Raw genomic sequence first — 135,884 nt, forward strand, 5'->3', positions numbered from 1 at the left:
TGTCGAGGGAACAATGTTGATGACCGGTTTGCGAACAGAAAAGCACGACGCATACCTGAATATATTTGAGGCTACATACCTTTTGTTTTACTTTGGCACATTCATTCTGGAGAACTGGCCAAATGTTGACACACCAATGTCCCTTACGCAGCGCTGAAGTTGCTTGTTCGTGCACATATGTCTTAGCGAATGCCCAGTGGCTCATCTATTGTTTAGGCCATACAGCATCCAGTAACAAGTTGTTCATTCGGGCACATACCGAGTGGTCCATGTTGTTTGCTCGTCATGATAGCAGCCCCGCACATACCTATATAGTGGCCCAAGTTTGTTCATATATGTCCACAAATATATGCGCCGACGAAACTACTGCGAACGCGGAACCCCGGGGAAGAGGCAAGGAAAGCTTTACTTTTACATTGGTGACATTTAGTAACTGCAGAGGCCCCACCTACGCATGCCCACGCACGCACCCCGCACACACGCACACAAGCGCACACACACGTTTAATTAAATATCCTTGCCTCACAGCTACCGGCAAACTGTCGCATTGACACTCGCATCTACTCGTACTCAGTCACTTTACCCATAAACACTATCATGGAATGGCCATGAGCAAGTATGCATAGGGAATGTGCCAAGCCATACACATTCGCGCGTATGACTCGGCGGTTTTCAAAAAGTTGCGATGATTGCGCAAGTTGCATGGTTGCACTGCTCGACGGAGGTCCCGCAATGAATATCGTTTAGTCGTCAGAAAAATGCGCACTCTTGGTGGATGCTTCTTTCAGCTCTCCATTGCATCGATGTAGTAAGGGATCTGGAGATTTGTGTTTTCTTTTCATCCTATCTTTCTGATGGATCAAATTATCGGTAACTGATCATTCAACGATTTAATAACGTAGTCTCAATCAGTTCAACGTGTACCTGTATGCAGAACAGATGTCGACGTCCTATTTGTGTATGTTTATTCATGTCAGAGGACGCTCGCACCTCTAAATGCAGCTGGCTATTCGGTTCTGCTTAAGACAGCTTTTATTGGCAGACATACTGATAATAGTGCAGGCACACTAGCACAATAGTGTAGTTCTTCGTCTAATACAAAATACATGTTATGTCAGCCTCAAAAGTTCCAAAGAGCACTTACACACCACAGTACAATAGCACATCACTGTAGACAAAATGTAGACCATAAGTGACGTGTAAGAATCGCATGCTATACAATGTCACAATACAAAAAAAATCGTACCGCATTTTAGGCACAATAGGGTAAATACGCGAATGACAGCGTGCAAACGCAGATTCACATAATTCACAAGTCCACATAAGGCCGAGGCGTACATCAGCTGTCCATTCCGTGCCCTCTTCTCATTGTGTTACCATTAGTTCATTCACCTCTGTCCATAACCTTGGCTCTCCGGGGACTGAATCTCGGCTCAGTAAAAGTCAGCCCACTCCTTTAGCCTAACTCTAAAAAGAAGGAAAAAGAAAAGAAAGAGTAAAGGAGCAGCTTTACCAAGCACAACAGAAAAATATAAACAAGCAAAAAGGCCCCGCGTTTCAACTCGCGCAGGACGTATGACGAAGCCTGCGACACTAGCGCCAACCCTGCTTGCATCCTATAACAAATACATTAGACAGCAGGCATGTGCGAATCGCGAAGACAGTGCTGCCCATTATAGCTGGTGAAGGTAAGCACTCTTGCCTTTCACTGCTCTACAGTTGGAGGGGCACGCGTCGGTCGTGCCAAGAAGGAGCCCCGAGGGAAAGGGTGGAAACCTTGCTAAGCACCACAAACTTGAAACCGCCTCCTTCGTTCGCGGTTGACAAAACAGCGATGTAGCAAAATCCACTTCGTGGAGCTGGGCCAGCTTGGTCGAACCAAATGGAACGTCGGGGTTTCTAGCTGACAGCATCACCATTGGTTAACTGCGCTTTACTGCTGCGAAACGGCGGCAGGGACATTTTTCTTTAAAAAAAAACATATCAGTCGAAGTTCTGCGTGTAAAGTAGTGAATTGTCCGCTAGGTCGGAAGTCAAGAACAGGCAGAATGAGAGTTTGGGAATAAAATGTCTTGCGCATTATGCGATGTCGCTTTCCTCGCTTCCTCTCGCACCGATACCTTAACGCACTGGCGTTTTCGCACTTAACGTTGTATGAAAGGTACGCTAGAGCGCTCTCAGAGGGAGCCTACCAGATCCGTACGCAAGCCCCAGCGTTAGCATTTTGTAAAAGGAACGGCAAGTGTACGCGCACTTCCGCGGCGTCGAGGCACGCGATCGCTCCGTCTGCAGCTTACCGGCGTCGTCGGTGAACCGCGACCACGAGAGCGGCGCTCACGTGCGGGCTCGCGGATGGTGCGCGTTGGTTCGCGGTCTGCCCGGCCCTTCCGAGGGACTCGGCCGAAACCACGGGCCTTGCACCCGAGGCGAGGGCAGACTCGAGACGCGGCGGCCTTGCAGCCTCGCGCCTCGTCCGGCCCGGGGCGCGGCGAGCGTAGGAGCCCAGTTTAGACGGCGGACGCGAATAGCCGCAGCCCGTCTCGCAGCGGGACGGTGCCGAGCGGAAGGGGGGCGAAGAAGCATGGCGCCGGCGAATTTGGTGGTGCTGCTACTGCTTGCCGTACTGTGGACGGCGGGCGGCTCGCAGGCGGCCTTCCCGGAGGTGATCAAGATCGGTGAGTGCGTGTGTGTCATGTTTGCATGGTTGTGCCCTCTGGCCGCTCGGCGCCAGGAGAGATTTCGTCGATGGAAGCAGTTCGTTCTTCTGTCTTGACCGCACGACATTCCAGATATCACGTGCGAAACGCGAATGTGCATGGGCAGGGAAAAAATGTGGAAATGTTGAGAATCTAGCATCAGAATGAACGGAGATTTATTTGAGTGGGAAATACACCAAGCGGAAATATGGAGTTCTCCGTAAAGAGAAGGACTTCTGCGTGCAAAAGCTGCTTATTTACACGACGAACCGTGGCTGACCTCGAAATGCCCGGAAGGTACGGTGAATTTTAGGCGAATATTAAAAAAAAAAAAAAACAAGTTGCCTCTTTGCTGCCGCATCGCACGGCCCCAGGTGCGATACCATTGTACCGTGCATCCGACTCGGAAAGGTTACGGCTGCCACCGTGTTTCAAAGGAAATACGTTAGCGCACAGAAGGTCGGTAGATTGACCAGACAATGCGAGTCGTGATGGTGATGATACCACGTACCATCACAATGCTTTGCAACCATCGGGCCGCATCGCAAATCCAGCATTCGCATTTTGTGTTCACACTGACGATCGTAGGCACGGATACTGACGACAGCGAACGCGTGAGTGGGAACGAAGCTTGGCTCATGTCACCATTTCGCATTAGCAGTCACTCTCTTCCGAGGCATGCGAAATTTGGAAATTTTGCATTTATTTGTACATTTACATTTACGCACTGTTATTTGCCTCACCATGTAACCTTTACACTATGTAATACACTCCCCACAGCGCCTTCAGTGTTATTGTGAAATAAATAAATAAATAAATAAATAAATAAATAAATAAATAAATAAATAAATAAATAAATAAATAAATACTTGACATATTCTAATCCAACTAGAAGAATGCACCTATTTAATCGAACTACAGTGACAGCTTTCACTAGCTTTTAGGACCAGCTGCTATGTAATATACGGTTTGTAGTAAAAACGGTGTCACAATGGCGCATGCAGAAAGAATTTTCGAAATATTTTACTTTTTTCGGAACCATGCGGTTCTTAGCCGTACGGTCCTTTGTTAATGTAATAGTAAAATCCAATAGTGTCGTATAGTACAAATAAATGACTGGTGTTATTCCATCACATCTCGGTGACGGTAACACTAGGTGCCCAAAAAATGATAACCAACCATCTCAACGCTCTAATGGCAGCAGGGTTTGAATTTTCCCAGAATTCACTATTTAAATATTGTCAGAGTTCAGCCGAGCTGAACGCCGAGAAGCCTTGGGCACTTGCTGCTCAATTGTGACGTTAAAACGGAACCGCAATGGTAATTGACTGAGCGCTGTATCAAAAACTTTAAAAATGGCACTTTTATTTTCTGGCCTTTTTATACCCCTGAGCTGAATTTGGGCCTCAAACTACACTGCGAGAGGATTTGCTATGCTAATTAAGTTATTAGTTTCAACGCAACTTGTGCCTTAAGGTGTCCTTCCTTCAACGTGTACTCAGATCTGAGTACACAAGTACTTTCGTGTTTTTCGCTATCACATTGTTGCTTTCACTGCATGTAAATTGAAGCACCCTGCGTTATACGTCAATTTTATACGACGGGTGCAGGCTGTAGACGTGAGGTTAACCTCATATTGGGAAGCTCTTCTTCCCCCTCCTCCTTCGCACACAAACAAAACATAAACAAACGTGGTGTTCTTCATCCGGTGTCCCCAAATGTGTCGTGACTTGGAAAGGCCGCCCTACTCGCACTCCAATTAAAGGACCTCGGGGCAACCTCAAAAAATAGTCGGGGTGTATTCGTTTTCTGTTGCATTGTTCTTGCCCCTCATGCCGCTTCAGTGGCTTTTTACTGCTCAGTGCAAGGTCAGTGGCTCAATTCATGGTCACGACACTTGCGTTCCGACGACGGGGGCTGAATGCAAAAAAGGCAAAAAAAAAAACAAAAAAAAAAGAAACGCTCCGCTATCGAGCACTCGATAGAGCATCGAAATTATCCCAGAGCTCTCCAATGCCGCCCCTCTCGAAGCCCGTATGTTGCACTGCGACTTCAAAAGATATCACTCCTTCTTTACCTTGCAAGACTATGAACGCCGGGGCAAGGGGGAGCGGGGAGGACTGCGTAGCGTTATTTGCATTAAAGAAACAAAAGTCGCTATGATAGCTAGAAAAAAAATTCCGACGTGGACTATCTCAGAATGACTGTCGACGTTGATCTCATTAGTACAGAAGCAATGAAGTGACACATCCTGTGGTCAACGCCGAAACGCGTCATGTATGAGGCATGCACTGCAGCAGGGCTTCTCTATCGCGCTTCCCTCTTTACACGCTGCTCCGACTAACGGAGCCGCAGCGAAGTCCGCGCTTGGCGCGTGTCTGGAAACAGATATTCAGGCAAGGCTGTGTGAATGCATATGACGTTTGTTTGAATACATATGGTACGGGTTCGATTCCGTCCAGCACCAGAGAAATTGCAAAGGACTTTTTTTTCTTTAAACAGCTACACATGCTCACTATCACATACCCAGCGACCCACGTTGCGGCGAAAGAGGTTGGTTTCGGACCCGGTTCCCTCAGCACAGCAGCCCGATGCTCCACCCATTAGCTCTTGGACGTGAAAGAGTTCAGATAAGGACAGAAAGACATACCGAACGCTGGGTGACGTTCCCAGAGAACGCTAACCACATTAAAATAAAAGCATGTTTAAGGTAGGATAACTGGAGGAACCGCTACTGAGACCTGCCCGTGCATTCAGGGTGACCTCGCTGGCCGCTGCGATGTTCTGCCACGCAGGTGCTCTGCTGGCGGGCGACGACGATGCGCTGGCCGAAAGTGCCCTGCGCTACGCCGTGGACCGCGTCAACACGGACCCGGTGCTGCTTCCCGACGCAAAGCTGTCTTTGCAGGTGGAGCGGCTCGACGGGAACGCTGGCACGCTGCAAGCGTACCGCAAAGGTGAGCACACCGCGACCACGGTGCCCCGCACTTGGCAAAAGGTGTATGCACTGAAGCAGTGCAGAAGGAACGAGGACTGCACAGAAGCTAGCCGTGTGGAACAGACGTTCACTGCCGATGAAACTTACGTGAAGGCAGGTGCAATGTACCGGGTTGGAGAACGGTCACCGTCACTAGGGCATATAGTGCGCAAGTTGGGGCTTGAAAAATACTTGAAATGCTTAATGCCCAAACTCCTGCGTTTAAACTGACAAGATACTAATGCATTGTTTATTTTTAGGGGAGTAAAATAACAAGAACAAAAGCCTGATCACAAGTGGTCATCCAGATGACTAACTTTGCATCCTGCGGCCTACGGGAATATAGTGACGTGTTCCGCCTCAGAATACTGTCCGCCGATTTCCGTTTCACTACTCATCTTTCTCTCTTCCTATCTCCTTACACTCATTTTCTTTTTACTTCCGTGTCGGGCAGCAAAAGGAACTTTTTTTTCCTGTTAAACCTCCATGCCTTTCTTTTACCGAAATATCGTCACTGTGTGCAAACAAGTCCACGCCTTCGAGCACATCATTCCTTTGGCAGAGCGAATAACTTTTTAGCAGCGTTTGACTATTCGCATATATTGACGATCACTGTCGATGGTTTCTGCAGCCTTTTTCTTTCTCTTTCTCTGTTTTTACTGGCAAAGCACCAGCCTTTCCAATTACTTGTCCATAGCTGCTTCCCTGTGTTCTCACATATCGTGTAATAACATGGATAGTTGGGATATGGTTGGTATTTCATTATTCAAAAAAGAAAAGTTCAGCGGAGGAACGATGAGACACGAAAAGGGGCTATTATATACCGTTGTTTTCTTACAATGCCATGAAATTAATTTGTTGTGTAATGGCGCACCTGTATTTTAGGTAAATATGGTGCAATAGCAACTAACTGGAGAGCTTGGCACACTCTCTCCATGCTTACCTTACTTGCGGCGTTGTCGTCATGCCGTCACACACACACACACACACACACACACACACACACACACACACACACACACACACACACACACACACACACACACACACACGCACACGCACACGCACACGCACACGCACACACACACACACACACACACACACACACACACACACAAAATATATATATTAGTTGTCGTCATGCCGACCTTGGCAAGCAAATGCCATAACAAAGCAAGATGATATCGGAGTCTGTGGTATTTATCCGAAGCGACGAAAATCTCAGAAGTGTCACTACAGGCGTTAAATAAGTATCACTTCGGGAATAGGGTCCGTCGCTACGTTGCTCGAATGCTATTCGCCTTATCGTCGACAGCCATCGTGAGCTGAGTTCTGCCGTAATTTTTAAAGAACCGCCGTTTTATGCATTGAATCTGAAAAGTAACTGGGACGCGCATTGTATTTTGTCGCAAACTTTGCTAATGAACGTATCGAAATTGGCGTTACCCTGAAAAAATAGTTTCGTGTGGATACGCCTTGCGAACTCACCAGCTACAATTCGTAAATTGCTATATGGGCCGTAAATAATATTTTTTGACAATTAGATATGCATTTTGATTTCTCACGCAAGTAATATCCGCCCTTTTGAGTAAGCCAGCTCAACGACTAGAATTATGCTACCGCCGCAGACAATTTAAAAGAATTCTGCGGTGTATAAAAAAAGAAGTGCCGCTATATATCCATCTAAAGCAGCCCGTGATGTCAAGCTGGACTAATGAATAGATGTGGTGTTACTGGTAGCGGTGAATATTGTAAATGGCGACGCACAACATCGCCAAAACTAGAAAGATGCTGGAATGTCGCGAACATTCGTTTAGTAGGAGTTGCTGTGAGTTTATGTGTGGAAACGTGAGCTTAAACAGGTATTTGAACTTTATCATTGTGGAAGTAATACACATGTTATTCAATAGACACTTCACTTGTAACTTGAAAAGAAGCCAAATCATTAAGAAAACAGGGGCTAAAAGGAAGAAGTAAGCACTTTACATACTGTTGAATTGACACTAACCACTTGCATAAACTATTCAAGTGGCTTGGAGTTAAAAATAGATCCCCTTGAGTTATATATATTTCTGTTGTTGTCTTTTGTGCATTGTTCTTATCATTGTACACAAAATAAGAAGGTATGTATGCCATTCTTGCTAACAGTAATAAAAATTTAATTCAACAAGGTCACATTAAAGATTTCATAATAGCTGTAGCAAATCACCGATGTGGTGCACTGAAACTGCGTTGAAAAGCGAGACGGAAACTTTCCATTAGTCCTCAAAGAGTAGAATCCAAAAATAGTACTTTGAGTTTTTGCAATAGCTACCGGTGGCCAAGTTGTCAGGCAAGTTGCATTCACTTTTCTCAAGATCTGTTATTTTCATCGGAAACAAAAAATTAAAACCTCAAATACGGTCGCTGCTCACTGACGTGTTTCGGATGGTGCAACCCCAGCACCAGTCAATGTACTACTACTTGCTGTGCCACAATGGTCCAGCCCCTGGCATATTCGGACTCCCGAAACTTTTCTTAGAGCATCTTCTTGCTCTAAGAAAAGTTGTACTAGTAGCAGCTGGAATCTCGAAGCTAAATCTGGTTTGTTTGCTTCGAGATACAGCACAGAGTTCGCAACATATTTAGAGACGACAAGACACTGACGTCTTTCTATCATAAATAAAGATTGCAACTTATAATTTGGAGAGCCAGATATCAACACGCGACCTAGTTCAAGAACGGGCCTTGCATAGGCGCCAGAGATGTGAAGTCGGGTATCTCTACGCATACAAAACTTCCTGTTGCATTTTCTCTTCAACCGGTCATGAGGAATTTCACCATTTCTCGCAATGTTTCTTTTTTTTTATATAAGACGCCAATCTATGCCAGGGTCGCGACTCCCAGGCACCTTATAGTATCTACCTGCGGAATTAGTTGGTCCTGAAACACAAGTGATAACGAAACCAATTAATGTGAAGGGAAAATAAGAAGGGGCACTCTTCTTAATGTTAGGGACGTTAATGTTAATAAGTATATTAAACAATTATGGGGAAGGTACTGAACCCTCAGGTATGCCTCTGCTTTGGGGAACTACTCAGAATAATGTTTTTCATATGTGCAGAAAAATGTTCTTCCGTGCAAGAAATCCATCATCCAAGCAATGATATACGATGGAGGGCTTAAGGCAGGAAGTTTATTCAGCAGAATGTTGTACTATACGCTGTCATAAGTTTTTGTAACATAAAATGTTGCGAGGGCCATAAGGTTTCTCCCAGCCAACCGCATTTTGCTTTCTAAATCAACATGCGCGGACTCAGTCTTATTGAATTGAATGCGAGAGATCTTTGTGTTTGTCTACATGACGCATATCGGATGTGGCAATATATATATATATATATATATATATATATATATATATATATATATATAATGTGTGTGTGTTAGAGAGAGAGAACAAGGAGAAAGAAACCAAGAGGGCCCAATTATTAGTCTTATCATAAGAAGCCAACAAAAAAAGACATCAATGACATTGTAGGGTTATTTAATTTTCCCCTATGCCCCTTATCATCGCTCTCTATATGGTCCTTGGCGTAATTATTTGTTGGCTTTTTACCATATATATGTAGTGCAACTGACGGTGGTCTGCCCCGGATTACCGTCTGTCGCACTTCGCTCCTGGAAGAGGTAGGACGTGTGCCGAGTGAGTTCTTGAACAACGCTTAACAATGTGGTGAACGTGGCTTAAATCGTGGATCCAGGACGTCAAAGAGGTGAGACATAACGCTAACGCGCTTCTCTCGCATTTACTGTTAAATCGCCGTTGAAATTTTTTATCTTTTGTTTGTTCTACCATCCCGAATGTGGTATTGAGTTCAACTGATTGCGCTGTTCACTTTGTATTCCTTTCCTATTTTATTAAAATTTTCGAATGATATTGAGTGGTTCCTATTGTCGACGTTCTTGTCATTTTAATACGTAATTTAGCCTTTCGAAATCACATATTCTTATCAGTCCCGAAAATTGAGTTCCTATAAAAGAATGGGTGCCACGGGAAGGAAAGTGCAGTCGAGTACGGCAGAAAATTAGCTGGGGTGGTGAAATTATAAAATTTGCAGGCGCAAGTTGGCATCAGGTCCCTGGCAAAGGCCTTCGTCCTGCAGTGGACATAAATATAGACTGACGATGATAATGATCACGATGATGTTCATCATATTTATCACTAGAAATAGTTCATCCAATAATTGGGCAATCCTCCATAGCGGGTATGAGCCACATATTTATTGGACAACAACGGCAACAAAGGCAAACGACTTTTGAGTCCAGCGATGGGAACGTTTACACATCCATTCGGAATTTCATTTTACGTTATGTGAAGTTTAATTGCTAGACTATACCATGAATATGTTCTTTTGGCAAATTTTAGGTTTGATTCGTATTGCCCTTATCTGTTTGTATTTATTTCTTCATATTAATTATTGTATACTTGCCATGTAATGGTTCTCTGGTTTTTAAACATCCTATGCTCGACAAGTGCTTGGTTTCTTTTGCATACTATATGTATAACATATTCTAATACCTTGGGCTGCCCAACTCTTGGCAAATCCCCAAGAGTGGGTACGTGCCATCGATTCACACACAAGTCTCCACATCTCCTGCAAGATGCAGCCCGCGACGCGCCCCGCCGACCGGCCCTCCGAGATGCTGTACGTGGTGATATCGCTGGCCGCTAGCGTGCTTATCGTGGGCATCTGCATGGGAAGCGCTCTGGTGACGAAACCCAAGGACGTGCGCCCCGACACGGCCATCTGGATACTGCCCCTGACTGTCCCGCCGAACAGCAACAGCACCAAGGAACCGCCCCGCTCGTTGGTCGACCGGGAGAACATCGCGGACGAAGACGAGCTGGAAGAGATCGACCGGCACATGTGGGCCAGAACCGCTGGCTGAACGTCACCGGGACACACGTGCGGTGCGAGGTGAACGAGCACCCGACTGGCCGTCCCGAATTCGTAACTTCCGTGTATATTGTGTCACTGTGCTGCTTTTGCACTGTCGGCGAAGTTCGGATAGTGAGCGTTTTCTTTTTTTTTTTTACCCCTGTCTCCGTCTCTCATTTTGGCTCCAATAATGGAAGGAAATCATCCGCTGCAGTTGTCTGTAGCCACTCGGCCCTAGATGAACGTCAGTGGCAACCGCGTGCCCCGAACAGCGAAAAGAGCGCCGACAAAATGCTCAGTCGTCCTGCCTCTCGAAGACGACCTTGCGACTCCACCTCAATTTTCCCGAGCTATTCCATTCCTCTTATTGTTTATTTGTTATGTCGAAGTGACCGACGAGAGACCATACCGAAATACGTACCAGCGCCACCGTCCTTTATGCGGAAGCATGTTTCCGAGAGGATGGACCTACTGGAACATTGGTTATGATCCGGTTGTCTCGAGTTTTCAATACCTCTTCGCTTTTTCGTTGCTTTGTTCTTTCTTTTTGCTGTCAGCGGACATAACGTGGTCTAGCTGCCGCTACGAAAACGACCCATGCCTTGTCCGAGCCTGTAGTTGTGCATTTAATTTTTGACGTGCTCGTCGCTTTGCACTAGTCTCAAATATGGCTGTACATAGTGAACTGTCTTTAAGTTGGTTCTCTCTACATTCTTACACAATCAGAGCAAAGACTGACGTTTTTTAGAGCGCGGATTTTAGGCGCCAGTCCCTGGCTTGAGCGTCGGCGTCCCTAGGCGTCCCTCGACGCAAACGCGCGAACGCGCTCGTGCCACTGCTCGTGCGTTCGTCATCGTCGTCGTCATCCACAGCTGGCTCCGATGCCGCTCATCATGCCAGCGGTCCCATACTGCTCCTCGCGCTCGTGCCATGGCTTGCGCCTTTGTCGTCGTCTTCCTACCCACTTGGCTCCGGTGCCGTTCGATCCATCGTTCTTAGACATGCGTTGGTTCGATCATCATGCCAGCGTTCCCATACCGTCCTCAACGCGCGGGGACTGCTTCGTCCTACCCCCCCCCCACCACCCCGGTACCTGCGTGTAGGGTGAGGCGGGCGCCCCAGTTCGGTGGAATATTAAAGTTTTCGATCAATCAATCCGATACTGCTCCTCCCTCTGCGAAGGCACTGACGGCACTGACCCACTGCCAGCCGGTGCATGCAGCGATGTTGGTCTCGTATTCTTTGCTCAATGTATCGCGAAATGAAGACATGTATACAGCTGCGCTCAACTTTCGCATGAGGGAGTATCGTAATCGTCCGCTTTCCCACTGCGAATGCTAACGCATTAATATCGCTCAGCCCCCCTGATCTGTAGGAGTAGGTCGACACCGCGGTGAGTCAGAGACAAGACGAAAGGGCGTGTCTCATAGGCGGAAAGTTTTCATTTTTTCATTTCCACCTTTATGAACCTGAAGGCAGGACCGTCTATTGATGCCGCGGATTTTGTACATCACCTCTAGGCGCATTATTGAACTACTGAAATTTCAGGTCCATAACAGCGTCGCTCGAGCGTGGGTAACAACTTTCATATCCCAGGAGGCCGACAGTGTGAGTTCACCAGAGCTCGAGGATTCTCTTGTTCAACAATTGCGGTAGGCGCACACGTCCACGTGGATAGCCTGCCGGTTATTGAAGGCGTGGCGAAGCACGTAAGTTGCTTGGGAGATTAGCGCTTGCATGAAAAACTGGCCCTACTTTCTCCTGCATGATAAGTGGAAATCTTATCACATATACGAGAATATTTCTTAAAGCCTTCAACACCTCAAGCTTCGAGCATATTGGAAAATGCAGCACACTATTCTGAACATGTAGTTATCCTCTCTTTGCTAAAGCTCTTGAGAGGAGCTTCTTTCCTCAAAATATTGAGACCTGATACTCTCTTCCTCATTCTGTCGTTCAAGGTGGCACTTTTAATGAGGCATCCTAGGAATATTTGCTTCAATACACGTGAAACTGTTGTGCGCGCGATTCACTTTCCATTTTTCGCCTGATATCAGTACGTTCTTGATCGCCTCAATATTTTCGCCCGCTATTGGGTGTCATATAGTTGATGACAATCTCCGTACTTTCTGATATTATTCCATACTGTCTGGCTTGCTTTAACAGCGACGCCGTATATGGCTAGGGATCCATGTATTTTTCGTGTCCTTGCGACAACAACACGAAATGTGAGTGTGGGCTGATCACGGAGACGATGTAATACCGGGCCGACCCGTGGCAGAGGTTTCAAGCATTCTGCCCCTAATAATAATAATAGTAATAACAAATGAAATGTACCCCCCCCCCCCAGATGAAGATTTCCTTATATCTTTTGTCTTTGTGGGTCAACAATAAAAAAGCGTGAGCGTGGGCCAATGCCGGAGATAACGCATACTGGGCCGACCCTCGGCGGAGGTGGATAAATATGCATTGTTTAAAGTCGATGGGTATATGGAATCGTTTGCGAGCAGCACATGGACTCATGAGCAGGAGGCGTTGCCATTCGTATACGCGAAGGACAAATGTACGTACGACCGTACACCCTTGACTCGCAAGATCACAATTCCACCGACTGTTCGGATGTCTGTGCCGTACAAACAAAATACGAAATTGTGATATCCCAGTGGATATCAGGCGCACCTAAGTGTGATATCGATAAGTTCATGACTGCGCACTTTGCAAGGGTTAGCCGTGATGACACAACCGTTGGGATCATCGTTGGAGACTTCAATGTGAAGATTTCAAAACCAGACAAGAAATGGTTCAGTGAGTTTGAGCTAGAAAAGTTTGGTTTCAATACCACACCAATTCAAGTCACTGAACTACTCAACAACGGGTGTATAGATTTAACTTTGGCCAAGAATCTGTCTAAGGTTGTAGCCGAACCAATCAGTGTATATCACAATAATCACAAAGCTATCGTCACTATCATAACCAAATGATGAACACAAATATATGTAACCTTGTCTAAGCCCGAAGAAAGGAAAGCGAAGGGCCTGTTTTTTTATTAATCATATCACAAGGCGCCAACCAACAAAGACGCTAAGGACCTCATAGGGGACATTGCTTGTACTTACTAATTGAATTAAAGAAATGATAAATTATTGGAAGTTAAAGAGGATAAAAAAAATTAGCCGACGATTACGCTTCTTGGTAATGCGATCTTTGAGCGCAGCTGCTACCTCATTTCAACAACAGGCAACCGCATACAGAACAAGCAGTGCCTAACGGCGGTGGTTCTGCGTTTCGGATTGGGCAGCATACACCGCGATCCGCCGCTATCGAGACGGCGCTCCGGCGACGCGCCATCGCGCCATCTTATGTCCCCCCTCTCCGCAGCGGGTCACCGCCGCGGAGACGGGGGGACAGTAGCAATTATTATTTAATGTTTCTCCTGAGGTGGGATGAGGAAACGGGTGGAGAACGGGGGTATTGAGTAGAGGTCACACACTTATTCACTCACAGACAGGCCTCAGTGTCTCCGCACAAGGTTGGCGTGGGCAGTAGAAGTAAGGGGACCAAACGCTATAACTGTCTTTCGAGTCACCGCAACGGCACTGCACCAGGTAAGAGGAGGTATAGGGCAAGAGTGGAGGCGGGAAAAGGACAGCCAGACGGAAGCACTGCCAAAGGCGACAAATGCCACTGAGGAACGCGCCCCGCAAATGGAGAAGCGAGACACACGACTGAGAGCCGTGCAGCCACGCGAATCGGAGGCGGAGGAGCGCAGAGCCGTGGATCACGCGTGAAGTAGTGTTCCTGTATATATACAGGAACACAAGCGCGAAGCGGCAAGGTGCGCCCGCCGCCTGCACCGCCGCAGTGCCGCGACAGCAGGAGAAGGAACGGCCAGAGCAGAGTGGACGGTAGCGGCGAGAGTTACCGCAGCAGCGCTCCGCGGAGGAAGGGGGCGAGAGGATAGGCGACAACACGTGATCCGACTTTGCAGGACGAAGGGAGAGCAAGACTCGCGGCGCGCGCGAGAGAGAGCAGCAGGAGCGCGCGCAGCTAGAGCAGCGCGCGGATGATGACCTTGGCTACGGCGAGGCCGACAAGCGATGCGAAACGCGGGAAGGGGCGCCAAAGAGCGTCGCTCTAAAACAACTGGCCGCAGGTGGGGAGCAATCCCACGTCTTCGCATGCGAGCAAAGAGCAAGAAGTACCACGCTTCCATGGCTTCCAAAGTGATATAAACAAATTTTACGAACAAGTTACATATAATTATTTAAGTGAACGCTGAGTCGCAGGCACAACATTGTAAATGATGTATGGCGTAACAATAATGTGAATGCGACAAGCCAACCCACTGCATGATGACGCGAACAGTTACTAAAAAAAAGTTAGCGGCATGTTTTACCCGCACTAAATGTGTAGTGCACTGCGATGAATTTAACAGAGTCTGGCTTGTAAAAGCTATAAAAACCTTCGTGCAACTTTGCCTACAAGTATTAAGAGAAGTGCAGTACTTGCATCGCGAAGAATAGCGTGTTTCGAAGGAGTGAAGTCTTTTCTTCCGATGTTGTGCAGTCATTGTTCTCGGGGCACAACGCCCCGTCTCCGTTTCCCTCTGTGGATTGCAAACAACGCTAGTCCTCCTTCCAGCCCTCTGCTGCATTGAAAACCGCAGCAGCCAAGGCATTCTTCCGGCAAACGAAGCCCACTCGCCGAACGCACGTGCGCTATGACAGCGCGAAGAACATGTGGCGAGCGAATGACGACCGAAAAAAAAAAGAATAGGGAAACCAAGTTTTGCGCAGACTGTGAAGTCTCCTTTACGTCATGGTCAGCTGATAGGGCGATTTTGTGCGCGGCAGCCAATCAGTGCGCGGGAAGCGCCGGCGCGGCGATAGCGAAGCAGTAAGAGATGAGGACATCGGAGCGGGTGAGAGTTTCGCGGCAAGGGTTCAAGAGTGCCGCTACTTTCCAGAATAAAAGGGTTTTAGTATCAGCTATGTGTCTCAAGTCAGCTATGTGATACCTATTGATTCAACATAGATGTGAAAACATTTATTCTGTAGTTTGTCGACATCTCAGGGAATGTCCACAGGTCTAGCGAGCAGGATGTTGGCGCCAGGTAACATTGTCACGTAGTTGCAATGCAGTCCCAAAGCAGATGCCTTATATGTGACCTTGAAATAAAGCTTTTTTTAGCTTACCTTCCCTGACTTTGCTGATGGTGGCTACTAATGCCGTATTGCCGAATAGCTCACGCGCAGCAAATGAGAGTACGATGGTCAAACCTTTAGGCCACATTCTTTTTTCTTCTTTAATGACCATTAGGCCACAATCGGGGGTATACTCCTCTCGTGCCAACACGAAGTAGCCTTTTCGCATGATTGGCGCGTGCTTCAAATCACGCATCGCCTGAGCGTGGTGGCGCGAGAGCACGTGCACGTGAAAGCACCAGTTTCCATTTTGGTTGGCGACGATGGATAAAAACGGGGGAATAATAGTCAACCTTACGAATAATAGCTAACTTTTACCTTAACGAGCTACTATAGTGGATAATCTGACGGCGTCCCTGTGGGCGGCGTAATTCGGCGCCCCTGCCACAACATCCTCGTCCACGCAATTTGGTCCTTAAGTTCCTGCGAACTTAACCTGTGGCCTTAGCTTGCTATTGCCTTTAAAGTACCGTGGCTGCTGCTGCTTGCGGTTGTTTTGCCGAGTAGTTCACACACAGAAAATAATTTTTAAAAATATACGCAGAGCAAACGAACATGTTCACACACACACACGCACACGCACACACGCACACGCACACACGCACACACACACACACGCACACACACGCGCGCACACGCACGCACACGCACACACGCACACACACACACACGCACACACACGCGCGCACACGCACGCACACGCACACACGCACACACACACGCACACGCACACGCACACACACACGCACACACACACGCACACACGCACGCACACACGCACGCACACACGCACACACGCACGCACACACGCACGCATACACGCACGCACGCACGCACACACGCACGCACACACGCACACACGCACGCACACACGCACACACGCACGCACACACGCACGCACACACGCACACACACACACACACACACACACACACACGCACACACACACGCACACACACACACACGCGCCGATCGAAACGCGGCCGCCGTGGCCGGGATTCAATCCCGCGACCTCGTGCTTAGCTGTCCAGCGTAATAGCCACTAAGCAACCGTGGCAGGTGCGAAGCTTTCGTGAAGCCTTTATTCAAAGGCTATAAAATTAAATGCGATGAGTGCAGTTGCCTTCATCGTGATACTAAGCGATGTGCAATCCCATGCAATGCTTATACTTACGCACCGCACAGGCCGCTACTTTTGCTATTTATTGCTGCGCAACCACGTCACATTCGTGCATGGCCTGAATCAGGGGTCCAAAACCGATTGTCGGGTGAATCCAGCTTAGCTTAGCTTCCGAAGTGCCGCAACCATTACGCATGGCTGCGGCAGAAGAGAGAAGGCCTCGCCAGTTGGGAAGGGAACCTTCAAACGCCCACCAACAGAGCTAGAGTGCTTGCGAGGCTATGCCGTACAGAGTCAGGGAAATTTCACCCACCTTTTGCCCTTCGTCGAAGCGGTCATATGGACGATAGCGTAAGACGCAATAAAGATACAGGCTGCTGTTGTCCAAACTGCTTGGAATAAAAAAAAAATTAATAAAAGTGTTTTTTTTTTAAACTTAGGTACTGAAAATTTTGCCTTTAAAAGTTGTTTATGAATTATAAACCTTACATATGCTGTAGCTCAGGGCATTTTATTGCTCCCCCATAAGAGAAGTAGAGACTGAGGAAATGGAATCTCGACAGAACGCGTCGCCTAGGCAGCTTTGCGCAGAGGCTGTGTCGCATCCAATGAAGTATTACTGAGGAGCGACTATTGCTAGTTGAAAACTTTTCCCAATGCCCCGCCTGGACGATGTGAAATGCCGTCGGCCGTAACAATTTTTGGATGGCCCTCGCGGGCATGTGACTGAACACAAAGAAAGATTCATTGCACAGTGAGGACTGCGCAAGCAGCGATCCAGTGGCCGTCGGCGTTCGCATGAATGCTGACGCATTGAGACTTTGGGCGACGGCGTCTGGCACGAGGTCACGCTGAAGTCTCTACGGATTCGTGAAATAGCGCCAAGGAGTAGTGACATCCTTCGAAGATTCGCCATACCAGCCGCCCCGTTCCTACTCTCACCCATTGCTGTCACGCGAGAGCGTACGCCTGTCTTCGTTAACATTCTCACTGCGCCGCCATTTCCGTAGCAAAAGCGTTAATGAGCTTTCGCGAGGTCGTGTCGTGTGCGGTGCGTTTTGCACACGTCGCGATTTCGAATTACTGCGATAGTAACTGTATGGGTCCTCAAGGGACGTTCACGCCGTCGGCGCCGCCGCGATGCTGTCACGGTATTGACGGTGCACGTGCTGTATGGTTAGAAGGCCTTCGGAGACGTTAGGGACGCGCGCAGGGCGTTTGAATGCAAAATGACCAAGCCAATCTGGAAGTACACTCGTGCCCAGCTTCTGCATCTTGAGGAATGCAGCGTTCTGCTTTTCACTTTTGGCGCGTGCTTGGCACGCATGGACACTGGCGTTCGTGCTGAACAGCTCTGTATATATATATATATATATATATATATATATATATATATATATATATATATATATATATATATATATATATATATATATATATATATATATATATATATATATATATATATATATATATATACTGTATATATATACTATACTATATATACTATATATACCCCGCCGTGGTACATGTGCAGTGATCGGAGCGGAGCGGACAATGCACTTAAAAACTACGAACACTGACGGTTTTCCTTCTCTCTCATATTATGCATCATTGACGTACTGCGCCTACAACGCCGGTGGCGATGCGCTCTGTGCTTGTCTAGCGCTGGCAGAGGAGCGCTCAAGGGTTATGACTGTCTGCAGGCAACAGGGCCGACCTGTTGCAACACCCAGCGACTTGCTGTTTGGTCCGGTAGCGCCATTAACGCGTCGAATGTTGTCCAGCAGTATTGCGCGGGTGATGGTGGTGACACCGAAGCGACTTTGAGGGCGTAATTAACGTGGCCATAAATTTGGCAGTCGACGGTGGTGACTGCGTCGAGCAGCAAATGTACGCTGCTAATTGCGTTCGTGCTCACGGTAGGGGTGCTTGCCCGCGCGCCAGCGTGATGACCAGTACCGAGACGCCACGGTTCTTAGTTGGCAATGTGTTCGTCGGTCGCGTCCACGGGTGGACGCGATTTCACAGATTTTCCCATTTGAGACCTGACCCGCAGAGGTCTGACGCAGACCACGGGTTCGGCGCGAGCGGGCAGCGCCAGTGACGTTTGGTGCATCCGCGCTGCATTCCTATGCGATTCCGGGCCGTGGATCCCGACCAGCACGGCCGGTGGACCACGAGTTTCTTGATTGACGTGGCGGTCTCTTTGGCCTCGTGGCTGGATGCCGGTATCGAAGTTCGGAAGTTCGAAACTTCTAATTCGATGAACTTGCAAAACCCAACAAACGAAACTGCTAGAACCCCAAGTCGGGTTTTTTTTTCTCTATTTATTGCAATCATTCCCTTCTGTAACGCCCTATGGGACGTGAAGGTATTCAAATAAATAAATAAATAAATAAATAAATAAATAAATAAATAAATAAATAGACTGCGTCGTATTTATTTATTTATTTATTTATTTATTTATTTGAATACCTTCACGTCCCATAGGGCGTTACAGAAGGGAATGATTGCAATAAATAGAGAAAAAAAAAACGCACACACACAAGGCACATATTAGGTGGCATATTTAGCGCATTTTCAAAGTCACTGGGGCCCGTAATAGATACAGGGAAGGTGGGCAAATGGTTCCAATCATTACAAGTTTGAGGACGGAAAGAAAGAAAGAAAGTGTTCATTAGTGTAACAACGAGGAACAAACACTTTATAACGATGGTCATACGAGATGATATGAATGAAGGGCGGGAAAGTAATTCTTGCTTAAGGCGAGGATTATGGTCGTAAATCTTATGAAATAAGAAGATACGTGTTATTTTCCTGCGTAAGGAAAGGGACGGGAGCCGTAACGCTGTTTTCATCGATGAAACACTGGAAAGATGGGAGTAGTTGGAAAAAATGAAGCGTGCGCTACCATTCTGTACAGATTCAAGGAGGCTAACAACACTTCCACTAAATGGATCCCACACAGCTGATATATATTCTAGTTTGGGACGAACAAAAGTTTTATAAAGAAAGAGTTTAAGAGAAGAAGGAGCCATTGAAAAATTAGGGCGCAGGTGCCCAAGCATGAGGTTAGCACTACTGACAATATAGTTAGTTAATGTGTGGTTGCGAAGACAGGCTAGAATTAATGTGGACCCCTAAGTATCTGTATGTAGTCCCTTCTTCGAGAGGGGAACCATTTATGTTATATTTACAATCGTTAGTGGAAAGTCTGCGAGAAATTTTGATTAGTTGCACTTCGTCACGTTGAGTTTCATTTTCCATATGTTACACCAACCAGAAATATTGTCAAGGTCAGTCTGTAGTACTGATGTGTCATTATGCCTAATAGAGGAGTTAATACAATCAGGTAAATCGTTTATGTAAATTAGAAATGAAGGGGCCCAAGGATAGAACCTTGGGGCACTCCTGAAAGGACAGGACAGAGACAGGAATCGTAGCCATTAACAGTTACAAATGGCCGTCGGTTTAACGAAAAGCTTTTTTTCCCAAGCAGGAATGTTAGGGTCAAGATTTAGTTTACTGAGCTTAAGATAAAGTAGTTCATCGCAGACAACGATAAAATCTTTAGAGAAATTTAAGAATACGCAATCAATATACAATCCCAAGTCTAGAGCTGCTCATTAGTCAACGAAATTACTTACGTTTCACAGCAGAATGTCTTCTTGAAACGATGCTGGCGTGATGTGAAAAAAGAATCAGCGCCAAGAAAGTTAACCAGGTAAGAATAAATGACATGTTCAAAGATCTTACAAAGGACGCTGGTCAATGATATTGGCCTGTAATTTAATGCAGAATAAGTGTCACCAGATTTAAACAACGGCACAATTTTGCCCACCTTCCGATCACAAGGCAAGACACCAGAATTTAAAGCCTCAGCGAAAAGTTCATAAAAAAAAAAGATGTGTAAGGGCCAAGTCGCCGTGCAAGGGCCAAATCGGCGGAGTCGCCGCTGGCCTTCCTTTTTTTGTCGGTTTCAACCGTCTTCCTCGGCTATTGCGACTCCAACTAGGCCTATGAAGCGGCGGGATTGCAGAAGGAAGCAAGCGGAAGCACGTACCGGAAGAGAGCGACGGCCAAGCTCATCCGGTCATTGCGGCAGCGATGATCGCATCCCACCCAAGATCCCACCCAAGATCCCAACAAAGATAAATAGAAAGCAAAGAGGACAGTTTACCAGTCTAACATATGGTTGTCTGCCCTGAACCGAGGCAGGGGAACACAGCAGAGTTAAAAGATAAAGAGAAGAGAAAGGAGTACAGAACGAAGAAACAAAGCTTTCAAATAAGGATGAGTTAGTTATTGCAGTAGATGTGACATCGATGCATCGAGATAATAACACTTTTTCTGGGCAAGATACCCGGCCAGCTACTGGCGTTTACGGTAGCCACAGAAATTATTCACTTTAATAGCCTAAAGCCAGATCTACACAGCCTCTTCACTTTAAATTATTGGTTTCATCACTACTTGAAACGCCAGATAGGATCACGAAGCTTACCTGGCAGAACTAATCACCAAAGCACTGAAAAGGACGCCAGCGAGGCCCTTAATTGAGGGCTTTAACATATTTTTCCATAAAAAAACTGCAGCAGATTCAACGAATTGGAATCTATATAAACACGCGGTTGTGATCATTGAATGACCGCACACATTGAAGCATGTTTCACGAGATACGATTTTCATCGCACCCAGACAGCGATTTCGGCCGCATGCGACAAAAATCGCAGGTAATTTTTTTTTGACGCGCTACGTTGCTAATTAAGCGACGTTTTTTTTTCTACATTGCCTGCGGGTGCTGATAGTACGTACTCATACATTTACGTGCCTTTCCGTTAGCACGAAAAGACATGACCTTCGGATGTCATCCCAATTTTCTGGTTTGTCAGGTACAAGCTACTCGCGGTATATGAAGGAACTACTTCCAATTATAAGGAACTACTTCGCCATAAACATCCCTGCCTTTCCCTGCTTATCTCTCTCTACCTCCGGTAGAAAACATGCAAGAATGTGGAAAGCAGGCAAACGTCTTGTTTTTATGAACAGTGGCTAACACATTACACAAAAGTAAATGAAAATCGTGCGCTGAAGTCAGCAGGTTGTTTCCCTTCCGGCGAATGATGGCATCTTTTCAAATGCGGATGGTTCTTCACATCCAAAGGTAATAAAATGTACAGAGGTATCACGAAGCATAGGGCGTGCCCGACAAGTCGAAGGCAAAATCGCTAATGAGTTTACAATTACATGTATTACTTGATAGAGTCATATAACCATATACTGCCATTATTGCTTCTATAAAGTTATAAAATAAGTATCATGCAACTTGCAAGATATGCAAAGATAGCATGACCTTTGTGTATCCAAATCATCTTCTTCATAGAGTGTGAAAGTCAGCTGCTTACTGTTTTATTCCATAGTGTGATTTAATGGCATTTCTGTGCAGATTCCCCAAAGTTCTATTCAGCCTAGCTCATGCGGACTCAGACCCGGCCCAATTTTCCACTCAGAGGAGCTTGCTCGAACTCATGTTCACCAAAATTCTACTCAGCGGAGCTTCTTCCGACTGATATTCGCGAAACTTCGATTCATACGAGTTTCTCCGACTGATGTTCGGCAGAATTCTGCTCAGCCGAGCTTGCTCCGAGTCATATTCACCAATATTCTATTCAGCCGAGCTTGCTACGACTCACATTCACTAAAATTATATTGATCCGAGCTTCCTATGACTCGTAGTCACCAAAATTTTACGCAGCCGAGCTTCCTCTGACTCATTTTCACCAGAACTCTACCCAGCCGAGCATGCTATGACTCATTTTCTATTCAGCCTAGCTTGCTTGAATTCATAATCACCAATATTCGGCTCGGCCGAGCTTGCTCGAACTCATATTTACCAAAATTCTACTCAGCCGAGCTTGCTCCGACTCATATTCAACTCATCCGAGCTTGCTCCGACTGATATTCGCCAAACATTTATTCATACGAGTTTCTCCGATTGATGTTCCCTAAAATTTTGTTCAGCGGAGCTTGCTCGGACTCCAATTTACCAACATTCTACTTCGCCAAGCTTGCTCCGACTCATATTCACCAGTATTCTACTCAGCCGAACTTTCTGTGACTCACGTTCACTAAAATTCTGCTCAGCCGAGCTTTTCCCGACTGATATTCACCAATATTCCACTCAGCCGAGCTTGTTCTGACTCATGTGCACCAGAATTGCACTCAGTAGAGGTTCCTCTGTTTCATATTCGCCAACGTTTTGCTCAGCCGAGCTTCCTCTGACTCTCTCTCTCTTTCTCTTCCTCTCTCTCTCTCTCTCTATATATATATATATATATATATACTCACCAAAATTTTATTCAGACGAGCTTGCTGTGATTTATATTCACCAGAAATATTCTCAAGCGAGCTTGTTCTGACTAATATTCGCCAAAACTCTACTCAGACGAGGTTCCTCTGTCTCGTATTCATGAAGGTTTTGCTCAGCCGAGCTTTCTCTGACTCATATTAACCAAAATTCTATTCTCCCGAGCTTGCTGCGACTCATATTCACCAAAATTCTTCTCAGCCACGCTTGTTCCAACGCAAATTCACCAAAATTCTACTCAGCCAGGCTCACATGAACTCAGAGTCATTCGTAGATCCAAGTGTTAGTGAGCTGACATTTGAGTGAGTTCACCGAGCTATGGATATATTACATGACCGTAAAGTTGTGACCTGTGTGGTGCATAAGCAAGCATTGCATTGTAATCTGTGTCGCATTAGAAGGAAATAAAGACGATTGTGCACATTGCAGTTAGTTTTATAGAGTTTAATTGAACGTTGCGTGAAAGCGTCACCTCTTGTAGATTCCAACAAGTGCATTGGATCTGCAGCATATCTTTTTCCGAAGCTGGCGCCGACCTTCGCCTTTGCTAAGTGTTTATATTTTGTACTTTTCAACAAGAAGTTGAATAAATGAGCGTGGTGCAACTTATTCAAGAAGCGCTTACATCACTGCAAGCACAACAACCAGAACATGATACAAACACAGGCGCATAATAAGGTGAGCCCGAATGCTAAACACATGTACAGATACAATCGCACTGAGGTCTAGTTGGCGCCATCTATTGCAAAAAAAAAAGCTTAGGCAAACTTTACAATGAGGCCCGCATGATCATGCCACTTGCCGGCTTCATGGGCTATAGGAGAGGAAGGAGGAGGAGGAGAAACAGACGGAAAGAGAGGAAGGTTAGCCAGTTCTCAGCATTGGAAAAACATACGTGGAACCTAGCAGCTACCTCGAGATAGCCTAAGGGTGCTGTTGCATTCTGCAGCCAGCCACTCAATCGCTCAAACGTCCTTGGTCTGTACTTGTACTTAGGCACACTTTCTATTGTCTATGTCTTAAAGATGTAATGCGGCCTCCTCAAAAATTTCACAATGTTTGGATCCTGAAACTTACACAGGTTAACAATATTATTTCATTCTTATTCATAAAGAAAGCTCATATAAAGCTTAGAACCATTGCCATTGCTTAACACTTTCCCTTAGAACAATATGTAGCGAGCTATTGACGTTCAAGCTGCTTTTCAACAGCAGGAAAAGGAATCAATTTTCCCTGTTTTGCGCATTGGGTTAAGGCAGCCAATTCACGCAGGTATAAAATTTTCCTAATACAGTCAGTTTGGGAATACCAGATTACAGTGTACCTTAACACTTTCCTTGTACCATTTTTTATTTTGGTCGAATAATCTAGTTTGGAACGACTCCTGTTAGCACACCACATTGGTGTAATACAGGTTAAGCACATGGCTAGCTTAACAGATTGGGATGCTTGTTCTTACTTCGAGTAACGGAACCATAACATCTGCTCCAGTTGCACAGGTTTTTGGTAATCTGCGGTTTCCAGGCCCACTTTAAGATAATGTGCTGAAGTGGGTAGAAGCACACGCATGTCAACGAGATTTGCTGGTAGTTACGATAGCTTCCTACTTTACGTTTGCCACTACGAATACAAACTTCTAGCGCTCTGTTGTGTTATTAAACAAAGAAATGCACTCCCAACAACGTATTTAATGTTTGCCGTGGGGCTACGCCTTCGCGCTACGCACTGCAACATATTGATTGAAGCTTCTTGATGCAGATTCACCATATACTAAGAGTGCGAGACACAGGATGAGAAAGTAGACGACGCCCATGGCTGCTAGAATGCTATGATGCTACGAGCACAAGTAACTGCCTGCAGCTCCTAAAGAAAAAACTGTGGTGTCGGCTTTTGCATCTTTCGCAATATCAGAGACGACTTCTATACATAGTAACAGCGCACGTGCCACGATGGACGAACCAGGCTAGCGCTAAGGTTGCGTTTCGCAGCACAAATTCCATTGCCACGTTTAGTAATCACACACAGATCATTTGCGGCTTCCTTCAGGCGCAGACTTGAGCTTTCGGTTTAGTTCTTGCTGCTAAGTTTGGTGCAATAATATGGCTAGGAGCAGGAACCACTTATGCGCAATTACGAGCATGTATTATTTCTTCAGCAGCTGACGCTAAGCACGGGTAGCGCGAGGATCTCACTGCGCTGACATGATGACTTCGCTGCGGCTGAATTCCGAATGCTGCATATACGATGAGGATAGCTATATGGACTTGTTGATAGGTCGTCTTGTAATTTATTGCAGCGCAGGCAGAACAGTGCGGACATAGAAGGCATACGAAACAGCACACAGCGCTGAACGATCAGCTGCGAACAAGTGTTTACGTCTATCATGTCACCTCGCACTGAACTTCAGGAACCTCTGTTGCGCATTGCAACATAACTTCAAACTTCGAAGCATTTTTATATTACTTAACACGCGTATTATTTGCTCCAAATAAATACTGGTCAATAATATTGTAACGCACAGGGTTTTTCGTTACATTCCGAAAATTGTGCCGCGTATGCCACAAAATCTGGCAAATAGCAACTCTGCGCGTCTCGCTAGTCGTATTGTTGAAATCGCAGTCGTGTGAAATGAGCCCTCCAAAAATCGCATCGTGCAAGTGGACCGATTTTTTTTTTCGCTGCAGTCGCAGCATGCGAAACAGCATTGACATGGAAGGCTTTATTCAGGCATTTTAGAGATGCTTATCAATACCGCCGCCGCTGCCGCGAATCCGTGGAGGCGAGCGCCATCTGGTGGTGGTGTCCAGCAGCGCGCCTCATCCTCCGTGATTGGTTGGCGTATTCGTCTAGAGAACAGCTACGGCGCAGCACCACGGTCACGAAAGGCCAGCGAGCTTCACAAAGAAAAGCTTTGCTTTTAATAAAGTGTCTTTTTCTCTCTTCTTTTGTAAAAGAAAATCTACGTCCAGTTTTGATCAGAAAAGTTCATTTTATTTTGTATAAGGCAGCGTAACATGCACCAACATAAATTGCGAGATATTCTAACAAAATGTCGATGGCATCCTCCCTCGCACTCTCTGGAATAATAGCTTGTAAGCCACAGAAAAAAATGGTTTCATGAGCACCATCAGCCCACTTACACTTTGCTGTTTGTGAAGCAATATTACGCGATCGGTGGTACACGTTATCATCTGCTGCTGATCCGGAATTTGTTGCTCTTTAAACCAGGGGCGTTTTCCCATGGTCTCGTGCCAAGTTTCTGTCAGTATCTGCAGCGGGCCTTTTATCTAAACTAGCACAGAAACTGAAGAAGTGTAAGGGACTTCAATTAACGTACATCAGATAAGGTACACGTAGCAGTTTTCTTGTCCTTGCTACTGTGCAATTAGACAGAATTTTCCTAATCGCGAGGCCAATCTGCTTCTTATCACTTCCCATCATTCAAATGCTAGCAGAACGATCGCATGGCAATATACGCGTCGTGGATGTATGGATGGATGGATGGATGGATGCATGGATGGATGGATGGATGTATGGATGTTATTAGCGTCCCCTTTGGAATGGGGCGGTGGGTTGCGCCACCAAGCTCTTACTATTATACTGCCTAATGTCCTACCTAGGTTAAACAATAAAAAAGAGGAAAAAAAGCACTATAAACTACCTCACACAAATTTTCTGATCCCCTATTTCGAACTGTGCTTTTGTACGTCTCCGTTTTTTGTCCTGCTGTTAACAGCGCAAAATGTAGACGAGAGACGAGACACGACGACACCACAAGCACTTGTGGTGTCTTCTTGTCTCGTCTCTCGTCTACATTTTGCGCTGTTAACAGCAGGATTGAAAACCAAGAAGCCCAAGCTGCTATTCTAGCGTTTTTTGTCGTTTCCCTACTTTTCTTCCACCAATCCTCCAATCGCCTCTTACTAATGCCTATTGGCGGACATGTTTACTTTTTCACTGCTCTCGCTGAACCCAAGTGTGTCAAGGAGGCCAGTGGCGCCTAAATCGACTGCTGGGTAGACGTCTTCACATTCCAATAAAACATGCTCCATAGTCTCCCTAGCTTTACCGCAGCAAGCACATGCTTCTTCTTCCGTCTTATATCTCGCTTAATAGGTGCGTGTTCTAAAGCATCCCGATCTCGCGTCGAAAAGTAATGATCTTCTTTTTGAGTTATTATAAATTGTTTCTTTCCTGATTTCGTTTTTTCCTCTTGAGTAGTTACTCATGGCAGGTTTCCTTTCCGTTGCCGCGACCCATGAGATTATTTCAGCCTCTCTGACGTTCCGCTTGACCGTCTTTTTTGCTGTGTTGCCCACCCTACAAGCCACATACTTGCTGGTAAGCTTCCTAGTTCTTTTCCTCCACTGTGAATCAATGTTTTCCCTGTACAGATACCTGAACACTCTCCCAGCCCATTTACTTTCTTCCATATTCCTCAGGCGCTCTTCATACTCAAGTTTACTGCGAGCTTCCCTCACTTCAAAACTAATCCAGCCCATATCACCCTGCACAGCTTCATTTGTAGCCTTCCCGTGAGCGCCCAATGCAAGGCGACCCGCTGACCTTTGGTTCCCATCGTGCCCTGATTGTACCCCTTATTTAAAGCACACAACCGCATTTCCAAAAGTAAGTCCTGGAACCATTACACCTTTCAACATTCCTCGGAGGACCTCGTACCTATTGTATCCCCATAGCGCTCTGTGCTTCATTATGGCTGCATTTCTCTTCCCCTTCACTGTTATTGTTCTTTTCGTGTGTTTTCATATATATATTGCCATAGTTTATCCATATACCAAGGTATTTATATTCTGTTACCCGAGGTATTTCCTGGCCCTGTATCTCCACTGTCTGTTCACTGTTTTCATTGAATACCATAACACCTGATTTTCAAGCACTAAAGTTCAAACCTAAATTGTTGCCTTCCTGTCCACAGGTATTAGCCAGACATTGCAAATCAGTTTGCTTGTTAGCTAGCAACACAATGTCTTCTGCATAATATAAACCTGGGAGCTGCTGCTCTACTACTGTACCCGCCTGTTTGTATGAGAGATTAAACCCAATATTACTTCCTTCTAGCGCCCTCTCCATCCTCATCATGTACATCATAAAGAGCAGCGGGGATAAAGGGCACACCTGTCTCAGTCCCTTGTTGACATGAACTTTCTCCTCAGTCCTCATCCCTTCCCATTCAACGCCTATAGCACCACCTATAGCACCGCCTAGAAACACCGCCTAGTGCGCCGCCTATAGCACTGCCTAGTGCACCGCCTATAGCGCTGCCTAGTGCACCGCCTATAAAAGCGCCGCCTAGCGGGTGCTTCCAAAAGTGCGCTCGGGAGCAGTCTTTTAGGCTGGATCTCTCCGAACAAAGCTCGACAGAAATGTCATGGCGTGGCTATCGTACCACCGCGCACACGATAGCTCCACGTCATCTATCGCGCTTGTGAGTGCTTCTGAAGCACGACGTCCTTTACATTTCAGTTCCTTTTCGCTTTTCAGGCGGCAGTTTGGTAGACGATTCACCCTCACCGCACCGATCGACAAGATTCCATCTTGTGACAGAGTGACATGTAGCTTCGGGCTATTGAACAGATGGCAGCACGTTACCATATTTTGTCTTTCAAGTGCATACTGTGCCAAATATGGCACCCACCGATTTCGGTTTCCCTGCTGTAGTTGAAGACGAAATTGAGAAAACTAATAACTGGCTGGAACTGGTGTGACCAAAGATATGCCAAAATAACATTTCTATATTTCCGCTGCGGAAATTTTCAGAGAAAAAAACATACCAATTGCTCGTGTTTGCCCCCTCCGAGTTTCACGTCGCTTCCCGAAATCTTCTTCACCTCTGTTTTGCGTATCGCTCAAGAAATGGCAGCACTTGCCCATAATAAGTGCACATAACTATGAGAATTACTCGGACGGTATCACATTCTCAACTGAGAATGTCACACACGCGAAAAAAAAAAATGGTAACCGGTATGTGCCAAATATGGGACACCATGCAATAGAGGGTTAACTTTCGCTTTACAAGATTCACCAGGAGCCGCTATAGTAGTCTATAGTAGTCTATAGTATAGTAGTCTATAGTCTTCCAAGAAATCAAATAAAGCAACAAAAAATAATTTCGGCCGGCCTGCCTTTCTGTCCGGCTCATTTACAACCGTTAACTACGCATTTCTTAGGGTTGTTTTCTTAGCGCTTTATTGGGTAGCAACAGCTTATTGCTTTACCGGATAGTTAATTTCCAACAGTTAATTCCACCCCGACGCACCGATGAAAAAGCTTTGTAAACGATCAATAAGGTTATGTGCTTTCCGTACTCCCACAGAACAACTAACGTCGTGCACTGCAGTAGAGGTGGCGGTGTAAGATCGGTCTAATGACATGCATCTGCAAAGGTTTTTTTTTTTGCTATTACTGGCCGCTTTCCTTCTAGTGAGGATATGAAAGGGAACCGTGATCACTTCTGGCACAACATCGCCGACTCAAGCATCACAGACTGACCGCAAGACCGGAATTACCGCGCGCTCCGTTGAAAACGCTCATACCTCGCTTGCAATTGGTGCTCACTTTCTAAAATATTCCGTATTTTGACTGCGGTAGCAGTTACGTACGGGTCTTCAAGGTGCCGTAACGTATATACAGGTTGTTTCAGCGAACACTAAAAAATTGCTAAAGTTTGCCTGTCGCAGAGAGTACAATTCCAGTCCATGAGCTCATCTGCTACAAGAATCGGACATTCCTTGCACTAAAGATTGAATTGCATGATCGACTAATTAAAAAATGAGTAACTTTGTAACTAATTACCCTATGGCACATGTTGCAATTTACTAATTCTAGTGTGTGAGACTGCGAGCTGCATCCACTTGAAAAATATTGTGTGGATGAAACCATTTACGAGATATGCGCCGTCAAACTTGCGGTAAAAATGCACTGTCGTTGCACTTACTTTGTTAACAAAACGTCGTTTTGTGCATTGAAGCCCAAATGTAACTGGAACGCCAATGCATTTCTCCCCAAATTTCAGGGAGAAATATCTGGGAACTGGTGCTATCACGAGAATTCGTTCCAAGTAGGTCCGCCTCGTGAACTCCCCGGCTAGAATTCTTAAATCGCATGCGCCATAAGGCAATTAGTTAGACACTTAATTAGTGAACTTTGTTAATTAGTCGGTTATGCAATTCCATTTTTTTGTGCAAGTAATCTCCACCTCTTCGAGTAGACCCCTCATGGTCTAGTGCTGTGATATCTGTCAACGGCTATATTTTTGTTAAATCTTTGAAAGTGTTCACTGAAACGTATGGTTTGCTATGCAGCTGGGCAGGCCGTGAATCGTTCACATTGTGAATCACGATTCGCCATAGTGTTGAATTCTATTTACATAACATGTTTGCATTGTTTTCTTTCCTTTCTAATCCTATTTTGCTCCACTCAGTGAGGTTGTTCGTTTATATATATATTGCGCAGAAACCATCGACGATGATAGTCCAGGTAAGCGAATAACCGAACGCTTTTGGAAAGCTATCTACTTTATTAAAGGAATGACGTGCTCGAGGGCCTACATTTGTAGCAGTGAGGTCATTTAGGCAGCGTTGGTTGAAGAATAGAGCCGTTCCCCGGCATATGTGCACTGTTGCCGTAGCCCTCTCCTGTAGCAGCCACAGGGGACTATGGAGGCAGGAGAAAAGGCGGACACCCGAAAATTCCACCACAGCGATTAAGCTTTCAGATGTCCCAGTGCTCTAGCGCGGCAGCATGTACACCGACAGGCACGGCTATTGACTTATTTGATGATCGTCTTCCATGGTTTCCGCATTAACTCTTCTCGAGGAACAGAGCTGTCATGACTCACAGCTCTGTTACGCTCTACAGGCAATGTCAAGAAGCCATGTCTACATCCTTCACTTTCTCATCCATTGTCTATTTCCCCAACTTATTTCTTGTTCTTTTATTTTCAAAATACTACACGCAGCAGTGCTGCCCAGGCAGGAGAGGTTTTCTCTTTTCTTTTTGCAAGTGCAATGACAATGAATTCACCCCCCCCCCTTCAAAGGCATTTACATTTGTACAATCAACAACAGACTCTGGCAGACAATTCTACTCTTCAGTTGTGAGAGGAAAAAAAGAGACTTCTGAAACATCTTCCTCGTAATGTACGCACGGATAACATTCGGATGATTAATTCTAGATAACCTGTGCTGTGTACGGGAAAGTTTCACGTGGCAGACCAATTATGTTCTTTCAGATCAAATAAAGCATTTTTAGTCTGGCAATCTTTCGTCGGACACGGAGGGGCTCCAGATTCAGTCGCTGTAGCATACGGGTAACCGATGAAGAATATCGATAGTCAGATACAATAAATCTGGCAGCGAGGCGCTGAATTCGTTGTACTTGCGCAATATCTTTAACGTAGTGTGGGTCCCACACTGCGGAAGCGTACTCAAGAACTAGTCGAACCATAGTGCGGTATGCCTCGAGTTTAACACTCGACGGCGAGTCTTAATTTTCCGCGAAGAAAGCAAGGTTTTCTAAATGCTGTTGCGCAAACGTTCTTCAAATGCTTATCCCATTTGAAGTTGCTTGCGATAGTTAGTCCTAGATATTTGACAGACGTTACTGGCTGAATATTTTTGTTAGCAGTGTAATACGTATGAGACATTGGCTTTTTCTTTGCGGTTATTGTCATAGCAACTGTTTTATCAAAATGGATTTGCATGCCGTTTAGTTCGCACCAGTCCTCAAGTTTACGGAAGCTCCTGTTCAGTAGTGTTTGACAAGAAGAGTTATTAACAACACTGTACATCACGTAGTCTTCAGCGAATAATTTTACTGTAACAGAGTGATCGATGTTAGAAGCAATACCGTTTATATGAATTGAAAATAACAAAGGACCTAGCGCGGAACATTGTGATACTCTTGACAAAACTGATAGGTCAGCAGACCTGACATCTGCACACTCTACAAGCTGTGTCCGATTTTCAGATAAGCCTCCAACCACACTATCAATCTCTCAGGAAGCCCGGCATCCCTTGATCTGTCAACGAGTAAAGTCTGGGGCACATGATCAAAAGCTGGTGAGATGTCAACAAAAGCTGCATCTATTCGTTCACTATTATCTAAAGCTGAAGCAAAATTATGCATAGCCGAAATTAATATCGTAGTTGTTGAGACAGTCTTCCGGAAAGCATGCTGATACTCAACGAAGAATCCTTTCGATTCGAGGTGCGGAGATATATGGTGCGCTATTACACCTTAAAAGAATTTACAGCATGAGTTTATTAGAGAAAATGGTCTCTAGTTACAAGCTGTTAATCTGTTTCTTGATTTAAATACGGGAACCACTCTTGCTGTTAGTCAATCTGTGGGTAAGAAGCTTTAGTTTATTGAAGCGTTAAACCGAACATAAAGGTAATGTCATACAACTTCTGGGTATCGTACAAGGAAGGCATTCGGTATGCTGTCAGCTCCGCTTGACTTCTTCGTTTTAACATTTAAAAAATAGAAAAAAAATATTCCTTCACGAGCAAGAGCTAGGTCAGACATTAGGTTTCCAACAGGTGGTAGATCAGAGTTTTGCCTTCGCAAATATTGAAGATTTGGCCTTGTAAACGCTCGAGGGAAAGTAGTGTTGAATTCATTTACAATTGAACTAAGGTTTGTACACATGTTACCATTGATTTTTAGCTGACTCACACACGGTTCGGAACCTGACAAGTAGCGCCAGAATTTCTCAGGAGATTTCTTCAAGAAAGCTGTAAGAGTTCGGCCATAAAATTTACTGCGCCAAGGTTCAATTTAGTAACCAGCTGTTCTTTAAGGGCGGTTCATGCTGACGTAGTTTTAATCTTCGTTTTTTGTTTAATGCGACGTTTACTAATTTAATTAAGTAATAATAATAATATTAATAATAATAATACATTTAATGATTCCTTTAATCCATGGGTTCCGATATTTTGTAGTCTTTCTACGCAAAAGAACAAACGTCTCAATGCATAATAACACTAATTTGTTGAACTTGTTCCAAAGATGAAAAATATCACCACCATGCTCAAAATCAGAAGGCGAGAGATGCAGTGCGTCTAGGACTGATTCATCATCTGCAGCATTAAAGTCGCTAAAAGTTGTTACCGAGGGAGGAGTTCTTGTGCTATTGATTTTTAGAGTAACTTGAACAATCTTTTCACTTCACTTCATTACCTTAAAACCCCCTTTGGGGGGTACTACATAAGGGGTGGTTAATAAAATAAACATTAGAAACAGGTGTTCATTTTGAGATATGAGTGACAACAGCTTCAGTAAAGGCAGATGGGTTTGTGATGGCTGCGATGGCGTGTGGAAGGCCGTTCCAGTCCCTTGATGCTCGAATAAAGAATGATGCTTGAAAAGTGGTGGTCCGGGCACGTGCGCGTGCAACTTGAAGCTGATGACCGGTGCGATGAGATATGTATGAAAGGAGCGTGATGTACGCTGGGTGATTTAGGGAGCTGAAAAAAAATGAGCGGAAGAGAGAGAGGGTGGCAACCTGTCGACGGAAAGAAAGCGTTTCCAAGCCAGATTGCGCTTTCATCGATGAAATGCTGATATCGTATGAAGATTGAATGAACCTAGTAGCACGATTTTGCACAGCCTCAAGTGCATTTATGATATAAATCTGATGCGGATTCCAGATGGGAGATGCATATTCAAGTTTCGATCTTACAAATGATTTATAGGCCAACGCTTTTACTTGTGGGGTATGACGCAGTTGTCGCCTAAGAAATCCCAGTGATCTATTAGCAGCTGAGATTATGTTAGTAGCGTGCAAGCGCCAGGACAGATCACAATATAGGATGACACCGAGGTATTTGAATGATTGTACTGATTCTATTGGAACATCAGCAATGGAATAGGCAAATGGGAGGGGGTTACGGCTGCGAGTGAAAGACACGAGTTTACATTTGTTAGGATTTAGGTTCATTAGCCAGCGATTACACCATTCTTGTACATTATTGAGATCGTTCTGGATGAGTGTGTGGTCAGATGTATTAGTAACTTTGCGGTAGATTACACAATCATCTGCAAACATGCGAATGTTGCATAATACATGCGTTGGTAGATCGTTAATGTAAATTAAAGAAAGAAGTGGTCCCAAGACGGGTCCCTGGGGGACGCCTGATGTTACGGGGAGTCTGCTAGAATAGGGGTTATTAACACAAACAAACTGAGAGCGGTTAGTCAAGAATGCTTCTATTCATTTTAGTACGTCGGGGTGTAAATTTAACTGAGACAATTTTAGCAGCAAACGTTTATGAGGAACTGTGTCAAATGCTTTTGCAAAATCCAGGAATATGGCGTCAGTCTGAAGGTTATTGTCAAGGTTAACATGCAGGTCGTGAAGCAAAATTGCCAGCTGTGTTTCGCAAGAGTAACCCTTTCGAAATCCCTGCTGACAAGGGTGAAAAAAACAGATTGAGTCTAAAAAGTTCATGATATGCGAGTATATAACGTGTTCCATGATTTTGCAGGGGACACTAGTTAATGATATAGGACGATAATTTAATGGGGTGTCTCTGTTGCCTGATTTGAAGACTGGAACGACCTTGCCCACTTTCCAGTCGGATGGTAAGGTGCCTGTAGAGAGTGACTGCGAAAACAACAATGTTAGGTACGCAGCAGATACGTGGTTAATATTTTTCATGAGTTTGGAATTAATATCATCTACACCTGCTGACGATAAAAGCTTGATGTTATCAATAATCGAAGTGATTCCGTCTGCCGAGAATATAATTGGCTACATACGCGCAGTTATGTTAGTAGATGTGGGAAGATCTGGAGTTGAAGTCTCGTTAGTAAATACAGAGAAAAAGGCTGCGTTAATAATGTCAGCACACTCGCTGTCGCTGACCACTTCACCATGTGCATTTAACACGCTGATCATGCGCGCCTCCTGAGGGTTTATTGTTTGCCAAAATTGACGAGGGCTGTTCGTAAGCATTTTAGGCAGTTCATCGTGGAAAAAGGAGAATTTAGCTTTCCGTATAGCCCTCAGATAATCGTCCTCGGCCACAAAATATTTCTCTCAAGCAGAGCGGTGTCCGTTTAGTTTGGCTGAGGGGAAGAGACGTTTCTTTTTGTTTTCAAGTCGCTTAAGCGTTTTAGTGAACCATGGCTTGTTACGATTTCTGCGGAACGTTATTCTCGGTATGAACTTATCAACGAGATCACCTAGTTTGTTTTTAAATATTGACCAGTTTTCATTAATAGAGCGCGTAGAATAATAACCTCACGAACGTAGGAAGAAATGTGCTCAGATCACTATTAATTGCATCATAATTACCTTTATTGTACAGGCGGATTGTTTTGCTGTCTAAATGGCGTTTCACGGGTTGAAACGAAAATGTAGCGCGAATTACTTTATGGTCGCTGACTTCAGGTAGATATTCTATTGATGATAAGCTTTCCGGATTACTGGTTAGGATGAGATCTAAGATGTTAGAAGTGCTCAGTGCAACGCGTGTAGGTTCTGATACAAGTTGAGTTAAATTGAAATTAAGGCAGAAATCCACAAAATCTCTGGCAGGCTCACTGCCCATAGTTATGGGGACGTCATGGCTCCAGTCTATTTGAGGAAAGTTAAAATCACCAAAAAGGAGGACTTCTGCTTGCGGGTGTTGATTACTAACGTCACCCAAATTGTTATTAAGTTTAAATGAGAAATCTGGAATATTATTCGGAGGCCTGTAGCAAACACCTAGAATGATAGTATGGGGGGAAGCATGAATAATTAGCCATAATACTTCAAGATCAGAAGGGATGTTTTTGGCTACGGAGCATGATAACTGCTGGTGCACACCAATCAGTACACCGCCCCCCCCCCCCCTCCCCGCATGTCTTTGCGATCCTTTCGGTATATATGAAATTCCGGTAGGTCGGCCAGTACTTCTGTATCTGTTATATCTTCTGTTAGCCATGTTTCGGTTATCACCATTATATTACTGTTGGATGATAAAACAAGGTTGGAAAAAGCGTCACGTTTGGGAAGGAAACTGCGTGCGTTGGCAAAGATTACAGACAATGATATGTTAGATTTGGGCTTGACAGTGTAGCAGAAATTTTTACGACGGGGAAATTGCTATATTATTTCTTTGACAGACTGCGTTTGCTCGTCGTAGACGTAGCGCTTATGGCCCATATGCAGTGTTTTGAATCGCAAAGAAAAAGGTAATGATTTGCTTTTCGCGAAAGTTATGAGGTGCCTGCGAGCGTTTTGTACGGAACGAGTGAAATCCTCTCCAACGCTGAAGCCGGTTCCTTTGAACTTGCGGCCGTTAGAAAGAATCAATTCTTTTGTTTTATGGAAGGTGAATTTTACTATGACAGGACGGTGGCGGTTAGTACCTGTGCGATGACCGAGACGATGTGCGCGCTCAATTTCCTTCAACTCGATACTAATATTCAGATGATCGTGGCAGTGCTTGATGATAAGTTGCTCGGTCTGGGCAAACGCCTCTGATCCAGTTGATTCAGGGAGGCCATAAAGATAAGATTATTGCGTCTTGACTTGTTCTCGGCGTCATCAATACGCGTTTCAAGACTGTGTACCACGGTGGCCACGTGAGCGGTAGACGTCTTGACGGTTTCAAAGTCAGAGCGCAGGGAGACAAGATTTTGATAATGCCCCTCTAGATCAGTCATGCGTTTGCCCATATCAGCAATAGCTTTGTCCGTCGACAATAAATGAACTTTCAGGTCTTGAACCTGACTGATTAATTGCGACTGTCCAGCAGACAACTTCTTCAATTCAACTAGTAAAGCGTCGGAGTCCGGCCCCGGGTTGCTTTCGATATCGCCCGACATCATCAACAAAGCACGAATTACATGAGAGCCCTCAAGAGCGACAAGAAGGCAGCAGTGCGGGCTCGGCAGCTGAAGCAGGAAATAATTGCTAGATTTCTTACAAAAACACTGTAAGCTTTACCAACTCGCATGACAAGAGTGAATGGTTTAACGATCTGCGTCTGTGCACAGCCGCCGAGCCCACAACGCGCCACCGGTAGTGCCTGCTCTTTTGTAGTTGACCGTAAGGTTGATGTCGATGACGACAGGTTCGTCCACGCTGCATCGAGCACCACCGTCTTCAGTAGCGGTGTCATCGAAAACGCAGATCCGCCGCTCCCGATGAAATCCAGGGGCTTGAAGGGCGGTGCAGTTGAAAAATCAGGGGCGCACATCAGGGAGGGGTGACAGGCAATCCTGTCAGTTTCACCTGACGAAGCACGATATTGCAGTGGGGCTGCCAGGGAAGCCGTCACTAGGGCTGGAAGCAACGGGCGCACGAATGCGCACTGAAACACCTGCATGACAAGAGTGAATGGTTTAGCGATCTGCGTCTGTGCACAGCCGCCGAGCCCACCCTTTTAGATGGTATCTCGGACCTTTTGGTCCGAGATACCATCGTCAATACTGACTGAGTGATATTCAGAAACGTTTTGTACAAATACAAGGTCAAGAATCGATTGCGTAGTTACAGTGGTGCGAGTCGGAATAGTGACTGTTTGTTTCAAGTCATGAAAAAATGAAGAATCAAGAAGTAGGCGTGCATTGTCAACGTCATCGGGCCCTGAGATAGCGAGGGCATTCCAGCCTATGCCAGGCAAGTTGAAATCGCCAGTGAGTGCCAGCTTGTGATTTGGTTTGAGCATGCGCTCTAGGTAAGGGGCCAGCGCTTGCAGGTATGACATACTGCTTTTTGGTGGCCAGTAAACCACGCCGAACAAAGTAGAAATATTTTTGTAGTTGAGTTTACACCAGTGCTTTCATGGTTTCGAATGCCCTCAAGCGCGACACATTGAGCTTCACTTTTTGTCATTATTTCCATGCCCCCTCGTCGTCCTTCGCGGTCACGCCTCATTACTTTGCGGGAAGGTGGAATAGTTTAGTCGTCGTTAATATTAGGTCTAAGCTATGTTTCGGTTACGGCAAGTATATGGGGGTTGTAAAGAATATTTGCAATATTTTTGCAATAGCCATGAATTTTTAATGAACTTTGACAATATGTTTATTTTGTCGTTTCAAGTATCATATCTAGAATGTATAATTTTGTGAGAGCTACCCTTTCATGGGAGGTTCTTTAACCTAGTATATTTATGTTGTCGTTTGACCGTGAACTAGTCCCACAGATCGGTTGCGCGAGGTCACGTGCCCTTTGTATCGGCGTGGTTGTATCGGTGGTGCAGGTCCGACCACCAACGACGAAAACGGACGAAAGAGCCGGCGACTGCTACTCGCTATTAAAAAAGGGAATAAACCTTTGGGGTAGGGGCGATGCCCCGAAAATTAAATCGAACCGACGCCATCTTAACGTGGGCACGAAACGAAAAGTGTAAAGCGGAGACCAGCAAGTGCTTTGCTGGCACTTCCGGCGTGCATAAGATCGCCACTTTTTTGCCGCACTGATTCTGCTCGACGCGTATCTATGCTTCATTGAGTTTAGCAGAAAGCCTGAACGTCTTGGCAAATTGTAGAGATGACTACTGAAAGAAAAGTCAATATTTTAGCCAGGAACAACGAGTTTTTGTACAGCTATACGCGACTCGCGTAAAACTTTCCAATGTGCCTATAACTCGTGCCTTCGAACCTCCGTAACGTCTCTATGGTGTCAGGGCACGAAATCGGGAACGTACGCCCTCCCCCCCCTTCTACCCTACCGATAGTCGCACTTAACAAATTGCCCCGTCTTTCTTCTTGATTTGAAGTCTCGATTCCTTTGTCCCCCCCCTCACCTCTCGCCTTTTCCTTCCGCGCGACGTGCAGTGTGCGGTCTGCTGGAAGGCGGCGCCGTCGCCCTGGTGGGTCCCGTGGGCGGCGGCCACGCTTCCTCGCTGGCGGCGTCGGTGTGCGCCGCGCTGCGGGTGCCCCAGCTGGAGACCGAGGAAGAGGCGGCCGACGGGACCTTCACCCTCGACATGGCCCCGTCGCCGCGCGTGATGGCGGACGCCTGCGCCGACCTGCTGGAACGCATGGGCTGGCTCTTCGTCGCCTACCTCTACGAGGACGCCCAAGGTGGGAGAGCTTCCGGCTGTGCCACATTTGCTTTGACAACGTCTCACACCGTTCCGGGACATCAATTTGTACGGTCTACGCAGCGTTCATAAGCAGTACGCTGTTTAGAGACATTCAGTGTCGTAAATTTTTTTCTGGTGTAATGGCATTCGACCAGAAAAAAAGAAGCCCCTACTAACTATCCTAAATTACAGTACTTCTGAGTATATTGAATACTGAAATATACTGAGACAGTATACTTCATAAACTGTATATACTGTTTATTTATGCCTAATATACAAAGGCAGTTTATTGAATGTCTATCGTATTGCCTATAGATTGTCTGAAGACCTATAGGTTTGCCCCTTTCGCTACAGCGTCTTTCCCATAAGGTGAATTTGACTTTGACTCGTCCCCTTAGTAATCTCAACTATACGGGTGCTCAACCGTTGCTCCGCAAACGGCCTTTTTATTTATTATCTAATATTACACGTACACTAAACGAACAGAGACAGAAATGTTCCCACTAACAGCCACATTGAGAGCGAAACCTGTTCTAGGATTGCCTGAATGTGTTAAAGTGGCTTTTAAGTCGAACGGTGGATAATTCCTAAACCGGCCTTTGATGCTCTTTTTTCTGTAAACATCTACCAATTCCGCGACATGCTTGCGGAATCAGAAATAAGAATATCTTTCTGTTTCTCTCATAAACAAACTCTCGCTCTCTCAATCAAACGAATAATAGTGTATTGGGCACACATCGATTTCGGCACGATTCACGGCGTTGCGTGCTTTGTTGGTAGTTTTTTTAACAACTCATTAGGAACGGGAAGGGAGGCTGCATTAGAGCTGCCTATCCTAATACAGAGTTAAGTAATCGAGGCGTTACGCCTCAGTTTATCCACAGATACCACAGGCACAGAAACATACTAATAGTCCAAAAAAAGCGAAGGAAGCTAAACCGACGAAGGCTCCCATATGCACCCATGTTTATTAGTAGAAGTTTCTGTCTACTGTACAATAAAACACTAGTATACACGCACACACGAATGGGCTAAAATTGCTCTCGTAGTCCTAAATGTAGATAGAGCGTGTAAAAATCTACAAAACAAATCACATTTGATAGGTTGCTGTTCCCAAGGAAATACTGTACGGATATCAGGGAAAATGTTTTGTTTAGGTGCCCGTGACCCGCTAAACCGAGCAATAAATAGAAAGCATTGCTTCACTCGCATAAAGAAGGAACAAATAACAATAAAAATAATGATCAAGAAAGAAAAACAGAGAACGCTAGCTTTATAAATGAACTCTCCTAGTTCACAATATCATTTAAATAGTATGACTAGAAGTCACGTAAAAAATAGGAAATCTCTTCCGCGGTTGAAGTTAATCCAAAGGTTATCGTTGAATTAACAAAACTTGCTTCGCTTGTCGTTCACCAGTGCCGTCAGTTTACAGCCGCCGTCAAGAGGAGCGTGGAGAACGTTATTGGCTCATATGATGGTCATCGGGATTTACGACGAGGCGCTCCAGGTTACCTCGATCAGCGCGCCAGCGACCTTCAGTGTGCCTGGAGTATGTACACACAGTACGCCTCCGTTCAAGCCGAGGTCGCCAGCGTCGGTCCGGTCGCAAGCCCAGCTGTATGTTGTGCCGTTGGGTTTCCCGTCCCTGAAGGCGACGTGGCGGGGAAATTTCAATTTCGCCGTTTCACTGAAGCCTTAACCACCGCTTGGTGGATAAGCTTGCCCGCATGCGAAGGCGCAATGTAAGAGTTCACTACTTGTTGCCCTTGACTAGCTGGGTCAGATATATATATATATATATATATATATATATATATATATATATTGTCACGTGGTCGTGACGTCAAAGAACACAGTAGCAAAACTGTGAAAGGCAAACACTAGCTTTTATTGGGCGAACCTGTGCCCACAAAACAGGCTACACTTAAAGCACAACGAGAGCGGCGAACGCAGTCGGCGATCGTCGTAAAATCTGATCAGCGAGTCAAGCGCGTCGGCTTTTATACAGCAGTCGTCGAATGTTCCAGACTAATCGTTCGGACCCGCGTACCTTCCACAAAGTTCTACACCATTCGCGTCACACGATGAAATCAGATAACACAACGTTCGGCGACGACAGATAGCCGGGTAGAAGTATCTATAACTTTCCAGAAACTTCGGATACATGCAGGCGCGTCCCGCGCTGTGCGATTACATTTGTTAGGTGGCGAAACGTGGTCGCCCGATAAAGATAAGTACACGTGTCAATACCCCCCCTCTTAAAAAAGCATCGAGCCGATGCTGCATACAAACGAAATAAGAAAAACACCCGTAGCAAAGAAAACAACAAAATAAGGAAGTTCGTCAGCGTCCGTAAAAGGGTTTCAGACGCACCACGTGGACCACTTCAGATCGTGCGCGGCGCCATTGTGAATGCGAAATTCCGTCTGGCACGACCTCATAGTCCAGTGCGCCAATACGTCGAATGACCTTGTAGGGTCCGAAATAGCGGCGCAGTAGTTTCTCACTCAGTCCTCGTCGGCGTATCGGTGTCCAAACCCAAACTCGGTCGCCGGGCTGGTACTCGACGAAGCGTCGTCGGAGGTTGTAGTGTCGGCTGTCGGTCCTCTGTTGGTTCTAGATCCGCAGGCGGGCGAGCTGTCGGGCTTCTTCGGCGCGCTGGAGATAGCTAGCGACGTCAACATTCTCTTCGTCAGTGACGTGGGGCAGCATGGCGTCGAGCGTCGTCGTCGGGTTCCTGCCGTAAACCAGCTTAAACGGCGTGATCTGTGTTGTTTCTTGCACCGCCCTGTTGTAAGCGAAGGTTACATACGGCAGGACCGCGTCCCACGTCTTGTGCTCGACGTCGACATACATTGCTAGCATGTCGGCGAGGGTCTTGTTCAGGCGCTCCGTGAGACCATTCGTCTGCGGATGGTAGGCAGTTGTCCTTCTGTGGCTTGTCTGGCTGTACTGCAGAATGGCCTGGGTGAGCTCTGCTGTAAAAGCCGTTCCTCTGTCGGTGATGAGGACTTCTGGAGCACCATGTCGCAGCAGGATGTTCTCGACGAAAAATTTCGCCACTTCGGCTGCGCTGCCTTTTGGTAGAGCTTTGGTTTCAGCAAAGCGGGTGAGATAGTCCGTCGCCACGACGATCCACTTATTCCCGGATGTTGACATCGGAAACGGCCCCAACAAATCCATCCCAATCTGCTGGAATGGTCGGCGAGGAGGTTCGATCGGCTGTAGTAATCCTGCTGGCCTTGTCGGTGGTGTCTTGCGTCGCTGACAGTCTCGGCATGTCTTGACGTAACGGGCGACGTCGGCGGTCAGACGCGGCCAGTAATACCTTTCCTGTATTCGCGACAGCATCCGGGAGAACCCGAGGTGCCCAGCGGTTGGATCGTCGTGTAGGGCGTGCAGTATTTCTGGACGCAGCGCTGACGGTACAACAAGAAGGTAGCTGGCGCGGACTGGTGAGAAGTTCTTTTTCACGAGCAGGTTGTTTTGTAGCGTGAGCGAAGACAACCCGCGCTTAAATGCCCTAGGGACAACGTCGGTGTTCCCTTCCAAATGCTCGACGAGGCCTTTTAGCTCCGGGTCTGCTCGTTGCTGTTTAGTGAAGTCTTCCGCGCTTATTATCCCAAGGAAGGCGTCGTCGTCCTCGTCGTCTTGCGGCGGACAAAGTTCTACACCATTCGCGTCAGACGATGAAATCAGATAACACAACGTTCGGCGACAACAGATAGCCGGGTAGAAGTATCTATAACTTTCCAGAAACTTCGGATACATGCAGGCGCGTCCCGCGCTGTGCGATTACATTTGTTAGGTGGCGAAACGTGGTCGCCCGATAAAGATAAGTAGACGTGTCAATATATATATATATATATATATATATATATATATATATATATATATATATATATATATATATATACAAAAACCAGAAGAAACGGGGTTAACCGAGGCGCCCGATATTTATTAGTCACATCATAAGGAGACGATAAATTAATGGAAAGGACAGTGGATGAAAAAACAACTTGCCGCAGGTGGTGAACGATGCGAAGGTTGTGGAATCGTTGTCCACCTGCGGCAAGTTGTTTTTTCATCCACTTTTATTTCCATTAATTTGTCGTTTCTTTATTTCATGCAGTAAGCACAAGTAATTTATACTGTGTTATCCTGTCAGTGTTTGTTGGCTTCTTTCGATATATATATATATATATATATATATATATATATATATATATATATATATATATATATATATATAAGACGCCACACTATACGTGAGGAAATCACAGAACAAAAAAGAGGGTCTTCATTTTTATTTTTATCTTTTAGCATTCTATTTTACTTTTTCACCAAGGTTCCCGCATTGCGCGCCAAAAGCAGACAAGAAAATTAAGTGTCATTTCACTCTGTGAAGGCGGATGGCAAGCGAAGCTGTGTATTTGGGCCCCTTAATGGCGAACTGTTCATTGCCCTGCAGCAAACGCCGTATGCACACAAAGGGAAGGCGAGGCGCGACAAGTCGCTCCTGCACAATGTTGAGCCGCGGAAGATGGCGAGGCACCGTGGGGTACCCACGCCCATGTATTGTTGCAGAACGCGGCACGGCATCTTTTGCTAACGAATCCCGGCACGTACAACAGGCACGCACCTCACCGCACTCCGAGGGCGCACGCTGCTTCACCGTAGCCAAGGCGACCGTGCGTTGGTCGACGTCCCGCAGTGCAGTAATGACTCTGAGGTCACTCTAAAACCACAAGCGGTCACACTCAACACAGGCCACACCAAACTGATTCCCCACAAACTCCCTCCTTTGGTTGTATTTATATACACATGATTATATTTACATTGATATTTATATATACATTTGGTCATATTTCTTTATACGTTTGGTGGTATTTATATACACATTTGATTATATTTATCAATACACTTGGTTATATTTATATGCACATTCGCGTGGACGATGGGACCGGCACCCTGGGGAGCCGGAGGAAACTAGACACTCGTGACATTTCGACGGGAACGCCACCACTGGAGAGCGGAAAGAAAAGAAACTAGATACGGAAGCGCTTGGAACGCCGACAAAGAGAGGACGGTGCGAACGTAGACATGGCCGGCGTAGGTTAAAGTGTAGTATGTGTTATTATCAGGTTAATATCTGATACGGGTTGTATTTGGACTCAATATATTAAAATTATTTTCGCACGTTTGCGGAGTGCTTGAAGCCTGCTTCACCTCCGCCGCGGGTCGGCCCAGTATAGCACTATCTTCGAGAGCGGCCCACGTTTATGCATACGGATATCGTTCCGCTGAAAACCAGCCATGTACAGCCTCGATGTAATAGCAATGAAACTTGAATTGCCAAATTGGATACTTATCCCCTTCAGACCCTGCGTGCAAACTTGTGCATTGCAAATAGTGAGTCAACACTGACGAAAATAGGGATAAATATAACGTGTCGCATACATCTTGAAACACTTCTGATTAAGCATGAGCTGCAAGCTTCTGTAACGTCTGTAAAGTGTTGGAAGTTGATTGCTCTGGGTGCCATTATGTCGTCATGTTGCGAGTTCACTTCCTTCATTGTTTTTACAATGTTTTATTCATATTTTCCTAGTGGCTGGATAGTCGCTTTCCCAGGTAGTCTAGACGTGAAAGAGCTGATGTTACGATATCTGCCATTCCTGTATAGAGTGTTTTGGCATGGAATCAACATCTTGTAAGGTTGACAAACCACGCTTAATAACGGCAAAATATTAATTCATTATTTAACTCTACGGTTTTCGTGAGTCTGAATATGCAATAAACGTTACGAAACTAAATTTCCCATTTATATTCCTGCTTTAAGGGGTTATTATAAAATACACATTATAAATACATGTTCATTAGTGCACGCGGGCATGTATCGCTGATACAAATACCTCGTCTCTTTCTCATATAGTACGCCACCATTAACTCACGTGCCAAGGCATCTTTGCTACTACCGAGTATGCACTTTCCTGTCCGGTCATTTACGCTCATGGTTTCGCATCTTTCCCATCGTGGAAGATAACAGCTACTAATAAAAACATAGTTGCGTTCGAACGGAGACCAATTTTAAAAATTCACGCTGGTAGAATGGTTAGGGTTAGTAGGTCATCAAAAGAGTTGCGTGGCAGGGTAACTGATTAACGCACTGATTACTTACGATCTCTGTAACCGTTTTCTTTTTTAGTTTGGTTCCATAAAACACGCTGAGTGTTAACGCGTTAGGCAACGTTGCGATATGCATTTTTTTTCGAAAGATCTCCAGTTTACTTTGCGTTTGATGTAGATACGTTATCGTTAGTAACACAACTATCCGCAAAGAAAGAAAACGCGTTATCTGTGACACTGTTGCGCTGAAGCAAGAAATGTTAAGCCAAATGACTCGAGCACACATTTTAACAAATGTTATTCCTTCGCTGCGATCGAGTCGCCGACAATGCGGAGGTTGTTTGTAATTTTGTATCCCAGTCTGATGTCTTCCCGTAATTTTGCTGATGTAGAAGCCGTCATCCCTGACCTTGTTTTCGAGCGCCTTTACCGGGAGCTAACTGTGAGAAAACTCCGGAAACCTTTTTCAGTGAGTGTGAAGCAGATACCGCGACTAGGTATAACAGGGGCCCTATAACATTAAACTATTCCAATATGTTTTCTTCCAATCCCCTGACGTCCAACTTGCGTAGCCGCCGACGCAAACATTGGGCGGTTACACGCAGGCTTGTGTAAACAGACCAATCAAACGCTCTCCTCGTATAGATGAGGCCGATTTTGTTCGCTTTAGTACGATTAACATTACCTACACTAAGCAGCTTTTCTTATCTAATTGGCTGATGAGAGGCGAGCAGCACGCTCAAGTGGAGAGCGATTCGATAGGGCCTAGCCACTGCACAGAAAATCGATAACCGGTGAAGAGGGCGGTGCCGGCGTCTGCGATTGGTCCACTTTCCCTTAATTAGCTTGCGGTGGCTGGTCGAAAATAGCGGCGGCATGCAACGGAAGGTTAAGAATGCCGCTAAAGAGTATCCTCAGCAAAGAAAAGTAGGCTCAGCGAGACGTGCTGAAACGTGCTGAAAGTGCTCGAAAATGTTACACGGCTACGCAAAAAAGGTTTATTGTATGCAAATAAACCCACGCTCTCCGGCAGGTCCGAGTAGCCAGTGCTTGAGCGATCGGCGGCAGCACTTTTATTCCTTTAGGAACGGGGCAGCCTGTGGCTATTCAGAGAAAAGTTCAGTTTTTTTCGGCATATTAATGCATCTTTAACGCGTACACATCACCTTGACGTGGTGAGTTTTCGCGGTTTTATGACGTCGCGTGACTGACAGGCGAAGTGAGGGCGGCCCAAAAAGTTTTTGACCAATCGCTGAGAGCTGATTGCAGAATTGGAATAGAAATAGGTCATGTTAATGAAACAACTCATTACGTTTCCACTTGCCTTCATTCGACTTTCTAACTATTCCTGCCCGTGCAATAGAAAAGCAGAGAGCTGACGGAAATAAAGATGTAAGTCTGAATCCGGTAACCCTACTTGAAAAAAGAAACCAGAGGTGAACACCGAACATAAAGAAAAAGAACGGCATGGTATAAAGCTTGGTGCACCGTGTTTATTACTTCTTTTTATTTATTTCATTTAAGCGCGCACCGCTGGGCCAGCTCTCTGCTTTACTAGTAGTACAACATACACTAATTGTCTATCCCCATAAGCTAACGGAAACCTTAGCCAGTCGATATTTATTCACGCTAAAACAGAGTACACGAAACACTGACTACCGGAAGTGAAAGGGAAAAGCGATAATGTTTATTGGCTAGACATCAGATACAACCAATTAAGCCGGGATCTTTTCTCATTTTGTGTTCACCAAATGTCCTCACCATTGACGCACAGGTAACCGTTAACACATGGCTACCATGTGCACTGTCATATTGCCCCCATGTCTGCTGGTGCAATGACAGTCTTACCATGTGTCGCAGCCAACGCGGGCCAAGCTGTTTAAAAGAAAGGGGTACCAGAGACAATGATGGGACCGAGAGTGTTTTGTTAGCAGTCCTGTAATCGATAACCTGTAATTTAACATGTGACGCTAAACCAATTTGCAGTAACAACGTGCTATTATTATTTGGTCCACTGCCGTTCAAGCGACGTAGCGTTGACAGCGCGCGCCGCAGCAGCGGAGCCCCCCATCCCCGCTGACGTCATACGCGAGAGGGCGCCACTCAAAGGTCTCAGAGCTAATAGAGACGCTGAACCGCACAGGCAAGCTGGAGTTAAGGAGTCGGATAAACGATCAGCTGTTCATCGCGTTAGCGGATTTTCGCACTGGTAACCGAGGTGGCATCCGCAACACTGCTACAGAACCGTGACTGTAGGGCATAGAAAGGCAGCTCATAATTCGCGGGTTTTTACCCCAAAAACTTACGCTGTAACCATGTTAAAGCCGCAGGAAAGGGATTTTGGTTAATTCTGGCAAGTTTAAGTCTTTTTAACGTGCACATAAATCCAACTGCCCGAACGTTCTACCCACCTCGCCCCCTCATGAATGCAGACTGCGCTGCCAGGAATAATGATTGCGACTTCAACTGCAAAACGAATGTGGCGTTCTGCGGCAGTAAGTCGTCAGCAAACATGTTGACCGCAGGTGACCGTGGAAGCAACCACGAAATAAACTGCACCTATGTTTTCCTCTGACTTGGGACGGTATAGCATTCGTTAACTAGACGTGGAAGAGGAAAGAGCGAAAAATAAAAGTCAAACTGAAGGCTTGGTAGCGTATTTTGTGTCTTATTTTAGCACAAGCGTTGTAGTAAGCAAGACGTTTGCGCATTTTGGTCACCAGTTTAAACGAACGAGACTGTGGAACTACTTGTCTCACGTACCCTTCGCCTGCGTAGTTTTCGCTTCATTGCCACGTAAAGTTGACCGCGCATTATAGCATACGGAGTCTCGCTAGGCGCATTTTGACAGTCGTACGCCATCTCTTCCACTCGTACATTTATATACTGCGAGCTCTTCGCAGCATTGCGCACCGCCTAATCCTGCGACTGACGCATGCGCCTGCAGGACTGGATCGACTCCAGGAGCTGGAGAGAAAGGATGACATGTCCGATCGCAAACTGCTCGCCTTCGACCTGTCCGAGGACGACGTATGGTCGGAGTTGGTGGAGTCGGGATACCGCAACATCATCATCGACGTGGATGAAAACCGCATCGAGGACGTCCTGATGCAGGTGGGTGGACTTGCGAACAGCACTTGGCGACAGCAATAACTGTTGGCCATATTGTTGAATTCAGAGCTAAGAATATTCTGAGTCAACTGAGAAGCACTTGGAAGATGCTGGATAATACTAAGCGATCGGGGTACTTTAGCTGCGAACAAGCACCCTACATCAAATTTCGGGAAGTTCTTTTTTAAATCTAAACTAAGCTCGGTATGCCTTATTGTGAAAGAAATAAACATGTGCTTATCTGACACAAAAAGGTAGAACGTACTGCATCGCTATACGTTATCCTGCACTGTTAAAATAAAGTACCTATAACAACATATCTTGTAAATATTATAAAATATCCTCTGGCTGCCAGGCATTGCACGGAGCAAGCTAGCGTTAGGGCAAGCTAGCGATACGACACACACAGCGCCAGTGTGTGTCGTATCTTCCTTTTGTGTTCCGTCTTAGGTGTTTGCGCTGTAAGTTCAGAAGCTAGCGTTGGCGACTTAGGTGGACTAAGTTTTTATAACTCCTAAGCGGCGAATTATGTTTAACTAATCGGCCGTCGAAAATATCATATCGTTATGGCACGCAGCCGTCTCCGCTATGCGTGGCCGAATGGTGCTCGTGCCTCGGTGCTCCCCATGCTCTAGACTACTGAAACTGGCACGTACTGGTTCTTTGTTGGCTGGACGAAGCAGTCGCGGTGTTCTCTTTGCTGTGTTTTCTAGGTCCTTTGTCTTCTTTTGCCTGTGATGAATGGTACCAGGAGAAATCACGCGAACATGAAGAAATCCAGAAAGACTGGTGAGAACGTCGAGACTGCGACATTCGTTAGATCCCGGTGCACATTGGCTAGAAAACTATAATTAAAGCTTGCTGTAGGCTTTGCTTCCACTAAACACTAAGATAACTAATTTTTCAGTTGTAAGCCCTGCCCTTTTCACGGGTTCGTGAGGTGCCATGTATAGAAATAGCTGCCCGGTAGACCAAGAAGGTTGCGCGATTGTTTAAAGGTCCAGTGCAAGGAAATGTTTTGACCGCCTAAGAGGCTGCAGCTTCAAACAGTGCCGATATAGAACAGTGTCCGTGCAAAAGGTTTTCGTTTGAAGTATGAATAGATGCGTAACGAAAAGCTTTAAAGAGTAGAAGTTGCCGGTACTCAAACATAAAAAAAAGAAGTATCGCTGTCATTGCCTTTTGCCCATATAGTGACTGCCCACGACGTTGTTGATGACCCAGAACATCTCCACACTTACCACCGAGTGCACAATTCGTCTGATTAGGCACTATTCAATGGCGGCTAATAAGAAAACAGACAATTTCCAGCCCTATACGGCTTTGGCAAGGTTGCTTCTTTTAGTGTAGAATCATAATTTATAACCACACCAGTCAAACTGAAATTTCGTTGCAGTTGGCATTTAATGGATCTTCTAAGAGGTAAACTGTGCCTGCTTATGGGGAAATACATGCTGTCAGCATGAAAGCGCCGCAGCGTTTCAAAGAAATATGAAAACAAGAATAACTTTGGCCGTACTTTTAAATTACTCTTCTGGAATATAAGAAACATCGGTCTTACTGTGAGCGGAGAACTGGTAAGTCAGAAAAGAAGCGACGGAAAACGACGGGCTTGAACTTTTCACGCTAGATCCTTTATGAGATTAGTACAGAGAATTTTTGGGACTAAGGAAGAGCTTATCGGTTAACATGGATTACGTTTCAATCGAAGTAAACGAAAGACTTCGTCTGGTAACTTCTCATAATCGTTTCTGAAAATGACCAGTCCAAACATGCGAGAATACTTCCAAATCTGGGGCGCCATACTAATGTAAAGGCGCTGCTGTTCGGGAGTAAAATAATAGGAAAATAATAAAGAAGAAATGACGAACAAAACATAGACAAGTTTGCGCATTGTTTTCTCTGCTGATTACCAACTTTCCCCTTCGCATAAATGCGAGATAAGTCTCGATAAATGTAGTTCACCAGACTAAGCTGAAAGGTGTCGGTCGTCACGTCGCCTGTAATAATGATGTACTATTTTCAAACTGCAGTAAAGCGTGTGCGCGAGTGTCTGTGATGTCCACCTATTGTGCGCGTGATAGCGCATATACATCGCGCTCAAACCCATAAATTTATTTGTGTTTACTATTTCTTTAATCGCTAATTTTTCTCAACGGTTGTAAAAGACCAGCTAGTCCAGCAGTTAGTCGTTCCTATAGACGCAATTTGGTGCGGAGTTCGGACGCTTGGGAATTCGAAATGTACAGCGACCAGGTTGCTTCTCTTCGCGCCTACTACAACGAAAAAAAATAAAGCCTGATGCTTACAGGGTTGTACACTGCAAGAACACTTGGTGGAGCGCGCGACGTCGGGAAGGCGATGCTACCACAAAGGGCCCGCACGCTTGTCACTTATTCGGTCACGGCTCGGTAGTCGCGTATTCTGCGTGACTCGGGTCACTCATTATTTTTGGCGTCGAAGGAGATAACGATATGGCAAACTAGCGGTATACCCAGGATGCGCTACGATAGCTTCAGTGTGTAAATAAAGTATGTTTGGTAGCAACCCGACAGCGGGACCACAAATTTCCGCGACATATTGAACGACAAGAAACGCGCGCGTACATTAACCTTTGCATCAGCTCGAAGGTCCCAGCAAAGCTTTGTCCAAGGCCATGCACGTTGCGAGAAGCGCACGCGCTCGTATACGTTCTTACACGCCGGCAGCCCGTAAGATCAGGAGGTGGACACGTGTGTCTCAACATGAGCAATTAATTTTGCGGCGAGAAATCGCAGCATGTTACACTGAAAACGTGTGATTTACGGCGCCACTGTTGACACGTGAACTTTCCGCTCTGGTTTCTCATACACGCTGCACAGTACTACAGACAAGACGCAGACACAGACTTGCAAAGAGTGGCGGGTCCTCTTTACGGGGTTGCATGCATTAATTCTGACGAATCAAGCAGATAACCCTTGCAAAAGAAGATGAAGTGGAAGTGGCGAACTTGTCCGAAGATTTAGTGCCAGCCAAAGGCAACAGGTCGTCCAAAGAATATGGAAATCACTCTTTCTTGAATTACAAATATGCGGGCAACATTGCAAATTCACGCAGCTTTCGCGGGATAACTGGATTCATTGAAAGCATGGAGAAAAAATGGTCAAGAGCTAATCATTAACACCGATTATAGTGCTATACTTTCAGCTAAGTATAGCATTGGCATTGATAACTTGCAAGCTGATTTTCGGGCTTCTGGGGTAAGCGAGTCGGCATAAACAAATGCTTCAGATTCGTCCATCTGTATATTTCTGATGTATTATCTCTACGACTAAAACGTCAAACGTCAAACTACACAAGCCTCAGCCTTTTCCTTTCGTCCTCGCTCAAGAAAAGGGAAAAAAGGCAATAGCAGCGAGGAGCGAACTTATACTATTGTAGGTCACTCGTTGACTGCAGCAAGCCCATATCCAGTTGGGTAATATGCAGAACTGGTAACCTTCCTTCGTACTCTTGTGTCTTGTTTCACTTTTCGTCATAATTCAGATAATCTGGCTGGATAGTGTGCCGGTTCTGAGCTTGTTCTGAGTCATCTTCCTCCCTCCTTCGCAGGCGCTGGAGGCCGGATTGGTGACGGAGGTACACAGTTACCTGCTCGTGTCACTGGTAAGAGGACCAGCGTCCAGTTGTCAAAAGCTTACTACCCGTACTAACCTAGCTCTCCCGATCTCGATGAAAGTAGTACTCCTTTGATTTCCTCCTGCACACCCACCCACCTCAAAAAAGAAAGAAAATTGCAAATCAGTAGTCTAAAAATTTCAGTAGTCTGAAAATTTATTTGGACTGACAACATAAAATATTTAGCGCGGTTATAACGGGCGCGGTGGTCCTGCGTGCTTGACGCTTGCGTGGCCCTGCGCGCATGCCGCAGGACGCCCACGTGCCGGGCAGCCGGCCTGCCCTTCGGCAGGCGATGGCCGAAGCCCGCGTGTACAGCTTCCGCATGCTGGAGCTGGACGACGACGACTTCACTCTGCTGGGCCGCCGGCTGGTGCGCCAACACCCCGAGCTCACCGCTGGCGGGCGGGAGAAGCAGGTGAGGGGCCGGCAGCCGGGGCGAAAGTGGTCACTATGAGGTTCGCCGTCAAAGACATCATCTGCGCTTACCTTTACCGATGTTAACCCATCTCTTGTTCGTATGCACAGGCTTACTCCAAGTTGTATGCCTCCCTTGAGCAGAGGGAGTCGCATTAGGGCTGGAAAATACTATAAATACTGCCTCTTTGCCTTATCGGAGTGAGAGACAGAAAGAGAGAGAGAGGGATTACTAATACCCCTGACACGCGGGCAAAACTAAAGTCCTTTGCAGTAAACCTCTTTTGTTACTCTGAAGGACCCTTCGCAGAAAGGAGTTGCGCCGATGACGCACGGCACCGCACTAACTTCCTCAGGGTGTTCCGCAGATGAACGCCGCAAAAAAAAAAAAAAAAAAGAGAGAAGAAGAATAAAGAAAAAGCGCTGCTTGTCAAAGCAGCAAGAGAGAAAAATTTTTTTATAGAGCTGCGTACTTGGATTACCTTTATCTAGTGTAGAGCCCAAAAACATTTTTTGTCTTATTGATGGCCTTATAAAACGTATATTAGTTTATTTTATTCGCGTTTTTGCTCTCTTAGCAGCAATTTACATTGGTCTAGCAACTATGTACAGTCGGTGTTTTGCTATGCTACAGTGTGATAGAATAGCTGTGCATGCTGTTTATTCTGGTGCTGGCCTCGTTTCTCTCGTCATTTTTCACGACTTTCTGTCCCTTCCTCCATGCATGCAGGCGTAACGCGTTTTATTGGATGTGTTATTAGCACAATTGTGATCGCGTGACAGAACTGCGTATGTGCATCATGGCTCAGCGAAACACTAGCGATGAAGCAAGAGTTGAGGTCGCTCTGACGCTTGCCGCTCCCAGATCTCTTGAAGATGACGTAAACGCAGCCAGGGCGAAAGTGGAAAACCTCAAACGTCCACTCATCGTGAGCATGCTTCACGTTGACTGCTTCGGCGGTGTCCCCTCGAGCCGCCTACCGCGGAAGGTGGGCCTACGTGCCGAGCGAACGATGGTTTTACGATGCCCACACACCAAAATATCGACGACGCAGGAAATGACACTGCCGGAATTCAACGTGGCGGCACTAGCAACGTGATGCGAGCGTTTGAGAGAATAGCTAGAGTAAATCTTCAATGTTCGACAAATCGCATTACCGCTAAAAATTAAAACATTTTCGCAAGGTAAAGGAATACTTATGGGGCACTGTAGTTGTGTGGCAGGTTTTTTTATTGACGAGTTGTACACGCCGTGTGCGAGAGTAACTCCTTTTCCGCTCGAAAAGTAGATGCGCGATCTCCTTTCCCGCAAAGGAACTTTGCCTTAAGGGATATGCTCCTTTATTGTGTCACTACACTTGAACGCCTTTCCGGCAGATGTGCCATTACCTAAAGGACTTTAGAGTGCCCGTATGTCAGGGGTATAACTTTATTATCTGAAAACCTCATTGCCCGAGCCATCGTCGCTTATAAAATGTACTCATCTGTGTCGTAGAACATTTGCAGAAAGTATGAACAGTAACGTTCTTACTTTTCGACATTCTTGGGTCGAGTGACTGCAGACGCAGTTGGCGCTGGTGCACGACGCCGTGCACGTGTTTGCGGCGGCGCTGCACAACCTGTCGACAACCGGGGGCAGCCTGGAGCCGAATACGGTGGAGTGTGACACCGCCACCTATCTGAAGGACGGCCAACAGCTGCTGGATGCCCTAAAGAGCGTCAGTGTCCTTTCCCCAGTGTACTTCTTTTTTTTTTCTTCTCGCTTTGACTAGAGCCGACTACACCAGCATTGAGGAGAGAAAGAAGTGTAGCAGTCAGTGTCACGCGACAATTTTGAAGCCACGGAAAGCTCCCGAGACAAAGGCGCTCGCCCTGTGGCAGGCAAGCGGTAATTTGTGACCACGTTGTGTGGGGCGGATAGCCCGTGGTGGCGCACGGCTGATCGTGAAGCGTAGGGTTACTAAGAGCCATATGAACAAAACATAATTAAATAGTAAAATGTATAAGCCCCCGCGTACCTAAATTTAGGTGCACGTTAAAGAACCCTTGGTGTTCCAAATTCAAGCCGTATTGCCCCTAGCCCGCCTCCCTAGACGGCGTGCATCATAATCAGATCGCCGTTTTGGCAAGTGAAATCCCGTAATTTCAGCGATTAATTGGTTCGTCTGTCTGTCCTGCTGTTATTTGCCGTTCTTTCTTCTTCTTTCTTTTTTTTTTGTGATATTCCGGAGCGTCAATTTAAAGTGGAGTATACCTCTCGGGTTTCCAGGCCAGCTACGACGGATTCACAGGAGAGGTGAATTTCGACGAGGACGGGGAACGTGAGCTGGACGACCTGCGGCTCTTCGAGTGGCACCGGGGCCGCACCGAACAGGTGAGCAGCTCTCGCTCGACAAACTGCGCTCGGGATTGCACTGCTCTTGAAGGATGTGGACACACTATTGGGACACTGAAATTTCGGTCATGAAGTAACAGTAAAATAAAAGTAAATGCTGAGAAAGAGTGAAACCTGTAGGTGACCATATGACCGAGTTGCTTCCTTTAAACGGAGCAGATTTTTTTCCGTTATGTGGAAGAGAGAAAAAGAGGAAGCAGAAGAAGTAAAAATAAAAAGTTTCTTCCATCCTAAACGTTTCCTTTCAGAATTTCGGATAATCATTTGCCAATAGTCCGTAATGAAAGTTATATGAACGTTTAAAGTAACAATACAATCTGAAATGTGAAATCAATCTGAAATCTGCATAGGAAGAAAAGCTTGTCTAGGACACAGGCAGGATTGCACGCGACGTCGTGCTCATGCCCTAAGAACAAGTTACGCGCTGCTGAAGCGCAACACCGATTCTGAACCTCGGCAGAGGTTCTGAACCATGACTCTGAGTTACCAAGCGCTTTATTGCTACGTTTAGTCGCTGTGATTACAGAGGCACCATTTATGCAACATCGTTGAGGAGTGCCCTGTCTACGTTCTGCGTACTGTAGTTGTAATGCGATTACCAATCTTGGGGAATTCAACGCATTTTTCGTCATGTACGTTTCTAGCCTCTTTCACGCCACCTTGGGCCACTGAGTGCGTGTCATTGGTTATGAGTCCGAACAGACGATTTGGGTGTACACAACTTCGGCCCCTGCAGACATGGGAAACTGGGCATTGGCGTCAGGCCCAGTTTCCCATGTGGTCCACATGCATGTGGACCGCTATTTCACGCCAGCTTGGATCACAGCACTTACGCCGCTCTTCAAAAGCAAATAAATAAAGTAACAACGCAAGTACGAAAGCGAAGCCCGGCCATTCGCGTGACTCGTCAAGCTCTTTAATAAACACACTGCACTTGTGCGTATCACAGCTCTGCTTTGGTGTCGTTTCTTCAGTAGCTGCAATATTCGCAAAAAGGATCATAATATTCACCATAACATTGGAAACATACCCTCCCTCTCCCAATCACCAATTATAAACCCATTATGACATTGCTAATCGCATTAACGTCTATAATAATCTCCAAATGATGAATGCGCTGCATATCAAGGCAGGTAACTACCAACTACCTTTGTTTTTGTAAGTTTACCTTTGACAACTCACGTCTGAAGCGATGCACACATTAGAATCTCTGGAAAAAAATTACTGCTACACTTCTCTAACATAAATTTATTAGTGCATAAGAATATACCCATCACTCATTTTTGCAATGATGCGTCTTGAAACACAAATTGCGGGTGAACTGCTCCATTGCGTATAAGGTCGAAAGATTTCCAACATTCCTTTTTTGACATTGCCCACAGATAAGAAACCAAACCTCGCGAAATATAATAGATAATTTTGTTTGTACGCACATCAAGAATAAATTTCAATTTTTTGTAACAGGGCGACATATAGCGCATCCTGTACGAGTATTTATGTGAGGCGTACAAAGTGTTAGTTATTTGCAGCATGGCTCTCTAGAACCGGGCACGGTCGGCTCACAAATGTGAAGATCAACAACAAAGAAAAAAAAGGTAGTCATGCATTTAGTCTCGCAGCTTGGCCTTATTTCTAAAGAGACTGTAGCTATCTCGTTTGTGTTTTCAGGGGCCAAAGATTGCGCATGCGACCATGACCTTGTGTACTTTACGAGGTGTGTGGCCGCGCTAGTCGGGAATCCGTTATCAAAATAGCGCAACAGCAGGCGGATTGACACAAGCGCTGCCTTGCAACTAAGATTTAGTTTGAAAATGTCAGAGTACACGTAAACGCTTGTTGTGAACACGAAAGCATTAATGTCCATTTGAACGCCGCTGAGCAGTCGTTCGGGTTATGAACTGCTCGCGGGCAAGCGAGCTTGTTGACAGGCTTGGCGCGTTTTGATTAGGCCTTACTGAGGCGCAGTTCGAACGCAGACGAGCGCTTGCGCGCTAGAACGCGCGGATAGTACAGGCTTGCGAGAGGGAAGGTGACGTGGCGTCGCGGCGACACCTTCGGCAGCAGGTGTTCTCCTTCGCCTCCTCTGCTTCGTCGAGGCCCAAGCCAGCAAGGATGAGCCAACGTCACGGGCACGTGACATCGCAGCCGACGGGAATTTAGGTGCCATTTCGCTGCTACAAACGCCGGTAGTGGGCTTTCTCGCTAAATGAGCCATCTGACGCTTTCGCATCAAGATGCATATATATATACCCACACGATGGTTGTCTAATCAATCTGGCGTGTGGTAAACTTGCCACAGAGAATCAAAATAAGCGCAACCTTTCTGACTGCTTTAGAGAACACAAATTAGGTCACGAGGGCGCATCACATTTTGCGCATTCAAAGTATGCCGATTTCTTACCAGACGAGGTGACTGAAGATTTACTCACGCAATCATGGCTTTTTATGTCATAAGAAACACTGCTAATCGCATTAACGTCTCCAATCATCACCAAAACTTGTATGCGCCGCCTCATTTTTTTTATTATCTAAAGGTAACTCGGCATATCATTCATTGATAACGGTAACGCTCCACTTTTGAAACTCATCTTCGCGCCTTTCGACGAAGTCTCTATTGTGGCAGTTAAATGAACTGATCGCGTGTTTCCAACGTGCACCCAGTTCAAGGTATAATACATTGTTTCTCAATTAGAAGAAATAAGTGCTGAACAAAATCCTCTGCTGTTAGTATTTGTGCCTTACAGTGTAAGACGTGTTGAAGAAATGTTTCCTAAAGGGTGAAAAAATGTCGTGAGACACTTCGACGGTTGTGCTGCGTGGATCCGCTTTGTAGCAGCTTGACTGTGAAATTGTACGAAATTTTCTTCATTTGCCGGTGGAGCGTGTCCGCAACCGTTATAATTAGAGGCAGTACATTAGGCAACATTTTTGTGTTTGGCACGTGCGTGTTTCGTCTTCCCTCCCCCACACTTTTGTTTTTCTGTTGAGTGATACAATTGGCTGATGTTCAGTGATGGTGCGCGGACGGATGCAACAATTGTTTTATACCCAGAAGTATTAGTGTGCATGTTCTTCCAAGCTGCGGTCACGTGTGCTGTTAGTGTTACTATACTGTGTTAGTGTTGCTATGCTGTGTACCTCGCATGTGAATTGCAGCACTGCCGAAGCTACGAGGTGCACAAAGGGAACATATTTGCGCAGCAGAATGTAGTTCCGGTCTTAACTGTCTGATTACTAGCGGGATGATCGAGGGTTATTTTTGCTTGACACATGATACGTTACACTGATACGTAAGATGTTAGACTACTTGCGCATGCACGTCGTACACCGCGAAGTACTGTGACGGTTACCGCCGGTAACATTAAAGTATAAACCCCATGCAAGCGATCTTGCGCGCGACAGCGACAAGCGACGCGATGGAGATGGCTGTCGCGTTCGCTCGTCGCCGAGAAGTCAAACTACAACAAATATGAAGAACATGCCGCTGCAGTTCTGATATCGCAAAGAGAAAGGCTGAGCTCTACGGCCCAGGGCCGCCCTATTCTCCAAAGAATGGGATACAACGCTCGACCCCTGTTCTGCGGAGATGAAACAGACTTGCTGTCACGAGATTTGAGGGAGCACGTCCATGTGTCACCTATACCAAAAAACATGAGTGCCAGGTACCACGCGGGCCGCAGACAGGCCAGGACGAGGACTCTGCAGAAGCGATTCGGCAAGGATCCGGCCGTCTACTACACGGACGCGAGTGCAACCAGTCGCAGGGACTTCTACGCGATCGCCGCAACTAACAGAGTCACCACGATAACCGCTACGGTCAAGACTACCTCGGTATGCACAGCAGAGGCAGCGGCAATAGCGCTGGCGATACGAGACGCCGACTTCAAGGGTCAGTCGGCTCATGTGCTTACAGACTCGCAGGCAGCGTGTCGACTCTTCATGCGGGGAATGCTACCGCGCAGCGCCCAAAGAATACTCGGCTCATGACTGGACCTGGACCACGGCATTACATGGTGCCCCGCGCACAACGGACTCGACGGGAACGAAAGGGCAGACCGCATAGCTCGAGGAAGCAACGACCGAGCAGCGGCCAGAACCCTAGAGGAACCGCTGTCCGCAGTGCGCGACATATTAGAGAATCAGAGGAGGGAGAGACGGACCTACGGCCCTTCGCACTGCAAACTAAATAGAAGACAAGCTCAAGACTGGCGTCGCATACAAACAAATTCATACCCACACCTAAACCTCTTACACAAGAAGCACCCGACACATTACGCCGACACTTGCCCGTGGTGCGGCGCAAAACCGACGCTGGCCCACATAACGTGGGAATGTACGGCGCGGCCAACCAACGTCAATTCAGCTTTTCTAAGCGTCACAGACTTCGTACGGCAGTGGGAGGCACTACTCGCAAGCGAGGATCAGGGGAGCCAATTGGCCCTCCTGGACCAAGCTCAGCGAGCCGCAAGAGCCAGTGGAGCCCTGGACTGAGGGCCCCACCCAGACCTGCCATAACTCCGATCAACTGAACAATAAAGTTTTTTTCTCTCTCTCTCCAAGCGAGCGACCGCTTCGCGCGACGGCTCTCCAGTGTTGCCGGTATTAGGGGATCGAGTTAGCGCCGAACCTGGCGTGGCACTTGCTATAACTATTTAAGTTGATTTGTTTGGCTGTACAAAGAAACATAAAGTATTTCTGAAAGGTCTTGCAGTAACTTTCTTTTCGTTTACATATCAAAATTCGGTACACTGTAATATGAATTACACCCTTAAAAGTGCAAAAGAGTGTAAATGTGTCTATAATTCACACCCTTAGGGTGTGATTTACATAACTAACGCCCTAATGGTGCGAGTTATAGACACATTTACACCCTTTTTCACTTTTAAGGGTGTAAATTATTTTACAGTGTAGTTCGCTCGTTCCGCTCGTTCCGTTTGTATACTGAGAAGCGCGCACGTGAGCAAACCGGTAGTGCGTCACTAATCTACATCCCGTTCCGGCTGCCTGCTATTGGCTAGTCGCTCATAGCACTTCCGGGCGACGAGCGACGAATTCTAGATTTGCAGAACCGAGCGATCTGTTCACGCGACGGCCCGATCAGTCGCTCGAAGCCGTCGCTCGTCGCTGTCGAGCACAAAATCGCGCTCATGGGGATTAACCTTAACAGGCATCCTAAGTGTGATTACGCAGCCACATGGCAGAGCCGCATGTAGCCCAGACCGCCCGCTTCGATCTCGATTCGCGCTTGTTACTGGCTCTCCGCCCTGACAGCAACAAAGAAATGATAAAATCCATCATTAGCCTCACCTCACACTGAGGACAAATCATTAGGTATGTTTTGCCGTTATTATTCAGATCGGCTGGTTGCATTGACGCTGCTATGACTACAGAGGCATCGCCGACCAGTAAAAGTGGTTTGATGTTCATTTAGCCGATAGCGCCAAAGGATTAGCGTTGGTTGTGCGTTGGTGGTGCCCAACGCTAAGAAGGCATAATTGTTCAGTGCATCATCGATTCGCAACTCCACTCTAGTACGGTACGTGATGACCATGATGGCAAGCAAACGCCAAATAGACGCCGCGCAGACGGCGCGGTGCGTGTGGCCATTTATGGTCATACACGGAAGTCTGACCATATATGGTCAGACTTCCGTGTATGAAATATCGCGGAACTCACTCCATATTACAAGTTCCCTCGATATGACAGCTAGGCCAGAATGCTGTAGGCCCATGAATTCTAAAGCATGCGGCAACAAAGCGGGCTCTATATGTTTGGCAAGTAATTTCTACTGTGCGATAGTCTCCCGTAAGTATGAGTGGTAACTGTGTGCCAGTGGCCTTCCCGTTATTAGTAAATGCAAGTTCTTTAGGCTACAGGCTAACCCTGCATTGTGAAACCTATTGCGCAAGGCAGAGTTTAGAAACACCGCAATGAAATGGCATAAGCATTGCTACTGCTCATAACGTGCAGCAGACAACCGTGCATATTTGTCATAGTGATTCGACAGAAGCAGGGCCGCAGTGAAAATCAAGTTTCACGTGAAAATGCAGCAGCGTGCTTTTTCACTTCCCAGGTGGCGACGTGGAGCGCAGAAAAGGGCCTCAACTTCGCGCACGACCCGTACGACGACGACGGAGTTCCGGGAGGCGAGGGGGTCGACGACTCCATCGACGAGAACTCCCTCGAGAATCGGACCATCATCGTGACCACCATTCTGGTAAAGCGACGCTCAAAGTGCTCATCAAGAGTCATATGGCGTTATGACCTGCACGATACATGAAAATCGCTCATGTTTGAGCTGTAAGTGCATTGACTTGCTTGGTGCTTACGAAACTTTACAAACTTATTCTATTCTCCTATTGTATAATCCCACCTTTCCCAACGTGATTGCTTCTCGGTCTTTAGCGTATTGAAATAAATGCACCAATATAAATTTATAAGTTACCAAAGTAAGTTTTCTGACCCTCCCACTAGCTTTACGTGAAAAAAGGCTGCGTGTCCTACCACCACCACCACCACCACCACCACCACCACCATCATCATCATCATCATAATCATCATCATCATCATCAGCCTGGTTACGCTCACTTCAGGGCAAAGGCCTCTCCCATGCTTCTCCAACTCCCTCAGTCACGTACTAATTGTGGCTATGTTGTCCCTGCAAACATCTTAATGTCATCCGCCCACCTAACTTTCTGCCGCCCCCTCCTACGCTTTCCCTTCCCTTGGAATCCAGTCCGTAACCCTTAATGACCATCGGTTATCTTCTCTCCTTATTACATGTCCTGCCGATGCCCCCCCCCCCCCATTTCTTTTTCTTGATTTCAACTAAGATGTCATTAACCCACGTTTGTTCCCTCACCCCAATCTGCTCGTTTCTTATCCCTTAACGTTAAACCCTTCACTCTTCTTTCCATAGCTCGTTGCGTCGTCCTAAATTTAAGCAGAACTCTTTTCGTCAGCCTCCAGGTTTCTGCCCCATGCGTGAGTACTGGTAAGACACAGCTGTTATACACTTTTCTCTTGAGGGATAGTGGCAACCTGCTGTTCATGATTTCAGAATGCCTGCCAGACGCACCCTAGCCCATTCTTATTATTCTGTTTATTTCAGTCTCATGATCCGGATCCGTGGTCACTACCTGCCCTAAGTAGATGTATTCCCTTACCACTTCCAGTGCCTCGCTACCTATCGTAAACTGCTGTTCTCTTCCGAGACTGTTAAACATTGCTTTAGTTTTCTGCAGATTAATTTTCAGACCCACCCTTCTGCTTTGCCTCTCCATGTCAAGGAGCATGCACTGCAATTGGTTTTCTGAGTTACTAACTAAGCAGTGCAATATCATCAGCGAATCTCAAGTTGCTAAGGTATTCTCCATCAACTTTTATCCCCAATTCTTTCCACTCCAAGTCTCTCAATACCTCCTGTAAACACGCTGTGAATAGCATTGGAGAGATCGTATCTCCCTGTCTGACGCCTTTCTTTATTGGGATTTTGTTGCTTTCTTTATGGAGGACTACGGTGGCTGTGGAGCCGCTATAGATAGCTTTCAGTATTTTTACATATGGCTCATCTACACCCTGATTCCGTAATGCATCCATGACTGCTGATGTTTCGACTGAATCAAAGGCTTTTTCGTAATCAATGAAAGCTGTATATAAGGGTTGGTTATATTCCGCACATTTCTCTATCACCTGATTGATAGTGCGAATATGGTCTATTGTTGAGTAGCCTTTGCGGAATCCTGCCTGGTCCTTTGGTTGGCAGAAGTCTAAGGTGTTCCTGATTTTATTTGCGATAACCTTGGCAAATACTTTGTGGGCAACGGACAGTAAGCTGATCGGTCTATAATTTTTCAAGTCTTTGCGTCCCCTTTCATATGGATTATGATTATGTTAGCGTTCTTCCAAGATTCCGGCACGCTCGAGGTCATGAGGCATTGTGTATATAGTGTGGCCAGTCTTTCTAGAACAATGTTCCACCATCCTTCAACAGATCTGCTGTTACCTGATCCTCCCCAGCTGCCTTCCCCCTTTGCATAGCTCCCAAGGCGTTCTTTACTTCTTCCGGCGTTACTTGTGGGATTTCAAATTCCTCTAGACTATTATCTCTCACATTATCGTCGTGGGTGCTACTGGTACTGTATAAATCTCTATAGAACTCCTCAGCCACTTGAACTATCTCATCCATATTAGTAACGATATTGCCGGCTTTGTCTCTTAACGCATACATCTGATTCTTGCCTATTCCTAGTTTCTTCTTTACTGCTTTTTAGGCTTCCTTCGTTCCTGAGAGCATGTTCAATTCTACCCTTATTATATTTCCTTATGTTAGCTGTCTTACCCTTCTTGATTAACTTAGAAAGTTCTGCCATTTCTATTCTAGCTGTAGGGTTAGAGGCTTTCATACATTGGCGTTTCTTAATCAGATCTTTCGTCTCCTGCGATAGCTTACTGGTATCCTGTCTAATGGAGAGACCACCGACTTCCATTGCATACTCCTTAATGAGGCCCACAAGATTGTCGTTCATTGCTTCAACACTAAGGTCCTCTTCCTGAGTTAAAGCCGAATACCTGTTCTGTAGCTTGCTCCGGAATTCCTCTAGTTTCCCTCTTACCGCTAACTCATTGATTGGCTTCTTGTGTTCCAGTTTCTTCGATTCCCTCCTCAAGTCAAGGCTAATTCGAGTTCTTACCATCCTATGGTCACTGCAGCGTACCTTGCCGAGCACGTCTACATCTTGTATGATGCCAGGGTTAGCGCAGAGTATAAAGTCTATTTCATTTCTAGTTTCGCCATTTGGGCACCTCCACGTCCACTTTCGGCTAACCCGCTTGCGGAAGAAGGTATTCATTATCCGCATATTATTCTGTTCTGCAAATTCTACTAATAACTCTCCCCTGCTATTCCTAGAGCCTATGCCATATTCCCCCACTGACTTGTCCCCAGCCTGCTTGTTGCCTACCTTGGCATTGAAGTCGCCCATCAGTATGGTGTATTTTGTTTTGACTTTACCCATCGCCGATTCCACATCTTCATGAAAGCTTTCGACTTCCTGGTCATCTTGACTAGATGTAGGGGCGTAGACCTGCACTACCTTCAATTTGTACCTCTTATTAAGTTTCACAACAAGGCCTACCACCCTCTCGTTAATGCTATAGAAGTCCTGTATGTTACCAGCTATATCCTTATTAATCAGGAATCCGACTCCTAGTTCTCGTCTCTCCGCTAATCCCCGGTAGCACAGTACGTGCCCGCTTTTTAGCACTGTATATGCTTTTGTCCTCCTAACCTCACTGAGCCCTATTATATCCCATTTACTACCCTCTAATTCCTCCAATAACACTGCTTGACTCGCCTTCCTAGATAACGTTCTAACGTTAAACGTTGCCAGGTTCAAATTCCAATGGCGGCCTGTCCGGAGCCAGGGATTCTTAGCACCCCCTGCTGCGTCACAGATCTAACTGCCGCCGTAGTCAGTTGCTTCGCGGCTGCTGGGGATGAGGGCCAGGGTTTGATTGTTGTATTCATATAGCAGGTTGCGGCCAAGTACTGCACCAGGGTGGCCAATCCTGCTCTGGTGAGAGAGTGCGTTACCGGTTCTGGTCACCGGGGTCAGGCCGCACTCCAGACCTGTTTATGAAATTTTCTCAACACACGTTTATTTTTTTATTTCTTTTCCGGTGCAAAATTGCGCGGCACCGGGATTCGAACCACGGTCTTCTTGCACGCGAGGCGGATACTCTACCGCCACCGCAGGAGTTGTACGCCTCATTCAACCTACAGTGGTGCCTTCTTTGATCAGTCAAGGTGGACGAATCTGAGCTCGGTTACCGCACAGATGGTACTCAACTGGAGAAACCTGGTATACCATGGCAATCAGCACTCGAATACGACAAGAGGAATTATTGAGACATGGAAAATTTCCTTGAACTAAGTCTTGTTTGCGAGAGAAATGCTGCTATGTATGGAACATTTTCAAAGATGAGGGAATTTAAGATATTCTCCGCGCTCACCGAGAGGATGTCGTCTGCACGAGACCACACCAGGCACCTTACTGAGGCACGTTTACATCTCCTTCCATTTCTCTGCCGCGGGTGTGCTTTAACACCATGGCGCGGCAATTATGGTTCAGAAATTTTCCTTTCCTTTTTTTGTCTCCTCCCTTAAACTCGTTCTCCTAACTTCTACACGCAGAAACAAAGCAACAGCGCTCTCATTCGATCCCGTAGATGAGATAGAAATATATATATACAGAAATTACCAGGCATAGCACTCGTAGTACAGCCCCCTGCGCCGTTCTCTTTCGAAAGTAGTCATATTAGAGTTATTATAATTAGGTAAAGGTATTTCGCTCTCGTGAGCAGCAATCCTTGAGATAGTTACTCGGGCCAGCTTCCCCCGCTAAGCGTGCCGCACTCGCCACGCACCTGCTTAAAACTTTTCCTCGTCTCCAGAGCCGCTCGATTCAAGCTGCACAATGTCCGCGCATCCTTGGGCGATCGGAACGCACGTGATCTGCGCCTGGCTGGCTGAAAAAGGGGCTTTGTTCCGGCCACAGAGCTCCGTGCCCTATATACAATATTTAATCACGCATTGCACGTCCCCGGCGTGTTCTGCGAACTGCGTCGACTTTTTTCTAAATATCAAATAGAACTGGACAATGAGAATTTTCTTGCGTCTTATAATACAATACAATGATCTGTTTATTACGAGTGATCGAGTACTATTGAGAGAATTCTAATGAGGATTGCCTTCGTCATCGGTCAAGTACTTCAATGTCCAGGGGGAGTCTGTAATCGTGTCCTGCATTTACCTCAATTTCTCGATTACTAAAGCTCTGTTTGCGATAATATCGATGCCTTAGACATTCTATACCACTAATCTGCCACTTTACCTTGACCTCACGCTTGCCTTTAGCGTCCCTTCAACGTGCCCGAGAAGCGCGAGTTTGCACGAGCGTTCTTGCAGTCAACCCCCTTCCGTCGCGACGCTAGCACCGCGATGGAAAACACAATTCGCTGTTTCGTGCGCTGCATACAAAAGCCGCAGCCTGCGAGCCACATTGGCAAGTTCTTGGCTCGCCGGCTGCGGGTTCTTTCAGCGAGTCCTTTCAGTTTACTGCGAGGGAGCTGAATGAGCGTAGATAGATGGATAGATGGATAGATGGATAGATGGATAGATAGATAGATAGATAGATAGATAGATAGATAGATAGATAGATAGATAGATAGATAGATAGATAGATAGATAGATAGATAGATAGATAAGACGTGTTCAGTTTGCTACCGTAGGCAGGGGGTTAAGCGATGAGAAGAACGGAAAGCAAGAAAGCATTAGCAATGCGAACACGTGAGGCTGACCATCACGCTTACAATCGGTCACTGAAGCCTTTCAATTTCATGAAGTGAAGGAACGCCCGCGTTGCTTTGAAAACTGCGGAGCATAGGGGCGTGGTCCAAGTCTTTTTGTCTCGGGAAATAGTGTACTATCTAGGCCGTTTAACATTGTCCCTAGAAGGTAACGCTCGACCTTATAACGGTGAGAAAAACAGAATAACACGTCCGATGTTATATTCAGATTTGCACGATGGAGTCACGCGTGGGCGAGTCTGGCATTCCCATGAGAAATGAAATAGACGTTTGTTAAAGCCACCGCTAACCAGAGGCGCCACTGGGAAGTTGCACCAATGCGGTAAAGGTGGTTCCTGTAACTCCATTACGCGTATACATTAGAGAGTCCCTGTGATAGATGAAAATGACTCGAAACAAGAAAAAAGAACGTGAAAACACGGAAAAACTTAAAGGCGTCGTCGCGGCCAGCCGGGCGCACTTCTCGATGGATGTCACTGTCTTCAAAATTCATTGTCTTAGCTATTGTCCAAAATCTCCTTGTTTGCTACAGCCACTGCTCTTTCTATTTCACACGTCTGCCTTTCAATCTATGGCCCCATGCGCACTGAGACTTGCAGTCCCTTGGAAACGTTCCTGAGGTTGGGTACTATACGGAAGCGCCACATTCTCCTCTAGTAATCTCAGTAAGAGGCTATGACACCTTGATGGATTAGCTGGTGCATTTCTGTTGGTATTGGTTGACTGCGCAAATTAAAAAAAAATCACACAAGGAAACACGGATGGATGAGCACAGTCACTACGTGGTAGACTTATCCACGTACTCTACAGATATACGCACACAGTGCGTACACAGTTCATATTCACGTGGTGCGCGTACCTGTTTAATATCCTACTGCAACTTTCACGACCATCCGTAACGTTGCAGTTTTCTTAGCCCTCAGTCTACCGCATTCATTCGTTAGTACAAGGTGATGTCTTCGAACACTTAGATTTGCGGTTCAACTGACGGAGTCTCGGCTGTTTTCGCAGTCGCCGCCGTTCGTGATGCTCAAGGAGGGTGCCGAGAAGCTGGAGGGCAACGACCGCTTCGAGGGCTTCTGCGTGTCACTCCTCGACAAGGTGGCGCACCTGCTCGGCTTTCACTACAGGCTGAACATCATCGCGGACGGCCGCTTCGGCGTCGAACAGGAGCGCGGCCGCTGGAACGGCATGATCGGAGAGCTGCTCGCCGGGGTGAGTGACGTCTTCCGTCGAATCGCAGACAGCTAAGTGTGGGAGGGTACGAATGTAGAGTGGGCATATATGCGCAAGACCCCAAGTTCGCACGACTATAGCTCTAAATTCGCATGACAGCCGTTCACTCAAGTTCGCTATCGTGCCAAAAAGCCGATTGGGTGAGTGACCAGAATGCTGACAACTGTGCACATTTTCGTGTAGATGGGGCAATATTTTTTAAAACCTCCTCGAGACGGGGAAAGGTGGCACATGCGCGATGTCGAATCCACAGTCTCATACGCAGCAACGGAACCCCGTAGCTACTGAGCCAGGCAGGGAGCACCATCACACACATAAACTTCAAGAAGGGGAGAGAGAGAGAGAGAGAGAGAGAGAGAGAGAGAGAGAGAGAGAGAGAGAGAGAGAGAGAGAGCACGTGCCCGGTATGGCTCCACATAGGGGTTTCCCCCGACCGAGGAAGATTACGGGGAAGGCAGCAGACAAGCTTAACGGGGGCATGTCCCGTTGGGGAAGAGTTTCTATAGCCAAAATGGATGTGAACAGGGAACTGGCTCGATGTTACTGCGGCTGTTTCAGCTTCCTATAAAACCTGCCGACACCAGCCGCTTTTACTACGGTGGGAATGAGACGCCATTTTGAAGATCAACAGGTGCGTGATTGTTTTATGGCTCGCTACAGCGTCATCAGCTAAGCTTTCTCTAATCCACGTCAGTGTTCGAACGCACACGGCTGTATACATCCAACGTGGAAACGCTTGCCCTCGAGATTAACAAAAAGTAGAATCATAGCCTTAGGAGGCTATGATAGAGTGAATTGTGAATGCGGAACGTCACCTATATACAATATATCTTTCCTCCGCTCGCTAGCTTGGGAGGTGGCGTTGCGGTCACCTTAGAAAGCTCGGGCGTACGCTAGAATCTGGAAGGAGGAAAAAAAACGCGGTAAAAGTGGTATCTGGTGTGCCAGGATCGCGCGAGAGTTTCTGCCTGCTAGATTGCCGTCTCGCTCTGTCTGCAGAAAGCGGACATGGCGCTGGCCCCGCTGACCATGACCTCCCGGCGAAGCGCCGTGGTCGACTTCACGGTGCCCTTCATGACGCTGGGCATCGGGCTGCTGAACGCGCGCGAGGACGAGACCGTGGCGCACACTTTCCTGAGCCCCTTCAGCGCGGCACTGTGGTGCGCCGTGGTGGCGACCGTGCTCGCGGCCATGCTGCTGCTCAGCCTGGTGGGCCGGCTCTCCCCGCTCGAGTGGCGTCGCATAAGTGACTCGCGCCTCGACACGGACTACACGCTGGGAAACTGCTTCTGGATGCTCTTCAGCGGGCTGACCTTGCAACGCGTCACACTCATGCCCAAGTGCGTGTAGACGGTCCTGCGTATCTTTTGCAGTTGTCTTTCTCTTTTTTTTTCAATATGAAAGTAAGCTTTCTGATGTGCTGCGTCTAAGTGAAGTTAAAGTAAAAAAAAAAAAGAAAGAGAGAGAAAGTGGAAGCGTGCACCATGGCTGGAGCCCCCCGATGTGTGATTTCTCGTGTTTTTACGGCGAAATCATTTTGATGAAATTGTGGTTATATAGTTGTACACTTCGATATCTTAAAAATAAGCATAGTGGGTTATTTCAGCGTGCAATATAACGAGAACATTCCACGCCATTTGTAAACAGGCAAAGGGTCCCTTCTGCCGCGGCTGCGTTGCATCATTGATCATCATCAGCCTGGCTACCCCCTCTGCAAGGCAAAGGCATCTCCCATACTTCTATAACTACCCCGGTGATGTGCTAATTGTGATGTTGTCGCTGCAAACTTCTTAATCTCATCCGCCCACCTAACTTTCTGCCGCCCCCTGCTACGCTTCCCTTCCCTTGGGATCCAGTCCGTAACCCTTAATGACCACCGGTTACCTTCCCTCGTCATTACATCCTCTGCCCATGCCAATTTCTTTTTCTTGACTTCAACTAAGATGTCATTAAGTCGCGTTTATTCCCTCACCCAATCTCTTCTTATCCCGTAACGTTACACCCACCATTGTTCTTTCCATAGCTCATCGCGTCGTCCTCAATTTAAGTAGAACCTCCCGGTTTCTGCCCCGTAGGTGAGTACTGATAAGACACAGTTGTTATACACATTTCTCTTGGGGGACAATGGCAACCTGCTGTTCATGATTTCAGAATGCCTGCCAAACGCACCCCAGCCCATTCCTATTCTTCTGATTATTTGAGTCTCATGATCCGGGTCCGCGGTCACTACCTGCCCTAAGTAGATGTATTCCCTTACCACTTCCAGTGTCTCGCTACCTATCGTAAACTGCTGTTCATTTCCGAGACTGTAAGCAATACTTTAGTTTTCTGCAGATAAATTTTTAGAGCTACCCTTCTACTTTGCCTGTCCAGGTCAGTGAGCATGCATTGCAATTGGTCCCCTGAGTTACTAAGCAAGGCAATATTATCAGCGAGTCGCAAGTTGCTAAGGTATTCTCTATTAACTCTTATCCCCAATTCCTCCCAATCCAGGTCTCTGAGTACCTCCTGTCAACACGCTGTGAATTGCATTGGAGAGATCGTATCTCCCTGCCTGACGGCCTTCTTTATTCGGTTTTTGTTGCTTTCTTTATGGAGGACTACGGACTACGGCATCATTGATATGTCAAATATATTGTGCATAGCAGTGCAGTATAGCAATCGCAGTTCCTAACGAAAAGACATCGCCTGAAGCGTATCTAGAAGCACTTACAATGTAGAAATGGCTTTTAACTAATTTATAAACGTGCCTCATTTCATGATTACCACGTTCGAACGGTTCGCTGTTGAAATCGAACTGAACTTACTTGCTTAAGATCTAGGCGTCGCTTCGAATGCCAGGTAGTCAGTCATTGTTGGCAAACTGACGCGTGCAGGGCCACGTCCACCGTGGTGGCGATGGTGTCGTGGTGGATCTTCTCTCTGGTGGTGATGGTGGCGTATGCGTCAGTGCTGGGAGAGTTCATCATACGCTACCGTGACCGACCCACGCTCGACAGCCTGGACGACCTCCTCCGCCAGAAGACGATCAATTACGGAACGCTGCACCACGGCTCCACGCACGACTTCTTCCAGGTGCGCCGATAGGGAGCTCAAGCCAGATGTATGCATATTTGCATTTGTACAGGTCGTCTCACGTAACTTGTGCCAACATTTAAAAACACCGCGAGTGCTCCTAGCTCGAAAGAACCAAGGTAATGTTGTTCGCCGTTGCTTGGAGCAAGACAGATTATTTTAATGCAAACCATTCCTTGCAAACTTCAGGTGCAAACTTTCAGGTGTTTTCCGTTGCCCTATACGTGCTACATTAAACTTTCTGCCCAAGCCTGAAAGACGCCCGCAAGAGCACGTGAGAAGTTCCACGTGACTATTCCCGCGGCATTTGTTTGTGTTCTTCGAGCTTTCTTTAACGCTTGAAACAAAAAAAAAACTTTTATGTAGCACGTATTGAGAATGCGAAAGGTGGATTGGGAATATTTCATGATGCCTTACAATCTTCTGATGGACAACTTTGATCTGACTATAATGTTTGAGAAGTTAACTATTAATAAAAATCACCGCCCAAGCACTCCGTACAGATGGTTAACCAGCGAAGCTGAAACGTACGGCCCCGGTGTTTATCACTGGGTTAATCCCAATGGTTCATTAAACCAGGGATTGGCAGGCTGCCGGATCTTCGATGCGCAGTTGCTGCTTGTGCTCGGCTGCACGAGCCTGTTCTTGCACCCGGGCTACAACATCGGCAGGACGTAGACGAGCTCGTACCAATTCCTACTCGCCGCGTCGCTGATCGAAAGCTGCCTGTTCCTCACGAGTACGTATGATAAGTGTCTATCCATTTCGGGGCCGGAGAGAAGCTGCTGCGCGCGCGCTCGATCGGCAGCGACGCAGAGCAGCGACGTCACTATTGGCGCAGCTAATGCAACGCCAACCAGATAGCACAAGGCCTTTTCACTCCGATGCACGAAGCCATGCTGCCTGGCCCGAATTTCGCAGAATATAATGGGGATGCTCCCGAATAGGCAACAGGGATTTTGACATCACCACTTTCATCACGCCAGCATTGCCATCGGAAATTTCAAGCCAGGTAGCATGACGTCATGGATCGGAGTAAACAGGCCTGAAGAGAACTTCTTGCTGGGCAAGCTGGTATTGATTCATTATACCTATTTTTAAGGTGCCAAAAAACAACACACAGCACACAAGAGAGGACAACGGGATAATGCGCCCTGTCCCTTTGTCCTCTCTTGTGTGCTATGTGTTGTATTTTGGCGCCTTAAAATAGGTATAAAGAAACAGGCCTTGTGCTATCTAAGTGGTGTTGGCTAATCGTGCGCCTATCTTTCTTTCTCTTTTGTTTTCGCTCATGCGCATGGGGTTTCACCGGAGGAGTTTTCGGTGTACAGGTGACCGACGGACGGGCGAATCGGCTAGCCATATACAGCTTTGCTGTAGAACTAATTATGTAACTGGGCAAAATTCAAAATATAGTCTGACTTGTTCCAAGCGGCGGTAAACAAAATTGCCTTGGCTTTGTCCAGCTACGTAGCGCTCACGTATTCTTAAATTTTGGCACATGTTATGTGGGACATCTTGTATATTGTCACGCTGTTGTGACGGTGAGAAACACAGCAGCGAAACTGTGAATGACGAAACTAAATTTTTATTAAGCGAAACTGTGCCCACAAAAACAGGCTACAGTAAAAGAACGACAGCGACTAACACAGTCAGCGATCTTCGAAATCTGATCTGCGGGGCAAGCGCGTCAGCTTATATACATGAACCATCCAAGGCTCCAGAATAATCGCTGGTGCCTGCCTGTCCTCCAGACATTACTACAGAATTCGAGTTGCGCATACAACCAGATTACACAAGGTGCGGTGCCAACAGAGAACGGATAGAACCACCAATAACTTAGAGAAACTTCCGATACATGCAGACGCGTCCTGCGCTGAGCGATAGCGTTTAACATTTGTTAGCTGATTAAAAGCGGTCTCCTGAGTAAGATAAACAAGTAAACGTGTCAATGCCCCCTCTTTGAAAGCATCATTTCGATGCTACAAACAGGAAAGCAAAAGATAAAAACACACTTAGTAAAGAAAATGTAACAAATAGACAAAGTCTCAAAGTGTGTTAGCGCTGGTAAAATGGCTGAAGGCGAAAAACATGGACTATTTCAGGTCGTGAGCCGGGCGCCGTTGTGATTGCGAAGTGCCATTTTGCAGGACTTCATATTCCAGTGCGCCAATACGTCGCATGGTATTGGAGGGCCCGACATAGCGTCGCAATAGTTTCTCGCTGAGCCCTCGTCAGCGTATCGGGGTCCAAACTCAAACGCGGTAGCCAGGCTCGTATTCCACGTACCCTCGTCGAAGATTACAGTGCCGGCTGTCGGTACTCTGCTGGTTCATTTGCGCAGGCGGGCGCGCCGTCGCGCTTCTTCGCCGCACTGGCGATAGGCGGCGGCGATGAGATTCTATTCATCGGTGACGTGTGGCAGCATGGCGCCGAGAGTCGTTGCAGGGTTCCTGCCGTAAACCAGCTTGAAAGGCGTGATCCGCGTTGTTTCTTGCACCGAGATGTATTAAGCAAACGTCACCTACGAAAAGATGGCATCTCATGTCTTGAGCTCGACGTCTATGTACATCGCTAACATGTCGGCGAGCGTCTTGTTCAGACGTTCCGTTAATTTTGGCCATTCGGCCGTGCCGGGTGGCAGCCACAAGTCCAACGGTAACATGTCTGAATATACTGCAGGATGGCTTGAGTAAGCTCAGCTGTAAAAGCCGTTCTTTTGTCAGTAATGATGACTTCTGGTGCACCATGTCGCAGCAAGACGATCTCGACGAAAAATTGTGCTACTTCCTCTGCACTACTTTGGGCAGGGCTTCCGTTTTGGCGCAGCGGGTAAGGTAGTCGGTGGTCAGGAAAATCCACTTATTTCCGGATGTTGACGCCAGAAACGATCCCAACAACTCCATCTCAATCTGGCGAAGCGGTAGGCCAGGAGGCTCGATCGGCTGTAGTAATACCACAGGCCTTGTTGGTGATGTCTTGCTTCGCTGGCAGTCTCGGCATGTCTTGACGTAACTAGCGACGTCGGCAATCAGGCGCGGCCAATAGTACTTCTCTTGCATTCTTGCGAGCGTACGGAAATCCCGATGTGCCTGGCTGTCTTATGAACGCGCAGGGCGTGCAGGACTTCTGGCCGGAGGGCTGCGGGCACAACGAGAAGATAGTTTGCGCGGGCTGGCGGAAAACTCGCCATCAAAACGTCGTTTCGAAAGAAAAACGAATACAATCCGCGCCTAAGTAAAATACCCTCGGGACAAAGTCGGTCTTGCCTTCCAAGTACTCAGCAACGCTTCTTATCTCAGGATCCACTCGTTGCTGCTCAGCAAAGTCGTCTGCGCGTATTGTTCCTAAGAAAGGCGTCCTCTATTTGGTCATCTTGGGGCGGCGGGTATACGGGAATGCGAGACTGGCAGTCGGCATCAGAGTGTTGTCGTCCTGACTTGTAGATTCCAGTGATTTCCTATTCTTGCACTCTGAGGCACCACTGCACCTGAAGTGTCCTTTAAGTTCGCTAGCCAACACAACGCGTGATCGTCGCCTACAACTTTGAATGGCCTGCTATAGGTAAAGGCGGAATTTTTGTTGCAGCCAAAATGATGGCGAGGCATTCCTTTTCGGTTGTGGAATAATTGACTTCCGCTTTTGACACCCACCGGCTAGCGTAAACTATCACCCGTTCAAGTCCGTCGCTCCTCTGGACTAGGACGGCGCTGAGGCCTAGGATACTGTCGTCAGTATGGATTTCTGTATCGGCGTCTTGATGGCGGATAGGTCGAAAGAAATTTCTGTCCATCGGGCGAGTTACAGCCCAGGTGCATGGGATGAATGATGACGTTCGCCAAATCTTCGCGTAAGACGGTTTGAATCAAAAGATACTGCCTGGTGAGACTCACCCTAAATACGAGCCTGAGAAATAGATGCAGACGTGGCCGTAATCTCATGATGGACAAGACGGCTCAAGTTACAACACCGCCGCTACCTCGCCCAATGAGGTAGCGGTGGTGTTAGGGAGCCGCGCCAACTGTTGAAGTTGAATTTTGTTTCTATTGAAGAAACAGAAGCAAGACCAAAAGACTACTAGGGCCTGACAAAGACTTTATGAACGGTCATGCTTGACACGACCCCTCTTCGTTGCTTCAAGCGTCAAAAATATTTTATAAGGTGGTCACCTGTCTAGCAGTTTTATTATGAGTAAATTAAAGGGGGCGTCGGCGACGCTTCTAAGAATGCGGCTGGCTTTGTCACCTTCGGAATTTATTCGTCAGCCCGCCGACACGGCGTTAATAGATCCTGAATATAGAGGATGTACGGCTCAGTAGACGTTTGGGCCAGGCACGAAAGTTCCTTCTAGGCGGCTTGCTTACGCCCGACCGGTTTCCTGAAGAGCACTTGCAGTTCTTGCTTGCAAGTGTCCCAGTTAGTCAATTTCTCCTTGCGTGTTTGGAACCAAACACGGGGCCGTTCATTCGAGGTAGTAGGTGGCGTTAGCCAGCATGATAGTTGGGTTTCAGCGGTTGTTCTTGCAGACCCAGCCGTATTCGGTCATCGACGTTCATGGTGTCAGTACCGGAGAAGGTGGTAGTCTTGGAGTTAGGTCAGGAAAACCAATGTTGAGGTAGCCAAGGCTTAACCAGCAGACCTTTCAGTTGACATTGTCTAATGGCGCACAATATATCAACTGCGAAGTTCCGTGGTGTGTTTCCGCTTAGCCCACGCCTCCACCAATGATATTACCGGGAGATTTCGGACGTGGGTTTACTTATACTACTGGGCTTTAAGATGGCGAGAGGGGCCACAACAACGAAGATGGAGATGGAGATGCAGAGCTCAGATTTTAGTGGCGCATGCTCACTCTGGGCGTTGGCTAAGAACCAAGTAGTTCAACACAAAAAAAATAATAAGAAAAGCGAAATGTAAAAAATGTCAACAAAATTTGTAAGTAGGTAGTTGATGAATAATTGTACAAGTCTGGTAGCTGATGATTTCATTGGAATGAAGGAATAAATCTAAGCAATACCACAGCTAATCGAAATTGACTTCGCAGAAAAATAACTAAGCCTTTAAGTTCTGATATTATAGTTGAAATCACATTTGCCCTGCAATAAAATCCTGGATGGCATCGCCAACCTTCCTGTGGTTGCGCCCAAAGGTCTAGGAATCCAAAAGATAGCAAATTTTCAACATTTAAGTCTAATATAAGGGAGCTTCTAAGATCCGTTTTCGCAAATTAGAGTATCTTTTGCAATCAATGATGATCTACGGTTTCTTTTTCCCCACAAAAGCAGCAGTTCGGCGAAGGAACCAGACAAGGTCTGGGCAGGTTAAAATTTAGAAATGGAATTAGACACCGCAGTTTAGTGATTGCGACAAGTGCTGAAGATCTGATGATTTTGTAAAATTCAGGCAGCATCATTTGTCTCTGATCTCTAGCTCCTGTAATGAAAGCTGATGCAGGTAGTATTTGGATAACCAGACCATTCAGGCACGCTTTCCCCATGCAATCTGTCATTTCGTTTAGAAATAGACCATCATGCTCGAGCACCCAATGCAATATAATCACAGGCGAATGAGGGGGCACTAATGACTTGAAAGCTCGTAAAACCTGGGAGTCACGAGAAGCAGTGAGCGAGAATCGCAGACAGAAAACCCATCACAACCACTGCGGAACGAATTGACATACTTAGTTTATGGTGGCCTAGAAGTACAGCTAAAGCTTACGCTAGAAAGGTAGTTACGAAATCTGTTAGACGAAGAGAAAACAACCGAAAATATGCAAAAAAGTCCAATGCAGCACTTTTCTGTGCTTTAGACAGACAGACAGACAGACAGACAGACAGACAGACAGACAGACAGACAGACAGACAGACAGACGGACAGACGGACAGACAGACAGACAGACAGACAGACACAGACAGACAGACAGACAGACAGACAGACAGACAGACAGACAGACAGACAGACAGACAGACAGACAGACAGACAGACAGACAGACGGACGGACGGACGGACGGACGGACGGATCATTTTATTTTGAATGTGCCTCAACAGCCATTGGCCTAAACTAGCGCACACTAGGTCAGATACAAACACCAGGACATGAACCAGACACACTATAGAAAGAAAAAGAAAATCACAAAGACAAGATAGACAATAAAACAATAATCCAAAAAGAGCGATGAATACAGCGGCTTAGGCAAATATGTCCGCACTATGAAATAATAATAATAATAGTAATAATAATAATAATAATAATAATAATAATAATAATAATAAAATTGGAGGACGCTTAAGCTTCGCTTTCAAGAGTGGAACGCGACAGCGTTCCCGTCGACCCGCCAAGGGGTGTAAGACAATGGGCTACGGCGCAGCGACTACGCGCCCCGCATCGGACGCGCTGAGCGTCGAGCAACGCAGCGTTCGGCGCGACAACGAAATGTGCGCCTGAGCAAGCGACGCACGCCTGAGCCTTAGAAACAGCTCGTTTCTAAGGCAACACCGCGTTCACTAGAGGTGCTTTTGTACCGCTTTGAAGCATCGAACTCGTGGCTCAGAGTAACAAAGAAAAAAAAACTCGTGGCTCAGTGGTAACGTCTCCGTCTCACACACCGGAGACCCTGGTTCGATTCTCGCCCAGCTCATCTTGCAAGTTGCTTTTTATTTATGAAGTGCCTGCCGTGATTTATCGCTCACGGCCAACGCCGCGTACGCCGACACCGACGCCGACGACACCGGCTTTTCTGCGACACGAGCTCCTTAACGCTATCGCGTTAATAATGCCTTTATTGCCAATAATCAAATCAGTACATTCATACAGGCCTGCCAAAGCCTTTGAAGGCTTGAGCGGCAACGCCTGGCAGGCAGCAAAACCATACACGGTACATTAATAGACCAGTTATAAGCAGCGAAGTATAGAACACCAAAGAAGCTTATTACGATTTATACAGTGTCTATGAAAATAATTTTCATTCTGCATAATGAAACACAGAAGTACAGCAATGCGTGTGAACAAAAATTACCATGATATAATCCATAACCATATACCAGACTGACCGTCATGGTGCAAGGGAATTGCACAATCACATGCACGAACACAAGCAATAACGGTAAATAAACGGAACAAGAACGCCTTTACGAACAGATACGCCTTAGCAGTCTCTTTAACTTATATTTCGTTTTTGGACAGAAGGTGCTGTGCGGTAATTTATTGAAGTAGGTGGGCACATAATGGGCCCGAGCTCTAGTGCCGCACCTTGTGGAACAACGTGGCCTCCAAAAGGGGTCCCTGGGCCTTAAGCATCGGGAAGCTGTGTGCGGAACTAGGAATTGACTGGGCCAGAAGTGTTTTATAACAACCATTTGCATTAAAAGATCGTTGAAATTCGGCATCGAAAGTACTTTGAAACGGTCTGTGTCAGCATCCAGGCTCATATCATAAGATATGTTTTTTAAGAGGGAGTGCAGTGTCGCATTTATTCTGTTTTGCCAGCGGATAGCACAGTGCCCGTAAGTTGTTATTCCATACCGGAGTAGACTGTAGCCTAAAGCATGTGTTATTGTTTTCCTTACTGATAAGGGCATGTAGTATCTTATATTGTACAGTAGACAGGATACGGCGCGAAGTTTTTACAAACGTAAGCAAGGTGGCCGTTCCAAGAAAGGTCGCTGTCAAGATACAAACCAAGATATTTTACAACAGATGAGTACTGTAATGGTGTACAAGAACAAGCTGAACAATCTGAAGAATGCAAAACAAGAGGATAGTCAAGGGCTACATTCCTTAAAGGATTATGGAAGCAGATTAATTGCGTCTTAGATACATTTATAGTAATTAGGTTGTTTCGAAACCAATCCATAGCTTTTGTGGCAGCAGACTGTAAAGAAGCAATCGCATCAAAGTTGCTGTGGGCAGGAGTTACGATCATTGTATCATCGGTGTATTGATAAAGAGAAACAGGTATCACGCTAGAGAGGTCATTTACAAAAAAATATTAATAGTAACCGGCTGAGTATAGATCCCTGCGGAACTCCAGCATTAATAATAGAGAATGCACTATGAACTTGCCCAACTGAGACGACCTGACGCCTACCCCGAAGGAAATTTGCTAACAACGACCAGAAAGCACCCCGAAATCCTAACGAGAAAAGCTTCTTTAACAGCAGACCATGATGAACACTGTCAAAAGCCTTGCTACAATCAAGAAGGAGCGCACAAGCAACTTTATTATTATCGAAAGCTATATTCAACTAATCGGATAAATCTTTGAGGAGTGTTTGAGTGATTTTGCCGGGTCAGAAACCATACTGACTAGGCGACAAAATGCTGTGGGCGTCCAGAAAGCTTGTCATTGTTAACAATAAATGTTTTTTCAAGTATTTGAGCAATAGAAGGCAGAATTGAAATGGGGTGATAATATTCAATTTTATTACGCGTACCGCATTTATAAAGAGGTATAGCTTTTGCTGTTTTCAGTTTTACAGGAATTTCACCACTTGAAGTTATGCGATTAAGGAATGCTAGCAAAACTTCTTGGATGTATTCATATGTTCTGCACAACTCATTAATGGAAATGCCGTCAATTGCAGGAGATTTACTACATTTTAAATTGAATATAATCGATCTTAGTTCTTCCTGAGAAATTGAAGGCAGATATGCCGATTCACTAATGCTGTGACGCAAAGTGCACAAATCTACCTGTGAGTTTGTGTTTCTCATTGCGCGAGAGAAGTGATTATTAAACTAATCAGAAATAATCTGTCTGCCGCTGGATAAACTGGGAGGAAAATAATTCATTATATGAGCTCGCGTATTAGTGCCTCTAAAGCTGTTAATTAACGACCATGTTTTCTTACTACTGTAACTAGCGGCTTTAAATTGGTCTCGAAAATGTATTCGCTTTGCGGGGCGGATCATGACAGTAACTTTATTTCTGAGCTGCTTAAATTGGGCCCGTAGGACTGCACAATTCGGGGCACGCTTGCACTGGGCCCACAGCAAGTATTTTTCATTTATTACAGCGAGTATGTCAGACGACATCCACTTGTTATCCACGTTACGTTGTTTGATATGTATTGTTCGGGTAGCACTTTCTTTTAAGTTTTTGAACACTTCTACGAGTTTATCATATATGGCAGCAGGAGACTCTATTGCTAAAAAAAGATTTTCAGTCATATCGATCCACCATATTATCAAATATTTTCGGATCAAGCACTGAAATTAGTTTTTTTGGAATCTGTGGGTACTGTCGCAGTGTCTGGATAACTCATTGAGCCGCAAACGAAATAATCGTCAGCAAGTTTAATTTCTACAATATCGGATTTTATGGCTAGATTTTGAGCGCGAAGGATAACGTGATGAATGCAAGACACAGCGAGATTACCAGCCAAACATTCCTCATGAGTCGCTTGATAAATGCCGCATTCCAAGCCCCATTTGGAAAGGCTATCGAGGTAATCTGCGACCAAGCCTACAGTAGGACGCAAAAGGTCAATATTGATATCACCTATGATACACACGTGCTCTTCGAATGATAAGGTTGACAATGTGGAATCGAGTTGGGATAAGGAAAGCCGCGCATTAAAACTAGGAGGTCGGTAAACCGATAACAGAATCACCGAAAAAACAGGTGTGCTCAAGCGCAGCGATATCACTGCAGCTTGGGAAAAGGAAAAAGTTAACTGTAAAACTGCTCATCTGTTACTTATAAATGATGAATTATAGGTGACCGGCAAACGAGTCATGGGGAAAATTGCACGCATCTCAGGATAAAATGTGTCACAACCTTTGGCGGCTTTTGCATGAGGCCCACGAAATTGCAGTGACGTAAATAACTGGTCACAATCAATAGAGCCACGCACAATTTTGTGAAGGAACTGCATGCCACGCAAAAGTCCCCTTTCGTGAAGAGTACACATACTAAGGTCTGCTAAGGGAGAATCATAGTTATAAAAACGACGGCGACCAATATATATATCGTACAGTATGCGTACGAACTGGCCGTGAACATTTTTCGATTCGATTGGAATAGCTAACGGAGACGTCATTCCAGACTACTGACGCGAACTCGAGGGGTGGTCTCACGAGAGCACAATAAGTAGTGCGCATACACTCGTACCGATGGAATTGTCTTGTTAACCTAGAAATAATACCAAATTCTGTCAATGCGCGAAAAACAATTTTAGATACATGCAACCGGAAATCTAGCTTTGAGTCAACAATAACACCAAAGTCTCGCACATGGGCAGCACCAGATATTTTTCCGCCAAGAAAAGTTGAATTAAACCTAATGGTGTCGTGTTTTCTAGGAAGGGGTAAAAAGTATCATAATGTTCAATTTAGGCCTATTCATCAAGCACCATCTCTCGATGTTGATTGGGAAGTGTCAATGGAAATAGCTGTCTTGATGTGCATGTAAAAAAAAACAATCTTTTAATATAGAGCTTAACATGTTGCAAGATAGTACCTTTGCATTTTTAGGAAAAATGTCACCGAATTATTCTTTAAGGAATTGGCGTTCTTTAAGGAATTTCGTGAGTCACCTCACGAAATTGGACATTTAACTGAGCTAGGAGGGTACAGATAAAAATAATTCGCCTGCTGGCTTTAACAGAGGGTGTGAAATCAAGTCATATCCGAAGAGCAGTTCTGTGAGACTGCCCACGCTAACCATGAGTAAGGCATAGCGCTATATCACATTAAATAAGAAAATTATAATTGAAGAAATATTGCACTACAGTGGGTTGTGTCGTTGACTGAAGCCTGTTGTATTCATTTTCTAGAAAAGGCTTTCTTTAGTTATTTATGCCTTTTTGAAAACTATGGTTGGCCTTGGGAGTAGATAAAGGAACAGCGCGTTACAGTGGTTAGAGTGACCAAAACAAAGTGTGTGGGTTCTTATTTCGTAAATATTTCATGTCTGCTATCTTGTGCACATTTAAAATTTTCGTTGGTGTTACGATGTGATATACGTCAACTAATCGAGGGTGGCAGCTATGGTTCATCAACTTCCTGACTGATGGCCATACACTACTACGTGCTGTGTGGTTGACCAGAAAATTTTGTTTGTGCATAGGCGCTACAAGCGTGATTTGATTTGTTCTGCTGATCGTGATTGTTTTGTTTTTTTTATCTCTCCGCCGTCCTGCGCAGCGCTCAACTTTCCCGCAGTACATGAAGCTCTGGCAGGGCATCCAAAGCCAGGGCCAGGATGCGTTCGTGAACAGCTACGCCGAAGGCCTGGATCGCGTCATGGGCGGCTCGTACGCCATGTTCATGGAGTCGCCCGCCCTCGAGTACCTCGAGAGTCGGTACTGCGAGGTGGCGCAAGTGGGAGAAATCATCGGTTCCTCGGGCTATGCCCTCGCCCTGCCCAAGGGTGCGTGTGTCTTGATTCGGACTAAATAACGAGTCGTAGGAAGCGTCGACAAATCATTTGATCACATCCTTTGTGATACCGGTGTCTTCCATCTGCCATGTAATTCCGTCCGTTATTAGAAATGCAAGCAAGGCAGATATTCGTAGAAAGACGAAGACCTGAAAGGGATAAAAAAATGGTCAAAACTAGGGGGTCTAACGTTTCGGCAAGGAGAGTTATCTTCATCGAAGCGACGAAGAAAAAATCTCTTTGGTGAATCGTCGGCTACATAGATATCTCCTGTACGACCGATACTATTCATTCTATCGGTTAGAGTTTGTTTAAAAAAAAAAGCTGGACTTATACACGAAAACCAAAACAGAAACCCGAGAGCAATGTTAAGATGAGCTGTGTGTGTGAACAATGGTCCCGATGTGATGTAAATGTCAGTCATACCGCGAATGGAGCTTTGGTAAGCCGAATAAATAAGTAAATAAATAAATAAAAATCCGAGGACATCTTAGCACTTATGAATGCGAAAACATTGCTGAACTTGTGGGCAGGCGAGGGGATTGATACGCTTGGCGCGTTTTCATTCGGCCTTACCGAGGCGAGGCACAGTTGGAAATCAGGGGAGAGTTTGCTCGGCCAAGGAACGCGCCGATAACACATGCTTCGAGACCGAGAGCGAGGGTGACGTAGCGTCGCGACGATGCCCTCTTCCCTCACGCAACAGATGGCGTGTTGGTGATCCGTTTCACCGCTCTGCTCTGTCAAGGCGTGCTTGTGCCGTGGCGTCGCACCCAATAGGAATTTAGGGGCAGCTACAGACGCCGGACGCTGGCTTTTTCTCTCAATGAGCTATTTGGCGCTTCAGCATCAATAAACAAACAAACAAACAAACAAACAAACAAATAAATAAATAAATAAATAAATAGAAACGCAGTAACGAAAATTGGGGTTCTAGTTCTTACGCAGGCGCCTGGTGACCTCATGAAATTCAGACGGCGTCTGCTAGGGAGAAATATAATCATTTATTTAATATTTTGTCGATGAACGAGGACTATATTGTGTTATAAAAGGTACAAAAATGCTGAACCTAGAGAGTGTTTGGGGTATTTTTGTGGGAGAAAGCTACCTGAGACACGCGAAAATACTTTCAAGGCCGTTGCACCATACTAAGTGCTGACGCTGTGGATTCGGAGGAAAGATAAAAAATGGAACCTTGGCCATTCATTTTCTCCATTAATACCGAGCCGTTTACCGTCATGTAAATAAGAAATCGAGCCTCTAAGAAATCATTGATAATGCGAGATCAAAAGTAAGTGTTGCGCTATAGCGTGCGTGTAGATGATCATTTCCACTACTTGCGCTAACTGCTTCACAGGAACAAAAAGCACACTGATACACAACTGGTTTTTCATGCCTGTGAAGTATTTATCGAAAGCTTAGTAGAAATGAACAGCAATCAGCTAACTAGTCTTCTAGTTGTGCTTAAAGGAACGACGACATGGTCGTCCGACTATTCTCAGTGTATCCTTGTAACGAGAGTACCAGGGCTCAATATTATTATACAAAAAGAACTACGCTCTCAGCGCACGCTTCAACTTGAAATTTCGATTTTAAATCGCTGCCCAGAAGCCCCTCCCACCAGCAACGACCGCCATTTCGGCATGGTCTGTGTGACGTCAGGAAGTTAGAGGCCACTGCGGTGTCGTCTGCTTTGAAACAGTTCTAGACCCCATTGGTCGTTTCGCTCGGCATGCTCTGGCCCCCAACGGTGCAGCAAACGCCAAGAAGCACATGAAAAAACAAAACAGAGAATGACGGCCGTGACGTTTTTCCCGGTCCTGCAGTTCAGGTCCGGTGTAGGTCCGGTGCAGGTCCAGTTCAGGTTCAGGTGTAGTAGTACACGAAACCATGGCCTTCGAGATCAGCTTTTGTTACCCGAGGGAGCCATTTCCGGGAGTGTCAATGCATTTCTTCACCAGTAAGCGTTGCCACACTGCTGTAGGATTCAACTGTAACATCAAAAATATATATATATAGAGAAATTTTCTACTGCACTGAATGCGCTCAAGTATTCCTAACTTTTTATGGGTCGCGTGCGGTTGAACACGCAATGCGTAATTCAATCTCGAATACATGGTCTCACAGCCCACCTTTATTTAAGTGTACATTAATCGGTGTGTCGCTTGTGCTCGTTTGACTACTGCACGTGGAATCATCATAGGCATTTGCCGCTGAAGCTATGCCACGTGATTTCAGTTGGAGCGAATGAACATTTGGCTAGGGCAGGCGCTCTTTGAGAACCAATCTAGAGGAGGCCCAGTATTGTTGCGAATCGAAGCTGGAAGGGGACATAAACCACGCAAATGTGTCATAATTGTGATGGAATGTAGGGGTGTACGACTATACGAAAATGCTAATTCAAATTAAACAGTTTTTGTTACTACTCAGTTGAGAATTCACTATCCGAAGCTGTCAAATCTTCATTCCGTTCGAAGACTAAGAGAGAGGGAGTAAACATATTTATTCAGCACGTAGTCCTGTTCCTTTGGCTCCAGGAAGACCCTGATATGTGATACCGGTGTTCCCTGGAAGGTTAGGGAGAGGGCAGGCCAGGGAGGGAGGCAGCTGTATATGTAAAGCGAAACGGGGCCATGGTGGCAAGGTATTTTCGACGAGAATCGGGCTTTGAGGTATGTTTGGGAGTGAGGTCAGTATTAAAAGCGGCAACAACAGTTTTTTTTCCATTCTGCAGGCTGAAAGAATCATGCAAGGGGGGAATATTTGGAATGATTATGCTGCAGAGAGAGAGAGAGAGAGAAATAGAAGAAAACGCAGAGAGGTTAACCAGACGCACGTCCCACTCTGCTTCAGGAGAACTGAGCTTGGTGCGTAGACGAACCGGTTCCTGAGCGAATGTAAGGAGAAGATAACATGAGCACATGTTTCCAGTCGTTAAGCAAGCATGCCTAGCCATGGGCAGCCCACAAGCAAGCTTTCTTGATATAGCCAAGCTATTTATCAAATGGCCAAAACACCCACGTTTCAGTTCTTTCAAACTATTTTCATTGTTGTGATAGTACGCTTATATATAGCTCCTTCAACGAGCACTACACCTTATGATGCGCTTCAGGTGACACGTTTTTTTTTTGTTTTGTTTCGTTCCAACTGGGGTCATTGTGTGCAAGATACGATAACATGTCCGTTATTTCTCTTTTCCAAGCTTCACTACTGACCTGACATCAAGTTGGTAACAGCATTACATGTGAACCAATTTGTGCACGAGCCGCAGCCTGTGGGAATGGAGAAAGAAGTTAATAATAATATTTGGGGTTTTACGTGTCAAAACCACTTTCTGATTATGAGGCACGCCGTAGTGGAGGACTCCGGAAATTTTGACCACCTGGGGTTCTTTAACGTGCACCTAAATCTAAGCACACGGGTGTTTTCGCATTTCGCCCCCATCGAAATGCGGCCGCCGTGGCCGGGATTCGATCCCGCGACCTCGTGCTCAGCAGCCCAACACCATAGCCACTGAGCAACCACGGCGGGTGAGAAAGAAGTTAGCACTGTGAAGGAAGAATATGACATTCTCATCTATTTACCTCGTCCTACCGCTCCATTACACAATACGTTTTTATTCGAAGTTACTCCTTTTTATGTTCTTTTTTCAACTTGCTAACTGAGCTTACCAATATGCAATTCCTGGTGCATTCCTCATTATGGGTAAGTGCTACATTTGAAAGGTGCATCATCATCATCTATCTAAAATTATTATGTGGCGTAGGCTAGCCTTTATCTACCACAAAAGGATTAATCTGTTTATTTTAAATGTGCGGTGAACAATACACAAATATATTTCTTTCGAGCAGGTAGTGCCATAGAGAACGGTAGTAAGGGCTCTGTATCCAGCGTTCTATATCCGGAGGGTGTCCTGGACGAGCCTTCGCTCAAGACGACCGCCCGGCATAGAACGCTGGATAGATTGCCCTTACTGCCGTTCCCTATTGCACTACCTGCACAAAACAAATTTGGGTATCTTTTAACAAACATTCATTAAGGTTGAAGACACACGTCAAAATATATACGACATTACGTATGTCAAATAACCTACATCAGCATGCTTTTATTTTCGTACAGGCTGCTAGAACCATTTATATTTCACTTTGCTTAGTAATGAGAAAGATTCGGTATTCGATTTTATATTAGAAGGTCGCTTTTCTCAAGTTTTCGTACCCTAGTCGAACCCTCCTAATGAAGAATGATTGCCCGGGCACGTCCGCCTGTCGCAGGCAGCGCGTTCCGGTCGGAGTTGTCGGCGGCCATCATCCGTCTCAAGAGCGACGGCACCCTGCAGCTGCTTCGCCACTACTGGTGGCACGAGCAGGGTGCCATCAACTGCCCTCGCGAGCAGCCCGTGTACCGTCCCACCCCGTTCACGGTGCGCTTCGGCCGCCTCAGCCTGGTTTTCGTCTTCCTCCTGCTGGGACTCGTCATCACCATGCTCGTCATGCTGTTTATCTTTGTGCGCGGACACGCGCAGAAGAACCTCAGCGCCGAGTCGATGGTCAGTGCACACTCTATACGCATAACAAAATCTTTTACGATAAGTTCTGGATTCAATCCAGTTGCACTTACTGCCTCTCGCACTATATATATATATATATATATATATATATATATAGGGGTTTTCTTCAAAGTTCAGCACGCAGGACCCGACGTAACATACGCAGGAAAGAGACGACGAACTTTTTGGGAGACTTCTTTTACTTAACGTTTTCGGCTGGTGGACCAGCCTTCGTCAGAGTATAGTCACTATACTCTGACGAAGGCTGGTCCACCAGCCGAAAACGTTAAGTAAAAGAAGTCTCCCAAAAAGTTCGTCGTCTCTTTCCTGCGTATATATATATATATATATATATATATATATATATATATATATATATATATATATATATATATATATATAATTTATGGCCTGTAAAGTGCTTCTGCTGATGTTAGCTTCAAATTCAACGTTACTCTAACATCAGTTACAGCGTGGCTGTTACCTTTGGGTGTAAAATTGTACGCCTTACTAAATGTTACCATGATAAGAGCAGAGAACGAATACGTCAGAATGTAGGAAACCACAAGGCCACCATATCAGACCTATTGATAACATCCTTACAGGCCATATAAATTCGTTGAGTTTGTCCAGCTTCAATGAAACTTTTGACTGCGTAAAAAACTGAGTTTCATATATTGCATAGCGCAGCCTCCGTGCAAATCTTTACGTTGCAAGTACGAGTGAAAGTGTCATGAAAATCTTTGCAAAGTAGACGCTTTTGACGCCGAACCTGAAATAAAAAAGGAATCGTCATCATTACCGTACGCCAGAAGTGACACGTCACCGAGAACGCGCGGCTGCAAGGCATGGCTTTCGAGCCTAGGCGGCCATTACAGCTACCCGCGCCTCCCTGATAAACCTCGGGTCGACGTGCTCGTAATTACGTCATATCCGCTAATCAACAGGGGCACACGTCGTTTGCTTAGGGGCTGTTTAAAAGCTACTTCGAAGCACTTTCGTCCAGGCGTACCAAAAGACAACCTGCCTCGTCGAAACGAGCATCGGTACCGCGGATCGAGACGACCTCCTTCGTTGTTCAGATTTAGATCCTTTGATAGGAGTCTCAGTCTACCAAGCAACCTTTGGCTTGACCTCGGGAGTGCCCGGATCTTGCGTTAGCGCTGTTTCGTTCTTTTGATATAACGTGTCGATGACTGGCGCATTTCATGCTGCGCAGAGTGCCGTCTGGAACACCCTGGTGGAAGAGCTGCGTGCGGCGATGCTGTGCCGCAAGGAGAAGCGTGCCAAGGAGGAAGAGGACGCGGCCAAGGACCAGCAGGAGGCCGCCGCGACCACGACTCAGCCACAGCAGCCCACCATCACCACTCCGAATGACACCGCTCCGTGAACCCCCGTGTGGCGCTGGACATTGGGCTTGCGCCATCCGGGGCGCACGAGCCAGCACAAAAGATCAGTGGCCGGCCCGTGGCACTCGCCGGTCTCGTCGCATCATACTTCGCAGAGCTCGCCTTCGTCCTCACAGAACGGTGCGCTTCTGAATTGCGAAGCCAAGGTCCTTGCCCGAATGAGTTCTTTATTTTTCTTTGTTTATTGCCTCTATTGAGGCGTTTTGCCATCTGCTACAATGAAGTATTTCGTCGCATAGGCTTATACGCCGATAAAACATTTCAGTCGCCTTCATTTCGTTTAATTTCAGCCAAACAGAATTGTGAGTATCAGTACATGAAATGAAAATTAGACGAAAATGTGTTCTCCCGGTCATGATAAACAGCGGCGCGTCAACGTGGCGATACGAAGAAGCCAACGAAAGCACGCGGTGTTGCGCAGTTTTCTGCCGGGGCTGTCGCGTATGCAAATAAGGAAGACGAAAAGCCTTCTGCTATGACGCGCACTTCAACACGTTGTTACAGCGATCTGCGTTTAGGATACTCTGTTAATCCGAATTGCCTGGACATGTATGCACTCCATTAAACTTTCTTAAAGCTGAGCCTCAGATGGCATAACGGATTTGTAATATCCCTTCAGAATCTGCGCTAACATATCAGCGCGGATGTTGTACCAGATTGGGAGGCGCATTTTCATCAATTACAGCGCTGACTGCTCTCTCGGCAAACTGCGTCGTAAATTGTGTTTTTGGGACCACTTCGCACTGAAAGAATTCAGCGGTGTCGGTCATGAGAAGCTAAACAGCCGCCACAGAAAGCAAGCAGTGGACTTCGAAAATGTTCACATCTGGACATTTTTACTGTAATGCAGGTAGGAGCCAGACTGCGAGAAAATAGCGAATATTTAATAACAGAGGATGGGAACGTATGGAAGGTCACATGGTTTTTTGTCTTTTCCTTAGATAAACCATGGCGTCCAAGTTCACTAGTGTGCGTGCCTTTCGGTCTCAGAGGTGATGGATGAACATGCCACTGACGCGAAACAGGAAAAGGACAAACAAGAAGAAATGTCAACACTGGGACAAAAACTAGTCATAATTAGAACATGCCAAACAACTCCACAGCAATGGTTATTGAAATTTAAGAACATTTCCTTCTTCGAGTGGCTTGAAAACTCGTTAGGGTGTTACAACTTCACACATTTCTAAACGCTGTCATGTGCTGAAGACATTGCAGCCTAGCTGAAACGGCGCTCACGTTACAATTAATTTGGCCAAAAAACGCTTAGCGAAGGAATGAAATGATGTCCAGTTACTGACAGGGGAAGCAAAGTGAGATTTTATTCGACCTTTGCAGAGTTAAGCGCTCGTGATATCAGCTGATGTCCCAAAACACCTTTCCGTAGTCTGCCGCGTCATCTGGTGCTAGCAAATTTGTTAATTTGACCTCGTAACATTGTAAAATGTCGAAGTTGAAGTCGCACTGATTACGTCATATACTCGGTCACCTTGGCAGCCTGCCCGAGGGTTACTGCGCGGTGCAGTGCGAATAACCTTTGCTAGGTGTGCGAGAACAGCGCAACGCGACAGACGTGATTCCAGGGGAGACTTTTTTTTTACCATCGACGTGTTGTAGCTCCGGCTTTGCTTTCAATATCGTAAGCTTCCCAAAGCAGGCAAATGCATGATGGATCTCGTTTTTTTCCCTTCAGTCAGCGACGAGGCTTGTGATATGCAAAATCAGTGCGTGTTCGAGTTTATTCTTCAAGCATTTTCATGGTAGGCAGCAATCTTCGACAAGCTAGCCTTCTGTTTGCGTGTTTTATATTGTTACTTAGCGGTTTCTCCTGTTGCATTACAAGAAAACACAACTTGTCAGACACGGGGCTGTGGTGAATATTGGGTCCCTGCTGCATATTTCAGTTCTCATAAAACAGCATCAGAACGGTTATTTGGTTGCTCGAAGAAAATGATAATGAGGAAGGAATATGCTCGTCATTCGGCGGATTTTCTTGGCCGTAGCTTATACGTAGTTTGATTTGTTAGGTGTAATAGTTCGCTCTTTTAATTTAGGTAGGTTTAATGGTTACACAGCTTCATCAAGGACTTCTATTCGCTTAAATTGGCGTCTCATAAGTTACACTGGCAGAATTTCACACTTCTAGCATTAATTCGCGACTTCGTTTTTTCAAAGATCACTCATTTTCCACAAACCAATTCATTCGATCAAAGCACCTATTTACACGACTAAATAGCATGTAATTCAGATATTCGGGATTGTAGCTGATCACCGCTCGCAACTGGAGAAGACGCAAGACATCAAATGAAGAATTTTCATGCGTCCGAGTGCCGATATGACTTTTCATCATTTGCACATGTGTACGGATGGCTTAGCGCAAGTTATGTAAAGTTAGTTTGACAATAAAAAAAGAAACTCGTCGAGAAGTGCGCAACCAGTTCTTTCCCTACGGTACGAAGCGTGACCAGGCACAATATTCTTTAAAAAAATTGTGCAGATCTCACGCATGCACTGTGGGAATGCGGAGCGTTTTGCAGGCAGCTGGAAATGGAACATCGTTTGAGGTTCCGCAAAGGTTGACCAGTATACTCATGTAAACTCAGTATTTGTGTGTGTGACGAGAATACAGTGAACAAGAACGCGAGAGTGCGTATGTGAGACGATAACAGCAAGACGGCGACGACGGTAAGTACAATTGCACAATTTCTAGGAGCAATCGAAACCATGTGAACAAACGGCACGGAGGTGCCAGATGGTCAAGAAGCGCAGAAGCTAAATGTTCCTTGAGGACAGCGCGTGAAATCACATGCAGGTCACAAACGGGTCACAGACTGCACAACCTGAATCTCATGTCCTTTCATGGCCACTCGCACGAAAGGCGTGGTGCAGCCGCTCGCCTTGGCCGAGCCGTGATGGTGGTGCCATAGTGTAATTCGATGGAGCATTGTCGTACTCGGACACTACGTGCACCCGGAAATAGCACGCCTCGATGTTCGATTGAGCAGCCTGGTAACGACGACAAGGGCCGCGATCCGCTGCGAGCTTTGGGAGGAATGAGGAGGAGGCGCGTTGTTGTCCGGCGCTCGGAAGTCAACGCTCGTGAGAAACCTCCTTTGCAAACGCTGTTTAAGCGGATGAAACCACCACCGGGTGTTCGCGTAGATGGCCCGCGAGAATGAGAGGGGAGAGCCGGATTATGAAGCTGGAATGACGAAGCAGACCAACGCGGTAACACGAACAGGAGCGTCTGGTCATCGACCCAATTTAGCAGAGAACTTGGTCCACTGCGTCGACGTAAGTTCTTGCCATGAAATTGTCATGCCGATACATTCATGCATGTCACGAAATTATCTCAATCTTGTGAAGCATGTTGCGACATTCATGGGAATCGTGTCATGGCTTGGCATGCATATCACGGCGTTTATTCCAATCATTTTGTGACATACCAGCATGAAATTTCATTAATGACCCGTATGCATGTCACGCCAAGCATATCCAGCATATATTGAGCTAAAGCAATGCATGTCATGCCATTGAGTTCAGTATAGCCATCCATAGGCGGAAAGTTTTAATTTTCCCGTGAGGATTGTGCTGGGGCCCGAACAGCTTTGCGGACATTATATATATATATATATATATATATATATATAAATATATATATATATATATATATATATATATATATATATATATATATATATATATATATATATATATATATGTATAACAGTTGCTGTTCTGATTCCGTGGCACGCGTTGGGGCTGCGGCCACTCCTCAGATAGTTAACGAGTCGCAAACACCAAGAAAATTAAAACTTTATCCTGTGCATTTACATACTCGTAAAAACGCGGTGCTGCCACAGTCGTGCAGCGCGAAAGAACAAAAGAGGCGCCGGTCGCGTAAACAATGCAATCCGAGAGGGAGGAAACGAGAGTGACGGCGCACGGGGAGAAGGAAGAAGAAGGGAGGGGAGAGGAGTCCAATGTTCGCAGACGAAGGCGGCGCCCGGGCGGGAAACTTGAAATGGACACGGGACAGCACACTCCCCGTCTGGTTATACATATAACCACTATATGATGTTTTCAGTCCTCACACGGAATAAGCAGGACTGTCTCGGTCACAGGACGGAGAAACGTCTTGATCACTCCCCGTGTTGCCGTCTTGATTTCCACCTTTCGCACCTTGCCGTCCGCACTCGCGATAACGTTCACAATGAGTCCCATGGGCCACTCGTTGCGGTGAACCTGGCTGTCTCTCAGGAGGACGAGGTCACCTGCCTTGAGACTCCGCGTTGGGGTCTGCCACTTGCGACGACTCTGCAGGGTGGTAAGGAACTCGCGTCGCCAGCGGCACCAAAAGACGTCGGCCAGCCACTGAACCTGCCGCCACTGTCGCCGATATATATCTTTGTCATTAAAGACTGGTGGCACTGTGTTGCCGCCGACCTTCTGGGTCAGAAGCGTTGCCGGAGTCAGCACTTCCCAGCACTCGGGGTCCGTTGAGACAGGAACGAGGGGTCGTGAATTTATGATCCCTGAGACTTCTGCCAAGAGGGTTACCAAGACTTCGTGAGTAAGGCGACGAGAGGTATTCTCAAGAAGCATGGAGTCCAAAATTCGCCGTGTGACTCCTATCATCCTTTCCCACACTCCTCCCATGTGAGAAGCATGAGGGGGATTGAACACCCAAGTGCATCCATGGTCTCACAGGAATGTTCCTAGCTTCTCGTGGTCTGGGCCAGTGGTGCTCACCTTTAGTTCGGTGCATGCTCCAACAAAATTTGTCCCGCAATCAGACCTCAGTTGCTTTGCCGGGCCCCTTATGGCAAAGAATCTGCGGAGCGCATTAATAAAACTTGAGGTATCCATGCTCTCGATTACTTCAATATGAACAGCACGGATACTCATGCAAGTGAAGAGTACGGCCCACCGTTTACTGTTGGCCTCACCGCCTCTGGTGCGACGAGACGTGACTTGCCACGGGCCAAATACATCTAGTCCGACATAAGTGAAAGGTGGCTCGGTGCTTAGTCTTTCTGCGGGCAGGTCTGCCATCATCTGCTGTAGCTGCCTTCCTCTGAGCTTGCGACATGTAACACAAATGTGTATATATGAGGCGATGCTACGCTTAGCTCCGACGATCCAGAACCCAGCTGCCCTGACTGCTCCCTCAGTGAAGTGGCGTCCTTGATGTTTGACCTGTTCGTGATAATGCCGCACAACCAGGGTGGTGACATGGTGTCGCCCTGGCATGATGATGGGCTTCTGCTCTTGCTGGTCGAAATGGTTGGCCCTGCCCAGTCGGCCACCGATTCTCAAAAGACCGTCGGAATCAACCCATGGATCCAGTCTCCACAGAGGGCTTGACTTCGGTAGTCGCTTTCCTCGTTGCAAGCTTTTGAACTCCTCTGAAAAGGCTTCCTTCTGGACAGATAGAATAATGGCTGCCTTTGCTCGGGCTAGGTGTTCTGCAGAAGGTCGCACTTGGTGAGATGAGCTGTTACGCGGGCAGTTTGACACGTTTTCAGAAGTGCCCCGAATTTTGTCCACTAGCCGTACGAGCGTTCCAACTGCGCGAGTCAGCGTAATCCAACTTGAGAAGCGCTCGAACCGCTTGCTGCCGAGTTGTTTCACGTCCACACTGGTTGCGAGAACATTTGCCTGGGGCCGCACCTCCGTGTCGGAGTCCGCATCGACCAAGTCGAACTTGCCCTTCAATACCTGCGAGCAGTGTTCTTGACGATACAAAAAGTCCGGGCCTGTCAGCCAGGTCGATCCTGCCATCTGGGCCGCTGGCACAGACCTGGTTCCTAGATCCGCAGGGTTCATGTCAGAAGGAACGTAGTGCCATTGGTCTGGCCGTGTAGAGCTCCTTATGCGTTCCACCCTGTTACTGACATACACAAAAAACCTTCGCGTCTCATTATGTATGTAGCCTAGGACGACCTTGCTGTCAGTATAGAAGTTTACAGCATCAAGTTCCATATCTATTTCACGACTGATGAGTTCTGCTAGCTCCACTGCCAAGACTGCGCCGCACAGTTCAAGCCTTGGGATGGTGTGTTCCGGATGCGGTGCTAGCTTAGCCTTTCCTATGACGAACCCGACATGACACGCACCATCTGGATATGTCACTCTGAGGTACGCCACTGCAGCCACAGCTTTCGTTGATGCGTCGGAGAATATGTGCAGTTCCTTCCACTGTGCGGTAGTGAGTGAGGCAGGGGCATAGGTGCGAGGTATGTCCAGCTGCTCGAGTACTTGCAAGGAGTCTTTCCACACCTCCCAGGCGGCCCTCTTTTCGTCAGGAAGTGGGCAGTCCCAGTCGCATGTCAGAGCGACTAGCTCTCGGAGGAGGGACTTTCCTTGAACGATGACTGGAGCAACAAACCCAAGTGGGTCGTACAGGCTATTTACCACTGACAAGACACCGCGCCGAGTGAATGGCTTTTCTTGGAATGGAGTCGTAAATGTGAAGACATCCTTCTTCAGATTCCAAGAAACTCCCAGACTGCGTTGGATCGGCTGTGAGCCATTGCTCAAGTCAAGATCCTTCAAATCGTTGGCACGGTCTTCTTCTGGAAATGCTTCCAACACTGTAGGGCAGTTAGAGGCTATCTTATGGAGCTTAAGGTTCGATGCGGCCAACATCTGTTGCGTGCGGCGTATTAGGCTGATGGCGTCCTCGTCGTTGTAGAGAGACTTCAACCCATCGTCGACATAGAAATCCCTCTCAATGAACTGCCTGACGTCGCTGCCAAATTTTTCCTCTCCTTCTCGTGCTGTTCTCCGCAGCCCGTACGTTGCAACTGCTGGTGAAGGGCTGTTTCCAAACACATGTACCTTCATTCGGTACTCTACCACGTCACTGTAGATGTTGTTGTTGCGGAACCACAGAAATCTCAGATAATTTCGGTGGTCGTCTCGTACCAGGAAGCAGTAGAACATGTGCTTAATGTCCACAGTAATGGCCACTGGCTCTTTCCGGAATCGGATGAGCACCCCAAGCAGGCTGTTGATCATGTCTGGACCGGTAAGCAGCACACTGTTTAGAGACAGGCCCTTAAACTGTGCACTGGAGTCGAACACGACTCGTGTTTCCCCAGGCTTTCGTGGGTGGCAAACACCAAAGATGGGGAGGTACCAACACTCTTCTCCCTCTCGAACCGGTGGAGCTTCCTCGGCGTGGCCGTTCTTGAACATCTTCTCCATGAAGCTCGCGAATTGTTCCCTCAGTTCCGGCTTTCTCTTCAAGGTCCGTTGGACAGCAGTGAGGCGTGACTCGGCCAAGCACTTGTTATTCGGAAGCCAAGGTCTTGGACAACGAAATGGAAGAGGTGCTACCCAACTGTTGGATTCGTCCCTTGAGAACTCGTCATCCATCAGCTTCAAGAACTTCCTGTCCTCGACGGAAAGGGAAGGTCTGTTGTCATCCTTCGTTGTGTGGAACAGCGTTTCAGCGACCCCATCGCCACAGCGGTCTTTCCTAGCAGCGTTCTGAGCTGGTTGGAAGCAGTCTGTCGACCCTTGCGTGTCAGCGAGCTTCTCCTTGGCAAGAAAATGATTCTGGCATGGCTCGAAAATGGAGGGACGTCCATTTTCAAGGACGTTTGTTTTGAGATTGCTCACAGAGTCCGGTGGGCGACTTCGACTTATGCAGACATTCCCCACGATGACCCATCCCAGATCCAGTCTCTGAGCAAATGGAGCATCAGCCGGTCCGTTGCGCTGTTGTCGAACCTTGTGTACTCTGAGGATATCTCTCCCGAGGAGAAGTAGAATCTTGGCCTCTGGGTCCAAACGAGGAATGAATTTAGCTACAGCTCTGAGATGGGGGTGATGCGATGCCACTTCCGGTGTTGGAATCTCGTTCCTGTTGTTAGGCATCTCGTTGCACTCGATGAGCGTTGGCAAGGGTAGCTTCACGGAGCCATGAATGTCCTCAATGAGAAAGCCGGATGCTCTTCTTCCTATCGCCTCTGCAGTTCCAGCACATGTCCTTAGAGTGTAGGGGGAACTGTCACCATTGAGCCCGAAAATGTCGAAGAACTCTGTTCTTGCAAGGGACCTGTTGCTCTGGTCGTCTAAGATGGCATACATTTTTTCAGTGTTGTGAGGCTGAGTCGGGTGACTAACTTTCACCAAGCAGATCTTAGAGCAGGATTTGCCACCGCCGCTTTGACCGCAGACCTCCGTACACTTTGATGACACTTCAAGTGCGGAATCTTGGTCTCGACCTACATCTTCAGAGTCGTGATGAGCTGCAGGAGACTTATGGTTGACATTTCCGGCATGAAGTGCTGTGGCATGCCTCTCGCTACCACAATCGTCACATTTGAGAACTGTTTTACAGTCTCTTGCAAAGTGGTCTGTTGAAGCGCAGCACCTGAAGCATATTCCATAATTTTTCAGCAGAGATTTTCGTTCATCCAGCGGTTTTTCTCGGAAAGTACGACACTTCCGGAGGGGGTGAGGCTTCCTGTGCAGAGGACAATACTTGGTTGTATCATGCCACTTTGGTGCGTTTGAGGGCGGATGGTCGGTGCTTGCTTCCACGTCCGTCAGTTGCACTGAGATGGGCGTTCTTCTCGTGCCGTCATTCGCAGCCCATCTGTCTGCTCTTGGGAGCCTTGAAGGGGTGCCACTTGCAGTGTTGAGTTTGAAGCTAGGATCATTTCTCGTTTTCGCTTGGTCCCTGATAAAGCTGGCAAAGAACGAAAAAGGGGGAAAGGCGACCCGATGATCTCGTTTGTACTTCGATCCTTTCGCTATCCACATGTCTTGCAAGCGCTGCGGCAGTTTTTCTACGATGGGGTTTACCCCTCTTGCCGTGTCCAGATAGGAAAGCCCAGTCAGCTGAGGGTCACATTTTGCAGCCTCAACTTCAAGAAGCAGGTCTCCCAGCTCTCTCAGTTTCTCGGTGTCCTTGTCGGACAGTCTGGGGAAACTTGCGATTCTCCTGAAGATGGCCTCTTCTATAATTTCCGGACGACCATAGCATTCCTCAAGTCTTTCCCAAACTACATCTAACCCGGCTTCGGGGCAGTCGACGTGCACGGAACGCAGCCGCTTTGCATAGCTCGACGACTCGGCACCAAGCCATTTCACGAGAAGATCAAGTTCTTCGCTTGCCGTAACCTCGAGAGTCCGTGTCATTCCCTTGAATGTAGATTTCCACGCCCGGTAGTTCTCAGGGCAGTCGTCAAACTTCGTAAGTGAAGTACTCACAAGGTCGCGTCGAATCAGATACTTTGCCATGGCGGTCAGTTCTGGGGCGTTAGCTTCATCTCCCTGCTGACGAGCAACGTTCTGGGCGATTCCTTGGTTGTGAGCGCTAGGAGTGCATGGAGCGTGGTCTTCAGCTGCTTCATCAACGTTCTGAAAGACGTAATGCTCTCCGCCGTCATGCCGCTGCGATTGCTGGCGCGGGCCAATGCGCACGTGAGCCTGGTCAAGCACGTAGTCAAAGGTACGTTGAGCGCGGTCTTCGGATGCCTCCTCCACAGTCCGACAGATGTGATGCTCCCCGCCGTGCTGATCTACGGCAGCCTCCAGGATCTCTGCTTGTGCTTCCGCGGCGGCCGCTTCTCTATCCAACTGCAACACATGTAACTCGGTGTCTAGCTCGACTTTCTTGCGTTCGATCTCCGCGGCCGCATTTTTCTCTTGTTCTTCGAGTTTGGCCTTTTCCAGTTTCACCGCGGCTTCTTTCTTCATAAGAGAAGCCTGCACTCGCGCCGCGGCGGCCTCCGCTCTTGCTCTGGCGGCGAGCATGCTTGGCGTTGTCGAGGCGGTCGAACGCTCCGCACGGGCTGAGCGCGACGAATGCCGTGACTGCACAGAGCTTGCCATTTTCTCAGAGCATGCGAGACGAGATTGGTCCGGACTCACTTGAGCAGCGGGCGACTTGCGGTCTTGCGACGCCATGCCGTGTGTGGCTGCGAGGCGAAAACGGAGCTTCGCAGCGCGGAGCCAGCGAGCCGAGCCGCCTAAGCCTAGGCGCTTTGGAGACGCGCGTGAGATGCCGACTCGGCGTTCATCGCGTTTTTACTGTTCTGATTCCGTGGCACGCGTTGGGGCTGCGGCCACTCCTCAGATAGTTAACGAGTCGCAAACACCAAGAAAATTAAAACTTTATCCTGTGCATTTACATACTCGTAAAAACGCGGTGCTGCCACAGTCGTGCAGCGCGAAAGAACAAAAGAGGCGCCGGTCGCGTAAACAATGCAATCCGAGAGGGAGGAAACGAGAGTGACGGCGCACGGGGAGAAGGAAGAAGAAGGGAGGGGAGAGGAGTCCAATGTTCGCAGACGATGGCGGCGCCCGGGCGGGAAACTTGAAATGGACACGGGACAGCACAGTTGCACTTAGAGAAACATTGTGGGACGACCTCAAAGAATTGTTCACGGAAGTGACGGCCTTATATGAGTATATACAAGAAGTCATAGTAGGAGGCAGTTCAATTTCGCAGCCTGAATCCTCTCCCACCACCAAGAATTTGGCTTCTCTCGTGTGTGTAATCTTCCTACGTGAAATAGTATTATACTTCGCTATACGGCTTCACTTTTCCGGAGAAACTGTATTGAACCGTCCGCGTTTAGACGAACCAGTTGACGTAATCTCCACGTGGCCTGCTTTGTTGGCACTCTCTACGAACCAGCCAGCGCTGACGTTGATTAAAGGGTGCCGCAATCCGCTACAGGTGGTTCACTGTCTTTTCTTTCCATTTTCTCCCCTTTCTTGCTTACGAAAGCTCTGCTCTATAGATGCGAAAGACGAATTCACTATTACGGAAGCGTAATGTGTCAATGCAAGCTCGAATCAATATATTCTTATAGTGTACCTTTAGGGCTGGGTGTGTTCAGCATGGAAGGTGACAAACTCTCGATTATGCTAAGATTTATGTCAGTCTCGCTCCACTTCTAGTTCATGGCTATATCACTTAGAAGAATGCTCGTGATCTTATTTGCCAGTATATCTACGCGATTGTGCTGGAACAGGGTGACACCTGCCGATAGGAGAGAAGTCATCTCGCTTGCGATCATGGATGACGCTTCCACGACGCAATACGAGGAACGACACTACAAATGACAGGAATGGTAAGCGGATCGCGTTTAATTGGCACAACTCTCCTTTCTCATTAAATACGCTGCGATATGTCTGTATTTACACCGGTCCTTAAAAGCCTCTTTAGCTCGGCGGCTCCTGTCATGTATATACATGTGGACAGAGAAATCATTTTTTCTCGGCAACCATGCCACGAACTTTGATGAGGTTGGTCGAATTTAAAAGAAGTCGCAGTTTCGCTTAAAAGGCGAAGCATCGATTGTGGTAGCAAGTCAACAGACAGCTATAAAAAGTAAGGATAGTAGTTTTATTAGTCGTATAAACTTACAAACATTTACTTAATAAATAAACTAACAACTATGGTGACAGATCGCACAAGCAAAAATCAAGACATCATACTCGATGAGCGCGGAGACTAGCTGTCAAAACGCTGGCGTGAGGAAGAGCGGCAGCAGCACCGAGCGTAGTGACCTTCGTACTGTCTATCGCTTCAACGCAAACTGAGCAGCGAGAACAAAGCACGCACAAAGGGATGAGTCGTCTAAGCGCCTAGACTCTGCACCTGAACACAGATCGCTCTCAAGGTATGGCGCGCGCGGCCGCGTAATTCGCCGTTGCTGTGGGAGTACAACGCCGCCCCCCTCTCTTCCCCCGATACTTAGCGCGTGATGGAGGAAGTCGCGCTTCCTTGGCGCTTTCCTTCCTTGCGCGCCCTATTCAACCGCGATCGTCGGCTTAGATCTTTCGCACGCTTTCACTCGCACATACAGCCTACGGCCCGCGGCGACGGTGTTATCACCCTTGAACTTTATATGCAATATCATGGCGACGTCGATGGAAAGAATGCGCCTGGAGTGTCAATATAATTGCTATCGCAATAAAAGTAAAATCTGTTGACTAAGAACGTAAAAATTTCCGGTGATCATGATACTCTCTAATGCAAAGTTTGGGCGCAGTTGTATGGGTGTTTTCAACTCGGGATATACTGAGGCAAATTTGAGACCGAAATCACGGCACCGACTGGCAGTGGGCCAGTGCCGTCAGCGCCTTCGCAGATGGAGGGGAAGTATGCAGGGGCGGTGCCAGAAGTTTTTTATCGGGGACATCCACGACTACTGAGTTCCTTCGGAAGGGCTGGGACGCGAGGAACTTGAGCGTTGTGTTTTGGCTATGTTTAACTCACTTCCGCTTTCCTCTCTTATTTTATAGATGCTCCAATTAATCGATCGGAGCTCCAAGATAAATCTTCTTACATAGCATCTGCGCTTCCTTCAGTCGCTCAAGACTCCAATAAACATGCCCGGTGTTCTGCTTAGGTAAGTGCAGCATAAAATATATCTACGCTGAGCCTCTTCAATAGATGTCAATCATTGCTCAGCCCAACGGTTCTGTGCATTATAATTTATCCCATGTTTCTTATCGTTGTTATTATATTTATTTTCAATTTAATTACCCGGACTTTGTAGTTGTTCGGCGTGCTTTCCTTGCGGCATTTAACCATGAAATAATGTGGAAAAAGACGAACATTTATTTATGTACAACACGCTCATCCGAGAGCACAACAGTGTTGCGATGCGGATACCGCTTCCTCAATGGCTATATTCCTTTAACAACAGCTTGACTGGGCTGAAGGCATTCTCAAAAAATCAGTGTCAATGAGCTATTCCAGCAACGCCGTAAGATTTAAATTAAAATTCAGCATATTTACACATCATGGCTTCCGCTAGGGAAATGAACATTTACATGGTACATGGCACCACACCTACTGAGTGTTCTGGCACTGGGTTACACTACACTTCAGCGATGTGATTGGGATCTCTGCATGGCCAAGGCTCAACTCTGCCCAGTATCCCAGCGGAGATCACATGAAATGGCATTGAAACCAGCTCCATATGTAAACATATGTGTGCGTCAATCGTGTGTATATGTGTGCTGCCTACGGTTACACAGCACGCGCGGTTATGCGACCTGGGCAAGGCGAAGCTTGCTCTCTGCCGAAGAGGCCTGTGAGCGGAAAGCGCCTGAAAAATAGCCTACTACATCCGAGGCACGAGCATGCCGGTTCGCGCAAGCAGACTGAAAAAGGAAGTGTAGCCCATTATTAAATCCATTTAGAACCTTTGAAACCATCTTTATCTTATTGCGGCAGTTCGCGCTGTATTTCAAGCGCCTATTCTATCACAAGCGATAGGGTAATTGCTTGGGATAAGAAATTTTCTATAATAAATTGTTATGCTTAAGCAAGGCCATCCTTTGTAAGCCGCATTGCTCTCATACATCTACCTCCAAAATATAAGACATCAAAATTGGCATGTTGTTTTATTCCGCCTACTTTGGGTCAGCTTTTCGGCGCTATCGGGGGGGCGGGGGAGCAAAGGGGGTCAGGCGAAAATAACTGAGGGGGGGGGGCTGCCGGCCCCCGTACTGCCCCCCTCCCTTGTGCTACCCCTGAAAGTATGGTAAACTATCGCATAATGAGCGGCATCGGAGCCAACTGTGGAAAAAGACAAACGCGCGAGCAGTGGCAGGAGCGCGAGGACCAGTATGGGAACGTTGCAGATGAGCGGCATTGAAGACAGCTGTGGAAGAAGATGACGAACAACGCGCGAGCAGTGGTACGAGCGCGTTTTCGCAATAACACCGAGGGATGCTGACATTTCAGCCCAGGTACGGGCGCTAAGAGCTACGTTCTCAAACCGTGCAAAGGACAGGACGAAAGCAGAGACGACGTACACAGCGCCCACTGACAACCTCTTTTATTCCAAAATCAAGAAAGGGGCTGACAGATGGAATAGCACACTGTGGTATAAAGTTTGTAAACAGGGATAAGGTGCCTCTGAAAGGCTGGCCAACGTTTCGATAGGAGGAGCTATCTTCGTCAAAGGCGGCCTCGTCATGCTCGGCATGTTAGTTTTAAAGGCTTAGTGTAGTGACGTCACGTGCGTTTGTCGTCGGTGGCGGTTGGTTATAAAGGGAGGGACTTCAGAGGTAATGAACGCTGTCGCCTGACGTCTTTGAACGTCGTTCCCAAGATAAGGGGACAAGAGCGGGAGAGTGGGAAGGCGGGGAGAAAAGAAAAGAAAGAAGAGAGAAATAAACAGAGAGGAAACCAATAGGAAAGAATATAAGGGGGGGGGAGAACAAGGAAAGAAAGGAAGCGGGCATGGGAGGGCGTTGGGGAAGCGAGAGGCTAGACAGCATTCAGAGGTCTCATTGGCGGCATGTTTTTGTGGCATCAGAAGAGCCGGTCAGGCGGTCTGTGCGTGAGTAACACAAGAGACAATAGTTTTTTGGTCTCTTGTGTTACTCACGCACTGACCGCCTGACCAGCTCTTCTAATGCCACAAAAACATGCCATCAATGACACCTCTTAATGCTCCTTAACATGTCGCTTCCTCAACGCCATCCCATGCCCCCTTCTTCCTTTTTTTTTGTTCTTTCTCCTTTTATTGTATTTTTTCCTCTTGGTGTCCCCCGGTATTTTTTCACCTTTTCTTTCTTTTCTTCCCGCATTCCCACTCTGCCGCTCTTGTCCCCTCGTCATGGGAACGCGGCTCACAGACGTCAGGCGACAGCGCTCATTACCTCTGAAGTCTCTCCCTTTATAAACACCCGCACGTGACGTCACTGCACTAACCATTTAAAACTAACATGCCGTGGATGACGACGCCGCCTTCGACTAAGATAGGTCCTCCTATCGAAACGTTGGCCGGCCTTTCTGAGGCACCTTATCCCTGTTTACAAACTTTAAACCTCTTTTATTGCACTTTTAGTTACAGTATATAGAAGTACCTATGCGCAGAAAGGTACAGAATTGTAGATATGACATGCCACTGTTGCCGGCATTTTATGATACATTTGATAAGTGGCGCATTTCGCTGTGTCGCGAAGTCTGGATACGTAGCGCGCGGTGCTGGCAAAAGAAGTAAGGCAAGGAGAGGCGCGAGTTCTGCGCTCTAAAGAATAGAAATCAGTCTGAAGAGAGCATTGCAAGAAGGTCATGTCTTAGGTATTTCCTGTTCTCGCGACAGCAGCCATGTAAGGTGGCAAGGGCGCGCTTACATACGTATCACAATGTTCGTGTATTAGGAAAGCTTCACGTACTTCACGAGCACGTTATACTCTGAGTCGCGTCCCAGAAGCGTTCATTTTTCAAGAAATGGCGTGCAGCCGCAGTTACTGCAGTGATATGCGAGGTGAGCCCTGTTACTACAGGCCAAGTACAGGCTAAGCTGGTAAAATCGCGTCGTTTTCGGCCGAAAATGCACAAACTGCTCCAGCGGAAGTAGCAAAGGAGATAACTTCAATAACCGAATCTGAGCTAGGCTCGAGGGATGCAAAACGGTTGAGGAAAGCCTGCCAGCTGACCAGCTCAATGAGATCGTAGCACTAGAGTGTCAAAGTTCACGCCTGCAGGAAGACCAAGCTGGCGCAATCGCAAGCGAGACAGGGTCGTTATTATAACCGGCCTCAAAAAACTTTGATCAGCTCTTACGTGTGGACAGAGAGTCACTGGCAGCGGAGCAAAATAATGATGACAGCGTAGCTAAATTGAACCACACAGCTAAAGAAGGCATTGCTAGGCGCAACGTGACGATACATGAGAGATGATTGTTGTATCGGCACTACAGAGATCGGAAGGGTAGAATTTTAGATCAGTTAGTCGTACCTACTAAGTACAGGGAGGACCTTTTGAGTCTCTGTCATGGAAATGGGTGGTCCGGCCACCTAGGCATAAACAAATCAAAGAAAAGATTGCTTATGGAATCCTACTGGCCTGGCTGTTTCAAAGACAGAAACTTTGTAAGATCATGCGACGCCTACCAGCGCTAGGGTAAACCAGGAGAGACATGGAAAGCTTCACTAAAGGTAGTGCCCTTAATAACAGAACTTTTCAGACGCCTTGTGATAGACACGGTAGGGCCTCTACCAAAAACAAAATCGAGTTACAGGTACTTGTTTACCATGCTGTGTCCGGCAACAATGTTTCCAGAAGCAATCCCTGTGAAAGAGGTCAGCTCCACCGAAGTAGTAGACGCGCTTTTGACAGTGTTTGCACGAGTTGGGTTTCCAGCCGAAATTCAGGCGGATCAAGAGTCAGTATTCACCAGCGCACTGACTTCCACATTCTTGCAAATGTGCGGGGTAAAGTTAATACACAGTTCCGTCTATCACCCTCAGTCAAACAGTGTAGAGAGGTGGCATTCAGTTCTTAAGCGAGTTTTGCGTGCGCTCTGTTACGAGCACAAGGAGGACTGGGAGAACTGTCTGCCGGCAACTTTGTTTGCTTTGCGAACGGCTCCACATGAAGCGACAGGGTTCTCGCCAGCAGAACTAGTGCATGGGAGGACACTCTGTTCTCCACTAAGAATGTTAAGAGAGGTGTGGGAGGAAAGAAGAGAGAGTCTTACAGTTGTTGAATGCGTGCTAAATCTGCTGGAACGGCTAAGCGCAACCCAAGAGCTAGTCGAAAAGAACATGGGAGTAGCTCACAAGAACGCCAAATTCTATTACGACAAGAATGCGAGGCTTCGTACGTTTAACGCCGGAGACCACGTAATGATCCTCGAACCTTCAAGAAAGAACAAGCTTGAAGTTCACTGGGACGGGCCCGTTAAAGTGTTTCACAAACTTTCAGATACTAACTATGCTCTGAAAATGCCCGGTCGCAGGAAGGAGGTGAGGCTATATCACTGCAATTTGATGAAGCCGTATGTAGAGTGGAGCGAAGTCGTTAAGGCATAGAGCAGGATGGCACTAGTACCATGTCTAAGGAGTATAGGGCGACCTCCAACTCTGAAATCGGCCTAGAAGAAGTCGTAAAACATTCGGTAAGCTCGCACGCTCTAAGACCCGAGCAGCTATATGAGCTAAAGGGGGTGTTAGGAGAATATCTCGACAGATTCAGCGATCGGCCAGGTAGAACCGAACTAATAACGCGTGAAATAGACCTGACATCAACTGAACCCGTAAGATCAAAGCCTTAGAGGGTGTCTCCAAGGCAGAGATAAATTATGGAGGCAGAGATACAGCGTATGCTAGAGTTGGGAGGTATTGAGCCCGCTGAGAGCGACTACACGTCACCGGTAATACTGGTAGAAACCCCTAACAAGAACCCTCGTCCGTGTGTTGAATACAGGAAGTTAAATGCCATCACTAGGGATCAGCTGTACCCGATACCCAACATTGAGAAACAAATTGAAATAGTTCATTTCAACGTACATTTCAAAGTACATTTCAACTATAGATCTCGTGCGGGGGTACTGGCAAGTTCCCCTTTCAGAAAGTGCCAGCCGCTATGCCGCATTCATCTCACCTGTAGGCACTTTTCGCCCTCTCGCACTCAGCTTCGGGCTGAAGAACGCGCCGTTTAGCTTCTCTAAGTTAATGTTTATTGTCCTAAAAGACTTGCAGGAGTTCGCCTTGCCATCTTTTGATGATGTACCAATTTTTTCGGACAGCTGGGAACAACACGTATCGCACCTCAAACAGGTGTTCTCACGGTTGAGGGAAGCCGGCTTAACGATGAAAGCGGAGAAGTGTAGATTTGGTTGTTCTCAGGTTACTTATCTGCGCCATGTTGTCGACCAGGGCACGACACGGCCGGCTGAGCTGAAAATAGCTACCATTGGAGAATTTTCTCGGCCGCGCACGAAAACAGACATTCGTTCATTTTGGTGACTTGTGGGGTGCTATCAACGGTACATTCCGAATTACTCGCAAATGGCAAGTCCACTAACGGACGCCCTCCGAAAGGGAGCACCGAGTAGCGTACACTGGGATAAAGACAAAGAGAACGCTTTCCACAGTTTGAAAACGCTATTGGTTTCTCGTAGTGTGCTTCGCGCGCCAGGCTACACAAAGGAATGCATAGTTCAATGCGACGCAAGCGACAGAGGTATGGATGTGGTACTTAGGTCGGCGACGATAACGAGGAGCATCCTATCCTCTGTGCCAGCCGTAAACTAAATGTAAACGAGGAAGCCTACAGCGCTTTAGAGAAGGAACGTGCTTGTTTAATTTGGGCCGCCCAGAAGTTGTCGTGTTACTTGTACGGAGCGAAGTTCATCTTCGAGACCGACCGACGACTGTTCTCTGACATGGCTCAATCAAATTTCACACAAAAATGCCGCTTGCTCCGATGGAGTATCACTCTCCAAGAGCACAACTTCTCCGTTAGATATAAGAAGGGAAAGTTGCATAGCAATGCGGATGGTTTGAGCAGGCTAATTTGAATTCTGCGTTTAAGGGCGTCGCCTAAATTTTAGGGTTATTGTTGTTAATTTTGTATTCCAAGAACATCCCCTCTCATTTAGCAGGATTCCCTTCATGATTGCTGAATTTGTCAGCACGAAATTGCTCCAAAAGATGGCCTAGCGAAATGCAGCATTTTTCGTTTCTGCACTTATGTTTTCTTTGAAGCCTAGCGGGTCTAAAGTGAGAGCCAATGTACGTCACCTCGGCGCAGAGCCGTGTTGTGGGGTTCGTTTTGCAGTTGCCTGTCCTTGTTGGATGTTTTGGGGTGGTGACATCATTACACAAGTGGTCGCTGCGAGCCAAGGCATCAACTCCTGGCCACTAGCCGTTCTCTTCCTGCCCAGCGGTTGTCAGCACTGGACAGTCGAGATTTTCCGGGTCATGGAGGCGCTGTTAAGAACGGCCTGCTCAGGTGGAGAAGCGCGCGCCTGTGTTTAGGAGTCTACACAGAGGCAGATCGGCTCCGCCGATTTTCGGCAGGAGCCGCGGATAATCTCATCTGAGCCCATCCACGCTACGACCATCGGACACCGAACGTCATCCGGCATCCCTGGATACGATTTCCAACGAGGTGGGCCCATTTAAAGCTTTTCCTGAGTGTTTCATCGGTCGGCCACGCCGGCGGGTCGGCTAAGCCTAACGGCAGAGCCACCGCCCGGCGCGACGGGGCAACCGTTTCGCGCCACCACAAGATGTCTCAACAAGCCACATACCGAGGATATGACCCAGACTCGATGAACTGGGCCACCATACAACCCAGCGGCAATATAGAGCAGCCGCTTTCAACCTTGAAGAGCCCCGCGCTCGTTGCCGCGATCGCTCGACGAACGCAGGGCTCGACGAACGCGGCGGCCATGGATGCGGCCTCCTCGGACGCTCCCGCTGCCGGCGTTCGCCCCTGCAAGCCACCAACGCCCGCCTCGCGCGTTTCGGACGGTAAATCTCGGCCGCCGGTGACCTGGAGACCGGCTCCAATGCCCAAGCCAGCCCCGGAGGATTTCGTGGTTGTTGTGAAGCCGCGAATACGGGTGTCTCTGCACGAGAAATTACATGAAACCGGATACGGCAGAGCGTTCATCGCTTACCTGGGCGCGGAATGCGCACAAGTCATCACGGTTCTCCCAATTAAGGAGCAGAACATTATACTGGTTTACACTGCAAAGCCCGAGATCGCTGACCGCATCATCGGAGATTTCGAGCTCGACTCTCCCACTGAAAAAATCCCCCTACTCGGACATCTCCGGCAAGACGGCGGCAACATCTGTTATGGTGTGGTCATGGTGCGCAACACGGATACCGATGAAATCTTGTGTTCCAGTCTCAAGTGGCGCTCCGGAGAAATCCTGGAGGTCCGGAAATTCGCAGCATCAAATAAGGCAAGAGTAACTTTTGCTGGCAAGAACAAACCACGCTACATTCACTACGAGGCTACGCTTATACAAGTCCGCCCGTATCGGCGCACGATCCCTGCCTGCTCCCAGTGTGGCATGGTCGGCCACCGTACTGACGTCTGTCCCGGCCCCAGGCCGGACAAGTGCGGGCTGTGTGGAACTGCGGCCCATCTCATAGACGGAGAACGCGAACCGCACGAATGCGTCCCTCGGTGTACCTTGTGTGGAGGAGCCCATGCCACGGGGACTCGATCCTGCACTGCTGAATATCGCCCACTGCAACACCAGCGCTCGTAAAAGGGTCACCGTCCCAAACCCAAGCGCGGCCGTCGTAAGCGTGGGAAACGGCGACCAAAGCAACCCGTGCACCAGAGAGACGACTCTGACCACCCAAAACAAAGGGCGCCCCGGGCCGGTCCTATTGACCAGGGAAAGGACGCGACCCTCCTGCCACAGCAGCAGGCAGGGAAACAAGCCACCGGAGCGAGACCGGAGATGCAAAGAGCCTAGGTCAACGCGGTCAAACAGGGAACAAAGGTGAGCAGCGAGGGTGGGGTGGCCCCCTCACGTCCTCCCTTTTCCTCTCCCCATTCCCCCCGCACGCCGGAGCAAATCGAAATCATTGCTCTTAAAGAGCAAATAGCTAACCTACAAAAACGGCTAGCTCTTGCAGAAGAGCGTCAGAAATCTCCCCCACCGCCCGTCCCTCTGTCAGTAGAGGAGATGGATAGCGATACCTCCCCTCCCGCGTCCCCTGACCACGGACACTCGGTGATAGAGGCGAGGTTCAACGCGTTTGAGGCGCAAATGAACGCTAGACTTCAGGCGTTCGAAAAGCAATTCACAGCCGCTCTCGACGCAGCGCTCGGCAAAATCCCATGCCTTATAGCGGCACATACCTCAAAATCTACTCCTGCTACCCGACGGAGAGGCACAGTCAAGCGCCTTGTCGGTCAAAATATTAAGGAGAGCAGAACCAAAATTCCGCACGAGGAGGAGGATCTTCCTCAGGCAGGACCGATTCCGTCGGTTATACTGTCTGCCGGGGCCCCCGGCTCAGAACAGGCCCCGCACCTGACCATTTTAAATTCCAGTACTCAACATGGCGGGACACCCTAAATCCCTCCGAGTGTCACAACGCAACTCGAATACTGCTGAAATTCTGCAGTGGAATTGTCGAGGCTTCAAGGCGCGCACCAAGCGAGCTGACCTTAGACTCTTCATTACAACCCTCCCTCAACTTCCTGCTGTAGTAGCCCTCCAAGAGCCGGGAGAGGGCGTCACTTTCACGAACTACATAAGCTATCAGCAGGACGCACAGAGCTGTATCTGTGTCCATAAAAATTATACGGCCTCTCCGGTGGACCAGGACTGTAATGTAGCTTTTTCGTATGCGATGGTCACCCTTCTTCCGCTTCAAAAACACAATCCCCCGCTTCACATTCTAAATGTGTATAGCTCACCAAAACTACCAAACGTCACTTTTGCTGATCTCTTCAGCAGGGCACTAAGGGTGGCAAATAGGGAACCCCTCATAATTGTTGGGGACTTCAACGCCCCCAGTCGATTATGGGGCTACCACCGCGAAGAGAAACGCGGACGCAAGCTGGCGGAGCTTGCGTCTACGCTGGGCCTCACTCTTCACACGGACCCTGCCAAACCCACTCGGATTGGGAACTCCGTGACTCGGGATACCTGCCCGGACCTAACATTTACTAAAAACATAAGATACGCAGATTGGCACAATACCGAGGAAACCCTCGGTAGCGACCACTGCATTCTCACGACCACAATTCGCACTTCACCCCTCACTCGTCCTCACCACAAGGCAACCCTTCCAGACTGGCCAAAATTTCGTTCCAACTACAACAACCCACAACCTATAGTGGAACAGGGGTACACCACCTGGTCACAACAGCTAATCACGCACCTCACAGACACTGAACAGCAGGTTTAGTTCTCTGAGGCAAATCCGGCGGTGGACAACCACCTCGTTCACCTCTGGGAGGCCCGGCACAGCCTTGTCCGCCGATGGCGCCGGCAAAAACACAACCGTAAACTCAAAATTCGCATCGCCGAACTCACCCAGGAGGCGGCAGAGTACGCGGCCCAGCTCGCCGACTCCAACTGGGTAGACCGATGCAATACGGCCGCTCGACAAATGTCGAACCGGAGTACATGGCGTCTTTTCCGCGCCCTAATTGATCCTACGAAAACCCGGACAGAAACCGATAAACACCTCCAGCGAGCGATCCACAACTTTAACGGAGACAGAGCCGCACTGGCTATCTCCATCAGAGAGAAATATCTCTCCACACACCAGGATGCCCGAGGTCACGCGTACTCATATGCAGGCTCTGAGAATGCTGAGCTGGATCGACCGTTCCAGCTTCATGACCTCAAAGCGGCACTTGCCAAAATGAAACGAGGAACAGCTCCGGGCAGGGATAAGGTAACGGTAAAGCTTCTAGCCAACCTCCCCGACCCAGGCTATGAGCAGCTCCTCACTTACTTTAATGTAATCTGGCAAGGTGACACACCTCTTCCCATTGACTGGAAAACGGCGTTGGTCACCTTCATCCCTAAACCAGGAAAAGCCATAAACACAGACAATCTCCGGCCCATCTTCCTCACCTCTTGTGTGGGAAAGCTGATGGAGTCTATGGTACGGGATAGATTGTCCACCCATCTAGAGACCCAACACATCTTTGCAGACACCATGTACGGCTTCCGCCCACACAGGTCCGCGCAGGATGTCTTACTACAACTTCATACGGAGATTCTCGAGCCAGTCGAACACCCTAGTGACGGTAAGGTCGTCCTTGCGCTAGACCTAAAGGGTGCCTTCGATAACGTCACGCACGAAATCATCCTAACCCACTTATCCCAGGTAGACTGTGGATTCAACACCTTCAACTACATTAAACAATTCCTCACAGACCGCCAAACCTTTATCCGGATACAAGACACGGAACATGGCCCGTACCAGCTCGGTACGCGAGGTACCCCGCAGGGAGCGGTACTCTCACCACTCCTTTTCAATCTGGCCATGATGAAGCTCCCTGCCCTACTGGGTGAGGTCCCAGGCGTGCAGCATGCTCTGTACGCCGATGACATCACATTGTGGGCTACTCACAAATCGGTTGGAGCAATCGAGGCCAACCTGCAGCATGCGGCGGCTATTGTGGACGAATATGCCCGCCGATGCGACCTGGAATGCTCCCCGACCAAATCGGAATTTGTGCACTTACGACCCAACCCGAAGTGCACCACTAAACTGAACCTATCCCTATGTACAGGCCCCATCCCGGAACGCGACGAGATCCGAGTTTTGGGCCTTTGCATACATAGGAACCGCAAAATTGATACCACTCTTCAAAAGCTCCGTAAGGTGGGGGACCAAGTGGGTCGTATGATCCGCAGGGTATCCAATAAAAAGGGGGGCTTGCGATGCAAAGACGCTTTGCGGCTAGCGAACGCATTCGTAACCATCCGAATACTCTACTCGGCGCCCTATCTCCACCTACACAAATGCGATGAAAACGACCTTGAGGTGATTTTACGCAAAATCTATAAGAGAGCCCTCGATCTTCCCATAACTACGTCCAACAAACGTCTCCTCGAATTGGGGATGGCGAATAGTTTTGGGGAACTACGCGAGGCTCATCTTAACAATCAATTCTTGCGGTTGAGCAAAACACCAGCGGGAAGCCGCCTCTTGTCCCGCTTGCACATCCGATATATAACCCACACGGAACCCAGAGTCTCACTGCCAGACGCATGGCGTCTCACGTTAAAGGTGAACCCTCTCCCTTACAACGTGACACGAGATACTCACGAGGGCCGCCGCCAAGCGCGCGCTACAAGGATCACCAGAACAAATGGAGATCGCCCGGGAGTATTCTATGCGGACGCTGCCGGCCCTCACCACGGGGGTTGGTTTACGGCGGCAGTCGTCCATCAAAACACACCCGTTAATGGTCTCACTTTCCGGGCCCCCAATATTACTTACGCGGTGGAGGTGGCCATCGCATTTGCTGCCGCAGATCCAGCATCTCGGGTCATCATCACTGATTCGAGGGGTGCTTGCCGCAATATAGAACAAGTCCAAATTCCATATCGGGCCTTCCAAATCCTTAAGAAATGTGAGAACCAGGAATTCCAACCCCGGCGCTCCATTATTTGGGCCCCAGCTCATCAGGGAATAGAGGGGAACGAAGTAGCCGACGCTACAGCCCGCGCGCTTCATTTCCGGGCATCGCCTCTATCACCCGTCGACGAGGTCCCTGAATTCAAACCGGCAATCACCTTTAAAGAAATCGTACAGCTGTATCAGCTTAATCACGGCTGATACTTCCCCCCTTGCAAAGGCCTCAATAAGACGGAGGAGCGCTGGCTTCTCCGTCTCTACACAAATACCGTACTGTGCCCGGTGGTGCTGAAACACTTCAACCCGGCATTTTCGGGCGAGTGCCCGCACTGTGGGGAGGTGTTTGCGGACACATACCACATGGTGTGGGCATGCCCCTCTAACCCTGCTTTCCCCCCAAACCCCCACCCTACCCGAGAGGACTGGGAGGCCACCCTGCTCGGCTGCTCAACCCTCCAGGAACAACGTGCCCTGGTGGCCCGAGCCAAAGCCGCTGCAGAAGCCACGGGGGTCCCGGACTAGGGACCGCCCCCTAGACTTTGTATGGGCTGGGCCCTTAGGGCTCAGCTCGCGGCTCTCTTGTAAATAGAAATAAAGTTTGTAACCAACCAACCTGCTCAGGTGCAAGTTTTGCCAGCTGGTTGCGACAGCAGCGGAAACATTTGCTTGGAACGCCACCGTTACGCTCTAGCCTCATCGCCATTGTGACTAAACGCGGTCGGCGGACCAACTATTGTTATTGAGCCCACCACCGCCCACCTGGTCGGCCGCGAGCGGGGATGTTCCCGCGGGAACGTCTACTGATGCCTCTTCCCACGCGCGGTTCGAGACGCAAGGCAATGGGCTACCGGCCGCGCTGCAGGGGTCAGCTCCGAGTTCTACGAAGTCCGTGTGACGTCGGTTCCGGACCGTGAACCTGTGTGTGTGTGCGTGTGTGTGTGTAAGCCGTCCCGCGGAGAGGCGGCTTGTTTACGATGCCTGGACGGACGTTTCCGTCACCTTGGAATCGAGGGAGGACCGAGTGTTTATAAACCGCTGTTGTGCAGATGCTCGAGGTACTTTCTCAAGCAGTCATGTTAGACTGATGCACTTTTCTTTTGCAGTCATGTTAGACTGATGTACTTTCTCTCGCAGTCATGCTAGACTGATGTAGATACTGTAAATAAACCCATATTCCTCGTTCTCGATGAGGAGCAGTCGTTCCCTTCAACAACGCCTCAGCGTGGATAAGTTGGACGACGGCATGGGCCAGCTACCTTCTAATTCATGCCCGACTCCAATCTTGACAACGAGTTGCGAACGGTGTGGTTGAGCCCCCAATCCTGACAGCCCCTAGGCGAGTATGCGTGTTCTTGTCTAGGACGATATGTAAAGAATTGCTGTAGTGGAAGCCGCCTGTACCAACCAATATAGGACAGTGAAGCCGTCGGCGACTATCTTGGTGTGGGCAAGAAATAGGCCGCGTAGCATAATGTGCGCTTTCGACACCGTATTTTTTCCCGCAAATGATCACCATTACTAAACTTAAACTTGGGGGTGGGCCAGCTTGAAATTCGGGGCTGAACTAATTGAAATTTGGGAATTGGCCAAATTGAAATTAGGGGGTGAGCCAACTTGAAATTTAGGAGTGGGCCAACTTAAAATTTCGCGGTGGCCAGCCTAAAATTGGGGTGCGGGCCAACTGGAATTTCGGGCTTGCCCAACTTAACATTTGGGGTTAGCCCAACTTGAAATTGGGGTGTGGCCCGACTTAATATTCGGGGCGGGCCAGCTTAAAATTTCGGTGTGGCGGAACTTGACATTTGGCGGTGGACCTCGTTGGAATTTTTGGGTGGGCCTACTTGAAATTGGGGGTGGACTAATTTGAAATTCGGGGCTGGACTAATCGAAATTTGGGAACTGGCCAAATTGAAATTAGGGGGTGGGCCAACTTGAAATTTAGGAGTGGGCCAACTTGAAATTTGCAGGTGGGCCAACTTAAAATTGGGGGGTGGCCATTCTAAAATTTTGTGCGGGCCAACTGAAATTTGGGGCTTGCCCAACTTAACATTTGGGGTTGGGCCAACTTGAAATTGAGGTGCGGCCCAACTTAAAATTTCGGTGTGGCGGAACTGGACATTCGGTGGTGGACCACGTTGAAATTTGTAGGTGGGCCCACTTGAAATTGGGGATGGGCTAACTTGAAGTTTCGGTGTGGCGCAACTTAAAATTTGGGGGTGGCCCAATCTGACATTTGGGGGTGGAGGAAATTGAAATTTGTGGTTGCAGGCCAACATAAATTTTCGGGTGGCTAGCATGGTTGTATCCAACACGCAGGATCGAACCATGCTTCATGTAATCGGGATGCACGCGTACGAAGGTGCTGCAGAGGCACCTTCGTCCAGGAAAAATCACTGTGCTCTACAGTTGCTGCACACAATTTGGCAGCCGCCAAGCTTTCTGTCCCCACCAACACGGCGGCGATATCTTTTTTATAGCAAGTACCTTTCTTTGGCTATTTAGGCAGTTTTATTGATTGTTTGGGGCTATACGGTGGTCGATAGTCAATGGTCGGACTCGTCAAATAAAACGTTCGTTTGTTTGTTCTTTCTCGTTCTCTTTCTTCCTCTTGCACGCTTTTTAGCTTTCTCTCTCTCAGTCTTGAACTCCCGTTCATTTGTTTGGGCTATTCACTTACAAGCCTTACATTGACAGTAATCGTCGGTGGTTTCTGCAGAATATTATTTTTCTCCTGCGTCTGCTACAAACAAACACGTACCCTTCACCCGCCCGCCTCCGCCTTATATTTCCAGACGTCTACACTACCCCCAACTGCCGGTGGTGTGGCATTCATCCGGCTACGCTTCCGCATGTGCTGTGGAAGTACCCAGCACAGTACACGCACACATTAACACCACGACCCTCTCGTCGAGGTTGCATGAGGCTCTGCGGAGCTCCGCCCTCGACGACCAAACCTGGGCGACCCAGCACGCCCGTGAGGCGGCGGCGAGGCAAGCCCTCGACGTCCCTTCATGGGAGGCTTAGGCCCGGCCATCATAAAGTGCTGGTTGTACAATAAATGTTTATGCCTCCTTCTCGAAGAAGAAGAAATCAGATTGAAACCTGTTCTGTTACAATTGGGCTGTTTCTGAAGGCGGTACACTGTTGTGCAGCGTGTTCGTAGCGTTCTGCGACGATAAAAGGATTGCGGAATGTGGACCGATCCCAAAGGCAGTACAATCCAACACACTGTCTCAAAGCGCTAGACGCCACGAGGACAGAATGGGAGAAACTGGCAAATTCTCGCTCTTGACGCATGGGAAAGAGGGTTGTAAGTCTGCGTGCAAATGAAAACTAGCACGCGCACATGCATGCTCTAGTTTTTTCTGTAAATGTGACGCGACGCTCGCGGCAGTCATCTCAAAGAGCTAGTCGGTGTTGGCATGAGAGAAGTATGCGTGTGATCGGGGGGAGGGGGGCGAGAAATAAATAAAATAAATGCATGAGCATCCAGTTGGTGAGCCCAGCATCGGAAGTTCGATCTCACGCTTGGACATATTCGAGTTTCGTTTTTGTGAAACAAGGCGAGACACGAACCCACCTATCGACTGCAAAGTGTACCACGGATTGGCCACGGAATGTTCCTTCGCATTAAAATTTTCTCCGTTGACGTTGCCGATACAGCAACTGTATGTCTTAAAAGACAACAATAAAATGACTCAGAGCTTAGCCTAACACTAATGGCACTACTTAGATAAGATTTCAGGGTAATAAAGGGTTAGATGAGCTAACTTTTGCTCATCGACCTGTGTATGTGGGAAAGGTGGTAACTACGCAAAAACAATAACTCCAGCTTATGAGGTAAACTTATGTCTACTTCAGGCAACTTTAGAATAATCGGGTGTTTTAACATTCTGCTATTTACTAGCTAAACAATTGGCTATTTTTCCTAAGTTGGGGCAGTATTTACTGAGTCCTTTGGTAGTTCGCACGTAATGGTGATTATCCAAATATTCTAATGTAGCTTGGCATGTTCAAAATTTTCTACTGTACACGGAAGACTGTCCAAAACAGACACAAGCGTTGATTAGGATGTAAGAAATGTTTGAAATAGATGTTTGAAATATATGAAATGTTTAGGCAGAAAATACGTGTACGCACCAGGTGCACTTGGACCACGCTCTTTGAAGACTTCTATTTATTGAACTGCGGTGCAGAATAAACTATAATCGTATTTCTGCTCGTCCTAATGATCATTATTATTAGCCTCATTTAGGTACACTGCAGGACTAATGCCTGCCGAGTGTTACACTGATATGCCTCTATTTTCGTTCCATGAAAATAGCAAACCCTGCAAGACACGACAAACTCCAGACAGCATTGTACTGCGAATATCGAAATATCAAAATTATCATGTAGGTTTTCACGCTTGTCCACCTGCCAACAGAGTATATACATGCTGGATGTAGTCCTTTTTCATAGCGAAGCTTTGTTTGTCTACTTTCCCGTGTTTGGCCTGGATGCTGTCTGCGGGCAATATAGGTGGCCTCAGTCTATCATCGGCAGCCCCCCCAAAGGATCTGCGAGGATAGCGTCAAGATCTCTTCCCCCCCCTCCCTAACCCTAACGAGCTTTGTTTTACATTAAAACGGTGCGATACATGCCTTATAGGGCTATGAAGTTCTTCATGTCATAGTTGCTCGGACTGCCTTACATTTTCCAATTTTGCTATTGCGATGACAATCATACGGAGGATCAAGGCACCTTTGATCCGTTGCCATTGACGCGGCCATCGCAACTTACGTGCAGTCATGGTGACGAAGTGTATGAGCAGCCGCCGCATGGGGGCAGAATTAGTTGTTATAGATATGCCCAAAGTGCGTTTGCCTACAAAAGCTACGAGACCAACTGGACGTCCTTTCACGCTGCGCACAATGGGCTTTCCTGCAGCCTGGGCACCATCCTGGCTTTTGCTGCTGGCATAAGCGCAGTGCGTTCAAACAAAAGCCTTCCTGCTGAGCAGCTCTGTGCAAACCACACCATGGTGCCTGCACTGCACGGCAAACGTCTAGGCAAATCGGCCTAATCATTTCTTTGAGTGCTAACCAACGCCGATGGTTTTCCTTTGGTCTCAATACTTTATTGAGATGGAAATGATACGGACACTCGATGGGAATCCTCGCAGCCGCCGCTGCCACCATTTTTGTCTCGAAATGCAGGTAGCAGTATGCTTCTGCAATAACTCAACATTAACCTAGTTTTCATTCCTGTATTGGAAAGTTTGTAATATGATTTTGTGTTCTTTGTGTGTGTGTGTGTCTGTGTGTGCGCGCGTGTGTGTGTGCGTGCGTGCGTGTGTGTGTGTGTGTGTGTGTGTGTGTGTGTGTGTGTGTGTGTGTGTGTGTGTGTATGTGTGCGTGTGTGTGTGTGAGAGAGAGAGAGAGAAGTGGACAGTGTTGGAGGCATAAATTAGTACTTGACACCCTTGCACAGAAGATAGCGTGGATGCCACGTGGCCGAGACGTGCTTAGCCCACTCTGCTAGCATGGCTGGACATTCTGAGAACCGTCTTAATGGCAGACTCCCAGGCCCGAGCGTGGGGGCTTGTGAATGATTATCCAGCGACTTCATGCTAGAGTGAAACAATTGTAGTTTACGTGAGCTGTTCTGGGAAGAGTTTCAAAAGAACCTTGGGCGACGGTGGTTGGTCAGAAATTGGAGTCCCTACATAGGAGTCCTTTTTTAACGGTTCCGATGGAACACCGAGATTTGACGCAGTCATTCGTCCGTAATCATACATTCCTATTTCCTAAACTCTTTAGATGAAATTGTGGACATCAGTTAAGGAGACCGATTGTTGCTGCACTTGTTCATCTGCTTCATACATCTCGCCCAGCGCCTCTACGAGGTTCATTTAAAGCAAATGGCTTCCATCGGCTACTGCATATGTTGGCCGCGGACCGGGTATGTTGCCGAAACAACAGCATGAGAACGCGTGAGCTAGCAATTGGCAACTAGGACATTGCTTCTACTAATAGCAGAGGAGACATGAATTTAGATTACGTGGACTGGAATAGACTCCGAATAATGAATATGTTCTTCACGAAGCGTTGAAGCAGAATGTGGAAGAAATGAAATAGAGTTCATAATCTACTTATCCCAGAATAGTGCACGATCTAGAAGTGTTAGTTGAGGTAAAAGGCAACGGTTAATGAGGTCTAGGATTGCTCTCAATTTCAATAGAGAAACAGCACAATTAGTCAAGAAACAAACAGGCCAATCTCGACGAAGTAAATGTAATAGCATAATTAAGTCTGGTACTCGCAAGCAAATATTTGTATGTGGAACAGGAAGACGGAGATAACATTGCGGTAAATATTAAAACTTTTACCAGGCTGATTTGAGAAAGTGCAAATGAAGTAGGGGGTTATGCACCAAGGAAGCCAGTAGGTAACGTATTCCAAGTAACAGATGAATTAATAAAGAAACGGCAAGTCATGAATGTGCCTAACTCAAGAGATCGGTTAAATTTCGCTAAAATGTCGAAGTCGATAAACAAAGAGAAAGTAAGCGATATTCAAAAATAGAACGCCGGGAAAATTAAGCAAGCAGTAAAAGGCTGGAGCACGAAATCAGAGGAAAATTTGGCAGAAAGCAGGGAAAGAGTATGCACTAAAAGATAAAAAGGGCACTGTCATCAACGATTTCGATGATATGCTAAAAACAGCACAAGGATTTTATACTGACCCGTGCAGTGCCCAGAGCACCCATGCTACCTTCATTGGAAGTAGTGTTGAACACAATAGAGAAGCTGCTTCTGTAACTAGCGATGTAGTTATAGGGGCCTTGTAAGACCTGTGCCGGAAAAAAAACGGCAGGAAAAGATGGAATACCAGTCGATTGAATCAAAGTTGGAGGATATTTTATACTACAGGTCTTACGGCCCTTTATACACTGTGCCTCACGACTTTAAGTGCGCCAGAGATTTGGAAGAATGGCAGCCTTACAGTAACCCACAAGAAGGTAGACCTTCAAGAATTGCAGAGTTACAGGCCTCTTTGCATGCTTTCAGGATTCAATAAAATATTCACCGAGATAATTTTCAATAGAATCAGGGCAACAATTCAGTCAACCAAGAGAAGTGGTCGGTTTCAAGAATGGATATTTGACAATAGATCACATCCATGTTATCAATCAGGTAATTGAGAAACCTGTGGAGCACAATCACCCTCTCTCTATGGCTTTCGTAAAATATAAAAAGGCATTTGATTGAGAAGAGATGCCCACCATCATGGAGTAATTGCATAATGAAGTAGTACAGGACGCCTACGTGAATATGAAACTCGAGTCCCTCGGTTCCCCCTTCTTCTCTTGTTTCTTCTAGCGTAGGTCTCAAATCTGGTAGCCTTGAAGTCATTAGGTAGCATGCGAAGATTTACTATTTATAACTCACTGAAATTCGCGCGTCACGTGACGCCGTCGGCAAAGAAATGATGTTCCACATCAGTCCACCATAGGTCTGAGTGGCGCTGGCTAACACTCCTAGGGCTAGGTCTAGTAAGCATAGATACCTCATTTAGTGAACGGATTGATAGCCGTCGTCGTAGCGCAATTGCTAGTTCAACGCACGCGTAGTGCGGAGCTTCTGAGTTTGGTTCCCACCGGCGCCTCAAGTTATCTTTTCGTCCACTTTTATTTCGCTTTGTTATTTTCTGCATGTTCAACTACAGCTAATTTCACCGATGCCTTCCTTGGCCCCATTGTCTGCCATTTTATATATATATATATATATATATATATATATATATATATATATATATCCCACAACCTTCGCGAAGGTTGTGGGATCGTTTGGTTTGCTTTGGTTTGGTGCCTGTAGATATAGCACAACCCACTACGGGAGATTGGCCGTGAGTCGGGCGGCAGTGGATCGAAAAAGAATAAATACCTAAATAGGATTTTTTTTTACTGGAGATCAGATAATAAATGAATTCTAATCGTTAATAATAATTTTCATGCTATAATTTCTTAAAATTGGAAGTTACTATTTCTGGCTTCTTGTGGAAAATAAAACAGTAACATTAGCACGGAAGTCTCCTTGTTTCCATTACAAAATGGTATATGGTATCACATACGTTCCTATTACAGTGTCGTAGTGCCGACGCCCCATTCCATGGGGCGTCGGCACTAGGACACTGTAATAGGAACGAGACAGAATGATAGGTAGCGTAATGGCTAATCCAAGTTGGCGGAAGGGACCTTCTAGAAGTCGTTTTCTATGCACGTTGAACCCACGACACTCTATAAAGAAATGATCCATAGTTTCGGGTTCATTGCAGTAGAAACATTTAGGAGAAGGTGCCAAACCAGACCTATGGGAATAGAAATTAAGCCTTGGTATTCGGCAACGCATACGCGTAAATGAAACTTCAACTTTTCTTGTTGCACACCATCCGCTGTGCCAAGGAAATCTAAGGTGCTGAAAATCGGCGTTATCTAAAACATGATTTGGTATGTTCTTCTTGAATGGAAATTGTTTAAAATCTTGCAGAAGTGACGTATGCCGAAGGTTTTAGGATCCTCAGTACCGGGCCTTTAAGAGTTGCCGCTGCTAGTGCGTCTGCTGACTCGCTTAAAGTGAGCCAGACGTGCCCTGGCACCCATACCAGATGGATAAGGCGTAAATGTTGGAGAATGAATGAATAAAATTCTCGGAGAATGATACTTGAATTGGGCACCGATAAAGAGGAGCAAACAGACAAGGAGTCGGTTAAGATTACGGCTGAAGAAATAGATGTGGGAAGTTTCCGTAGAGCTAGGATGATCGCCAATAACTCTGCTTGAAATATTGGCGTAAAGTCGGGCAGTCGAAGAGAGAAAGACCAATTTAACGATGTCGAAAAAATGCCCACTCCGGCTTTCTGTTCACTGACAGAAGCATCTGTGGCTATTACTGCATTTATTTGGAGGATTTCAAGGTGGTTGTTGTTGTTGTCCTAAGTGGCCGTGGCACATACCCACAGTGGGGGATTGGCCAAGAATCGGGTGGTTCAATTAGGTGCATGAAAATAATAATAATAACAAGGGAGTGCACAACTTGAGCGTTGAAGTTTAAAAGTAAACGCTTTGTGTTTGGACAAAAAAGGAGAGAATCCCATGAAAACCGGGTCTAAAATAATAATAATAATAATAATAATAATAATAATAATAATAATAATAATAATAATAATAATAATAATAATAATAATAATAATAATAATAATAATAATAATAATAGATAAGAAATAAAAGAAAGCTATGGTTGGGAGGGAGAACGATCACTATAACATGGAAATTGATTGGTTTCAATGAGGTAATTTTGGATTGCCAAGCAAACATTTCTGTGGCTGAACCCAATAATGGAGGCTCCAAAAGATAAGATCACAGGCACTGATAAAGTTAGATCAATAGAACGAAGCAGGATTTCGAGTAGTCGTTTTCTTGTAATAGAAAAACATCTGCAAGACAACAAGAAATGGTCTATTGTCTCCGCTTCGCCACAGAATGCGCATAATGGGGAGGGGACCAGACCAGACCTGTGGAGGTAGAAGTTCAGTGCAGGTATACGGCAGTGCAGCCTTGTGATGGACACTTCAACTTTCCATGTTCGGCTAAAATCTGTGTTCCAAGGGTGTAGGAGATGTCCGTAATCCACAGAGTTATTAATTGCGGAGCCTGATGCTGTCTGAATAATGACACTCCTGCGAAATCTAGCAGCAGTAACACAAGCAGTCAAAGGGCAGCAAGGGAGAATCGGGCCACTTATCGATGCCTTGGCTAGAGAGTCTGCATTTTCATTTATGATTAGTCCTTTATGGCCAGGCACCCAAATCAAATGCACGCTTCTCAAGTAACCAGGTACCAGTGTATGAAATGTCCCCATTACGCGAGAATCACCAGAAGCAGTAAGGGATGAGCGCAATGATAACGAATCAGTGACTATCACGGCTGACGTAATTGATGGTCCTAATTTGCGTAATTTCAGCACCACGCCCATGAATTCGGCATAAAAATTGGTATGAAATCTGGCAGCCGAAGAAAAAATGTCCAATCGAGAATCGGGGAAAATACTCCTACACCTGACTTTTCTTCACATTGTGAAGCATCTGTAGCAATTACAACGTTTGTTTGAAGGTTTTTCAGATGATCTTGTAATATACCATCTAGAATACGGTGTGGAAGTAATTTCGCATTATTAGGAAAAATGTCATCGAATTGAATATCCGTTGCGACAGCTCTATCGGGAATAGGAACTACGTACATCGCATATGCGCACGCCCAAAGAGTCAAGTAATTTTTGCACGAATATGATTTGCGGAGTATGTAGTCGCGGCCGGATGACAATGAAAAACAACGCAGGTTGTGAAATAAATATTGTTTGGGGATGACGCAGCGCTGATTCATAAATCCTTAAGAACGTCTGCACCGTCAAAAGCCGGAACCTGTACGAAAGTGGAGGAACACGGGATTCTAGATAAAGAATAGAATTTGCAACAAATTTAGGAAGACCTAAACACAGACGTAATGCTTCTCTTCCTAAGAGGATTAGAGGACGGGACATGTAGGCGGGAGCTCCAGAGAAGAGCACGCAACGAAATTCTAATACAGGGCGAACGCACATACGATATATCATTAGGAGTGTATCTCTTCTCAATCCTATTCGGCGACTGGTCAGCCTACGCAATATGTCAATTGCACAGGTACTTCTTCCAGTCACATGATCTATGTGTGAGCGCCAGTTGAGAGAGGCGTTATAAATAATGCCGAGGTATTGAACAGATTCCGCCTGTGGTCTTGCAGGTGGTAAGACAATGAAATGTGCACTATGTCACGTATCGGAAAAACGAGAACAGCATATTTGCTGGCATTGAGTGTGAAGTCACTAACATCTAACCACCTCTCCAGAGCATAAAGGTAAGTTTGCAGTCGTTGGTATAGCGTGTGGATGTCGTTTGCAGATGCAAAAAACGCAATATCGTCTGCATAAACATAAGTAGTTATTTCTTGATGACAAGGTAGTGTGCTCATCAGAATGTTAAAAAGCACCGGGGAAAGGACTGAGCCTTGCGGTACGCCTCTCGTTTGTTTGTTTTTAGAAGAAGAAACGCCGCTTTGGTAGCAATAGAATTCTCTTTCACCTAAGAATGACTGATTCCACGCTACTATATACCCAGGAACACCACAGGAAGTTAAACGATTGATCAATACTGTGTGCTCCACAATGTCGTATGCTTTAGCGATATCGAGCGTCACTAAGGCAGCGTATTGCTTATCACATCGAGCGAGTTGTATTCGGCTTTCTAAGTCGACGTGGGCATGCCTGATGGAGCAGCCGGCCCTGAAACTAATCTGACAGGAACTAAGAATGGAATTATCATTAATAAATTTCATGATACGACGGTGAAGAAGCCTCTCAATGAATGTAAGCGCAATGGGCCTAATGTTCTCCAATACATACTTTACTTCTTGTTTCTTAAGCATAATATTACTTTGGCGAGCTTCCAGTGCAACGGAATCCAAGCATATTTAATTGAATAATTCACCAGGTCTAAAAGAACGTTAAGCGATTCCTGTAACAATATATTTAACATTGCATTTGTGACACTATCAGGGCCAGGGGCTGAATTCGGTAAACATAGTGCAATCTCATTTAGTTCAGCTAAATGAGATTGCAATGAATAGCCAGAAGCCTGGCCGTAAATCGATTTTCTAAGCCTTCGGCAATCTCTTCTAGGGAGGCGCTCAGTTCCTGCGGGGTAAAAACAATTGAGTCTAATCTCACGGATGTTGGTAGCACCTTCCTAGCACGAAGGAATGCACATAAAGCACGCTTATTTATTGAATTAGATAGATAATCGTAATGTCTAATATTGTATTCCTCTTTGGCTCGATTTGCAGTACGCCTATATACACCAGCGTGAAACTGATAATTCTTCCAATTTGTCGGGCACTGATTATGCAGAAGTATTTCCCAAGCACCCCTTCTTTTTTTATAGTCCCGCGTACACTCATTATTCCACCAACGACAAGCGGTGCCTTTAGCCGAAGGGATGACAAATTCAGCTTGCTTCCGGGAATCCTCTAGATTTGAGCAAATGGTTGAAGCGATTTCCTTATCATTGGCATTGGCAAGTTTCGAAACGGCAGAACGCAGGAAAGTCTTAAATTTCGTATGGTCCACAAATGTGTATGCCTGGTATTCTAAAGATGTTATTGGACAATTGCTTTCAAATGACACAGGAAGATGATCACTGTTGGTTGCTGCGTCAATCGCTACCCACGACAAAACCTTGATGCCAGCGCTACAAAATGTTAAATCTAACACTGAACGAAAGGGTCCTCTAGCAAACGTTACTTGTCCTGTGTTCTGACATGAAAGGTGACTTTCAATAGTCCACTCCCAAAATCGCTTACCACAAAAATCTGTTTTTTGCCCCCACGACACGTGATGCGAATTAAAATCCCCTACAAATAATATTTCTTTTCTACAGGCAGCTACAGCCCTATCAAGTTGACGTGTACTTTGCACACCGGTGAGGAAATACGCATGTATAATTGAAAATGGATGGTATCCTGGAAGACATAAATCTATGGCCAGAATTTCGCAGTCGCAGTCCATGATTTGAAAAGAAATTTTTGCCTTGTGACAAATTTTACTGGAAACAAGTATCATTAATTCTCCACCTCGCGAGTCTCGATCTAATCGGAATGACCGAAAACCTTTTAAATGAAAGATTTTCTCTGGTGAAAGCCAAGTTTCTTGAAGAAGTAAGATATCTGGATTGAATTGAATAGATAGGCAAGATAAATCTGTTAAAGCTGAAAATATAGAACGACAGTTCCACTGCAGCACTTTCAACTGTCCAATGGTGTTGAACGCACAGCAGCGGCAACTGCCGCCTTTAGAATACTTTCAGTAAGCACAGGAGATGGTTAACTCTTTTTTTTATTTTGGTTTATTAATTTTTGAAATTGGGGACCCCATACGTTTGGGAGGTCGAGCGTCAACTTCCATATCTGTCACACTAACAGTGTCTGAATAAGAGGACTTATCCTCGCATAGTTGGACAAGCGAAGTAGTGTCTGTGGAATGTTCCGCAACTGTGGAAGGCGTCTCTACCTCCTTGCTAGGCATTCGAGGTGTGGCGTTAGATACTGGGGACTGCATTGGTGTCTTAGTGGTCTGCATTATTTGCATCATTTGACTCGAAATGATTTGCGCTAAGCAATCATAGAGACTGTATATCAATTTAATCATAGCTTTAGCCATTGCTTTTTCCACAGCAGAGTCAACTGCTTCTGAGAGATTAAGATCCATGCTTGGAGTGTTGCGCGCTGTAACACCAAAGTGTGCGAAGGCCCTGTCTTTGATAACTGAAATTGCATCTCTTCGGGAGCAGCGACGGCGGTCGATTATTTCAAGAATTTGTATTTCTTGAGCGAGAGCTGAGCAGTTCGAATAGTCTGCTGGGTATTCTCCCCCACAGAGGCAGCACTTTTGCAATTGAATAGAGCATTCACTTGGAGAATGACCACCCCCCAGGTGCGGCAACGCAAACTAGACTTACATTCTCCTGCGCTGTGCCCGAATCTCCAACAATTCTTACACTGGATTGGACGTGACGCAAGCGGCTCTACATGGAACACAAGAGGCCACACCTTTATTTCAGATGGACATGATGTGCCCACAAACGTTGCAATTACAGATTCTGTCGGAACCCTCTCGTTATTTGCCAGTCGATTGCAACGGTAGATAGCAATGACGCCTGCTGCGGAAAGCTTGTCCAGGGTTTCAGTAGGAATTAATCGGGAATCTACGCCCCGTACAAGACCCTAGGTGCACGCAAATTGAGGCAGAATGAAAGCACTCACAGGGATGGAAGCGAATGAAGTGCATTTCAAGAGGTCTTCAACACAGGTCTGGTCTGGTGAACGACACACTATACCACCCCGTCCGAACACTCGCACATCAGTGATGGTCTGGAAGTGGTTGGACGTGGCCTTAAGTGCCTTCTGGACAGCCTGTGGATTCGTGATCCTGATGGACCCTCCATTGGTAGGCACAAGCGCCACAGGAACGGTGCTGACGCCACTGCGAAAAAATAAATCTGGAGGCAATTCATTAGGTTGCAGGGATGCTGACCAGGCGGATCGCGCCTGGCCAGGAGAACTGGTCGACATCAGCTCAAGACAGCTGAAGCAAGAAATGCCAATCAACCAGGAGCTAAAATAAGCTTAGTGAGGCACCTGAAACCACCCGATACTCAGCCGAAACACCACTGCAGGTCAACGAAACGGTCGTTCTGTCTTGACGCCAAAACTCGGGTCGTTTCTCCTTCTGCATTTGGCACGTTCCAGACCCGCGGCAAGTTGTTTTCTTCATCCACTTTTATTTCCATTAATTTATCGTTTCTTTATTTCGGTAATTAAGCGCAAGTACTTTCCCCTATGTTGTCCTCGGTGTCAGTGTTTGTTGGCTTCTTATGATATGACTATCAATATATATATATATATATATATATATATATATATATATATATATTTCTCATTTAGAGCTCAGAATAATCAGCGCAAAAGATTTGTAATGTGTCCGACATCATATGGTGACTGGTTTAATGGCTACAGGTCCAACCCTTTGCATGCTGATGGCTATGTTTGGTGCAACTTTGGCAGCACGTTCATAATGGACTACTACATACAACATCCGTTTCGCACCTCTCCTTTCAGAATCGATCCTCCGACACAGAAGACAAAACTCCAAACTGGAATATTTCTTCACGTCAATATTGAAAAAGCAAGCAGCTTTCCCGCGCCACACGCCCCAATTTTCCACACATGATACGTATTGCATATTATGAATGTATTGTGTAATACCAGGGGTATATCCTCTAATGTCAAAATACTCCGTTAGACGCATTTTTACCTGTATATTCCTCAACTGAACCATAATTTCTCTTTGCTATAGATGTACAGATGCCTACTTTGGTACCTTCCCTTTAACATCGTCTTCAAGGAAAACGTGCTTCGCGGAGTCTCGTTGCCTCCTCGGCAATGTTGTAAAATGCGTTTTATTGTGTTTTAGAACGCCGCAAAGTCGGCTGTGTGGTCACGAGCACTGAGTCAATGATCACTTCGCCCTCCTCGTCTTCGCTCCCTCGTCCAAACGCTGAATATTTAATAATTGCCATTTCGTTTGTATACTTTATGTACTACATCGTTTTGAAGGAAATCAGAAGGCAGCCGGTCTACCAAGGAATTGTTTACTTTGTGTTTATACTTACTTGTCTCTTTGTTTCTGCTACTTATAGATATATTAAAGTACATACAGTTCTTATAGCTTGTCGACCTGTACAAATATGTATATTGTTAATAACATAGTGTTCATAAATTGTTCGTAGACCATTTCGCAGACGAGACGACTTCTTATTTGTTGCCCGAATAACTGACCTGAAAGATACTATGAATAGTTTGAAGATTTCCCAAGTCGTTCTCAATGTGAGCGTTCTCAATGGTAAATTCTAAAAGTTTGTCCGAAACGGCACAATAATTCAATGAAAGAATTCCACACTTGATCTCCTTCTTTTTTCTGAAATAAAGCTAGAGTATACAGGTTTAGAAGGAAACATGCAAAGGATTCAGTTTAAACTTAGCTATCTTTCTGTGATGGCGGATATCAAAAGCACAATTACCATCTGCTACTATAATGTGCGTCATTTTTTTTCTGCAAGTGATAAAGATATGAATCCGAATAAAGGAGCCGATTGGATTTGCAGCTGCATATACAGCGAACGAGGATTCTGAAATATCTCTAAGTCCTGTAGGCCAAGAAGTTAGCATTGTCTCTTCTTCCCTACATTTCCTCGTCAACCATAAGCGTGGCTTGGTAAAGGCGCTGAACTAAAGAAAGTTCAGATAACATTCCCGCTTGCGCCTGCTTTTCTACATCGTAACTTCGTGTTAAATATCAGCCGGCCACCTTTCAATCTTTTTCCATTTCTCTGGTCGGCTTTTTGTTTTTGTTTTTCGCGGATACCGTACTCTGCTGTGAACATGTCAGCCAAGTTTTGCTGTCGTACGTGGTGCGTGAAGCGCGCAAGCGGATCGCGAAGTCCTTTCTCTCAAACGCTCTGTTTTCAGCAGAAGGCCCTGTCCTCGCTCTCTTCTGTTTGCACAAGATTATTATATCGACAGTCAAAAACTTCCCTCGTTTCGAGAGTACTTACATAAATGTCTAGGAGGGCTGCCGCGTGGTGGTTTTATTGAGCGCCGCAAGCGAAACCTATCAGGAGCACGCCGCCCGATCCCTCATACTACGCAAAGGAGGCGCTTCCGACAGATGGCCACTCCATCAGTCCTCGCCCCGGCGGAACGCAGTTTGGATTTTGTGGCGAAAGGACATGCTTTTCGGGGCTCTCTGGCGGCGACGAAATCATAAGTTTTTGTGAATGCTTTGAGCTTGCTTCTGTTGTTGATTTGCTGATTTCTGTCTTTAAATAGTAATTGCGTGCTTTTTCTTTTTCTTTCTTTTTTTTTGTCTCCCGTATTTCGGGTGCGCGGGTGTGTTTCGCGCACATTTAGTTTTGCAGGAAAGTTAGAGCGTCCTTTCGCGCCACGTGCTTCAAGACGTGCAGCCGGTTGGGACGATGAGTGTTTGTAGTCTTTAAATAGTAGCTGATTAATAGCTATTAGGTGGTTTTACTGTGCGTGTTTTTGGTAGGAAAGTGAGAGCGTGGCAGCGTGGTTGAGCGCGTCATACCTTCGGTCTCCGCGGCATCGATTGCTTTTGAAACAGTGCTTTGCGACATTTTGAGCATTTGGATCCGGTGCGTATCGGTTCTTGCTAAAAGGCACGTGCTTTGCATTGATATAGTGGTATAGTACTGTAGTATTTGCATCAGCAGTAGCATTATTAGAGCATTATGGTATTTGCAAAAAGCCGCGCAATACATGGCGAGAAAGCCGGGAAAGGAGGCAATGCGTGGGGGGTCCCTCAAGGCAGATGAAGATACGGATGAGAATGGAGAGGGCATCGAACCAACCATCACAAAATGGGATGTCGATACTAGGCTGCAGAAAATGGTGGCTTTCCAGGAAGAGCTTGTCAAACAGGTGCAAGAGCTCAAAAATGAGCTAAAGCGGGAGCGTGATGCATGGAAGGTAGTGAAAAAGAGACTTGAAGCAGCCGAGGAAAATCTGACAGGGCCGCCATTGTGAACGAGAATGTGCGTGACAATGGAACGCAGACCTCCGACGCGACAGGCGAGGGAGGGTCATTATTCAAAAGACTAATAAAGGGAAAATCAGACATCCACCCATTCGTAGCAATTGCTACAAAGGAAACACATACGGGCTCCTCGAAAGAAAAGCCTCAGAGTTGAAGAAAAATTCGTCCTGGTCCGGGACTCGAAACCGGGACCACCGCCTTTCCGGGGCAGCCGTTCTACCATCAGAGCTAACCAGGCGGCTAGCAGATGGCAGGGCGCAGTCGAATTTGTCGACAACAAACGAAGCAAAGGCAAGTGTTTGACGTAGTAGTTCTGCGGAAACCCGCAAGGTGGAGAGAAGTAATTAATAAAGGGTTAATCAGACATCCACCTGCCATCTGCTAGCCGCCTGGTTAGCTCTGATGGTAGAACGGCTGCCCCGGAAAGGCGGTGGTCCCGGGTTCGAGTCCCGGACCAGGACGAATTTTTCTTCAACTCTGAGGCTTTTCTTTCGAGGAGCCCGTATGGGTTTCCTTTGTAGCAATTGCTACGAACGGGTGGATGTCTGATTTTCCCTTTATTAATTACTTCTCTCCACCTTGCGGGTTTCCGCAGAACTACTACGTCATTCAAAAGACTAGCGCAAAATAGCAAGGACAAAGACAGAGAAGGCGAAAGGACGAGCGCTAAACATCAACTGGTTTTTACTGCGAGCGAAGCGTCCGTGCGACATACTAGAAGAATCACCAAGATCTTCCGTGCCGAACTCTGGAGACACATCCGGTATTTCCACTCGTGCCTACGTGTGCATGCCGCGACTAGGACAAGCTGCCAGGTAAACTGTGACGCCTTGATGAGGACTTGGGCTAGGGAGGCAGCTAATGTTACCGAATTTCTGTGGTCTTTTGGCCTGCCATCTTTGTGTGCTTGGAAAAAAGCAAAAGAGGATACCCAAGATGTTCATAAGAAAAAAGTGTTGTGTTTAGAGGAATGTGGTCTCCCAGATAATGTTCAAAGGGTTTTGAGCTGCGGGCCTAAATTTTGTAATGAGGTTAACGAGACACCGCTTGGACTTCTTACTATGGTTAGGAAAGTTGGGCAATGTGCAGATGCAGAAGAGAAAGCTAGATGCATTTCTGAAGGTGTCGACTGCCTGACAAGTAGGAAACCATGCTCACTTGGGGCAACGCTAGCAGTGAGCAAAACTATTCATTACCTCAGGAAGAATAATCTCTCTTTGCTGACGGCTGATAAGGAGGGTGGTTTCGTCGTGTTGCCCAAAACGATGTATCATGAAAAGGCTAAGCAGGCTAATGAAAAGAATTTTGTTCACTTGGAAAGATCTGGCAGGAAAGTAAAGGCAGAGGGACTAAAACTGTGTGAACAGATCAATTTGACAGGACTACACAAGTCTGTAAAAGCTGCGAAAATGCCAGGGCTGAACGTATTTTTTTCTGCAAAAACCCACAAAAAAGGCATGCCTCTCAGAGCAATTGTATCCGAGAAAGAAGCCTGGCAAGGTCTGGTATCAAAATACTTACAAAAACATCTTAGCCAAATAGACGTAGAAGATCCTTTTCGTGTGAGCAACTCAAAGGATGTGGTTGAATTTTTGGGTGAGCAAGATGGTGCTTCACGAGCCAATTTTGCCTTTTCAGTTGATATTGAGGAGCTCTTTTATTCCATTCCCCAAACGGAGTTGCTAGACGCAGTAAAAGAGCCGATTGAAAACTGGGGGGGCTGTCCAGTTCCAAAATAGTAGCGGTGTTTCTGTAAACGACTTTGCAGCATTAGTTAAGTGCTACCTCTCTTCCACCTACATTTGTTTTAACGACAAGTTGTTCGTGCAAAAAGATGCTATTTGCATAGGCTCCTGCATAGCTCCTATACTTAGTGAAATTTTTTAGGCCAATTTGACAAGCGCGTGGCAGCGTGCATAAAACAGGAAAACGTGTTGCGAGGTGTTTTAGATATGTCGATGATTTTATTGTGTTTGTGAATGTTGAAAACGAGAGCGACAAACCACAGGTTGTAAAAAGTGTTTGAGAAATTTTCGGCGATTGTTCTGGCAAATTAAGGTTCACGCATGAAGTGCAGATGAACGGATGTCTCCAATTTCTCGAGCTGTGTTTGTACTTTGGCACAGGGCACATCTGCTGGTCGTACCAGCCTCGCACAAAAAAGGAAATTCTAGCATATAATTCGGCTCACTCAAAATTGGTTAAGAGGGGCATTGCAAAAAATTGCCTGCGTGGTGCTCTCGAAAAGTCCTGCCACCATAAAATTGAGGTTAGCTTGCAGATGCAAGTGCTCCGGTTGCAGAATGCCGGTTTTGCGAAAGATATCGTGACGGCTGTGGCGGAATGCCTCCTGAAAGAAATCAGAGCAGGTGGACGCCCTGGCGTAGCAGCCGAAAAAAGCTGCAAGAAGCTGAAACGTACAGCTATACCGTATGTGCACCAGCTACCGCGCACCGGCTGAGAAAAGTTGGAGAGAAGTGCGGCGTGGACGTGATGTTCACTGCCCCCGAAAAGCTGGTACGCATGTGCAAAGCCGTAAACGAGAAGAAAAACCGGTCTGCGCCATAAAACATGCATGCAAGTTTGTACCCTGCTTTGTAGGGGTCGTATACCGCATACCTTTCTCATGCGGTAGATGCTACGTGGGGCAGACTGGCCGCTGCCTAAATGAACGGCTACGAGAGCACCGAACGCTGGTAGATTCTTTAGCGGGGGGCGGCCATGCACTGTAAGCGATGCGGGTGCCTGACTGCGTTTGACACCACGTGTGTGCTTGGTAGGGGAGGCACAAGGTGGGGCCGCGAGATTTGTGAGGCATATCACATTGACAGGGAAGGTGATAACTGTGTCAGCACGGCTTCACTTGCCTTGTGCAAAAAAGAAAAAAAATGTACTTACAGAACAGTCTGCCATACTTTGATTAGAATGTGATTGTACTGTTTTAACACTGTGTGCGCACGCACCAATGAAATGTATATATGCACCTTCGCTCGCAGTAAAAACCAGTTGATGTTTAGCGCTCGTCCTGTCGTCTTCTCTGTCTTTGTCCCTGCTATTTTGCGCTAGTCTTTTGAATAATGATGACACACCAACTAGCCCAGCTTTCTGCCTTGATCGCTGAGGGAGGGTCACCAGGGTACGAGTAATTCGTGCAGCGTGATGAAGGGTTAGCTGGAAATAGCGGCAGCTACCTGGAGGCCACCGCTCGGAAAAAGCAGGAGCCCAGAGGACAATGCCCCTTGTCGAGTTCGAATCACGCGGAAAAGGACAAAGGGAAGCAGGCACAGGTAGGAGAGAGTGAAAGGATGATTATCGCCGGCGACTCAAACATGGCTAGTTGCTCAAAAGTAATTGTGGAGAGGGTGAAAGGGGATAAAAGAGTGGCGGTAGGGACATTTCCAGGAAGGACACTGGGTTCTGTCATGGAGCGAGCAAAAAAAAAAGCTCGCGGAAAATGCCCACGCGCGCCACCTTGTCAGAGTAGCAGGTGGTCTAAATGACGTCCTCAACAGGAAAGGGACAGGACTTGCCCAGCGCTTGGCGAAGTGGGTGGGCGACTTGGCCGAGCTATCCCCTCATGTGCAGATCGTGGTGTGCACGGTGCCGGAGATGCCTGTGTCATGTGATGCACAGATGCCTGTGCCTGTATGTGACAGTCACGTACAAAGAGCCGTAATAGCTGATAATGAGAAAATATGAAAAATGAGCTGAGAGAAAGGCTTCGAGGTGGTCGAAGTAAACAGGGAAGTGAGAAGGTGTGGTGGTTTTAAACGAGATGGGATCTACTTCAATTACAGGCTGGCACAAGAAGTGGGCTGGCGAATTGGTGGTCGCGCTGTTGCTTTTTTAGGGGGTCCGCAGGCGCTCAGGAGGCCAGAGTAGATAGCAATGAAGAAAGCCCCTTAGGGAACCTCAAAGGAGCATCGCCGTCGATAGCAAGAAAAGGAGGAAAGCAAGAAAGAGAGCTCGCCATGCAATAGGCTACATAAACATCCAGGGCGGCAGAAGAAAGGAAAAGTGGGCAGAGATTGAGGAGCAGTTAAATAGAGAACAAATAGGGGTGCATGCGGTTACAGAAACGCACCTTAGAGACTCAGAGGAGCCGCCAGTTATTGAGAATTATGTTTGGGAAGGGTGCAAGAGAACTAAGTCGGAAAGATAGGGAGGGGGAGTCGGAATGATCATCCAGCAGGGAGCCAAATGGAAAAGAGTAAACTCACAATGTCAAGAGCATTTTTGGTTATCAGGTACAATGAGTGGGAAAGAAACTTGGCTGGGCGTTACGTATTTGTGGACTGGGAATAATTGAACAGAGAAGAATAAATCGTTAGTGGAATACATAAGCGCTGGTATTAAGGGTTTCGGGAATGCTGCTGAAATTGTCCTATTAGGTGACATGAATGCCCACATACAGGATTTAAATGGCTATACCGATAACAACGTGAAATGAATGCTAGATCTTTGTGAGCAACATAACCTTGTCATCGTGAATACAGGGCCTAAGTGTGAAGGACAGATCACGTGGGAAGTGGGAAACCAGCAATCGACCATTGATTACTGTCTGATGACAGAAGTAATTCATGATAAGTTGAGATAAATGTTCATTGATGACGATAAATGCATCATTTTAAAAATGGGATATGTAGTTGAGAAAGAGAGCAAGGAGCGCAAAATGGCCAGTCCAAATTTGAAGGCTGAACAAATAGCAAATATAGTCACTAGAGTCGAGGAAGATATTGGCAAATGGCCAAGTAATGAGTGGGAATATGGTGAGCTTCTAAGTGTAATAACGACAAAAATACGGAAAGAGAAACAACATGTTCGTTGGAAAGGAACAAAGAAACCGAAAGCTGGTGGAACAGGGAGATACGACAAGCGATCGCAGAACGACAGAAAGCATCTCGAGAGCACAGGCAGGCAAAGAAGGCGCAGTTGCCGCAGGATCAAGTAACCAGTAAACGAGAAATATACCGGGAGAAAAAGTCTATGCTTCAAATACTGGGACAAGCAAAATTAAAAGGTGAAAGTGAACGTTGGTCGTCAGAAATACGTGAGAAAAAGAAGGCCGCACCTAGAATATTTTGGAACCACATAAAATTATTGGGCAGGAAGTCAACAACAATACAACAACATATCCTAGACGAAGATGAAAACAGACTGGAAGGAGAAGCGGCAATAAATTACATCCGAAAAATAACAGCCGAATCTTTCCAAGACAAGGACGAGGTTGTATTTGAAGAAAAAAAAGCATGAAAGAGACCTAAGTGGAAAAGGAGCTCGTGCTGAATAAATTTCAACTGGAAGAAAGCGGAAGAGAAAATTCCTAAGCGCACAGCCACAGGGCTAGACGAGGTTCCCGTTAGGCTGATTAATGAACTAGGACCAAAAAGTAAGGAAGCTCTGGTGAAAGCAGTGGAACAAACTTTAAAAGATAGACGAATACCAGACAGTTGGCGACCAAGTAGAATGAATTTCATTTATAAATGCAAGGGGGAGAAAGATAGAATTCACTCGTATAGACCGTTGACCATTACATCGGTAATATACAGGCTAGCAATGCAGTTAGTCAAATTAAAGCTTCAAGCTTGGGCAGAGAATAAAGGCAATTTGGGAGAACTTCAGAATAGCTTCAGAATAGGTAGGCGTTTAGATGATAACTTATTAGTTCTTACTCAGTATATTGAAATATGAAAAGTAGAAAGCAGACTGTTATATGTGGCCTTTTTAGACATTACAGGAGCCTATGACAACATAGACCGCAACATTTTGTGGGATATTCTGAAAGGGGAAGGCTTAGGTGACGATTGTCTACAGCTTTTGAGAGAGATTTACCTAGAAAATACCGTTTGCGTTGAATGGGAAGGGATGAGAAGCGAGGAGAAAGTTCATATCAAGAAGGGACTGAGACAGGGGTGCCCTTTATCCCCGCTGCGCTTTATGATGTACATGGTGAGGATGGAGAGGGCGCTAGAAGGAAGTTATGTCGGATTTAATCTCTCATACAAACAGGCGGGTACAGTAGTAGAGCAGCAGCTCCTAGGTTTATTTTATGCAGATGACATCGTGTTGCTACCTAACAGGCAAACTGATTTGCAACATCTGGCTAATATCTGTGGACAGGAAGGCAACAATTTAGGTTTAAACTTTAGTGCTTGAAAATCAGGTGTTATGGTATTCAATGAAAATAGTGAACAGACAGTGGAGATACAGGGCCAGGAAATACCTCGGCTAACAGAATATAAATACCTTGGTATATGGATAAACGACGGCAATGGATATATAAAAACACATGAAAAAACAATAACAGTGAAGGGGAAGAGAAATGCAGCCATAATGAAGCACAGAGCGCTATGGGGATACAATAGGTACGAGGTCCTCCGAGGAATGTTGAAAGGTGTAATGGCTCCAGGACTTGCTTTTGGAAATGCGGTTGTTTGCTTTAAATCAGGGGTACAATAAGGACACGATGGGAACCAAAGGTGAGTGGGTCGCCTTGCATTGGGTGCTCACGGGAAGGCTACAAATGAAGCTGTGCAGCGTGATATGGGCTGGACTAGTTTTGAAGTGAGGGAAGCTCGCAGTAAACTTGAGTATGAAGAGCTCCTGAGGAATATGGAAGAAAGTAAATGGGCTGGGAGAGTGTTCAGGTATCTGTACAGGGAAAACATTGATTCACAGTGGAGGAAAAGAACTAGGAAGCTTACCAACAAGTATGTGGC

At 46.7% G+C, this 135,884-nt stretch overlaps 1 protein-coding gene, 2 non-coding genes and 1 pseudogene across 3 annotated transcripts; 3 read left to right on the forward strand and 1 right to left on the reverse strand.

The window, feature by feature from the left end:
• The first annotated feature begins 2,494 nt into the window (after positions 1 to 2,494).
• LOC142584835 (glutamate receptor ionotropic, kainate 3-like) lies at positions 2,495 to 90,484 on the forward strand. The gene is made up of 15 exons (XM_075695129.1): positions 2,495 to 2,675; positions 5,492 to 5,653; positions 39,082 to 39,330; positions 48,412 to 48,578; positions 52,167 to 52,220; positions 52,486 to 52,650; positions 54,212 to 54,367; positions 54,919 to 55,023; positions 61,118 to 61,261; positions 67,426 to 67,629; positions 68,650 to 68,990; positions 70,527 to 70,725; positions 81,872 to 82,097; positions 86,378 to 86,652; positions 87,872 to 90,484. The coding sequence occupies exons 1-15, from the start codon at positions 2,582 to 2,584 to the stop codon at positions 88,040 to 88,042; spliced, it is 2,712 nt and encodes a 903-aa protein (XP_075551244.1). The 5' UTR covers positions 2,495 to 2,581; the 3' UTR covers positions 88,043 to 90,484.
• LOC142586468 (U4 spliceosomal RNA) lies at positions 17,496 to 17,636 on the forward strand. The gene has a single exon (XR_012829231.1). It is a non-coding gene; the product is annotated as a U4 spliceosomal RNA (small nuclear RNA).
• Positions 36,365 to 37,723, reverse strand: LOC142584500 (uncharacterized; annotated as a pseudogene).
• On the forward strand, positions 44,430 to 44,618 carry LOC142586485 (U2 spliceosomal RNA). The gene has a single exon (XR_012829241.1). It is a non-coding gene; the product is annotated as a U2 spliceosomal RNA (small nuclear RNA).
• Positions 90,485 to 135,884: the final 45,400 nt, after the last annotated feature.

The sequence above is a fragment of the Dermacentor variabilis genome, chromosome 6, assembly GCF_050947875.1.
Source record: "Dermacentor variabilis isolate Ectoservices chromosome 6, ASM5094787v1, whole genome shotgun sequence".
Taxonomy (NCBI): domain Eukaryota; kingdom Metazoa; phylum Arthropoda; class Arachnida; order Ixodida; family Ixodidae; genus Dermacentor; species Dermacentor variabilis.

Coding starts and splice junctions, on each gene's coding strand:
- LOC142584835 (XM_075695129.1), top strand. CDS start 2,582: ATGGCGCCGGCGAATTTGGTGGTGCTGCTACTGCTTGCCGTACTGTGG. Junction 39,331..48,411: donor CCTCTACGAGGACGCCCAAG/GTGGGAGAGCTT, acceptor ATGCGCCTGCAG/GACTGGATCGACTCCAGGAG. Junction 54,368..54,918: donor TGCTGGATGCCCTAAAGAGC/GTCAGTGTCCTT, acceptor TCGGGTTTCCAG/GCCAGCTACGACGGATTCAC.